Consider the following 144,179-nt stretch of genomic DNA (forward strand, 5'->3'; position numbering starts at 1 on the left):
GAGGGGTGGGAGAATTGGGGAGATGTTTTTTAAAGGTACAAAATTGCAACCAGTAGATAAAAAAATCCTGGAGGTCTAATGCACAGCACAGTGATTATAGATAACAATATTCAATTATACATAAACCTCAAAGTTGCTAAGAGACTCTATCTTAACTATTCTCATCATAAAAAAGAAATTATACCTATGTCACATATAGAGCTGCTAGCTAGGGCAATACTGGCAATGATATTGTAGTATATAAATGTATCAAATCAATGCATTATACACTTTAAACTTACCCAATGTTATATGTCAGTTATATCTCAATAAAAATAAATAATAAATAAATATCTACTCAGTTAGCAAATTTCAAGTATATGATACAGTATTGATAACTTTAGTCATTATGCTGTACATTAGATACCCAGAATTTATTCATCTTATAACTGGAAATTTGTACTTTTGACCAATATGCCCCCATTTCCCCCACCTTCCAGCCCCAGGCAACTAACATCCTATTCTTTGTTTCTATGAATTTATCTTTTTAGATTCAGCCATGAGAAAAAAGGGAATTCCATCATTTGCAACAAGATGGAAGAACTTTGAGGGCATTATGTTAAGTGAAATACGTCAGACAGATAAAGACAACTACTGTATGATATAACTTATACGTGTAATCTAAGAATTGAGTTTTTTAAATATTTGATCTTCAAAAATTTATTGAGTATATTTATTCAGATCATTCTTTTGTGTTCTGTTATAGTTTCTTCAGATAGGTCTGTCTCATTTCTTTTTATTTTCCCTCTTCAGGTTTGTTCCTAAGTATTTTATGAACTTTCTTGCCATGGCTAATTGAAACTTTTTTCTTCGTTACATTTTTCTGATACAGGAAAAGTATCAATATTTGTATATTTATCTTGTATCTGGCCAATTTGATAAAATCTTCATAGGTTTGAAGTTTTCACTAATTACCTTGGATTCTTCTAGACAATCAAGTCACTTAAAATAATGACAATTTCATATTTTCTAAAGTTTATGCCACCTATTTTTTTCATTTTGCTTTTTTACTGGCTTTGACTGCCATCTGAGCTATGTCACTTAATGGTGGTAACAGAGGCCATCCTTGTTTTATCCTTTCCATGATATCAATGGGGACTGGATTCTTACATTCAAAGTTTTTATATTTCAGTAATATGTAAATGTTTAGAATGAGGACTTCATATTCTTTAACCAGAAGAAATAATATATTTAAAGAATTAAGCTCAGTAACATAGACTGTTCCTGGTAGGATTCTTATTTTAAGTGGCGTCTTGGAACCAAAAATTTGTAATTCAATAGAGTGAATTCTTGGCTTTCTAATGATCAGCCAAGTATAACACACCACTTTACAATGTGAAGAATGCCTGGCATATATTAAATATATAAATTAATTAATTACATCTTCCTGTAACTTATAAAGTTAATTAAGTCCTCTGGTCCCGAGAAACCAAACATCTTTTTAAAATTCTGACCTCACTTTGCCATCAGCCCCATACTCCTTATACTCACTAAGAAATCAAGATCTTCATGAATGAGCCTACAGATATTCTAAAACGTTCAAACTCAGGGAATTCTAGATACCAAGTGACCATGAGATAGCACGTCGGGGTGAAAGAGTTACTACTATGGCCCTCAGGTTAGTCCTAACATTCTCAGTTAGAGCTAGAATGTTGTCTCTGTCAGAATATGAAGCAAATCCTAATAGATATCCTGTCACCCTTCAGAAGGAGTGACCTGATGTAGGCAGGTAGTATCTAGGGACTTTAATAACAGTTTTGTTATCTAAAAATGGTGTTCAGAAGTTAACTTGGGGAATTGCTAATAAGTGTTGGTAAGAATAAGATAAATCCCTTCTGAAAGTAGACATAATCAGAGGAAAGGTCTAAGCAGACCTTCTAAATACCTTGTCAGGTTCAATGGGATGCTCTCTATGGCCCTTGGAAGTAGACCAGGAAACTCCTTGACAGCCTCTCTTCCCACCATATACATACCTGGGGGACTGCTTGAAAATAGTAGTTTAATAATATGATAGGCAAATCCTTTCATGAGAAATTGTAAAAGGAAATGTCCTTCCATTAAAAGCTCATTACATATACATCAATGTTGAAGATTTCACTCAATATTGAGTACTTATTTCTTTGAACATAGTCTCTTGTTTATCATAATGAGTGGCATAAGCAAGAAAAGGTGTGAATCATGAAGGCTGAGAACCTAGGGAAGAGTACTGAGGATTTCTGACATTGAAGAGTCTGATAGAGAAGACATTAGCAAAAGGACAGAAAAAGAGTACTCATATAATCCCAGAAAAGAAGAAGTTTCAAGAGGCAGACACAAGAGATGAGGAAATGGATGTGTTTCCACAATGACAGAAGAATCTCCCTTCAACCAAGCAAACTCCAGGAGATGCCCCATCAGCAGGACTTACACATGGAAATGTCTGAGTAGCTGGGTAGGCTGGAACCCAGGCCAGGAATTATAACTACGAACACTACTGAGCTTGACCAGAGCCAATGCATCCATGGACAGAAGTGCTCTGAGAGCAATTTATTCTGGCCATCTCAGGAACTGCAGAGACATATTTTAAAGGAATTCTTAGCAGGGTAGCCAGAAACTAAGTTCATCTCAGCCAGGGCCATAATGATCTGCTTCATATGTAACCATAGTCTTGCTGCACAGAGAAAGGAATACCTAGGGCTTCATGATTGAAAAAGTTCAAAAGATGAAGATGAAGTCTTCTAGGTCCCCTTGGCATAAAGACTCTTGGAATGTGGTTCCAACCTTCTTCTACTGTGATCAGCTTTCAGATTCCCACTAGAGTGCCTTAGGGCTTTTAGGTTCCTCTCATGCAATTTATCCACCCCCAGATCCTGCCTAACTCTAAATCGCCATGCCTGTCCCTTGTTGGGAAGGTGGTATATGTGCTGCTGTAACTCAGAGACAACTTAGGAGTCAGAAATCAGGTAAAGAACCAGAAGACTAGGATTTTATTCTAGCCCCACCCTAACCGTGACCCTGGCAATCAGAAGAACACTCTGCCTCACTTGTGAAGTGGGACAATGGACCCTCATATAGGTCCCTCTAGAAGCCACTATATGGCTTGAACCATGAGATAGAGGCAGTGCTTGTAAACTGAAGAAGCATGCACAACGCAGAAGACCACATCAGGTGGCAGAATAAATTTTTTTTGCATTCCCTGTGTAACAATACAATTATCTCTGGTTACTTAAAAGAAGATGTATTTCTGTAAGTGAGTGGTTAAATAAATTGTTGTACATCCAGACAATAGCCTATTATACAGCACTAATAATAAATGAGCTATCAAGCCATGAAAACACACAGAGGAAACTTACTAACCGAGAGAATCCAAATGAAAAGTCTACATGTTATGTGATTCCAACTATAAGACATCCTAGAAAAAGCGAAACTATGGATATAATTAAAAGACCAGCAATTGCCAGGGGTTACAGGGAAGGGAGGAATGCACATGCAAACACAGAGCATTTTTAGTGCAGTAAAACAATACTCTGTGATGCTATAGTGGTGTCGTCATACATTTGTCAAAACCCATCAAAGGTACAACACCAAGAGTGAATCCGAATGCAAACTATGGGCTTTGGGTGATGAAATGTCCATGAAGTTTCCTCAGTTATACCAAATGTACCACTCTAGTAGGGAATGTTCATAATGGAGAAGGCTTTGTGTATGCGGGTATGGGGTAGCTGGGAACTCTGTGTACTTTCTGATGAATTTTGCTGTGAATCTATAACTGCTCTAAAAACTAAAGTCTATTCAAAAGGAAAAAACAAACAAAAAAAACTGTCTAAAATTGTGAATGCTATGCCATTTGTAGATGAGAACTATTTGGGTTCACGTGCTAAATATCTTGACCAAAATCTCTTAGTAACTGGTTGAACAGAGATTCAAACGCAAGTAGTCTAGTTTAAGAAGTTGAAGTAATACAATGTTTAAGAGTGGGAAACAGAAAATATGACACTCAGAGATGTTAAGTATTGAAAAAGCTCACACAGTTTGTGAGAGGCAGAGCCAACATCCAAATCTATTCAGTCTGGTTCCAGAGCCTGTACTTTAATCCGTTCCCCACAACTCTACACCTGCACCTAGATACAGTCATACACTCAGACATAGAACCACAGATATCAGAGACCACCTCCTCTCCTTCTGAGTGGGCACACATAAGTCTACACACAGACATGTGCAGGTGCACATGCATGTACAGAGAATACATATAAGTACATGAACAGACACATGTACATAGCTCACATGTGCATACGTGAACATACCTCCACCACAGCTACTGCATGGCCCTAATTCCTTTCCTGGGTATCAGATGCTACACATCAAGAGCTAAGGTTCTCCTGAGGCTCCTGAACACAGAGCTCAGAGGGCATCAGTAATGTTCTCCTCTCCTGGGAAAACTGCAAGCACAATCCCCCCAGGGCTCTAAATTGCGGGGAACACGGGCCGTTATGTCTCCTTTTCTATCATCAACTCCCACGGTAGGTTGAGAGAAGAACCAGCATATGCCGGAAGCTAGATGTATATGTTAAGCAGGACCCTTCCTCCAGATTCAGAGCTGATCATAACTCCCTGGCAGGACCCCGAGCCTGAACAGGACTCTCAGTCTCCTCTGTCAATCCCACAGGTAGGAAGGCTGAGGTGTCTTTGGGGATAGAGACTGTGGAGGCAACATCTTCATGCGATCTTCAACCCATTACCTGATCCTATCTTCTCTCTTCCATTTCAAAAATCCGGGAAACAAGTAAATAAGAAAGTTAGGATAATTTAGAGCTTAAGAACATACATTCTCAAGCTGGACTCCACGACCACTGAGCTGTGTGGTCTTAGGCATGTCACTTCCATTCCCAGTACTTCACTTTCACTATCTGTATCATGGGATGCTGTAAAGACTAAGTGACTTAATGTATGTAAAGTTGTTAGAGCAGTATCCGGTATGCGTCAGCACTATGCAATTGCTAGCTATTATAGTACCAGGATTGAGAATACACATGGGAAGGGGCTGCAATGAAGTTGGTGTCTCCAATAGGAGACATCTGGGTGAAACATGGCAGGCTCAGCAGAGGAACACAAGAAACTGGTTTCAGCAAAGTCCCACATTAAGCACCTCTGGTTTATAAGATGCCATCCAAAGACATGTTGAGACGGAGGGAAGACAACTATTCACAAAAATAATTCCAATGAGCATATTTTAAACGTCTACTTGCCTTGGAATCTAGAATTTAACAAGCGGGAAAGGCTAGGTAAAGGTATAATTTGATATAGAAGTAAACTGTAGCACACTATTTTACAGTAGTAAAATAGAATCAGAAGAAAACTAGGAAGAAAGGAGAGATTTCAAAGTGGTGAAAAATGAGAAGGAACAGCCTGAAAAGGCCCTGCAGAATCCCTAAGAAGGGCAGCCTGTTCCAGGGGGCTGTATGCCTATGTGTCTTAGTGTTGGAAGTGGGAAGAAGGTAGACAGGGAGAAGTTAGGATTGCAAAATTCTGGACCCAGGGGAGATTATAAATGCAGTTACTGATGCTGCATAAGCAGAGAGCTGCTGTTTTCTGAGTCAGACAGAGTGAGGTCTAAAGTACCTTCCTTCTGAAGGCAAGGAAGAAAGGAGGGCATATGTCTTTGTGGAATGGGAGGCAGAAATGGGGGTAGGATAGAAGGAAATTGAAAGGATCCCAATATTTGGGAGCAAAGGATGGAGAAGGAGGAGTGTGTCAGCAAGGAGGCTTAAGGCTCTTGGCAGTAAGAGGACTTCTGTTTGCAGAGGACACACCAGCTTAGTTCTTGTATGGTTTGGGGAAGAGGTATTGCAGAGTAGTTTAAAACACACAATTTGAAATCAGACATACGCGAGTTTGAGTCAAGATATACTGTTTACCAGCTATATGCCTTTCTGAATTTCAGTCTCTTTATCTATAAAAGGTGGTAATAATGCTCTTAATAACATAGCGCTATTGTCAGGATTAAATGAGACAAGTGTAAGCACAGATCTCGTTGAATAAATGTTATCTGAATGCTTTTCCAGTTTAGTCACTTCTCCACTGTCCTTGCTCATTCATGGAGAAGGTGCATGGATGATGGATAGCTTTCCACCAGTGTATTACCCACCCAGGATTTTTATATCCTGTTATTAAGTGCATTCTGTGCTCCATGGTTTACTTCCTGGTTTCATGCAGGCTGGTGGCTGGGAGAAGAGCCTTGCATACGTGGTGAGGAAGTAACAGAGGGAAAAACACTGCAAGGTGATAAATGTGCACAAAGTGGAAAATTCTCCGTTGGAATGGAGGGGACTTCCTGTCTATGAAGGAAGGGAGTAAATCAATTTTAAATTGGGATAGTGTGATTTAAAATGCTCAGAAAGGCTCCCAGTTGCTGGTGATCCTTCCCAACCACAAACTAATGACAAATTCATCATTGGAATGTAATTTCTCTAGCTTATTGTATAAGCAATAATATTAACCACCTCTAGGAAGATTTACCAAACTCTCATTCATCAATTTTTTGCCAGTAATGCAAAATGATTTATTACCATCTATAATAACTTTCTTTTACATAGTAGTACTCCAAGTAAAAATGTGTTTGCTGACATTATTTTACTTGAATACTAGGAAGGTGGTGAAACTATGTAATTAATAATAAACTAAGAAGGCACATAATCCCATCAAGTTATTATAACTGTGCTTTTGAGAGAAAAGTGATTTTATTTTTACTCTTAAATTGTCTGTGAATTGCTCTCCATGCTTCTTCTAAATCATCAAAAAGCCTCAATAAAGCATTGTTCTACCTCCTCCTTGTGTGGGTCCTGCAAAACCAAGAGCCATGGGAAAGAGAGTGTAAACATTTGGGAAGGAGGCACAGGCCTTTTCTGAATTCTAGTTCTCTCATTTACTAACATTGCATTTTTACATAAAAATCTCAAGATAAGCAAGATGTATAATTATCTGGCATCAGATAACAAGTGAATACCTCCTCCAACTGTGCTGTGGGGGCAATGAACAAGTACTGCAAGTAAGTGGAATTGACTTAACCTATGAGACTGCTCAACCAACTACAGTCGAAATTTCATTCTTTTCAGGTTCTGCCTTTGAAAATTATTCAGGGACAGCCAAATGGGCAGAGTTCTCTGATTATTATTTATGTAGATTAAGTCTGCAAATATTCCAAACTCTGCAATGCTTCTGTCTTTTTATTTCAGCTTTGTTGAAGTATAATTGATATACAAAACACTTCACATGATTAATGTATATGATTTGATGTGGTGATGGAATCATGGGGATATGAATATGTCACCTGTCAATGAGTCTCCAAGTGCAGGAGTAGGTGGGGAAGAATGTAGAGCTACCTACATCTTATTGATGGGTATACTGAGGTGAAATGACTTGCCCAAGACATGAGGAAATAGACAATGTCATCAGATTCCACTAAATGGGAAGGCAGCTGAGCACTGCCCCTGAGAAATATGACATAGATCTGGGGAATTCCAGGTTCAAGCTGAAAGAGAATCAGCTAGCCCTTCACCACAAGGGAAAACAATGTCCCAGGAATGAGGCAGAAAGATACAATGAAGGAAATGGGGACAGAGTCCAGAGAGTCAGATGAATACATTGCCCAGATTTGGATGAAGGGTAATTGGCTCAGACAGGGAGAATGTATTAAAATTTTCAATGTCCATAAACTGCAACTTTGCATCTCATATCTCAGAATGTATCCTATATCATAGAAACTTTGTCATGAGTCAATATATAAGTATGTACACTAGCCCCCCCTTGTCTGCAGGAGATACATTCCAAGACTCCCAGTGCATGCCTGAAACTGAACAGTACTGAAACCTGTATATATTATGTTTTTTTTCCCTATTCATACATAGCTATGATAAACTTTAATTTATAAATTAGGCACAGTAAGAGACTAAAAACAGTAACTAAATGTAATAGAATAATATAACAATATACTGTAATAAAAGTTGCGTGAACATGGTCTATCTTTCTTATAAAATATCTTATTGTACGGAACTCACTCTTACTCTTCTTGATGTGATGACATGAGATGATACAATGCATACATAAGGAGATGAAGTGAGGTGAAAGACATAAGCATTGTGATGTGGCTCTAGGCTAATATTGGCCTTCTGACGATATTTCAGAAGGAGGATCATCTGGTCACCACGATGTCAATGGTTAGATGTCAGGAGCAAAGAAGGTCAATGGTTGTTTGAACACAAACACTGTGATATCACAGCTGTTATCTGATAACTGAGAGGGATATTAAGTGACTACACGGCGGGTGGCACATATAACGTGGATATACTGGACAAAGGGATGATTCACCTCCTGAGGAGGATGGAGTGGGTCAGTGCAAGATTTCATCACACCACTCTGGTAGTCATGCAATTTAAAACTTATGAATTGGTTATTTCTGGTATTTTCCATTTAATATGGAAAATTCTGTTTGACCATGTGTAACTGAAACTGCGAAAAGTAAAATCATGGATAAAGGGGGACTACTGTACAAAACTATCCATTGTAACACTGTCTGTGGGGGAGAAAAAGCATTATGGACACTATGACCATTCCTGAATATATTATGTGTGTAGATCTGTGCAGAGAAAGATAACTTTAAAATATGCACACAACTCTAGTTCTCTGGGAAGTGCAATTATAAGAAAATTTTACCTTTGAAATGAGAAAATTAATGCAAAGAAACACATGTCCCTAGTTTGAAATGCAAACAATATAAAGTTAAATATGGAAGGAACTCCTCACTCCATCCCTCCAGTCTCACTTCAGAAGGCAATTACACACATAAACAAATGCACCAAATAAATGCAAATAGAAAGTACATATTTTCTTTACAAAAATAGGATTATTCTATATGCATTGCTCTGCAACTTGCTTTTGTTACTTAACAAAATATCACAGAAAGTAGTGTCACAGTGATAACATAGCTTAGCAATGAATAGCTTCTGCTCTGCCATCAGATGCCTGAATTCAAATCCCAGCTCTGCCACTTACTAACTGTGAAACCCAGTAAGTCATTTAACTTTGCTAAATTCTATTTTTTCACCTGTAAAACAAGGTTATAATAGTGCCTATCTCTTAGGATATAGAGAAAATAAAATGATAAAAGATACGCAAAGTACTTAGTTCAATGTGTGACATATTGAGTGCTAATAAATGTTGGCTAACATTAGCCATCTTATTTCTTTAGAGGCTGAATGATACTGAGTCACAAGAACGCACTATAAATTCTTTTAATAATTCACCTATTTGTGAATATTTGGGTTGTTTTCTCTGTGGGTTGTGTTGAATGTTTTCTTGCATTGTGTTCTTTGGTATTATAAGCAATGCTACAATAAAATGTGTGCATAACTTTGTGTTACACATATATGACTATTTTTAAAGGATAGATTCCCATAGTGGCATTATTGGATAAAGAGATGTAGATTTTCAATTCTGATAGAGACTATCAAAAGGCCTACATCGACTACCCTCTTACGACCAGTGTATGTGAGGGTCTTTTTCCTGTGGATAATTGTCAAAAATATTTTCTTGACAGTCTCATGGGTGAAAATTGTATTTTACTCTAATTTATATTTTCTGATGACAATGAAGTTGAACATCTTCTCATGAGTTTTCTTTTGCAGATATTTCCTTTAAGTCAATATTTTAGCTTTGCTTATGGCGTCTTTTTGTGTCATTTTCACATTTTTGAATACAGTATTTTGTCATTCATGCCTCTACCTTTGATTTCTTTCTTGGAATGTCATCCCTATCTTCAGATCATAAAAATAGACCCCTTTATTTTTGGCTAATATTTATTATATGGTTTAAATTTTTTAGTTGTACATTGTTCATTCAGATGGGTTTTATTACTAGGTGTGCCTTGGCTAGAAATCTAGTCTTATTCCTTCCAAATCTTCAGTCAATTGTTCACAAATATCACTTATTTTTAGTCCATCCCTTCTCCATTGCTATGAAATAAATCTTTTTTATATATTAAGTGCTATAAATCACGATTCATATACATGTAGAAATTCAGATATACAGAATTGTTTATGCTTGCCCTTGGATTTTTTTCTTGGTGTGTACCATTGTCTTATTGTTTGTTATTATTATGTGCTATGATTGTATATTTAAAAAGTTCTCTGGCAGTATTCAAATATTTTCAAAACTATTCTGTCTTTCCTTAGCCAAGTATCTTTCTAAATGAATATTATAATGATCTCAAGTCCCATTAAAAATTCCCTTGGGTTTTATTACAGGTACACTGATTTTTCTTTAAATTTTATTGAGGTCACATTCATTTACAACATTATTTCAATTTCAGGTATACATTATTATATTTCAGCTTCTATATAGACTTCACTGTATTCACCAACAATAATCTAGTTTCCATCCAACACCAAACATATATGCACCTTTACCCCTCGACCACCACCTGCCCTCTCTCCCTCTGGTAACTGTCAATCTGTTCTCCATATCTATGCATTTGTTTGCTTATCTCCCACATATGAGTGGAATCATACAGTATTTGTCTTTCCCAGTCTGACTAATTTTGCTTAGCATAATGCCCCAAAAGTCCATCATGTTGTCACAAATGGCACAATTTTGTCTTCTTTATGGCTCAGTAGTATTCCATTGTATATATATATACCACATCTTTATCTATTCATCCATTCATGGGCACTTAGGTTGCTTCCAAGTCTTGGCTATTGTGAAAAATGCTGCAGTGAAAACAAGGGTGGTTATATCTTTTCAAATTCACGTTTTCATGCTCTTTGGATAAACACACAGAAGTGGACTAGCTGGATCTTATGAATTTTTTAATTATAATTTTGTGAGAAATCTCCATACTCTTTTCCATAGTGACTGCACCAGTTTGCATTCTTACCAGAAGTGTATGAGGGTTCCTTTGTCTCCACATCATCTCCAACACTTAATTCCCATTTTTAATAAAGCCAATTTGACAGAAGTGAGATAATATCTCATTGTAGTTTTGATTTGAATTTCCATAATAATTACTGTTGTTGAACATCTTTTCACGTGCCTGTTGGCCATCTGTGTATCTTCTTCAGAAAAATGTCTGTTCATATACTCTGCCTATTTTTTGATGAGATTGTTCATTTTTTTGTTGTTGAGTTACATGAGTTCTTTACATATTTTAGAACCTAACCCCTGATGGGATATATGGTTTACAGATATTTTCTCCCAGTGTTTTGGGTGTCTTTTGATTTTGTTCAAGGATTTCCTTTGCTGGGCCAGCCCCGTGGTGCAGCAGTTAAGTGCGCATGTTCTGCTTTGGCAGCCCAGGGTTCGCTGGTTCAGATCCCAGGTGCGGACATGGCACCCCTTGTCAAGCCATGCTGTGGTAGGCGTCGCACATATAAAATAGAGGAAGGTGGGCACAGATGTTAGCTCAGGGCCAATCGTCCTCAGCAAAAAGAGGAGGATTGGCCGCAGATGTTAGTTCAGGGCTAATCTTCCTCAAAAAAACAAAAAACAAAGATTTTCTTTGCTGTGAAGAAATTTTTCTTTTTTTTTTTCTTGATGCAGCCCAATTTGTTTATTTTTTTCTTTTGCCTCCCTTACCTGAGGAGACATGGTATTCAAAAAGATACTGCTAAGATCAATGCCAAAGAAAATACTTACTATTTTTCTTCTAGGAGTTTAAGGTTTCAGACCTTACATTCAAGTTATTACTCCATTTTTGGTTAATTTTTGCTTATGGTTTAAGATAATGGTCTACTTTCATTCTTTTGCCTGTGGTTGCCAGTTTTCTCAACACCATTTATTGAAAAGACTTTCCTTTCTCCATTGTATGTTCTTGGGTCCTTTATCTAAAATTTGCTGTCCACAGATGTGTGCTTTTATTTCAGGGCTCTTGATTCTGTTCCACTGAATTGCGTATTTCTTTTTGCCTGTTTCCTGCTGTTTTGATTACTATAGCTTTGTAGTATATTTTGAATTCAGGGAGTGTGAAACCTACAACGTTGTTGTTTTTTCTCAATATTCCTTTGGCTATTCAAGGCCTTTTATTGTTCTATATAAATTTTAGGATTCTTTGCTCTATTTCCATAAAAAATAACTTGACATCCCAATTGGGATTGCAGTAATTCTATAGATTGGTTTAGGTAATATAGATATTTTAACTATGTTTATTCTTCCAATCCATGAGCACAAAAAATATCTTTCCGTTTCTTTATATCTTCTTCAATTTCTTTCAATGATATCTTATAATTTTCAGTATATCAGTCTTTCACCTCTTTGGTTAAATTTACTCCAAGGTATTTAATTCTTTTTGCTGAAAATTTCAATGGGATTATAGTCTTGATTTCTCCTTCTGCAAGTTTGTTGTTAGTGTAGAGAAAAGCAACTGATTTTGTGTGTTTATTTTGCATCCTGCAACTTTACTATATTTGTTAATTATTTCTAATAGTTTTCTGGTGGATTCTTTAGGTTTTCTATATATAGAATGATGGCATCCACAAACGGTGACAAGTTTACATCTTCTTTTCCAATTTGGATACCTTTTATTTATTTTTCTTGACCAAATGCTCTGTCTAGGACTTCTAATATTATGTTGAATAAGAGTGGCAAAAGTGGGAGTCTTGCTCTTGTTCCTGTTCTTCAGGGGATAGCTGTAAGTTTTACACTGTTTCATATGCTTTTGTCTGTGAGTTTGTCAAATATCACCTTTATTATGTCGAGTTACTTTCCATCTATTTTATTGAGAGTATTTATCATAAATGTAAGTTGAATTTTGTGAAATGCCTTCTCTGCATCTATTTAGATCGTCATGTGACTTTTTATTCTCCATTTTGTTCATGTGGTGTATTGCATTAAATGATTTGTGTATGTTGAACTATCCTGTGTCCTGGTTTAAATCTCATGTAATCATGGTGTATGATGATTTTAAGGTATTGTTGTATTCAATTTGCTAATATTTGCTTTTTCACATGTATAATCATCAGCAACATGGGCCTATAATTCTCCTTTTTTGTGGTGTCCTTGTCCAGTTTTGGAATCAGGGTAATTTTGGCCTCATAAAATGAGTTAGGAATTGTCCCATCCCCTTCAATTTTTTGGAAGAGTTTGAGAAGAATAGGTATGAAATGTTCTTTGAATGTTCAGTAGCATTCACCAGAAAGCAATCTTGTCTTCAAATTTTTGGGGGGTAGGTTTTTGATTACTATTTCAATCTCTTTACTTGTCATTGGTGTATTCAGATTCCGTATTTCTTCTTGATTCAGTTTTTGGAGGTTATATGAGTGTAAGAGTTTGTCCATTTCTTCTCAGTTATCCAATTTGTCAGCATTTAGCTTTTCATGGTATTCTCTTATGATCCTTCATTTTTCTGTGGTATCTGTTGTAACGTCTTCTCTTTCATTTCTGATTTTATTTATTTGAAACTCCTCTGTTTTTCTCCATGAGTCTACATAAAGGTATGTCAATTTTGTTTATCTTTTCAAAGAACCAGCTCAGTTTCATTGATCTTTTCTATTGTTGTTCTAGTCTCTATTTCAATTATTTCTGCTCTGATTTTTATTATTTCCTTCCTTCTACTGACTCTGGGCTTTGCTCTTTTTTTAGTTCTTTTAGGTGTATTGTTAGATTGTTTGTTTAATGTTTCTCTTGTTTTTTCAGGTAGGCCTGTATTACTATAAACTTCCCTCTTTATACCACTTTTGATGAATTCCATAAGATTTGGTATGTTGTGTTTTCATTTTCATTTGTCTCCAGGTATATTTTTATTTCTCATTTGATTTATTCATTGATCCAATAGTTGTTCAGTATCATGCTGTTTACTTTCCATATGTTTCTTGACTTTTCCAGCTGTCTTTTTGTAGTTGATTTCTATTTTAATACCATTGTGGTTGGAAAAGATGCTTGATGTGATTTTAATCTTAAATTTACGGTGTTTTTTTTTTTGTTTCCCAACATATGGTCTATCTTTGAGAATGTTCTATGTGCACTTGAGAGGAATGTGTATTCTTCTGCTTTTGGATGGAATGTTCTATATATATCTGATAAGTTCATCCAATCTAGTGTTTCATTTAAGACCAATGTTTCCCCGTTGACTGTCTTTCTGGATGAGTTATTTATTGATGGAAGTGGAGTGTTAAAGTCTCCTACTATTATGGTATTGTGGTCAATTTCTCCCTTTAGGAATCTTAATAGTTGCTTTATAAACTTTATAAACTCCTATATAAGATGCATATATATTAATAACTGTTACGTCTTCTTGGAAGAATGTCCCTTTTATCAGCATATAAGGTCCATCTCACTCTCTTGTTATCTGTTTTAGGTGAAGTCTGTTTTGTCTCATATAAGTATGGCTACACTTGCTTTCTTTTTGTTGCCATTTGCTTGGAGCATCATCTTCCATTCCTTCACTCTGAGCCTATGTTTCTTTTTAGAGATGAAATTGGTCTCTGCGAAGCAGCTTATCATTGGTTCTTGTTTTTTAATCCATCCAGACACTCTGTGTCTTTTGCTTGGTGAATTCAATCCATTTATGTTTAGAGTGATTATCAACATATGAGGACTTAATAGTGTTATTTTGTCTTTTGTTTTCTTGTTGCTCTATATTTCCGTTGTTACTTTTTGCTTGTATTTCTGTCTGCCGTTTCAGTTTGGCTGTTTTCTGTGATGTTTTTCTCAGTTTCCTCTCTCGTTATGATCTGACTCTGCTCTGATTTTTTGTTTTTGGTTACCATGAAGTTTGTACAAAATATCTCATAGATAAGATAGTCCTTTTTCTGCTGATAGTATCTTATCTCCATTAGCCTAGTCAGGTTCCCTCCTTTTCCTCTTTCCCGTCAATGTTTTTGTTGTCATGAATTATCCTTTTGGTGTTGTCAGGTTGTTACAAAATTGAAGTGGTTGTAGTTACTTTCAATGCTTTCCTTCCTTTATTCTTCACATTATAATTGTTTACCAACATATTCTGATATAGAGTTGCAATTTTTTTTATTCTGTCTATTTATCACCTTGCTCAAATCTTTGTAAGCATAGTCCTTTTTGTTTCAAGTAGGAGCACTTCTTTTAACATTTCTTGTAAGGTACATGTAGTGGTGATGAATTCCTTCACCTTTGGTTTGTCTAGGAAAGATATTATTTCTCCTTTATACTAAAGGATAATTTTCTGGATAAACTGTTCTTGGATGATACCTAATGCCTTTCAATATTTTGACTATATCATTCCACTCTCTTCTAGCCTATAGAATTTCTGCTGATAGCCTGGTGGGGGTTCCATTCTAAGTTATTTTCTTCTCTCTGGCCACCCTTAATTTTCTTTCTTTCTCATTGACTTTTGACAGCTTTAATATAATATGCCTTGCAGAAGGTCTTTTTGTGTTTGGACTATTAGGAGTTCTATTAGCATCATGTACATTTATGCACAGTTCCTTCCCCAGGTTTGGGAAATTCTCAGCTATTATTTCTTTGAATAAGCTCTCTCATCCTTTCCCCTTCTCTTCTCCTTCTTGGATACCCATTATCTTTATGCTGCTTTCCATAATTGAGTCAAATATTTCTTGTAGAATTTCTTCATTTTCAAAATATCTTATGGACTGGCCCAGTGGCACAGTGGTTAAGTTCGCACATTCCACTTTGGCAGCCCAGGGTTCACTGGTTTGGATCCCAGGGGTGGACATGATACCACATGTCAAGCCATGCTGTGGCAGGCATCCCACATATAAAGTAGAGGAAGCTGGGCTTGGATGTTAGCTCAGGGACAGTCTTCCTCAGCAAAAAGAGGAGGATTGGCAGAAGATGTTAGCTCAGGGCTAATCTTTCTCAAAAAATAAAATAAAATAAAATATCTTAGTTCACTCTCCTCTTCCACCTGAATCATTTCTTTGTTTCTATCTTCGAGTTCATTAATTCTCTCTTCCATTCAGTCTGCTCTATTTCCAATGATTTCTACTTTATTTTTCATCTAATTAATTGGGTTCTACATTGCTAGAATTTCTGCTGTTCTTTTTTCTGAGAGTTTCAATCACTTTGGTGACGTTCTCCTTTGGTTCATTAATTTTGTTCATGATCTCATTGAACAGCCTTTCTGAGTATTCTTGTAACTCTTCGAGTTTCTTCATGATAACTGTTTTGAAATCTCTGTCAGTTAAATTGTAATCTTCTTTGACTTCAAGTTTGGTTTCTGGAGAGTTGTTATTTTCTGTCTGTTCTATTGTGTTACTGCAGTTCTTCCTGCTAGTTGATGAGTTAATCCTCTGCTTGCACGTTTGTGGTATTAAACACCTTTATTATTTGGTGAAGGCTTTGGTTACTTTGATTCTGAGCTGTATCTGCTTGTATTTGAGATTCTGCACTTTCACCCTCCACTGCCTTTGTAAGAGGCATGGTCAGTGCCCTCCTTGTGCTGCTATGCCTCCAAGGTTTGTGGTGCCTTGCTGCTTACAAAGTTGCTGCACTCTCACATGTCGGCACTGGGGTCACCATGCTGTGAAAACTTCTGCTGCTTCTGGGGTTGCCTGAGTCTCATGTTTCCCCACTGGCTTTTCATGGTTCTCCTCAGACTTAGGTGCTGCTGCCCTGTGCACCACCTGTGCTGCTGCTCTCAAGTTAATTGGGAATGCTAGCAGACATGCAGCCTGTGGTTCTGGGTTCACAAGTATCACTGTTTCTTCCAGGGATCTGTGGTCTTTTATGTTGCCCCTACTGCTAGTAAAGCCAATGTTGGGGCTGATGCTACTGGGGGCTAGGTCTCGAGTTCTCCTGTGGCTCCTTAAGTCTCCAGTCATAGATGCTACCTGCCACTGCTTGTGGAGGGGCAGGGTCTAACCCACAAGTGACATTGTTGCTCCTACCACCTTTGGTTGCTGGCACTACTGGTATCCATTTTGAAACCTTGAGTCAAGGCACCATCGACCGTGATGATGACATCTGTGTTTTGTATGCAAACCTTGATGCTGGAAAACTGAGATCAGTGTTGTTGCTGCCCAGGGAAGGTAAGAGGACTGTTCACCAGAATGGCTGAGTTTCTTGGAGTCTCAGTTCATGTGAGCCACCCCCCACAGCCTCTAGGGAGAGAGTGCAGAGGCTAAGCCGTGATTGTCACTGTGGCTCCTGCAGCTTCTGTTCACTAGCATGTGCCAGTCTACGTTTTCAAATCTCAGATCACTGCACCACAACCCCTGCAAGGATATCTGAGTTTTGGTTGATGTCCCCACTTTTCTAAAGATAGGAGCTACCATCACTCGGTTGGCAGGCACTATGGCACATGTGTCACTGCAAGTGCAGCCTCTGATACTGATGCAACCAGTGTACTCCTTTATATCTCCAGTCAGAGCACTGCTTTCACTGCCAGGAGCATCCATGTTTTGCATCATCACTGATTGTGAAGGTATAAGGGGCTACTCTCCTGGGTCTACTCCTTCCCAGAGGGTCTGGTCCAACCACTTTCAGATCAATAGATTTATAGAACTCCCAGGCATTCTGGTATGTTAAGTAGGGAGTCTTTGTTAGTGAATGGAAGTCTCACTGGTTGCAATGGAGAGAGGAGAGAAAAAAGGAACAACTCAATCTGCCAAGATACTAACATCAGCTCATGAAAGTTATTATTTGAGAAGAACTGACTTTTTCCAGCTTTATTAAGATATGATTGAAATATAACATTGTCAAATGTTCCTGTAATATTTGAATGTTTAGAATGAGGACTTCATAGTTTTTATCAAAAATAATATATTTAAAGAATTAATCTCTGTAACATAGGGTTCCTGGTAATGTTACTATTTTGTGCGGCATCTTGAAAACTGAAACTTTATAATTTAAGTGTCCGGATCATGTTAACTAAACAGAAATGCTCAAACAAATATTAAGCACACTTTTCTCTGAGGACTTAACAATGTCTCATCTGAATTCTGTGGGTATCAAAGAGCACTGATTAAGTCAGTTGCTCACTTTTGTCCTATCTCCACTATCATGACCACCACCTCTGCACCTATGAGTAGAAGAGGATCTCAATAATTGGAAGCCCTTGTATGAAACCATCCTGATTCAAGGTGGAATTCAGTAGCCTCTTCTACTGAAAGAAGAAGAAAAAAGAAACTAAGGATTTAGTAAAGAAAGAAGTGAAGAAAAATATTTAGAAAGAGAATTGAGAAGAATTCTTACAGATTGGGTTACATAGAAGTTCCTAAGGACATGTGGGAATACTTTAGTTTCTCATTCACGAAGAAGCTTGGAATTTTTAACTTTCCCCTTGTTGGATATTACTCCCTGTTTCTCTATTAATCTGTGCTCCAGATAATGGTATTTCATTCAATGAAAGACCACATATACAAAGGTGGTTCCATAAGATTAGTATTATATAGCCTATATGTGTAGTGCCTAGGTCATCTAGGTTTGTGTAAGTACACTCTATGATACTCTCAAAAACTCAAAGTCACCCAAAGACACATTCCTCAGACCCCCATTCTTAAAGATTGGATGGCTGTATTTCTTAAAGTAAATATTCTTTAATATCTTGACAAATAGCAGTGGACATTTTTGTTACAGGTTGGAGGATAGTGAAGAAATTGTCTTAATCAAATTCCCCTTCATATGTCTCTGACTGCTTCTCCAAATCCTGCCCAAGAAGTAGGAGACATGGAAATAAAGAACTACAGTGGCAGCACATCAGGCTTTACCCTCCTGGGCATCTCTTCCAACCCTCACCTACAGAAGCCACTCTTTGCCATATTCTTCATCATGTACCTGGTCACTGTGGTGGGGAATGTACTAATAATCTGGACCATCCACTCAGACTCACGCCTCCATACACCTATGTACTTTTTTCTCACCAATCTGTCTTTCATGGATATCTGCTTCACAACAGACATTGTGCCTAAAATGCTGGTGAATTTACTATCAGAGACAAAGTCTATCTCCTACATAGGCTGCCTCATCCAGATGTACTTCTTCATGGCCTTTGGGAACACTGACAGCTACCTGCTGGCATCTATGGCCATAGACAGGCTGGTAGCTATCTGCCACCCCTTCCACTATGATGTGGTAATGAACCCACGTCGTTGCCTCCTCATGTTGCTGGGTTCTTGCATCATCTCCCACCTGCACTCCATGCTCCATGTGCTACTCATGTCCCGCCTGTCTTTCTGTGCCTCCCATGTCATTAAGCACTTTTTTTGTGATACTCATCCCGTGTTAAAGCTATCCTGCTCCGACACTTCCTACAACCAGATTATGGTCATAACTGAGACCCCAGTTGTCATTGCAACCCCCTTCCTGTGCATCCTCTTCTCCTACCTGCGTATCATCATTACTGTGCTCAGAATACCCTCTGCAGCCGGGAAGTGGAAAGCCTTCTCTACCTGTGGCTCCCACCTTACTGTAGTGGTCTTGTTCTATGGTAGTATCTTCTATGTCTATTTTAGACCCCTGTCTATGTACTCAGTGGTGAAAGACCGGGTAGCCACACTCATGTACACAGTAGTGACACCAATGCTGAACCCCTTCATCTACAGCCTCAGGAACAAAGACATGAAGATGGGTATGAGAAAATTAAGGTTCATAATGAACTCATAGAAGGAATAACAACATAGAATACCATAATTGAGAGATGTCTTAAAAGATTAGGTAACTTTGCTTCTTACCTATATTTCACATGGCACCCAAAGAGGTCATGAAATGTCATGTTGAATAGCAAAAAGAGCATTGAGCTTGAAGCTAGCATACTTGGTTTCTATCAATGACTTAACTAAATATATGTTAATTCCCTATGCCTGTAGAGTGAGGAATCCAGAATTCAAGAAAACTGTTTCTGCCACCCATGAGGCAAAATAAAGTTATTTCCAAATAACTCTTCTATAAGCTTGATCTCAGATGGTACTCAAGGAATTATAAAGTCCTAAGAGTTTTTACAATAAGACATTAGATGGATTTCACAGGGAACAGGGGAAGACTCTTTGAGGAATGACCTAATTTGTCCTTAAGAATGGACTGATTTTGACAGGTGAAAGTTCAGTAAACACGAAAATGGGGAGAGCATTTCAAATAGTGGAAACCAGCCAAGCAGGTAGTGGCAATAAACAGTGGAATGTGTTTGAGAAACAATTCAAAAGCCCTGTGATGCTTGTTAAACTTGAAAGCAGAGAGAATAAGGCTGGAAAGATAGAAGGATCTACAAAACATATTTACATGTCCAACAACACCATGTCATCACAATGTGCATCTTCAGTATTCTCCTCTATTTCCCTTCCCTCTTAATTCTTCATTTCTCCACATGACCACAAAGCCAACTGAAATGCCCTTTATATCCTAGAAAAAGCAATGTGTATCAGTCAGAGCAACCTAAGTTATGCTGTGGAACAATCACCCTCAAAAATCTTTAGATCTTAAAACCAAAAGTTTATTTTTTATTCACACTACATGTCCACCAGAGAAAAGTATAAGGGTGCTGATCTTTTTAAACACTCAGAGACCAAGGCTGAGGGAGCAGTCACCATTGTAAATATTAGTCATCAGTCTGTCAGAAGTTGAGAAAGATACTTGAAGATTTTGCACTGGTAAATACTCTGCTCCAGAAGTGACTCACACCACTTCTGAGCACAACTCACTGTCCATAATTAATCTCATGACCCCACCAAACACAAGACAGCCAAGAAGCACAATCCAATGATGTACCTGTAAAATGGAGAGCCAGAAGTATTTGGTGAAGTGCTTTGATAACTAGCACACACTGTAATAACACATAAATTATAATAAATAATAACACACATAAATAATAACACACATTAGTGTGAATTTTTGGCTTAATTAATCCTTCTCTGGCTATGTCACTGTCAAAAACAATAGTAATAGTTTTTTTTTAACCTTTTTGCTTTACCCTTTAATCCTTTTGCCTCAATTATTTCATCAGGATAACAACCACCAGCTTTTATATATCAGATGCTTGTTGATAGAAAGACCTGAAGTTGACTACAAGTCTTCAGGCCTTAATGATATAACAAGAGGTGTGTAGCAGACTAACAGAAGACAGGATCATCCTGGGCATGACATTGTCCCTGACATTGCTGTCACTATTATCTTCTAAATATCAGGAAGCAACCAGAAATCCAGGAAACAAATTCCATTTGCAGTGCCTTCACTTTTGTACCAGCATGCCTGGCTTTCACCACTATCACCTGCCAATCACTCAGCTTGGGGATGAAGGCCTAGAAGATCTGGGCCTTTGCTATTTCCTTTATTGAGGTGTCATATGTTTCTCATGTTTAACCAAGCACAGCGTCCTACTTTAGAATGTGAAAAATGCTTGGCATATATTGAATGAATAAACTCTAATGAATTTATACAGAATAACAAAAAACCCTGAGTAGCCAAAACAAATCCTGAGAAAAAAGAACAAAGCTGGAGGTATCACACTCCCTGATTTCAAAATATACTACAAAGCTATAGTAACCAAAAACAGCATGGTACTGGCACAAAAAGAGACACACAGATCGATGGAACAGAATTGAGAGCCCAGAAGTAAACCCACACCTATACAGACAACTAATTTTCAACAAGAGAGCAAAAGCATGCAATGGAGAAAGGAGAGTCTCTTCAATAAATGATGTTTGGAAAACTGGACAGCCACATGCAAAAGAATGAAAGTAGAACATCTTATTCCGTGCACAAAAGTAAACTCAAAATGGATTAAAGACTTGAATGTAAGACCTGAAACCATGAAACTTCTAGAAGAAAACATAGGAAGCATGCTCTTTGTCATCAGTCTTACCAGCATATTTTCAAGTAGCATGTCTAACTGGGCAAAGGAAACCAAAGAAAAAATAAACAAATGGGACTACATCAAAATAAAAAGCTTCTGCAGAGCAAAGGAAATCATCAATATAATGAAAAGACAATCTAACAATTGGGAGAATATATTTGCAAACCATATATCGGATAAGGGGTTAATATCCAATATATACAAAGAACTCATATGTCTCAACAACATAAAAACCAACAGCCTAATTAAAAAAATGGGTGAAAGCTCTAAACAGAGATTTATCCAAAGAAGATATATGGATGGCCAACAGGTACATGAAAACATGTTCAACATCATTGACTGTTAGGTAAATGCAAATCAAAACTAGAATGAGATATCACCTCACTCCGGTCAGAATGGCTATATATAACAAGACAGGAAACAACATGTTGGAAAGTATGTGGGGAGAAGGGAACGCTTGTATACTGCTGGTGGGAGTGTAAATTGGTACAGCCACTATGGAAAACTGTATGGTGTTTCCTCAGAAAATTAAGAATAGACCTACCATATGATCCAGCTATTCCACTGCTGGGTATTTTTCCAAAGAACATGAAAACTCAAATGCATGAAGATACATTCACCCTTATGTTCATCGCAGCATTATTCACAATAGCCAAGACTTGGAAGCAACCTAGATGCCCATCAAGGGACTAATGGATAAAGAAGATGTGGTGTACATACACAATGGAGCACTACTCAGCCATAAGAAAGCATGAAATCCTGCCATTTGTGACAACATAGATAGACCTTGAGGGAATTAAGCTAAGTCAAATAAGTCAGAGGGAGAAATTCAAATACCATATGATCTCACTAATAAGCAGAAGATAAAAACAACGACAAACAAACACATAGTAACAGAGATTGGATTCATGGTTACCAGAGGGAAAGGGGGGGAGGGAGGAGGGCGAAAGGGGTAATTAGGCATACATGTGTGGTGATGGATTATAATTAGTCTTTGGGTGGTGAATATGATGTAATCTACACAGAATTCAAAATATATTATGATGTACATCTGAAAGTTATATAATGTTATAATTCACTGTTACTGCTATAAAAACAAAAATTAAAATTAAAAAAATAAAATGTAAAACATATCAAGTAGCATGCATTAAGTACATACAATTTTTATTTGTCAATTATACCTCAATAAACCTGAAAATAATTGTGAAAAGTCATTCTTCTGAGTCAAAGTAAATTAGAATCCCTGAGAAAGAATTAAAAACTTTAGCTAAAAAAATGTCTAACTATTCATTTGACTCTAAATGTGTCTATCGTCTTGCTCAGCAAATGATTTGAAAACAGATGAGTGAAAGGTCAAAGGAAGACTGGAGCACTGGTTCTGCCAAGCTAGGAGGAGAGTGTTTTCAATGGATGAGGAACTCATTCCTCGCCATCACAGGGTAAAAGGAAGACATTAATACTGGAATAATCCCAGACACTTAAGTGCCAGTGCTACCTAAAAATGGATACAGTTGTCTGGACAGAAGTGAGCTTTCCACTACAGGAGGTATGCCGGCAAATGATGGGTGATATGAGAGAATATTAAAGGATGTTACAAGAGTGAGACCAGTGATATTTAAGATCCCTCCAATATGAATGTTTGACTACTCTAGACTAGAAGGAAGATTGAATATGCCAAGATTCACTAAAGGGAAAAAAGAGTCATAATGTATAGTCTGTTCACAGTCTCCTGTTACTAGACATTCTTGAGACTACCTCTTGCATGAATTGCCACCCATTACCTGTCAACTCCAAATACTTTATTTGCCCCGATGGCCTCCCACTATCACACTCAGCAGTGTTCAACCCAAGCACAGATTCTGCTCAAGTGTGTCACCGCTATGTCTAGATCCATATTTCTACTGATCTCTGAGTTTCCCACAAAGGTCTCTGTATAATGTGAATTCAATTTGGCTGAAAGTAACGGAACTCCTTACTACAATGGCTGAAGCAACTGGAAGGAGGTGTTTATATCCCACCATCCAAGAGATCCAAGATGATGATTGCTGGTGTTAGGTCCACGACTCAATGATGTCAGGGATGGCATGTTCCTCAATCTCTTGACTCTTATTTTCATATGATGGCTGCTTCAGCTCTAAATAAAATAGTTAATGTAGTAAAAAATGGGAAAGTAGGGAAGGGATAGCAATGGATGACAAATGTTTCCATCTTCTCATTGACTGAGACTATGTTATATGGTCTCCTTCAGCTGAAATGGTGACTGAAAATCCAATTACAACTTTTTCAGTCTGTATTCTAAAGGAAGGCAAGGAGAAGAGGGATTGGATTGAGTACTGCATGAACAACCGACAGTGTCTGCCTCATCCCACTCTGATGAGCCCTCCCCTCAAAGATTTGGTAATCTATTAGGGAAGATGAAGTGAGAGTGCAAAATCAAGCATGCCCAGTAGAAAGGCAGTGTCCATGTGACTGTAGAAAATCCAGTACTAAATGAATCAAACGAAGTGGAACATGATTCAAACTTAAAGGTGAGGAAATACTGTAAGCTTTCAGAGAAGAGGAAGGCTAGTCTTGGAAGAATTTTTTCAGGCAAACAATGATAAAGAGGCTATGCAGATATGTGATGCCAAGGCAATGGCACATGAAAATCCACATGACAATCAGATGCTAAGAACGGTAAGAATCCAAGGATGACTATGGCCTCAGGAAGCACCTATAGGTGTCAGAAAACAGTGACGAGTGTATCTCATGGAAAGCTATGAATCACAGGCTAAGGAGTTTGAATTCTTTTCAATGAATATGGCAAGCGTAACATTGTAGCCTTATCTCTGGTCACTCCAACATATTCACTCTAAACTTGGGTCACACATGGCTATTTATGGATCCCCAGACATTGTATGCCTGCCCACCAGATGGTTCCTTTGCCTTAAATATTCTTCCCCCGTGACTCTCTGGCCATGTTTTACTTACACTTTCAAGAATCAGCTGAAGTGTCATTTCTCCTCTAAATGCTTTTCTCAATCCATCCATAACACCTTATCCCCACTCAGGCATGAATTTAATGCTCATTTTTATATAGTCCCAAGACTCCTTACACATTCTTATTCAATAAGACTCATCAGTCCCTATTGTAACTACACGATTGCATGGCTATCTCCAAACTAGACTGTAAGAATAAGGACTTAGTCGGTGTGATTTATTTATTTTTTTCTAGCATTTAACATAGCATCAACAAGTGAAGAACTGAACATTTTAATCAAGATGTCTGGACCCTGGAATAGCCATCCTGGGGATCACCATCCCTTTTCTGAGTAAGTTGTTGTTATCTACAACTCTATCACTATACTCAATTCCTACAAATGCTGGAGTATTAGAAACTGAGAAACCATTTTGTATGATGTCTTCTTTTACAAGGACAAAATGTGAGACTCAGCATAGCTGAAACTACAAACCATTGCCTAAACTTCCACTGCCATAGTCTCCACACTCCTCTCTTTCTCCTTCTCCATTTATCCATTTGTTGTTGGTGGGTAAGACATCAAGGAAAGAGGTTCTGCATGGGGGAAGAGACAGAGATAGCTCTCCTTATGCTGTGAGGTAGAAGCCAACTTCTGTTGGCCAAGCCTTGCCCCTGGTGGTCCCCAAGGCCAGGCCTGCTGAGGAAGGCTCTAGATTGTATTGCCTCACCAACCTCTGAATTTCTTCAGAACATGTTATTGTGGTATCACATGCACGTGAGAGTGGTACGGGGAGATTGTGATATTGGGTAAATTACTCCCTCTCTGAGCCTCAAGTTTTCCCTAAGTAAAGTGAGTATGTTGTTTTGAACTATATCTTCATAATATTTCTTATGCAGTGATCCAATATGTAAAACACATAGACAGTGGAATTTCTCTGACTAAAGAGGAAGACACCTGGAGTCTCTTGCTTTCACCATTCCCCTCAGCTTTCTGACCCCTCTTGGTGTGGCCTCTGAGTCCCCAGGGAAGCACAGTTCAGAAACCTATGAAATGGATAAATTCTAAGGTCACTTCTGTCTCCAACAACCTAGGATTTCATAAAAATCATTCTGTCCCCTAGGAATTTACATTCTAAAAGGAAATACTTGACCATCATACAGGGAATACTACCCATGGTAGCCAGTAGCTTAAAAAGGTGACTCTAGAAAGTTAGATGACTTAATACTAAGTCCTATTGGGTAAGGATTGTAACCATTTGAGATATTCAATTTGGTGTCATTTAGTACATTCATCACCACAATCTCATTCTACAACTCCAAAAGGAAACTTTATGGAACATCAAGGCAATTGAGTACTCTGAAGGTGTGAAAAAATAAAGGTATCTATGAATCGATATGGAGGAATTCCAGGATATATTGTTAAATGGCAAAAAGAAACAATGTATAAAAAACCATCTATAAGCATGCTACTTTAAATAAATGAAGAGGAAGTAGGATATATGTGTGCCTGCCCATTTGAACAAAAAGAAACACAAGAAGAAGAAATCAGAAACTATTGAGATGGCTTACTACAAGAGGTGGGTGGGAATGGGTTAGAAAAGCTGAGGAGATGAGTTTATTTGTTCATGGAGTTTTGTTTATGTTATCTTTTGCCCACTAAGTAATTAAATAGAACATGGTGGAGAATAAATCAAATAGAATTAAAAACAAACAAATGAACCTAACTAATTTCAAATTAATAACCATCATTAGAGTATAGGGGAATATAAAATAACTAATCTACATGATTTTTGAATGCAGAATTTTGTCTATATACTCTCACAATAAAGAACTTTAAGCAAGTTTTTAAGCTGTGGTTAATTTGTCATTAAGAGTGGTATTAGATCAAGATTATGAAATTACTTAGCATGTATTCAAAGATTTGCCAAAAAGTTAACATACTATGGAAAAGGAAATGGCTCTTCACTATCAAGGAAAGGCAGCACGTATATGGAAAAGGAGAAACTGGGAAGAACTCGATGGTGTCAGACTAGAATTGGAGATATCACCTTGAAGCATGGGTTTTCAAATGTATTAACAGATTGGTATTTATATGTTGTATGTGTCAATATCTATACTTTTCTCATTAGCTTCTTTCTGTCCCACTCCTGACCCACCTCCTATGGATAACTATTCCTTTAGTTTATCAGTTTCTAGTTTCTAATTCCTGTCTTTATTTAATATACATTTACTAGTTGCATCCTCTGACATTGTTTAGAAGCGTTGAGAGCAATGAACACATCTAATGCCAAGTTTTTGGGGATACACAGGTCCCCAAAGGCCAGTAGAAACTAGCTAGAAGCATGAGGACTTCATTTCAGTCCTCTTGATAGTAATTGAAATGTTATCCTTTGAATCCTTTCTCTGGAGCTGCTTAAAGAATATGAAAGTCTGAAGTAACGTTGAGCCAACAGATACTTCTTCAGTTTGTCTGGATATTGAGTGTCTTGAGGAGAAGCTGACGATTTGGGCAACAGTCTGGAGTAAAATGTGTCTGATGTCACTGGTGATGAGCACAGGTCAGAGGAAGCTGGAACTCTGTACTTGGAAACTGATCTGCCTGTGTGCTTGTGGGTTTGTGTGACTTTGTGTTTATGGTTGTATTTGTGTGTGTGTGCACATGTGTGTGTATGCTTGTCTTCATGTTGTTTGATAGGTGCATGTGTGTGTGTGTGTGTGTGTGTGTGTGTACTATGTATCTGATTCATAGTCGAAATCTTTTCCTGAGTTAGACCCAATCTGGGCTCTGTCTTAGAGCACATGGACCAAGTTACCAGCCTCCTAAAGTGTGATTAAAGACTCCTGATTCATACCTGAGTTCTTAAATATTTGCATCACAGCTGAGTGGATGAAAGATCAGCATCAGGAGTGAGATTGTTGTCCCCACTGCTGGAGCAGAGGATGCCTGACCTCACCAAGGAGCTGAGGTCAGAGACGGCTCAAACCATTGCTCAGCATTTTGTGCTAGAGTATGTGTAAGTTGTGTTTGTGGGTGACACATTCGTGTGTGAGAGCAGGAATGTGTTCTTTGCTTTTGTCTGTGTGTATGTTATCATGTGTATGTTACCACCTGTATGGGTTGTTTCTTGGTGGTTTAATGACTGTGTCTGTGTAAATAGGCTTAACTTCCCCACACTGACTGCCTGTCCCTTGGAAGGGTATAGGTCAGAAGGGGCTGAAGCATGCCTCATAGCAATGGGAGTGTGTGTGCTGCTTGTTATAGTGAGTGTGTGTCTGGGTGTGCTTGTGTATTTGTGGGCATCTGGTTTTCATCAATGACCTCAAGTATTTCCTTAAGTGTCCTTCTTGGGCACCATTGTTTGAGATAATCAAACTGCAAGTGACTCCTTTTTTTCTGAAAAGTATCTACTATCATTTTCATATAACTGAATATGACTGAGTCACTCAGAGTTTTGTCACCGTTTACTTTCACTAATCTTCTCTGGTGAAAAACTCCAGGCATGGTACTGTGTGAAGTCAGAGTGCAGAATCACCATCGAATAATGGACATACCTTTGGAAAATCACCTAACTCATTGGCCTCAGTTTCCATATTTATAAAATGGAAAAATTTGTACATCCTGTGAATCTTACAGGCCCTCAGTAAATATTTATTGTTTAAATAGAAGTTCATGTAGGTGAGAATTTTTTGTCATTAGAAAGTATATAAATATGAGTGAATAAATTTACCTAGGTAGGTGACTAAGAAAATTTTGGACAACTGTGGTTTCCTTGCAGCAGCTCTAAAATAGTATAGGGTGCCTGATCAACGAAAGTGGAGGTTTCCATGTGTAGTGGTTAAGAGCATGGGCTCTGATCATACAGTCATGTTAGACTGAATCACATGAAGTGGCTAATACTTGGTAATTTTTAATTTATAGAAAATGGTAATGTATCTACAGTAACATGAGATTCCAGTGCTGAGGCTGTGTTGTTGGAGAAGCATCATCACATTCTGCCTGTGAACTTTGCGGAGTCTCGTTGACCTAGAGCTGTAAATCCGTTGGCGCTTTAGAAGTGAGTGGTCATTTAAAACTGCTTAACGTCAGAATAGCTCCCAAACCAGAATAGCCCATAAACTATCTTTCATAAGAATGGTGAAGATTTGGATATGAGGCTTTTGGGTTGGGTACGAACATTTACCTACATTTCCTAATTAAATCAACACGTAAGACTTATATTCCCAGATTTTAAAAAATCTTCACAGCTTCAATAAGAATTTGTGTTCTTTCACCCATTTTAGCTTTTAAGAAATGGAAACATAAATGATATGAATTCCATATGCCCAAACAGTACAGTAGGGGGCAGAGATGGCACACACACACATGGATATATGTGTGCATATATGTGTTTATAATATACATGATATATAATATACATAACTTGATATACAGTAGTTCCCCACTTACCCATGGGAAATACATTCCAATTCGCCTATGGGATGCCTGAAATTGCAGTTAGTGCCAAACCTTATATATACTATGTCTTTTCCTATACATACATACCTATGATAAATTTTAATTTACAAATTAGGCACAGTAAGACATTAACAACACTAACTAATAATAAAACAATATACTGTAACATAAGTTATGTGGATGTGGTCACTTTGTCTCTCAAAATATCTTAGTGGCCAACAGGCATACAAAAAGATGTTCAACATCATTAGCTATCAGGGAAATGCAAATCAAAACTGCAATGAGAGGGGCTGGCCCCGTGGCCGAGTGGTTAAGTTCGCGCACTCCACTGCAGGCGACCCAGTGTTTTGTTGGTTCGAATCCTGGGCGCGGACATGGCACTGCTCATCAAACCACGCTGAGGCAGCGTCCCACATACCACAACTAGAAGGACTCACAACGAAGAATATACAACTATGTACCGGGGGGCTTTGGGGAGAAAAAAGAAAAAAATAAAATCTTAAAAAAAAAAAAACTGCAATGAGATATCATCTCACTCTGGTCAGAATGGCTATAATTAACAAGACAGAAAACAACAAGTGTTGGAGAGGATGTGGAGAGAAGGGAACCATCATACACTGCTGATGGGAGTGCAAACTGGTGCAGCCATTACGGAAAACAGTAGGGGGTATCCTCAGAAAATTAAGAATAGATTTCCCATGTGATCCAGCTATTCCACTCCTGGGTATTTATCCAAAGAACATGAAAACACAAATGCATAAAGATACATGCACCCCTATGTTCATTGCAGCATTATTCACAGTAGCCAAGACTTGGAAGCAACCTAGCTGTCCATTAAGGGACCAATGGATAAAGAGGATGTGGTATATATATATATAATGGAATACTACTCAGCCACAGAAATGATGAAATCTGGCCGTTTGTGACAACATGGATGGACCTTGAAGATATTATGCTAAGTGAGATAAGTCAGAGGGAGAAAGTCAAATACCATATGATCTCACTCATAAGTAGAAGATAACAACAACAAACAAAGACATAGCCGGATATGTCACTTGTGGCCTTTCTCTTGCTGCTTTTAGGATTCTCTCTTTGTCTTTAATTTTGGACATTTTGATTATAATATGTCTTGGTGTGGGCCTCTTTGGGCTTCTCTTGTTTGGAGCTCTCTGTGCTTCCTGAACTTGCATGTCTGTTTCCTTCCTCAGGTTAGGGAAATTTTCCTCTAGTATTTCTACAAATAAATTTTCTGCCCCTTTGTCTCTCGCTTCTCCTTCTGGGACCCCTATAATCCGAATGTTAGCACGTTTGATATTGTCCCAGAGTTCCTGTACACTGTTCTCATTCTGTCTAATTCTTTTTTCTCTTTTCTGTTCTGCTTGGGTGATTCCCTCTAGTCTTTCATCTAGCTCGCTGATCCATTCTTCTGCTTCCTCTACTTTGCTATTGAATCCCTCTAGTGAATGTCTCATTTCCAGTATTGTATTCTTCATTTCTGATTGGTATTTTTTTTTATATCTTCTAGTTCTTTGCTGTTGTGCTCATGGTGTTTGTCCATTCTTCTCCACATATCTGTGAGCATCCTCATGATATTTTGCTTGAATTCTTTGTCGAGTAGGTCGCTAGTTTCTGTTTCACTTAGTTCTTTTTCTGGGGTTTTGTACTGTTCCCTTGCTTGGAAAGTATTCCTTTGCCTCCTAATTATGCCTCTTTCTCTGTGCTATTTTCCTTGTATTAGGCAAGTCAGCTATGTCTCCTGATCTTGGAGAAGTGGCCTTATGTATGAGATGCCTTATGAGGTCCAACAATGTGCTTCCCTCTCATCACCAGTCCATAAGAACCAGGAGTGACCCCTTTGTGGGCTACTTGTGTCCTTCTGCTGTGGCAGGGTTGCTCCCACTGCAGGTACACAGAGTCTAATCTTTCCTTCACTGGCCAGCTGTTTGTAAATCCAGTTTGGGGAGACTCAGCACTCTTGGCTACAAAGTCTATCAGCACACTCTTATTGCAATTGTCCTCTTAATTGGGTTGGTACCCAGTGTAGTTGGTTGCTAGGCTCAGGGGTGTACAGTTGTGACAGGCCTCAGGCCAACAAGGCTGTTGTCAGTTCTCTTAGGAGTGCAGCTGAGTGAGGCTAGCCCTTGGCATGAGGGCACTCAATTGCTTCAAGCTTTGGAAGGTGGGGCTGATCCTTTTTATGGCTATTTGTGAAGCACAAGTCTCCTGCTGCTGATAAGCCTCACCGCCCCCCCCAGGACCACATACACTGTCAACACAGTCTTGGTCCATGCACACTTCTCAACCCCCTGGAGCATACCCCAACACCGCACTGCAGAGGCCCCCACCTCTCCACCAATGCCCCCCACAGTTCACCTGGTCCTCACACAGGCCCTGCTCCACAGAGGTAGACACCTTTGCCTGCCTGTAGAGGATCAAGGCACCCAGTCAATGCAGGCTGAAAAGTAGCCTGAGGGCTTGCTATTAGGTGGGGCCAGTTGCTAGGGCAGATTACCTGCCCTGGCTGAACTGGATTAAATCTGTGCTCTAGTGGGTATGGCAGACCCCTGGGCTAACAGCCCAAGGGATGCACCTCAATGGCCCCCATTGATGTCTGTATCAGCACACCTGGACCAGCTCAGAACAATGGCCCCCACCAATGTCTCAGTCTCCAGAGAGGTCCCACCTCTCACCAAGATGCCCCCAGAGCCCACCAGGTGAGTCTCATTTCACCAAAGGACTGTCAGCCTTCTCTCTGGTGCTTTTAGGTTGCTGCAATGAGTGAGTTTGTGCGTGGGCCTTTTAAGACCTGGGTCTTTTTGGCTTTTGGCCAATAGCTCTTTTGGGGGTGTCCTCCCTGCAGTTAATAGCCAGCAAAGCCAGACAGTAAGACCCCCATCTCAGTTGGGCTGAGTCCAAAGGATGCTTATAGCAGTATCACCCCTGCTCTGGTCCTCACTCCTCCAGGGAGGGCTGCGTACCTTAGGGTGGCTCCCGCTTAGCCAGCTGAGAAGCTCCGCTGCTCCCAAAGGTGGCTTTTTTCCTCTCTGGCCAGAATTACTGCCTCTTCTGCCTTCGTCAGGACTGTCCCTTGTCGTGGGGGTTCTTTTTATCTAGTTTTCAGTTTTCAATCCAGGATAATTCTTCCAAAAATTGTTGTAACCTGGTTGTGTTCGTGGGAGGAGGCGAGTTCAACAACTGCTCACATCGCCATCTTCACGAGATCCTCAAGGACTCTCTCAATTTCTTAAAAATTGGATTGAAACTTAAATGACATCATAAGTGGATCTAATTGTCCAACTGCATCATCTCTGATTTCTTTCTTTCTCTCTGGTTACATAATTTTATTTTAACTTAGGGAAGATGATCTATAAAATAATTCCTATCAGGTTCTGAATATCGACTTCAAATTTGGCCAAATTTCTGATTATAAGTTGCTAAATCCTTTCAAATATCTTGTAAACTTTCACCAGTAGACACAGTAAATACTTCTGGAAGTACTAAACTACTCTATTAATTTTTTATTTTAGCTTTCCCTTGACCGTTTAATGGAATAATGTAGCAGTTTCCCAGAAACTTTCTCAGAGTCTCCTTGACTCTGGGAGGGGCTCATAGGGGGCCCTCCTCCACAGGTAGATATGAGAGTGACTGTAAAGCAATTAACTTAGAATTTTGTATAGTCTTTTCTTTAAGGTATTTCTTATACCTTAATTTTTTATTAACTTTTGATACAAAGCTTTCAATAAGCTATTTGGAATTTTGAAGGCTTTTCTTTTAAGTGTACTTCATAAATGATCTTATTTAATTGGAATGTTCCTTCTAATGGCCAGTGTAATTCCCATGAGACTGATGGCAGTTTGGTCAGACCCTAACTATAAATGGAATTCAACACACATTTATGTCTAACTATATTTGACAAGTGGAGTGCAACTGCATGTCTGTCTGACTATATTTTGGGGCCCCCAACTTGATGATTACTAAGCCCAGCTCTCAGGACACAAAGCAAGCTTAGTAAGATATTGCTGTTTTTTGTAAACATTTAAAACTTCTGGAAACATTAGTTTTTGAGTAAGTGTGCTGGAATGTAGCACACGACTCTTTAGAGATTAAAAGATTATATTTAATCTGTTTGTTCCTTGCTTCCCAAATCCAGTGCACAAAATGATGAGTTTTGGAAGCTCAAAGGAGCCCCAAAGTGGCCACTGTAATTTTAAGTTATCCCATGTTTCTTGATCCAAAGATCCAGCCATTTACAGTTATCTCCATACTTCTTCCATGTATCCAACTGGATTACCTGAAGGAGGCATTTCTGCTACTTAGAATAGGAGTTACCCATTTTGGCTATCTAAGACTTAAGTGATCTTTTGTCAAGTTTTCCCTTTTTGTCAAGTACTTGCAAGTAAAGGCTCCATACATATTGTACATAAAAGCCAGCCAGAGTCCACTGCGAAGCTGACTATCCATGAGATTGTGGACTTTAGAAGCTTGGTTTCTGATTTTCTTTTATTTTCGTTATAGTACAAAGTCTGAGCAATTCCTAAGGGCAGTGCAGTGGGTCAAAACTGTACTGCTTGTGAGAGTCACTTCCTAAAAGGTTATTAACAGTCTTCCATGTCTCAGTTTCTCCTGCCAACAGTCTTAAACTGCTCTCAAGTCTCAGAGCAGTAGATGACCACTGCTTATGTGTGCATCCCCAGTCGAGCCATCAATTTTTAATGTGACTCACCACTATGCAGTTCCCTATGTGACTGCTGCGCATTGCAAGGATTGACCTCAGACACTTCCACTAGATTCTCAGTGATCAGAGAATTCATTGTGGCTGGAAGCAGCAAGTGACTCTTTTCTTTAGAGCTGAACAAGTTCGGCCTCCATTTTGCTTTCAAACAACTTGTTCAAACTTTATAACTAAAATTTTCTAATTATTTTTTTTTTTTGAGAAAGATTAGCCCTGAACTAACATCTGCTACCAAGCCTCCTCTTTTTGCTGAGGAAGGCTGGCTCTGAGCTAACATCTGTGCCCATTTTCTTCTGTTTTCCCGTGGAATGCCTGCCACAGCATGGCAGCAAGTGGTGTGTAGGTCTACACTGGGGATCTGCTGGGCCATAGAAGCGGAACACGTGAACTTAACCCCTGTGCCACTGGGCTGGCCCCTAAATTTCTAGTTTTTCTAAATTTTCTAATTTTTTTTAAAAGATTTTATTTTTTCCTTTTTCTCCCCAAAGCCCCCGGTACATAGTTGTATATTCTTCGTTGTGGGTCCTTCTAGTTGTGGCATGTGGGACGCTGCCTCAGCGTCGTTTGACGAGCAGTGCCATGTCCGCGCCCAGGATTCCAACCAACGAAACACCGGGCCGCCTGCAGCGGAGCGCGCGAACTTAATCACTTGGCCACGGGGCCAGCCCCTAAATTTTCTAACTTTTAAAGTCTAATTAAAAGGTCAGCCATGTGAGTTCACTTCAGATTTCCCCCTAGATTCCCCTGAGTTAGGAAAAGTACCAGTGCACCCTTAAGACGTTAAGTCTTAAAACTGAAAACAGCTCAAATAAAAGTCAGGGCCATCAAATTAAAGAAAGAGGTTTGGATTTCAGAACTCACCAGAACAACTGAAGACAGCACTGAAGCTGGGCGGGCACACTCAGCCGGTGCTAGTAACAAGCAATGGGAAAATATAGGCATCAGATGTTCTCAGGTGGGTTTCTCTAAACTCCTGCCTGGCTCACCAAGAAATGTCAATGCAGATAATCAATAATCATTCTATAGTAAAGAAGATAGTTTTTTTTTTTTTTTGAACCAAACTGAGGACTATAGTCCTGGAGTCTCAAATTTTGCAAGGGAAGAAACACTCTGGAGAAGAGCGATTTTCGGCACAGTTATATACCATTTCAAAACAAAGATACATCAAGCATGACAGGTTACATTCCTTCAAGGGCTCAAGGAGATTTTCATTCCAGATTAGCATGTACACATTGGGTAAATGTGATCCTGGCATCATAGGAAGAGAGACATTAATTCTTAAGAGTACATTCTTTACTTTAGGGTAACAATTAAAGCAGATGTGTAATGTATGCTTGACAGTATGTATGGTTCTCTACAAGGGCTAGGTGGGAATGATGGGGAAATGGGTATAACTATTTATATGTTTTGACAAGGTTATCTTTTACCTGCTCAAAAAATAATAAATAAAAAGGATAGAGAGCAAAGAAAATAGAATAAAAACAAACAAACAACTATATTTCAAATGAATAACATGGTTAGACTGAAGGTAAAATTAAAATAACTAACCCAAGTTATTTTTGAACAAAATATTTTGTCTTTATACCCTCAAACTAGAGAAAAGAAAACTATAAAAAAATTGAGCTGCCATTAGTAGTTTTATCATCCATAGTAATATGAGTTCAGGATTCTGAAATTACTTAACATATATTCCAGGATTGAGTGAATAAGTAAAAATATTGTTGAAGATGGAAATGACTCTTCATTGTCAGGGAAAGATGTCACCTACATGGAAAAAGAGAGGCTGGAAAGAACTCTGTGGTGGCACTGGAATTGGAGGTGTCAGTTTGACCTCATGGTTTTTAAGGCATATATAAATTGGTTGAAATTTATGTATTATATATCAATATTTATACTATTCTCATTCCCCAATCTTTTCAGCCTAGTCCCAACTCACCTCCTATGCATAACCATTTCTATTAGTTTATCAGTTTTTCGTTAATACTTCCTGTGTTTCATATATATATATGTGTGTGTGTGTATATATCATATGTATGTATATATATATATATATATATATACTTACACACATATAAGTGAAGCCTTTTAAGCAATGAATATCCCTAACCAATTTTCTCTTTAAATACCATTCTTCTATAAGAAGAACCCAAGTTACTTAAAGATGGGTGATTCCAGAATCAGGGCCAGACAATACAAAGATGATTTGGGAACTTTTGCTGAGTGTGAAAATGAGGAAGTGCTCAATGAATCATGGAGACACAGCAGCCAGTTCAAAGAGGCTCCCACTGGTCAAATCTAGAATAATTTGAGCTTCCAAAAGAATAACAGCCATAATGGGCTATGACTCAGAGATTAAGTGAAAATCTATGAATTCATACTGACATAAAAAACTGATAAAAAATAAATAGTAGAGAAGAAAAACTTCCCTCTTACAGAGAACTAATACATGTAGAATGATTGATGCAATTAGAAAAATCACCGTTTGGCCACCACAGTTACAATAACTGTTTCAGGCGAGAATCACTTGATTCTTATGAAATATGATGTTATACAGAGTGGTTTTAATTTTAATAAGGAATAGCATGTTTATATAGCCTCAAAATATCTACCCAAGTTATTCTTATTAATTTCAAAGATAAAAATAGTAACTTTACAGTAGAGAAACCTGGCAGACACCATCTTAATCAATTGAACAAGATTAAAATTATGAGTGATTGGAAAAATTGATGTCGGCTGCCTTGTGATAAGATGCACTCTGGTGTACCAACCAAAGATCTAAAGGCTGAGTCTGAGATACATGCTTACCTACATAAAGCAAGCATGGTTAAATATTAACTTTGGGGGAATCTACATGAAACATATATGATAATTTTTAAAATAATTTTACTTCTCTTTAAATCTCAAATGGTTTCAAAATAAAAAGTTAAAAAAATCATTGTCCACAACTACTCAATAGGAAAATAGAATATTCTACAGTTATATCACTAAATTTAATGTTGTAATCCAGGCAGATAATTACAATCTTCCAAAATATTTTACTTGCAGGCCCCATCAGAGATAGAATATGAACTGCTGAACCATGGGCAGGACATAGGAAAGTAAATCTATGCAATGTTATCCCTGGTCTTTAAGATTTTACAATCTCTATAAGGAAACTATAGAGGTAATTTTACACTGAGGAAAGAAGCATGTATGTAGAGTTGAATATACCAGCATATTTGTCATCCACAAACTGGCACACAAATTTGTAACTAGAAAATGTTATCTATGCCAACGTGTGCTAGATAGTCTCATTTTTTCCTTTCATGTCCATTCTCCAGCCTTTCCACACTGTTTCGTGTCAGGAGTCTGACCTATATGGGCTACACCAACCAGGGTCTCTGGTCCTTTGGACTTGGCCAAGGGAAACACAAGCAAGAGTTTGAAAGGAAGAAGGAGATGTTAGGGCATTTATTCTGTTTTCCTCCCTGCTGGACCATAGGTTAATAATGACTGTCCACAGTTCCTTTCCAGGGGTCCTCTCTTGACACTAAAGTCCCACCAGGTTCTCATAACCACTCCCTCCCCTTGTGGCTGTTTGCCACTGTGTGCTGGCCCTGGAGACCTCACCATCCCTTAAAAGATTCCCTTAAATTTGCCAACACCTTTCTGAGCAATTCATTATTGCAATCTGTTTTAAAATATCCTTTGTCCCATCTGTAACCATGGGCAAAAGTAAAGGCATTGCTGGCATCAGATACCTTGCCCCTGGGACTCCAGTCTACTCGGGCTCCTGGACCTGCAGCTCTCCAAAGGACAGTAAAAACTTGGCCAATTAACCTACACTGGCTCCTCCGTGAACCAGAAGTCTTGGGACTTTGTTTCTGTCCTCTTGTTTGTATTTAAAATGTTGTCTTTTTGCTCATTGCTCCAGATTTGGTTACAAAACATGAACATCTGTAGAAGTGCTGAGGCCACAGATATTTCATCTTTTTGTATGGATACCGAATCTAAAGAGAAGCTGAGAATTTAGGTAACAGTCTGGAGCAGAAGTTGTCTGAACTCACCAAGGAAAAGCACAGGTCAGAGGGGGCTAGAAATTTACACTTGGTGATGGATCTGCCTGTGTGCTTGTGGGTTTGTGTGCCTTTGCATTCATGGGTGTAGTTTGTGTGCATGTCTGTGTATGCTTGTGTTTGCATTGTATGATAGTTGTGCATGTGTGTGTGTATGTGTGTTTGTGTACTATGTATCTGACTCATGGTCTGATTCTTTCTTGAGTTATACTCAATCTAGGCTCTGTTTTAGTGCAAGTAGACCAATTTATCAGCCTCACAAAGTGTTTTTAGCAACCCCTGATTCATGCCTGTGGTATTAAATACTTGCATCACAGCTGAGCAGATGAGAGCTCAGGCTCGGGAGTGAGATTGTTGTTTCCACCATGGAGAAGAACATGCCCTACCTCATCAAAGAACCTAGGACAGAGAGGGCTCAAACCTCCACTCAGCAGTGTGTGCTAGTGAATGTGTGAGCTGTTTTTGTGGGTGTCACACTTGTGCGTGAGAGTGGGAATGTGTATTGTTTGCTTTTTCCTGTGTGTATGTTACCATGTGTATGTTATGACCTGCCTGAGTTGGTGGTAGTTTAATGACTGTGCCTGTGTGAATAGGCTTAACTGTCTTATGCTAATTGCCTTCCCAAGGAAGGGTATAGGTCAGAAGGGGCAGACTCATACCTCTCAGTAATGAGAGTGTGTATGCTGCTTGTTGTAGGGAGTATTTGGTTGAGTGTGCATGTGCGTTTATATGTGTTTCTTGTAGGATTTTTGCATTGGGTGTGGCTTTGTGTCTTTTTGGTGATGTGTATGTATAATGATGATTTACGTATATGTGGGGAGTTGAGTGTTTACCAGGTGTGCCATGTGTCAGATGTGTTGATATTCATTGTAAGTGTGGGTGTGGGTGAATCGTGTATAATTTTGTGTTGTGTGTCTCACTTTTCATATTATTTATAACTTGTATGTATGCATATAATGTTTATGAACTGAAATACATACTGGCTCTCCTTACCTTAGGATGGGAACTGATCACAGGTGACATGAATCTTCAGATTAGCATCGATGTGTGTGTGTTTGTGTGATTTGTATGTGTGTGTGTTTGTGTGATTTGTATGTGTGTTTGGGGCTTCTTTTCCCCCATGACTCAAATATTTCCTTCAGTACTTTCCTCTGGTGCATCATTGGCTGACATAACCTATGCTCCTAGCAACTCCCTGTTTCTCCTCTGATTGCCTGCTATGATTATCATATAATGAGAGTGACTGTATCACTCAGAGTGTCTTGACCCTTCACTTAATGTCCCAGAAAAAGACAAATGAACATAATGCACTGTGAAGTTAGAGTGCAGAACCCCAGTAAATGGTGGTGAGAACTTGGGAAAATCACTTAAATCCATGGCTTCAGTTTTCAATCTATAAAATGGAAGGAATTATACTTGCTTCAAGAAGCATATAGGTCCTCAATAAGTGTTGGTTTGGATAAATGGTAATGAATGTGAGAGTCTTTTGTAAATTGTAAAATTGATCAATATAAATGAAGGGACCTATTTTCATTTAGGGACCAAAAATAAGAAAATTTTGAACTACTTTGGCTTCCTTGTAGTGCTAAAATAACACTGGATGTCTGGTGTTCCCAACCAATGATGAAGGAAGTTTCTATATGAGTGGTTGAGAGCATGCACTCTGATCACACAGACCTATTATAGAGAACTGCATGAAGTCATCAATATTTCATTATTTTTAACCTACAGAAAATGTCAATATATATAGTTTATGTGTATATACATATATGTAGGTGTGTGTAATTTATATCATTTATGTTTCTGTTCCTGAAGAGCTAAAATAGATGAAAGAATATCCATTCTTATTGCACTTGAAAAGATTTTTTAAAATCTGTGAATGTAACGCTGATGGGTGGATTTAATTAGGAAGTGTAGGTAAAGTCCTGAACCTAGAACCCAAATGTTCACCAAAATGTTCACAATTCTTATGAAAGATAGTTCGTGTAGTATTCTTGTTTGCTAGCTATTCTAGCATTGGACAGCATTTTTAAATGACCACCACTTCTGGAATAACCATGAGTTTACAGCTGTAGGTCACTGAAACTCAGCCAGATTCACTGGAGGTGTGTGACAATTCTCCAGCAACAGTGCCTTGGTTCTGGATTCTAATGTTATTTTAAAGCAGAAGCAACTGATATCAATTTGTGGTGGTCCATCTACTATTTCTGCCACAGTCAATTATTATGATTTGGCTTGGACTAGGTGTAGTGAAGTATCCCTCTATACTCATCAAGATATACATTTGCAGAGGGCAGGGACCTTGCCTTTCTTGTTCACTGCTGAATTCTCAGGCTTTGGTAGAAGTCTATGTTCAGATTCAATATTCAATAAGTAATAAGTGAATAAAACAATGAACACTCTCCTGCTTCTGTGCAATGAGGTCTCATTGGCTGCTTCTGAGTGTGATATTTTCCTGGAGCTAGACTTGGAGAGAGTGAAGATGCATGCATCAAAAGGTATTAAAAATTTATGAATATGTTTAAAAATTAATTGCTGCCCAGAGGATTAGAGTATGAGATGCATTGGTCCTGATCATCCTTTCTAGGTTCCTGAGATTCCAAAACCCTCTACATGTTCAGCATATGGAAAAGTAGTATGAGGCCTGAGAACCAGAGCAGTGTGTCTGATTTCCTCCTCCTGGGGCTCTCCATTCCACCAGAGCAGCATGTCATATTCTTCGCGCTGTTCCTGATGATGTACTTGACAATGATGCTGGGGAATCTGCTCATCATCCTGCTTATCAGGCTGGACTCTTCCCTCCATACTCCCATGTACTTCTTCCTTAGTCACTTGGCCTTCTCTGACATTTCCCTTTCATCTGTCACAATTCCAAAGATGCTCGTGAACATGCAGACTCAGGAAAAATCTATCCCCTTTGTGCAGTGCATCTCTCAAATGTGTTTCTTCTTTGTTTTTGGTTGTCTAGACAATTTCCTTCTTGCAGTAATGGCATATGACAGATATGTGGCTATCTGTCAGCCACTGCACTACACAACTCTTATGAGACAGGAGCTATGTGTCTCATTAGTAGCTGGGTCCTGGTTCTTCAGTTGTGCACATGCTCTGTTGCACACATTCCTCTTGGTCCAACTGTCCTTCTGTGCTAACAATGCCATCCCCCACTTTTACTGTGACCTCACTGTGCTCCTGAAGATGAGCTGCTCAGACATCTCCATCAATGAGCTTGTCATCTTCACTGAGGGAGGAATGCTATTCTTCTTGCCATTGGGCAGCATCTTGGTGTCATATATCTGGATTTTGGCCACCATCCTGAGGGTCCCCTCCAAGAAGAGACTCTTTAAACTATTTTCTACCTGTGGTTCCCATCTCTTTGTGGTGTTTTTATACTATGGAACAGTTGCAGGTGTTTACTTTTTCACTTCATCAGGGGGCCCCAATGGCAAAGATATAATTGCTTCAGTCATGTATACAGCTGTTACCCCCATGCTGAACCCCTTCATATATAGTCTGAGGAACAGAGATATAAAACGGGCCCTAAAAATATTTATCAATAGGCTAGCTTCTTGAAGTGGCCATCACTAAATCCTCTTATTGCAGTCATGCACAATGAGATGCACCTCCAAAAATTATTGTGTGGTTGAAAACTCCAAATAACTTTTAAATAATATGCATTCTACTCTCATGTATAGTGTTATTAACATGTTTACTGGGTCCATTTTGCTACTTGGATTTATAAATATTCTTTATTCTGGTTATTTTTTTCTACTTGTTCATCATCTCTTATGAGATATGTACATAATCTTATATAAAGCATGTGGCACAATTATGTTGTGTATTTGCCTTGTTCTCCTTTTAGATATGTCAGGTTTTTGCTTATGTATTCTTTATGCTGTATTATTTAGGATACACAGATTTAGCATCACGATCTGCTCCTGGTAGACTGATTCTTTTATGTCATGGTGTGCTGAAGTAGGCTTGCATTAGCTTCAACCTGATTGGGCACACTTATTTCCAACTCCACATTCAGTAGCATCATGTTTGTAGATTGAAATCAGCCATAATAGGAATAATCACACTATGGAAATTTGAAAATGTGACAAAGCAAGGCTTTGTAAAATAAAAAGAGAGAGTCATTTTGCATGCATTTAACAGCACACTAATGCATTTTTAATTAGGAGAAATTCCTCTTTATCTCTGCAATGGCTCCAACCTTAACATCTCATCTAATTCTTTTGATGTTAGTGTAGATAGACCAGCTTTCTTTTGGTCACTGTTTACATGGTATTTCTTTTCCATCACTTTGCTTTAAAATTCTCTATGTCCTTACATCTGTGGGGTGTCTGTTTTTAATAGTGTAAAGTTGGCTTTGGATCTTTTTAAATAGATTGAGAATCATTATTTTACTGGAGAATTTCACATATTAGCATCTAATGTCATCGTTATCTATTTGAATTTATATTTTCCATATTATTATGTTTTCTATTTGAAATATGTGGTTCATATTTCTTTTCTCTTACTCTCTTTTTATTATTTAAGTATATATTTTGTCATTTCATTCTGCATCTATTAGTTAATTACTCATAAATTATTATTATTTTATAACTCTTTTCTGTGCTTTCTGTGGAGATTCTTTCTTACTTTGTCCTTAAAATATTGCCATTGTAGTAGAATATACATGGCATGAAATTTACCATCTAACCATTTGAGGTATAAAACTCAGTGGCATTTAATACATTCATCACAACTATCTCATTCTAGGACTCCAAAACAAAACTCTATGGAACATCAATGAAATTGAGTACTTCGCAGTTGTGAAAAAATGATGACAAAGATATCTATGATTCAATATAGAGGGATTTCCAGAATATATTGTTAAATTGAAAAAAAGAACAATGTACAAAAAAGCACCCTTAGCATGCTATTTTTGTGTAAAAATTAAGGGAATAGAAATATATATGTATAGGCCCATTGAACAAAATGAAACACAAGCAGAATAAGTCAGAAACTAATAAGATTTCTTACTTACTGGAGCTGAGTGGGAATGGGGTAGAAAAGATGGGGAGATGAGTGAATTCATTGTTATAGTTTTGACTATGTTATTTCTTTTACCTACTAAAAAATGAATAGACGGTGGGGAATAAACCAAAGTAGAATGAAGTAAAACATAAAAACCTAACTATTTTGCAAATTACTACTTTAATTAGACTAAAGGGGAACATAAAGTAACCAACCTAAGTAATTCTCAAACACAAAATTTTGGCTATATATTCTCACAATAAAGAAAAACTGTAAACAAAGGTTTTGAACTTCAGCTTGTCATTTAGTGGTGTGAGTTCAGGTTCTGAAATTACTTAATAAGTCTTCTAAGATTTAGTGAATAAGTAAATATATTGTGGGGAAAAGAATCTCTGCTCACTATTAAGGTGTGATGCAAGTAACCCACAATAATTCTATAGTACAGAAGAGAGTTTTATTCCAGCCAAATTGTGGAATATAACCCGAGAGTTGCATCCTTCTCAAGGGAAGAAAGCACTCTGGAGAAGAATGATTTTCACCACAGTTATAACCATTTCGAAATAAAGATACATACATCAAACATGACAGGGTTACCTTCCTTCAAGTGTTCAAGAAGATGTTCATGACAGATTAGCATGTGCACAGCAGGTTAACATGGCCCTGATGTCATAGGAAAGGAGACATTAATTCTTCGCTTCAAAGAGTACATTCTTAACCTTAGGGTAATGATTAAAGCAGAGGTACAGTATATGTTTGACATGCTGTTAGTCAGGCTTCTTTGGTCCAAATAAAATTCAGACCAAATCAAGTTCAAACCAGAATGGCTTCTCCTTTAACTTCAGTATATAAATTTTTTCTTATCATTTCATTCTTTGAATTATTAATCTTTTGATAGAAAGCATAGATGAGCAATTATTGCCCCTCGATGCCAGGGTGGTTGTTTCCTGCCCTAGGTCCATCATGTTCCTGGAGCTGGGGTATTTTTTAATTGACCTACCTAGTAATCCACACTGGAGAGAAATAGCTAAATGTAATTGTCAATCATAGAGATACACACTGACAGGGGAAGTAATTTTATATGTTATATGTATTTTCAATTAGGTCAAATTTTCATGCAAACATTGTATGTGTGTTTTGGTAGGACTTTTTATGATTGCATTGTTTATAACACTTATAGAACAGATATAATAACAATAAAAATAAACTAATCATAGTATTTGAAGTAGCCAATATGGAGTAGGCACAGATTTAAAGAGACAAGAGAAGAAGCCAAAGAACCCGTTATGGATATCTTGGTAATTTTGTACTAATTTAAGTATTTGGTTGTCTCCTTTAACCACTATTATGTATGCTTTATGATAAGTTTGGGAAGACTGGTTTAATACAGTAACAAGATGTTCAGTTGTCACTTGTAATGATTTTTCAGGCAAGATATATTGCATTGAAAGTATATATTGTGGTGGATGTAATTCTGATTCCCAAATCATTTGATCATCAATATCAATATTAGTATAGGTTTTATTATCTTTAGGCAGTTGTATTTTACTAGCAAAGATAGTATTATACCAAATAGCAGTAAAATTATAATAAAACGTACTTTGATTACAATACAGGTCAGAAAGAATGCCAGAGGTATTTTGTAAAGCTTCCCAACAAAATTTCCCTTTACCCATCTACCATATATTTGTTTTCATGGGTGTGGTTGTTATAAGCTATGTAGAAGAAAGTTTGTGGGTCCATTGCAGTTTGGGCCATAGCCACAGGACTTGTCGGAATTCACAAATTTGAGTGGTTATAAAGGTCTAGAAAGAATTATTTGATAATAAAATCCATCTTTCCCCAGCAGGGAGAATTCTGGTAGAATTTTTTTTTAAGTTTCTATTTTTTTTCGAGGAAGATTAGCCCTGAGCTAACTACTGCCAGTCTTCCTCTTTTTGCTGAGGAAGACTGGCCCCGAGGTAATATCCATGCCCATCTTCCTCTATTTTATACGTGGTATGCCTACCACAGCATGGCTTTTGCCAAGTGGTGCCATGTCCACACCCAGGGTCTGAACTGGCGAACCCCAGGCCACCAAGAAGTGGAATGTGTGAACTTAATTGCTGCACCACCAGGCTGGCCCCATCTGGTAGAATTTTAAGTGGTCCCTATTCCTACTACTTGAACAACATCATAGGTGTAGCTTTGTTGTAAGTTAGGTACCAAAGCTTCGATTGAACACATATGTGAAATGCAGAATCCTTTAAACTGGAATCCAGGAAAGCTTCTTTATCCTGTTGATGATATACTTGAGTATAGACATTAGGAATTACAGTAGCTGGTCATACTAGCATAAGACAACAATGGATAGCAGAAGTTTGTGGAGCAACAGACACTGATCTGTCATTGACCATTTCATATGGGGTCAGTTCATGTTTCACAAAGAGGGCACTGTGAGCAGTCAGCAAGACCAAGGGCAGTACCTTAGGCCACAGGAGCCCTGTCTATAGGTATATAAAAACCTCAAGACAATTAACAGGACTAGAATCCAACATCTAAAATAGTGCAACATAATTTTTCTCTCCACAATTATCCTCTCTTTTACTAAGATAATCACAGTAAAACTTCTTTTTATATATTAAAAACTTGGCCTAATGATTTATATAAGTGAAAATAAGAATATTCACTGAGATTTTCTGAATTATAGAGGGATCAGATAGGGAGAAAAAGTAAATGTTTCATTTTTGTTCACAAATGGGTATCTCACAAAATTGTTAATAGCTTAAGTTAGGACATAGCGCCCCCTCCCCCCACCCACACCATGTCCACTCCCCTGCTGGGATCACAGCTGAAGGAAGAGGACTCAGACTACACAGTTCTCAACCCCCACTCAGTGGTGATAGGTGGTAACTGCAACCAAATAATATCAGGATGCATAAGACCTGACCCATATCTAGCAATATCAGACATTACATCAAATCTCCAGACAACAGAAAAAACGACAATCACCCAGAATTCAGTCCTGAGGACACAAAAATATGTAATCTAAATGACAACGACTTCCAAATAGCTATCACAAAAAAAAATCAACAAGGTAAAAGAGAATGTAGAGAAACAATTCAATGCGTTCAGGAGCTACTTTACAAAAGAGATTGAAACTATAAAGAAGAATCAATCAGAAATATTAGAGATGAAAGAAACAATGGAAGAAATAAAACAAAATACAGATTCCCTGAACACTAGAGTGGACATGATAGAAGAGTGTATTAGCATAATAGAAGATAGACAGGATAGAATGCTCCAGACAGAGGAGGACAGAGAACTAAGATTAAAAATAAATGAAGAAAGTCTCCAGGAAACATGCAACTCAAGGAGCAAATGTAACATAAGAATTATAGGTATTACAGAAGGATAATGGAGCAGAAAGCATGTTCAAAGAAATAATAGCAGAGAACTTCCAAACCTAGGGAAAGAGAGGGAAATCTGTGTGGAATAGGCTTCCAGATCTAGATTTGTCAATGCAAAAAAATCTACTGCAAGGCGTATAGTAGTGAAACTGGAAAAAATGAATGACAAAGAAAGAATACTAAGGTCAGCAAGGCAGAAGAAAATAACTTACAAAGGAACCCCTATCAGGCTTTCAGGAGATTTCTCTTCAGAAGCTTTACAAGGTAGGAGAGAATGGAACAAGAAATTCAAATCTTTAAAAGACAAAAATATTCAGCCAGGAATACTCTAAGCAGCAAAAATATCCTTCAGATATGAGGGAGAAATAAAAACTTTCCCAGGCAAACAAAAGTTAAGGGACTTCATAGCACAAGACACCCCCCAACAAGAAATCCTCAAGACTGCCCTCATACCTGAAAAAAAAAAAAGGGGGAGAAAGGGTCACAAGACACAGAGTATGGGGATAAATAGGTAGACAGAATCAGAATAGGATAGTAAATACTCAAGTATAGCATGAAGCTAAAGGGAAGGAAAACACCAAAAACAAAGATAATCCTGTCATTTTAATGACAAACTCACGAGATGGAATAGATATGACAAAAACGACTTAGGAGGGGAGGAGGAAAGGGACTGAATCAGCTTAGAGTAAGGAAATAAGAGGCCTCAGAAAATGGACTATCTTATACATGAGATTCTGAATACAAACCTCAGGGTAACAACTAAACAAAAGGGCAACCAGAGACACAAAGAATAAATAAGTAGAAAACAAAGAAACACATCATAAAAAACTACATAATTCAATGGGTAGACCAAAACACACAGGACAAGACACAAAGGAAATGCAGGCAAACCGGGAAATGAGTGATAAAATGAGAGCATTAAGCCTTCATATATCAATAATCACCGTAAATGTAAATGGATTGAAATCTGCAATAAAAACACACAGAGTGGTGAGATGTATTAAAGAACAAGACCCAACAATATGCTGCCTCCAGGAAACACACCTTAGCTCCAATGACAAACACAGGCTCAGAGTGAAGGGATGGAAGACGATACTCCAAGCTAATGGCAAACAAAAGAAAGCAGGTGTTGCAATACTTATATCAGACAAAGAAGACTTCAAGATAATACAGGTAAGATAAGAGGGGCGGTAAATAATCCTCAAAGGGACACTCCATCAAGAAGAAACAATACATAAATATCTATGCCCCCAACACAGGAGCACCAAAGTTCAAAAGGCAACTATTAACAAACCTAAAAGAAGATATTAATAATAACACAATATTACTAGGGGACCTCAACATTCTGCTCACATAAATGGATTGATCATGCAGACATAAAATAAACAACGAAACCATGGAATTAAATGAAAAGCTAAACCAGGTGGACTTTATAGACATATAGAGAAGACTCCATCCAAAAACACCAGAATACACATTCTTCTCAAGTGCACACGCAACATTCTCAAGGATAGACCATATGTTGGAAAACAAGGCAAGCCTCAATAAATTTAAGAAAATTGAAACAATAACAAGCATCTTTTCTGATGACAGTGCTATAAAACTACAAATTAATTACAAGCAAAAAGCTGAGAAAACGATAAAGATGTGGAGACTAAACAACATGCTACTGAACAAGCAATGGATCACTGTAGAAATTTATGGAGAAATCAAAAAATATCTGGAGACAAAATAAAATGATAATATACCATACCAACTCATATGGGATGCAGCAAAAGCCATATTAAGATGGAAATTCATGGCAATACAGGGACACCTTAACAAACAAGAACAATTCCAAATAAATAATCTCAAACTACACCTAACCAAATCAGAAAAAGAAGAAGAAACAAAACCCAAAGCGAGAATAAGGAGAGAAACAATAAAACTCATAGCAGAAATAATTCTATTGAAACAAAAAAGGCAGTAGAAAGGATCAATAAAACAAAGAGCTGGTTCTTTGAGAAGATAAATAAAACTGACAAACTCCTAGCCAGATTTACAAAGAAAAAAAGAGAGAAAGCTCAGATAAACAAAATTAGAAATGAAAGAGGAAAAACAACAATGGACACCACAGAAATACAAATTTTAAGAGAATAATGTGAAATACTATATGCCAACAAAACGGATAATCTAGAGGAAATGGATAAATTCTTAGACTCTTACAACCTTCTAAAGCTGAATCAAGAAGAAACAGATGACCTGAATAGGCCAATCACAAGGAAAGAGATTGAAACAGTAATCAAAAGCATGCCAAAGAATAAAACCCCAGGACCAGAGGGTCTCCCAGGGCACTTCTGCCAAACTTTCACAGAGAATTTAATACCTATCCTTCTCAAGCTATTCCAAAAAATTAGGGAAGATGGAACACTTCCTAACTCATTTTATGAGGCCAACATCACTCCGATATCAAAGCCTCACAAGGACAGCACGAAAAAGGAAACTACAGGCCAATATCACTGATGAACAAAGATGCAAAAGCCCTCAAAAAAATTTTGGCGAACCAAATTCAGCAATACATCAAAAGGATCATACATCATGATCAAGTGGGATTTCTAATGGGGATATAGGGATGGTTCAACATCTGCAAATCAATCAATATGATACACCACATCAACAAATTGAGGAAAAAAACACATGATCATCTCAATTGATGCAGAGAAAGCATTTGATAAGATCCAACAAAGATTTATGATAAAAATTCTCAAGAAAATGGGGATAGAAGGAAATTACCTCAACACAATAAAGGCCATATATGACAAACCCACAGCCAATATCATACTCAATGGGCAAAAACTGAATGCCATCCCCTGAGAACAGGAACAGGACAAGGATGCCTGCTATCCACTACTCTTATTCAACATAGTACTGGAGGTTTTGGCCAGAGCAATTAAGCAAGAGAAAGGAATAAGAAGAATCCAAATAGGGAGTGAAGAAGTGAAACTCTCACTGTTTGCAGACGACATGATCTTATATATAGAAAACCTCAAAGAATCCATCAGAAACTAACAGAAATAATTAGCACCTACAGGAAAGTTGCAGTGTACAAAATCAACTTACAAAAATCAACTGCTTTTCTATACTCCAATAACAAACTTACAGAAAGAGAACTCAAGAATATAATTCCATTTACAATCACAACTAAAAGAATAAATTACCCAGGAATAAATTTAACCAAGCAGGTGAAGGCCTTATACAATGAAAACTATGAGACACTACTGAAATAAATTGACAATGACATAAAGAGATTCTATGCACATGTATTGGAAGAATAAACACAGTTAAAATGTCCATGCTACTCAAAGCCATCTACAGATTCAGTGCAATCCCAATCAGAATCCCAATGATGTTCTTCATGGAAATAGAACAAAGAATCCTAAAATTCATATGGGTAACCAAAGACCCTGAATTGCTAATGCAATCCTGAGAAAAAAGAACAAAGCTGGAAGTATCACAATCCCTGACTTCAAAATGTACTACAAAGCCATTGTGATCAAAATGCCATGGTACTGGTACAACAAAGGCACACAGGTCAATGGAACAGAACTGAAAGCCCTGAAATGAAACTGCACATCCATGGACAGCTAATATTCAACAAAGGTGCCAAGAACATACATTGGAGATAAGATAGTTTCTTCAATATATGGCGTTGGGAAAACTGGACAGCCACATGCAAAAGAATGAAGGTAGACCATTATCTCACACCATTCACGAAAATAAACTCAAAATGAATCAAAGACTTGAAGATGAGTCCTGAAACCATAAAACTCCTGGAAGATAACATAGGTAGTAGACTCACTGAGATCGAATTAAAAAGGATCTTTTTGAATACCAAGTCTTCTCAAACAAGGGAAACAAAAGAAAAAATAAACGAGTGGGAGTTCATGAGACTAAAGAGCTTCTGCAAGGCAAAAGAAACTAGGATCAAAACAAAGAGACAACCCACCAACTGGGAGAAAATATTTGCCAGTCATATATCTGACAAGGGGTTAATCTCCATAATATATAAGGAACTCACACAACTGAACAATTAAAAAAAACAAACAACCCAATCAAAAATGAGCAGAGGATATGAACAGGTATTTTTCCAAAGTAGATATGCAAATTGCCAATAAACACATGAAAAGATATTCCACATCACTAATCATCAGGGAAATGTAAATCAAAGCTACGCTAAGATACTACCTTATGCCTGTTAAAATCACTATAATCACTATAAACAACAAATGTTGGAGAGGGTATGGAGAAAAGGGAACCCTCATACACTGCTGGTGGGAATGCAAACTGGTGCAGCCATTATGGAAAACAATATGGAGATTCCTGAAAAAACTAAAATTAGAACTACCATGTGACCCAGCTATCCCACTACTGTGTATACCCAAAGAATTTGAAATCAACAACCCAAAGTAATATATGCACCCCTATGTTCATTGCAACACTATTCACAATAGCCCAGACATGGAAATAATCCAAGTGCCCATTGACTGATGACTGGATAAAGAAGATGTAGAAATGTATATATATATATATATATGTGTGTGTGTGTGTGTGTGTGTGTGTGTGTGTGTACACAATGAAATACTACTCAGCCATAAAAAAGACAAATTCATCCCATTTGCAACAACATGGAAGGACCTCGAGGTAATTATGCTATGTGAAATAAGCCAGACTGAGAAAGACCAATACCAGATGATTTCACTCATATGCAGAATATGAACAAACCCACCGACAAAGAAAACAGTTCAGTGGTTATCAGGGGAAAGGGTTGGGGGATGTGCGCAGGGGGTAATTGGCAGTATTTATGGGGTGACAGTCAAGAAATAATGTGCAACGGAAATCTCACATTGATGTGAACTATTATGAACTCAATTAAAAAAGTATCATAAAAATAGGATAGTCTCTTCAAAAAAATGTGTTGGGGAAACTAGATATTCACATGCAAAATCTTACAATATCCTAAACATGGAAACAACCTAAGTGCCTATCAATAGATGAACAGATAAAGAAGATGTGGTACATATGTAAAGATGAATATTATTCGGTCATAAAAAAGAAGGAAATCCTGCCATTTGCAATGACATGGATAAACCTAGAAAACATTATGCTAGGTGAAATAAGCCAAATAGAGAAAAATAAATACTGTATGGTATCACTTGTAAATGGAATCTCAAAAAAAAGTGAAATTCATAGAAATAAAGTATAACAGTGGTTGTCAGGGGCTGTGGATAGAGGAAACGGGGAGATGTTGGTCAAACATTACAAACTCTCAGTTATAATGTGAATACATTCTGGGAATCTAATATATACCGTGTTGACTTCAGTTAATAATATTGCATTATACATTTAAAATTTCTAACACAGTAGATCTTAAGTGTTCTTGGGACACCAAAAAAAAACCCAAACCAAACAAAATATGGATATGATGGATGAGTTAATTCACTTAAAGAAGAGCAAAGTGAGAGAAATTTCACTTCTTGATTTAAAAATTCACTTTAAAGCTACAATAATCAAGAAAGTGTAGCACTGGCATAATGATACAAATATAGACCAATGCATCAGAATTAAGAGTCCAGAAATAACCCTCATAAAGAATAAACATTATATTTGTGGTCAAATTTTTTTTGACGCAGTCATGAAGCCAATTCAATGAGGAAGGGATAATCTTTTCGAAACATGGTGCTGAATGTGAACATTACTTCCCAACTCCACATTCAATGACACCATGTCGGTAGATTGAATTCACCGTAATGGGAATAATGAAGCTATGGAAATTGGCAAATGCTAGAAAACAGGACTTTGTAAACAAAAGAGAGGGGGCCATTTTTTATTTACTTAGTAGTGCACCACTGCACTTATAATTAGGAGATATTTCTCATTATCTCTGGTTAGGGCTCCTCCCTTAACATCTCACCTACTTCTTCTGATATTAGTATAGATATACCAGCCTTCTTTTGGTTCATTTTTATATGTTTTTTCTTTTCCATCACTTTACTTTACATTTTTCTGTGTCCTTATATTTTTGAGGTGTCTGTGGTTAACAGTGTAAATTTGGATTTTGCTCTGTTTATGTGGATCTACAATCGTTACATTTCTGGAGCATTGATCGATTTACATCTAATGTAATCATGATATAATTAAATTTGTGTTTTCTATCTTAGTGTACATTTTCTATTTGACACGTATTATTTATCATATTTATTATCACTTCTCTTTTGCTCTTTTGATTAATTAAATAAACGTTTTGTTACACTATTCCTCTGCCTGTATCTTATTAATCATACATTATTATTACTTTATAATTCTTTTCTGTGCCTTATGTAGATATTACTTCTCACGTTCTCCTTTAATTTTTTCATTGTTACACAATATATATAAGAAGAAATTTACCAATTTAAGCATTTGAGGTATAAAACTCATTGGCATTTAGTACATTCTTCACCACTATCTCATTCAAGGACTTCAAGAGGAAACTCTGTGAAATATAAATGTAATTGAGTCCTTTGTAGTTGTGAAAAAAAAATGATAACAAAGGTATCTATGAATCAATATGGAGGAATTTCTAGGTCATATTGTTAATGGGAAAAACGCATCATAAGGCATCTATAAATGCTACTTTTTGTATAAAAATGAAGGGGGAAATATGCATGTATCTGCCCATTTGAGCAAAAAGCAACATAAAAAGAATTAATCATAAACTAGTGAGATCACTTATCTACAGAATGTGGATGGGAATGGGGTAGATAGGATAGGGAGAAGAGTGTATTTAATGTATTACTTTGACTATACTATCTTTTACTTAGTAAAAATAAATAGAAAATCATGGGAAATAAAGCAAAATGGAATCAAACAAAACAAATGAACCTAACTATATTGCAAATTAATCTCATAACTAAACTAATTGGGAAAATAAAATAAGTAACGTAAGTAATTCTTGAACACAGGATTTTGTCTATATAAACTCTCAATAAAGAAAAACTGTAAACAAAATTTTTGAGCTGCAGCTACTTTGTCATTAACAATGATGTGAGTTCAAGATTCTGAAGTTACTTAAAATGTATTCAAAGATTCAACAAGGAAGTAAACATATTGTGAAAGGCACCATGTAGACGGAAAAGAAGAGGCTAGAAAGAACTCTGATGTCAAACTAGAATTGGAGCTGTCAACTTGAACCATGGCTTCTCAAATATATAAATAGATTGAAATGTATATGTTGGATGTGTCAATATCTATACTGTTCTCATTCCCCATTCCTTCTGTTCCACTCTTGACTCACCTCCTATGGATAAGAATTCCTTTAGATTATTAGTTTCTACTTCCTGTGTTTCTTTTATATATGTTTCCTAGCTACATCTTCTGAGATCATTTAGAAGCCTTGAAAGCAATGAACACACCTAATTCCAATTTTTTCTCTTTACCCTTCTCCTCTATAAGGACCAATACGCTTAGAAAAATGGCTGATTCCACGGCCAGGCCCAGGACTTGGCAAGATTATCCAAGAAAATTTTGCTGGGCCTGAAGCTGAATAATACTCAGTGAATCATGGGGACACAGGGCCAGCTTGAAGGAGCTCCCACTGGCCAAATCTGGAATAATTTGAGCTTCAAAATGAATAACAACAGTCACAGACTACAAATAACAAATAAGAACACGAGTCCATAATGATAGAGTTAAATCAATGCAAAACAAATAGTGAGACTAATGGAAATTTCTGCGTTATAGGAAAATGCAATTTATAAATGCAGAAGAAATGATAGTATTAGAAATTTAGCATTAGGCAACTCTTGACCTTCTGACGAGATGTCAGAAGGAGGATCATAAAACCTTGATGATATCGAAGGTTGGATATCAGGAATAGATGATGTCTGCAATTGATTACAGGTAACTGAATCTCCAAAAAAGTGAAACTGTGGATAAGGGGGTACTAATGTACTTTAAGGCAGAAACACTCATAGCAGTTTGTGGATGCTCATCTATTATTTCTGCCACTGTGAATTATTACAGTTTGCCTTTGTCTTGGTGTAGTAAATTACCGTATTATGACCATAAAAAATATGCTAATAGAAGGGAGAGACCTTGGCTTTCTTGTTCATGGATGCAATCTCAGCCCTTAGCAGAGGTCCTTTTTCAGACTCAATGTTCAATAAAGTATGGTTGAATGAAACAGTGAAGCCCTATTGCTTCTGTGCAATGAGGTCTTGTTGGCTGCTTTTGGGTGTGATGTTTTCCTGGAGCCAGACTGGGAAGAGGGAAGATGTGTGCACCCACATGTGGAAAATTAAAAGGAGTGTAGTTAAATATTTATAATTTTCCTGGCAAATTAAAGTATGAAATGTCATGGTCCCGATCATCTTTTCTGGGTTCCTGAGATTCCAAAACCATCTTCACCACCAGCATATAGAAGAGCAGTATGAGACCTGAGAACCAGAGCAGTGAGTCTGAGTTCTTCCTCCTGGGGTTAGCCATCCCACTGGAGCAGCAGGGCATGTTCTCCACCCTATTCCTGGCCATGTACCTGACCGGGGAATCTGCTCATCTTCCTGCTCATCAGGCTGGACTCTCGCCTACACACCCCCATGAACTTCTTCCTCAGCAACTTGGCCCTCAGTGACGTCTCCTTTTCATTTATCACTGTCAATAAGATGCTGATGAACATGCATACTCACTGCCAATCTGTCACTTATGCAGGGTGCATTTTACAGGCGTATTTCTTTATACTATTTGGTTTCCTTGATAGCTTTCTTCTTGCAGTGGTGGCATATGACAGGTCTGTGGCCATCTGTCACTCTCTTCACTACACCATTTTCATGTGGTTAGAGCTGTGTGTTTTGTTTGTTGATTGGGTCCTGGGTCCTCTCCTGTGCCATTGTTTTTCTCCAGACACTCTTTGAAGTCCCTCTGTCCCTCTATGCTAATAGGAGCCTTCCCCATTCTTTTGAGCCCTTGCTGTTCTGCTTAAGCTCTCCTGCTCAGACATCTCCCTCAAAGACCTGCTCATCTTCATTCTAAGGGTTATGTCTGTCTTTTTGCCATTGAGTGTCCTTATCAGAGTCTCTATTGTCTCTTATGTCCTTGTCAGGGGCTCTATTCTGTTGGTGCCCTCTACCAAAGAGTTCTGCAAAGCCTTATCCACAAGTGGCTCCACCTCTATGTTTTGTTTATATTCTATGGGACAATTACTGCATTATATTTTTTCCATCATCTAGCAATTCAAAGAACAACATTATTGCCTCCATAATGTGCATGGCTGTCACTCCCATGGTAAATCCCTTTATCTATAGTCTTAAGAACAAAGACATGAAAGGGCCACTAGCCAGACTCATCAAGAGGGTGAACTCTTAAGTGAAAATCACTCAGCCAGATTATCAATTCATCAAAGATTCTCTTAAATTTCCTCCCTTGAGACATTGTGTACTGACCATCCCTGTCACTGACAAATTCCTAATATTCCTATTAAATTTGCTCTCCCTTTTTTACCTGGTTGGAGACTGGTTACCCACCTCCTTATACTGCAATCTATATTAATGATCCTGCACCAAATCTCTAGGTACACAGATATCCCAGTGTCGTTTACTGAAATTCTGTGAGACTTGGGGCACACTTGCTAGAGTCTTTGGAGATTTGCTTTTCTCTCTTATTGTTCCATTAACTTGACATGTAGCATTGCCATGACGTATTTTCATCTCTTTTTTCTTAAAGTACAAGAATTCTTTATTTTAAGAATAAGGAATTATATTTCAGAACAAGCTATAAAAATGCATCATTTCCAGTAGAAGTAACAGTAGCTAGTATATTTATTATTCTTTAAGGCCTCATAACATTAGCTCACTTAATTCTTACCACAACCCTCGTAAATAAATGGTATTATGATTTCCATTTTACAGATGAGGAAACCAAAGAAAAGATGGCTGCACCAGAATTGAAACACAAATCTATTTGATTAAAACTCATGCTTTTAACTCTACTGTATATTAAAAGAGACGGCTGGGGCCTGTCCAGTGGTGCAGCAGTTAAGTTTGCACATTCAGCTTGGGCAGCCCCGGGGTTCACCAGTTCAGGTCCCAGGCGTGGACCTATGCACTGCTTGTCAAGTGATGCTGTGGCAGGCATCCCACACATAAAGTAGAGGAAGATGGGCATGGATGTTAGCTCAGGGCCAGTCTTCCTCAGCAAAAAGAGGAGGATTGGAGGAAGATGTTAGCTCAGGGCTAATCTTTCTCAAAAAAAAATAATAATTAAACAGTGAAACCATCTAAGTCTGGGTTTTATTTGTGGGTAAGTGGTGATATTAATTTAATTTCATTAATAAATATAAGGATACTGTTTACCTATGAGGTATTATTGAGAAAGACTAGGGTGATGGAAATGGCTTATATATATATTTTTTCTGTATAGTGGCTACACAGATATATACACATATAAACATTCATTAATTTTTACAGGTATTATTTGTCTTGCTTACTCTCCTTAGGTTTTTTTCTTTTTGAGGAAGATTAGCCTGAGATAACATCCACCACCAATTCTCCACTTTCTGCTGAGGAAGACTGGCCTTGAGCTAACATCCGTGCTCATCTTCCTCTGCTTTATATGTGGGATGCCTGCCACAACATGGCTGGATAAGTGGTATGTAGGTCTGCACCCGGGATCTGAACTGGTGAATCCTGGGACGCCAAAGTGGAGTGTGCAAACTTAACCACTACATCACTGGGACAACCACTCTCCTCAGTTTTTTAAAAAATGTAAAGACAATATGAAGCTATTATGGGCAACTTTAAGCTAATGAATTTCACATTTTGAGTAAAATAGGAAGATGCTTCAAAAACAAAAATATATTAAAGAAGACAAAGGAAAAGAAAATCTGAGTAGCTCAATAACTACTAAAGAAATGGAATCCTTTATCAAATGTTCCCAAAATGGGAATATCAAGTCACAGATGGTTTCACTGATGGATTCTTCCAAACTTTTAAAGAAGAAATAACCACAGTCTTATACAAACTTTTAACCAGAATAATAAAAGAGGAAACAGTTTGTAACTCTTTTTATGAGGCAAGAATAGCCATAATACCAAAATCTGAGAAGTACATGACAAGAAAGAAAAATCAAAGACCGATCTCTCAAGTTTAAAAAATTCTAAACAAAATATTAGAAAACTGAATCTAGGTATAGACAAAAAGCCTACTCCACTGAGCCAAAGGGTTTATTTCATGATTAAAGTTTAGTTTAACATTTGAAAGGCAATCAAATTCACTACATTAATATAAAAAGGACACTAATCATTTCAAAATGTCAGTAGATGCAACAAAAGTATTTAATAAACTTCAACAGGAAATATCATACTCAGTGGAGAAATACTGAAAGCTTTTTCCCTGGAATCAGAGTCAGGGGCATTTTTTATCACCACTACATTTTTTTTTTTGGTAACATTGTTTTATAACATTATATAAATTTCAGGTGTACATCATTCTACTACTAAGCATATAGTCAACTAAAATGTGCATATATATTCCACACAAGAATGTTTATATCACCATTGCAGATATTCTTCAACTTACTAAGGAGTTAAATCTTGATAAATCCATAGTAAGTTGAAAATATCTTAAGTGGAAAGTACATTTATTACACTTAACCTACTGAATATCATAGCTTGGCCTAGCCCACCTTACGTGTGCTCAAAACACTTACATTAGCCTACAGCTGGGCAAAATCATCTAACACAATGTTTATTTTACAATAAAGTGATGAATACTCATGTAATTGATTGAATACTGTACTGAAAGTGAAAAAACGTAATGGTTGGATGTGTACAGACTGGCTGCGAGTGAATCTTTTGTTTACCCTTGTGATCATGTGGTTGACTGGAAGTTGTGGCTCACTGCTGCTGTCCAGCATCACGAGAGAGGATCGTACTGCATATCCCTGACTCAGGAAAAGATCAAAATTAAAAATTTGATGTATTGTTTTTACCGAATGTATATTTCTTTGACATCATGTAAAATTGAAAAATCATAAGCCAGGGACGATCTATATTTGTAAAATATCCAACTGGAAATTATCTAAATGGCTAACAACAGTAGAATAGATGAATTTTGGTATGTCTGTGAGTGGTATATTAGCAGCAATGAGAATGAATGAAACATAGCTATGTGCTTCCTGTCCTCCTCCCTGTCCTACCCTCCCCGATCCCACCCCAAGGATTTGGAGTGTCTGTCTCAGTGATCCAGTCTGTGTCACCATCATGTTGGCCATGAGTGTGGAGGGGGAAAGGGAATAACTTGTCTCTCACATTCCCAGGTCTTCAGAGTAATAAGAACAATACACGGGGGAATGCATCTGAAGAAATGCATTTTCACCTAGATCTCATTTAGATGACAAGATCCTAGACTTGACCTGATGTTGCAATAGGCTGAGATTTTGAGTCTTTTGGGATGTGTGAGTCTATTCTGAATGTGGGAAGAATGTAAATATTTTGTGGCAAGAGTGCAGGCTGTGGTAAATTAAAGAGTGATGAATTTCTTTGCTATTCTTCCTATGGAGCTGTAGAGCTTAACTTCCTTCCCTTAGTCACTGGCCCGGCCTTAGTGACTTGTTTGGTCTGTAGGACGTAGTGAAAGTGAGATTCTAGGATTTCTAAAGCTAGGTGTTAGGAACACCACGCAGCTTCCACCTTGACCCCTTAGAATGTTTGCTCTCAAAAAGCTTCCTTTCGGAACCCAGCTGCCATCCTGTGAGCAGTCCAGGTGATATGGAAAGGCCACATATAGGTGCACAGAGCTAACAAACAAATGGAGAATGCATGAGTTATTCAAAAACAGTACTCATAAAACCAGCTATGTGTGAAAAATTAAAAGTAAAGTTAGATCCTTTTCTCTTACCATACCACAACATAAAGTGCAGGTAAGTTAAAGATTTAAATATAGTATTTAAAATTTAGAAGAAAAATTAAATCAGATTTCCCTGATTTATGAGAAGAAAGACATTTTAGTATAAAAGTAATGTAAAAAAATCACAAACCCAACAGCTATCGATTTTGACTACAAAAATAATTTTTAAAAACTATAATACATGATGGAACTGCAAGGACAGAAAAGAAACAGAATAAAATGTTTTAATTTTAATTTATTGCCTTTAATATCCATTCAAAAAAGCATGGGCACGCGAATAGAAAAAAAAAACCAAAACTGCTAATAGGGGCCAGCCCCATGGCTGAGTGGTGAAGTTCGCGAGCTTGGCACAGGGTTTCGCCAGTTCGGATCCTGGACGTGCACCTAACACTGCTCATCAAGCCATGCTGAGGTGGTGTCCCACATGGCACAACTGGACAGACCTACAACTAGAATATACAACTATATACTGGCGGACTTTGGGGAGAAGAAGAGGAAAGAAAGAAGAAAGAAGAAGGAGAAGGAGGAGGTGGAGGAGGAGGAGGAGGAGGAGGAGAAGAAGAAGACGAAGGAAAATTGGCAACAGATGTTAGCTCAAGTGCCAATCTTTAAAAAAGTAAAGTACAAATATATCAACCAGGATAATTTGAGAAATAATTACTCATGGTTAAAAATCATCTGAAACAAATATTTAATCTTACCAGTAACCAAAGGCATGTAAATTAGAACAATTAGTTTATTTTGCATCTATGAAATTATTAATGATTTAAACCATCAATGTTACTGGGACAAAGTATGGTGGTTAAGAGCATGGACTCTAGAGTCATGCACACCTAGGTTGGAATCCCATCAGCTCCATTTAGTAGTTGTATGACCTTCATCAGGTCATTATCCTCAGTTTTCTCATCAGTAAAATGAGAATAATAACAGTTCCTTCATCCTAAGGTTGCTGTGATAACTTGAGATCATGTAATGAAAGTGTTTATAAGTATTAGATAGTATTAATAAAAATTCAGGAGACAGAACTTTTGTAGCAGCTGCTACGTATCAGGCATTGTGGCTGCTGTACTCTCTGTAGGCTGCCTCATTTAATTGAGAGTTTAGGGCTTGAGGGAATTGCTTCATGTTAGGATTACTCTCTTTAGGGAAATCACTAGCAGATGTGGTCACATTATAATTTTGAATCTGATGTCTCCCTCAATTCAGTATTACCTAAGTCATGGGGGAGACTCTAAATTATCCAGTGCATAGGCAGGAGTTCCCAGGATGACTGCTGGTCAAGCTGAAATGCTGAATCCTAGCAAGAGGCTTCAGAATCACACTTCCAAGACCCACATCTGAGACCGTAACTCCTGGGAGAGAGATGCCCTCAGTTCCCCCAGGACCCAGCCAGAACTGGCTGGAGAATAGGCAGCACAATGACACTGAGGTTGGCTCTAATGAGCTCTGGGGAATGGTGTTCTAGGAGCCTTTAAAACCCTAAGAAAGACTCCTGCCTTCCCAGGCCTACGGAAGCTGAAAGTCGTTAACTCCAGGTGGTCCTAATAAACCCGGGACTCCATAGACTCCAACTTCACTGACTGAGTCAGAAAGGTCTCAGACATTTCCTCATTGTGAATTTTCCATCCAGAGAACAGAACTGGAGAATCTGAAGATCCACACTCTGATAGGTGACAATCTGGAAAGGGTAGGAAACACATGCACACACACACACATCCCTTCCCAGCCCAACGACTAGGAAAAGTTTCCAGGGTAGATAATGTGACTGTCTGCCTAAGATCAGAACCCTCTCTGTGAACCAAAGAACAAATGGAGGAATAAATATTCACAAAAACTTCTAAGGTCACAGTTTCTACAAGGCCAATGTGAAATGACCTCTTACAGCAGCTTGCTTTAAATCCTAGGAGAGCAGAATAGAGCAGCTATTATCAAGCGCAGAGAGGGAGAGCCTGATTCCTTTCACCTTTCCTCCCTCTGATGAAGATTAAGTATCAGAGAGATACAGGATAAGTGCAGGGGTGAAGGCACAGGCTTTGGAGTCAGATACACTTGCATTTGAATCTCATTTACCAGCTATCTGGAGTACATCAAATATTTCTGAGACTCCTTTTCACCATTTGCAAAATTGTGGAGGATAATAATACCTACTTCATGGTCTTGTGAACAACAAAACAATATCATCAAAGTATGTGGCACTTATCAAGGCTCTACAAATAGGTACTGATCATGTTGATGTTCAAGACACCAGCGGACTGAAATACCAGTTCCCAGAGTGAATACTAGTGCACAGAAGAAAGAGGAGAGTAGACAGGGACACAGCAAAAAGGGTGATGGAGGGGCAGGGGTGGCCTCCTGTCCTGTTTGTGGGGGAGAGAGCCTAACAACAGATGGGGAGCATAGGACATCACAGACACTGCCCTGAGTCCACACATCCTATTCCCCCAATTAGGGAAGAGGACAGGGACTGGAGCTGAATGGGTGAAGTCAAGTTCTAGGTATGGGGAGGCAAGCATGGAGGAGGCTATCTTGTTCTTCAAAGTCACTTTCAGGCTCCACACAGAAGGCTATTGTGTGTGCACGCGCACACGCGCATGTGTGTGTGTGTGTGTGTACTGGGTAGGGGCAGTGATGGAAATCATGTATCTCTTTTTCAATTGGTAAGCATAAATGACTTTTCCAATCTTGCCTTCAAGGATATGGTCATTTTCTCACCTCCTCCAGTAGCCTAGAATGATTTCTCCAGCCATTCTTTTCTATTTTCTCTAGACCCTATTATAGCATAGAAAGCACAATTTGTACTTGAATGCATATTATTTTGACTGTTCTCTAAGTGTGCCTTGGGTATTGTCTTACATCCTTGATGAGATCCAGAGATTCTTATTGGCAATGCCCATTTAATCTCCTTTATTTCCCCAGAATATTTCTAGCTCCACAGATATATATCTATGAATGGATTTAATAATTTAATACTGACACTTGAAAGGATTTTATCTGCACAGATAACAAGAACCACAGGGCATGGGAAAACCAAGCAGAGTGAACCAAACTGCTGTTGCAGGTTTCCTCCTTCTAGGACTCTCTGAGCGGCCAGAGGACCAGCCTCTCCTATTTGGCATCTTCCTGGGCATGTACCTGGTCACCATCATGGGGAACCTACTCATCACCCTGGCCATCAGCTCTGACCCACACCTCCATACTCCCATGTACTTTTTTCTGGCCAACCTATCAGTAGCTGATGCCTGTTTCACTTCTGCTTCGATCCCCAAAATGCTGGCCAACATTCATACACAGAACCATACCATCTCCTATTCTGGGTGCCTTGCACAGCTATATTTCCTCCTAATGTTTGGTGGCCTTGACAACTGCATTCTGGCAGTGATGGCATATGACCGCTATGTGGCCATCTGCCAGCCACTCCATTTCAGCACAGCTATGAGACCCCAGCTCTGTGCACTAATGTTGGGCATCTGCTGGGTGCTAACCAACTGTCCTGCCCTGGTGCACACATTGTTGCTGACCCGTGTGGCCTTCTGTGCTCACAAGGCCATCCCCCACTTCTACTGCGATCCCAGTGCTCTACTGAAGCTTGCCTGCTCAGATACCCGTGTTAATGAGCTGATGATCATCACCATGGGCCTGATGTTCCTCACGGCTCCCCTCACGCTGATCATCCTCTCCTATGTCCACATTTCCTGGGCTGTGTTTGGCATCTCATCTCCCGGAGGGCGGTGGAAGGCCTTCTCTACCTGCGGTTCTCACCTCACCGTGGTCCTGCTCTTCTATGGGTCTCTTATGGGTGTGTATTTACTTCCTCCATCAACTCACTCTGCAGAGAGGGAAAGTAGGGCTGCCATTCTCTATACAGTGATTATTCCCATGCTAAACCCATTTATCTATAGCTTGAGGAACAGAGACATGAAGAAGGCTTTGGGTAAACTATTTGGCGGTGGGAAAATCTTCTTCTTACCATGATGGTGATGCCTGATCCTGGCTCCTGATCAGCCTCTGCTCGCCACCAATTCAATGATTCCACCACTCTCAGATTGGTTTTACAGGAAGGTTCTCAGGTAACTCTGAGTTAGGGATGTAACAAAAAAGATATTTCCACTCCTTTACTTGACTGTGGAATGAGGTGTTCTGCCTCAGTCTCTCTCCTGATCCCAGTGAAGCAACCATTCCTAAGAGCGGGACACCATTCCTCCCTCCTCATCTCTAAAGCCAGTATAGTACCCAGAGTGAGCTAAGGTATGTGATGGCCCAAGTAAGTCTGCCCTTGAGGGCCATGGTTTGAGGTGAAGAGATGAGAATACAAACATTTATTCATCATCTACTGTTATTCGTTGTTCTTCACATCAGTTCTTTGAGATAGAATTGTGAAACAATGACTCAGAATGTGAAATAAGTTCCCCAAATCAGGTAAGTTTGATTCTAATACCCATCCTCTTTCTACTATACCACATTGTAGAGAGCATGACAAACATTGAATAATTATAGAAGGAGATAAAGAATTAAATTAATACATATTTTATGGTATTTCCTTAATATTCTATTTCTTTAACTTGAAAGCATTCCTTTCTGTTATTGTAATGGATAGGCAAAACAGAGCCAATGTTTATGTGTGCATACTGTGTGCCAATTTTGTACTAAGTACACTGTGCATTCTCTGGATTCTTTCATAAAATATTCCCTAAAATACAAAATGATAAATCAAGTGTGCTGGAAATTTGAGGGCAATAATTTGATGAAAAATAGTCTGGTGAAAATTTGTGTTTCAAGAAGTCACAAAGCTTAACAGTGGTTATCATTTTGCAGCAGGTTTACAGGTTATTAGTTTCTTTTTTATATCTACATGTTTCAAAACATATAGATGTTTTTATAACCAAGAAACGAAAATTGGGGGTTGGCGCAAAAAAATTTTACGGTAATTAGAAATTCACCCCAGAGAGCTAAGGAAGCATCTAAACAGAGCTCTCTGAAGTCTCAAGATCAAGTTCATCCTGGACCAAGTTTTTTAAAAAAGGATTTATGATTTTTGGATGTATTGTACCTTAGATTTTGTTTTGAGAGGAAGAAAATTTTAAAAGAAAAAGATTGTATCTGCATGCATTTCCCTTTGGCCATCCTCCCTTCCACCCTCTGTCCCTTCTCCTTGGATGAAAGAGGTGGGAATAATGAGACACCTGGAGAAAGCAGACTAGACCATCCTGGCTTTGAATTAGTTTACTTGGCCCTGACCACAGCAACCTACTCCTGCAATTTCTGATACTAAAGCAAAGGTCAGATAAACCAAATTCTGTGTTTGTCAATAATATCCCTCTTTTTTCTGAACTAATTTCTTATGTCTAATATCCCCACCCTTGGCCTCCAGTCACCCAGGTACACCATGCCCTGTGAACAGACTATCCTAGTTATCCCAGTCAAAATTCCCATTTCTGGAGCACTCAACCAAATATGATTATATCCCTTAAAAGACATGCACTCAACTTATTATTTAGGTTCATTCTTCCACAGGACCATTTGCACTTTCAAGGATGAATTTTGTAAAACTAATGAATCTTGATTGGATAGGATACTTCTAGAAATATTTCTAAGCCCAGAAAATTTTAGGAGCTGGAATATGGTACAGTTATACCTCATCCATTTTTCCTTTTGTAATGTTATCAGCCACCTCTGCCCCTCAAGAGACTCAGAAAATAAAGGGGTTATTGTTTAGGCAGAGCAAATGAGTTGGAAAAGAAGTGCATATATAATCTAAAAAAGGACTCCATAAATAAAAAAGTCATTGTCACTTTACTTTTTTCCAGAAGTTATATCTGCTTCAATTAACATTTTAAATCTATAATCAAACTTTAGTTTGTTTTCATTATGAAAAGTTTTTCTTTTGTAAATGGAGACTTAGAGACTTTATATGGTATCTAAGTATCCCACTATATCCTATGGCATATGGATAGCTTATTATAATTAGTAAAATTCTGAAAATGGAAATAGTCCTTTACATAGTATAGAATCACAATGTAATGACTTTTGGAAATAACACCATACCAAATTTATATTTTAAAATACTGTTGGATATTGTAATTGGGTTTTTAAATGACAATAATTGAACCTGTATGGAGGCAGTCAAAGGAGCCACTCTTAAATGCTACAGACAGTGGGAATATAAATTGGCATAGATTTTCAGGAATTAAGTTGATCATCTATACAATGAGGACAAAAAAGATTTGTACTTTACGACTTAATCTTTCACTTCCAGGAGTTTCATGAAGGAAATACTAAAAAAATATTATCAAGAATTTATGTACAATGATATCACTCATTGGAGAAACAGAAACTGCCCAAATTTTAGTTATTGGGGCTCCGTTAGTTAAATTGTGCTATGTTGATATCTTGGACTATTGTATGGGTTTTCCAATTATTTGATAACGCATATTTTACACAGAATAATCTTAATAGCAAATTCCTTATTATTGAATTTACTATGAATTCCTCATTTGTAATACTTGGCTAAAAATGCTTGAATAAAATACACCAAAATATTAAGAGTGGCCATCCTGGACATGATGGAACTAGGTATGGTCATTGTTTTCTTTCTTCAACATCCATTTTTAGCTTGTATTTTCCACATTGTCTGCAATAAAATATTACTATGATAATCAAATTTAAATATATTTTAAAATTTTTATCAACTTGTTTTAGTCAATATTTATATTTTGGTTATCTAGAGTTTTCTCTAGAGGTAAAATCAATCTTTCTCTTCTTCAAGAGACAATTGATAGATAACTCCAAGCTGTCAACAAACAGATGCTAGATGAAGTTATTATATTTCCTGCTATAAGGGCGAGAGGCAGAAGACTTAAAGAAAATTAAGTTTTTCAAAAATAAAAGTGATTCTTTCTCTGTATTAGAAATCAGTTGTGATGTTTTCATTTTGAACTGATGGAGTTTTCTGTCTATCCACATGAGCATAAGGGGCCTGGTGTTATAATTATTCCAGGATTAAGTCTACGTTTCCTTATCTATTGTGTTAATCAAAGTTCTGAGTAAGGAAAAAGAAACTACTGATGATATTTTAAGCAGAAATGAAGTTAATTCATGGAATTGAGTGCTTACAAAGTCATTGAAAGTGTTATAGAATCACAGGCTCTAAGATGAGTCTCCAAAAGCAACATTAAGAACAATAATAGTCTTACCCACATGAAGTACTTTTATCTCATGCAGTTAGGAAGGAGGGGAATTGGAAGATTGCAACTGGAACTACTGAATTCAAGAGCATATCACTGCAGCTGCAACCCAAGTATCAGAAATCAACATCCAAACTACCTCTTGATTCCCACTAACATGATGACTGGACACAGAAAAGTGGGCTCTAGCTGCCACAGCCAATGCAACTGCCTCTCAGCATCTATGTACTTACTGACTGGATACTGAAATTCTACTGCAGAGCAAATACTTCACCAATACGTCTGACAGTAGAAAAGGCAAAAAAAACCAAACAAGGATGCCCTCCATCTTATTTCAATATTCCAAATGTCACACAAATGTATCTCTTCCATAGAACCTAATTCACATTGAGGACCTGCACTGCAAAGGAGTCTGGGAAAAGTATTCCTTTCTTCTTTCCAGCTTTTGAAATATAGAAAGATACACTAGCAAAAACTCAGAATGGATGCAGAGTGCCAATTGATTATTCTCAAACATTTATTAATAAAACCATTCAAAGATAACTTTTCTCTTTCTCTAAATTGATATGTCCAATCTACAGTAATTTAATTTAATATGGTCAAGAGAGAAGAACTGTGCTAACGTATGTAGTACAGTCTTGATCTTTCAGGGCATATGGATTGATGCTGAAGATCATAAAATACCAAGAACATTCAATGAATATATGAGAAAGGAATTCCCAGAAAAAAATGCTAAAGGTTTCAATGGCCAAGCTAAGGGCCATGCTCTAAGTCTGCTGATAATATGTACATGAAAAGACACTCAACATCCATTAGCCATTACAGAAATTCAACTCAAAACCACAACAAGATAGCACTCCACATCCACTAAGATGACTAAAATTAAAAGACAGACAATAACAAGTGCTGGTAAGAATGTAGAAAAATTGGAACCCTAACACATTAATGGTGGGAATGTGAAATTCTGCAGGCACTTTGGAAACAGTTTTCAGTTTCTCCAAAACTAAACATAGATTTGCCATATGACCCAGAAATCCCACTCTTAGATATATATCCAAAATAATTAAAAACATGTATCCACACAAAAACTTGCACATTCATGTTCATAGCAGCACTATTTACAATAGTCGAAAAGTGGAAATAACACAAATGTCCATCAACTGATGAACAGATAAATAAAATGTGGTACATCCCTACAATAAAAAGTTATCCAGCAATAAAAAGGAATGAAGTACTGATTCATGATACAATATGGATAGATCTTGAAAATATTAAGCAAAATGAAAGTCAATCGAAAAGGAGCTCATATTATATTATTCTATTTGTATAAAATTTCCAGAATAGCCAAATCCATACAAAGAGAATATAGATGGGTGGTTCCCAAGGGCTGGGGGCAAAGGAGAATAAGGACTGACTGCTAAGGGATACAAGGTCTCTTTTGGGGTTATGAAAATATTTTAAAATCAGATAGCAGTGAGGACTGTGTAACTCTGTGAATTTACTAAATTTATTAAAATTCACTGAAGTTACACTGAAATTACACTAAATTTTATGATATGTAAATTACATCAATAAAGCTACTATTTTAAAAAATTACGCAAAACCATGATCCCCAAGAGAGTGGAAACAAATAGTTGATCTCTGATTTCCAAGTCTATTGTCTAAAGAGTAATTCTAGGTTGCAGTGTAGAAAGGAAAACCCAAACAGATCCCAGTGACCTCTCTTAGTTGAGGAGACAATGTGTGGAGATCAGGGAAGCCAAGATAGCCATAATTATTGGGAGAATACCAGGAAGAAAGGAATTCTACCAGAGAAATATCAGATATCTGCAGATGGGCTTCCTTGGGCCTTTGAGTAGGTAGAGATCTGAACATGTATGTAACTAAACTACCTGAGGCTGAAGAAAAAAATCACTGGAAAGTGCTGGGTGGATCATTCACTGGAGCTCATAGAAGACTGAGAATAGTTTGTGTCCCCAGCAACCAGAGTGAACAGAAGCCTTGGACTGAGTGTTCAAAGGGGTATTCCCACAATAGTGGAGTCAAATTCTCCCTTGATGACAGGTTGCTCCAGATGTTTCCTAACAAAGCTTAAAAGAAAGCCTTGGAAAGATCAAGTATATTTAAAAAAAAAACAACCTGCATCTAAAACAAAGTACAACAATATTTAAAGGAGGAAAAGTAAACTTAAAATCTATAAACCTAAAATTTAATGTCTGACATTCAATAAAAAATACCAGGCATACAAAGAAGCAGGCACATATTAGTCATTAGCAAGACAAAAAAATCAATTAGTGGAAATAAGCATGGAAATTACAAAGTTGAAGGAAACCAGAAGACAAGAGTGTGGAAAGAGTCTTGTAAATATACTCTATATGTTCAAATGGTAGAGAACGACAAAAATGTCCTGAGGAGAAGAATTTATAACATAAAAAACACAAATTGAACTTTGTGGTTGTAAAAAGCAATACATATATATATATATATATGTACAAAACGAAAAATATATTTGATGGACTTACAGAAAGTTGAACAACACCAAAGAAAAGATTCACTAACTTGAAAATATATGGAAACTACCTATATTAGTTTTCTAGTACTATCATAACAAAGTACCACTAACTGGGTGGCTTAATAACATACAATTCTGAAGGCTAGGAGTCCAAGATCAAAGGTGTCAGCAGGGTTGGTTCCCTCTGAAGACTCTGAGAGAGAATCTCTTTCATATGTCTCACCTAGCTTTTGGTGGTTTTCTGGCAGTCTTCGTCATTCCTTGGTTTGTAGAAGCATCACTCCAATCTCTGTCTTAATCTTCACACAATGTTCTCCCTGTGTGTGTATCTGTGTCTCAATTTCCCCTTTTTTTAAGACACCAGCTGCATTGGGTTAGGGGCCCACCCTACTCCAAAATGACTGCGTCTTAACCAATTACATCTGCAATGACTCTATTTCCAAGTAAAATGACTTTCTGAGATACTGGGGGTTAGAATTTCACCATATGAATTTAGGGAGGGGGGCACACTTCAACCCCATTACACTATCCAAAATGAAACACAAAGAGAAAATAGATTAAAAAGAAAAGTGAGTATCATTGACTTGTGAGACAATTTGTGGCCCAGGAGATGAGGAGAGTGCAGAAAAATTATATGAAGTAATATTGACTTAAAACTTTCCAAATTTTAGGAATACTGTATGCTTCAAAATTTAAGCAGCTCAAAAAAAACCCAAGCCAAAGCCACAGAAAGGAAATCATACCAAAGTGCATCAAAATTAAGTTTATAAAATGAGTCATAAAAAGAAAATAGTAAAAGCAAAGTAAAAAAGATATATACATATGTAGAAGCAGAGATAAAAACTATGTAGAATTGCATTAAAGACTATTCAAGAGAAAAGACAAATGATTGACATATTTAAAGTTATGAAAGACCAAAAAAGATCAACTTAGAACTATAAACGGAGATCTTGTCAAGATGGCAGCCTAGGCAGACTCTGAACTCACCTCCTCCCACAAACACAACCAGGTTACAACTATTCTTAGAAAAATTACCTGGAGAGAAAAGTGACAACTGGATAAAAAGAACCCCCACAACAAGGGACAGTCCTGACTGATGTGGAAGAGGCAGAAATTCCTTCTAGAGGGGAAAAAAGCCACCAACATGAGCATCAGAGCTTCACAGCTAGGTGGGTGGGAGTCACCCTAAGGTACGCAGCCCTCCCTGGAGAAGTCCCCACTTCTTAGCGGGGGCACATTACCAATATAAGCATCTTTCAGACTCAGCACAACTGAGAACAGTGTCCTACTCTCTGGCTTCACTGGCTATTAACTGCAGCCAGAAATATCCCCAGAAAAGCTATCCAAGGAAAGCTGAAAAACCTGGCTCTTAAAGGGACAACACATAAATTCACCCATCTCACAGAGCAACCTAAAATCACCAAAAAGACAGCTGCAGAGTCCTTTGGTGAAAAGAGACTTACCTGGTAGGCTCTGGGTGCATCTTGGCGAGAGGTGAGACATCTCTAGAGACTGAAAATTTGGTGGTGACCATTGTTGTGACCTACTACAGGCATGCTGAGACAGCCACTGGCAGACCCCATTGAAGTTCTTCCCCTGGCCTGATAGCCCAAGGGTCTCCCACGCCCACTAGAGTGCAGATTTAATCCAGTTCAGCCAGGGCAGGAAGTCTGCCCTAGAGACATGCCCCACCCAAAAGCAGCCCTCAGGCTACTTGTTGGCCTGCATAGACTGGGTGCCTTGATCCTCTACAGGCAGGTGAGTGTGTCCACCTCTCTAGGGCAGGGCCTGTGTGAGGACCAGGTGAACTGTGGGGCGCATTGGTGGAGAGGTGGGTACCTCTGCAGTGGGGCAACTGGCTATACTCTAGGGGGTTGGGAAGTGGGCATGGACCAGTGCTGTGCTGACAGTGTGTGTGGACCAGTGGGGGGGTGGGGCTTATTAGTGGCAGAAGACCTGTGCTTCACAATCAACCACAAAGAGGATTGACTATACCTTCCAAAGCCTGAAACACTTGGGTGCTCCTGTGCCAAGGGCCAGCCTCACTCAGCTGCAATCCTAAGAGAGCTTACAAAGGCCTTGCAGGCCCGGGGCCTACAGCAACTGTAAGCACCTTGCAGCCAAAGGAGCTGGGGCTCCTCAAACCCAATTTACAAACCGTCAGCCAGGGAGGATAAGACTAGACTCCCTGTATACCTCAAGTGGGAGCAACCCTACCACAGCAGAAGCACACAAGCAGCCCAAACAGGGGTCACTCCTGGATCATTTAGACTGGTGATGAGAGGGAAGCGCACTGCTAAGCCTCAAAAGGCATCTCTTACATAAGTCTCCTTCTCCAAGCTCAGGAGACATAGCTGACTCACCTAATACATAGATATAAGCACAAAGAAAGAAGCATAATGAGGAGGCAAAGGAATACATTACAAGAAAGGGAACAGGACAAAACTCCATAAAAAGAACTAAATACACCAGAAATAAGCAATTTACCTGACAAAGAGTTCAAACAAAAGCTCATAAGGATGATCATTGATCTTGGGAGAAGACTGGATGAACACACTGAGCTCATCAACAAAAGAAGTGGAAAATCTAAAAAAGAACCAATCAGAAATGAAGAATACAATACTGGAAATGAAAAATTCACTAGAGGGACTCAGCAGAGGAGTAGATGATACAGAAGAATGGATCAGCAAGCTGGAAGAAAGACTAGAGGAAATCACCCAAGCTGAACAGATAAAAGAAAAAAGAATTAGAATGGGAGCAGTCTAACGGAACTCTGGGACAATATCAAGCACACTAACATTCATATTATAAGTGTCCCAGAAGGAGAAAGGAAAGACAAAGGGGCAGAGAATCTAGTTGAAGAAATAATAGCTGAAAACGTTCCTAACATAAGGAAGGAAACAGACATCCAAGCACAGGAAGCACAGAGAGCACCAAACAAGATGAACACCAAGAGGCGTACACCAAGACACATTATAATTAAAATGTCCAAAATTAAAGATAAAGGGAGAATCCTACAAGTGGCCAGAGAAAGGCAACAAGTGACATACAAAGGAAAGCCCATAAGGCCATCGGTGGACTTCTCAACTGAAATACTACAGGCTGGAAGAGAGTGGCATGACATATTTAAAGTGCTCAAAGGAAAAAATCTGCAGCCAAGAATACCCTATCCAGCAAGGTTATCATTCAGAATGGAAGAAGAGATAGCTTCCCAGAGAAGCAAAAATTAAAGGAGTTTATCACCAAGAAACTAGTTCCACAAGAAATGCTGAATGGACTTATTTAAGTGGGAAAAAGAAGACCACAAATAGGGATAAGAAAATTATCCAAAAAAAGAAAAGGCAATAAAATCACTGCTAAAGGCAAAAATACAGTAAAGGGAGCAGATCATCCACCTAAGAAGATGAGATATAGGTTAAAAGACAAAAGTATCAAAATTACCTATTACAATGATAAGAGGGAAATGGATAGAAACATAGAAAACAAGAGATTAGATATGATTTCAAAAACATAAAATGTAGGAGGAGGGGATTAAAAAAGTAGAGCTGTTGGAAAGAAGTCAAGATAAAGAGAATATCAACTCAATATAGATTACAATATAGGTAGAATATAGAAACCTCATGGTAATCATAAACCAGACACATAATAAGTAAACAAATAAGTAAGAAGAAAGAAATCAAGCATATTACTAAAGATAGCCATCAAACCACAAAGGAAGAGAGCAAGAGAAGAAGAAAGGAACAGAGAAAAACTACTAAAATACCTGGGAAAAAAGTAACAAAATGGCAATAAATACATTTTTATCAATAGCTACTTTAAATGTCAATGGACTAAAGCACCAATCAAAAGACATAAGGGGGCCGACTGGATAAAAAAACAAGACCCGTATATATGGTGCATACAAGAGACACACTTCAGAACTAAAGACACTCACAAACTGAAAGTGAACTGAGAGAAAAAGATACTCCACATAAATGACAAAGAAAAGAAAGTGGAGGTAGCAACACTTATATCAGACAAATTAGACTTTAAAACAAAATCTGTAACAAGAGACAAAGAAGGGCACTACATAATGAAAAAGGGAATAATCCAACAAGAAGATATAACACTTGTAAATATCTGTGCACCCAACATAGGAGCACCTAAATATACAAAGCAAGTATTAACAGGCATAAAAGGAGAAATAGGCAGTAACACAATAATAGTAGGGGACTTTAACACTTCACTTATACCAAACGATAGATCATCCAAACAGAAGATCAATAAGGAAACATTGTTCTTAAATGACACATTAGATCAGGTGGATTTAGTAAATATAGATAGAATATTCCATCCAAAAACCACAGAATACACATTCTTTTCAAATGCACATGGAACATTCTCCAGGACTGATCACATATTAGGCCACAAAACAAGTCTCAATAAATTTAAGAAGAATGAAATAATACCAAGCATCTTTCCTGACCACAAAAGTATGAAACTAGAAATCAACCAAGGGAGGAAAATCAGAAAAGCCACAAAAATGTGGAGATTAAACGAAGTCCTACTGAACAACAATTGGGTCAATGAATAAGTCAAAGGAGAAATCAAAGAATACCTAAAGACAAATGAAACTGAAAATATGACATGCCAAAATCTATGGGATACAGCCAAATCATTTTCAAGAGGAAAGTTTATAGCAATTCAGGTGTATATCAACAATCAATAAAAATCCCAAATAAACAATCTAACAGCACATCTAAAGGAGTTGGAAAAAGAAGAGCAAACAAAGCCCAAAATCAGCAGAAGGAATTAAATAATAACAATCAGAGAAGAAATAAATGAAATAGAGACTAAAAAATCAATGGAAAAAATTAATGAAACCAAGAGCTGGCTCTTTGAAAAGATAAACAAAATTGGTGAACCTTTAGCTAGAATCACCAAGAAAAAAAGAGAGAACTCTCAAATAAATAAAATCAGAAATGAAAGAAGAGAAATTACAACAGACACCTCAGAAATACAAAAGATTATAAGAGAATACTGTGAAAAGCTATACACCAACAAACTGGATAAGCTAGAAGAAATGGATAAATTCTTACAATCATACAACCTTCCAAAATTGGATCAAGAAGTAGAGAAATTGAATAGACCAATGACCAGTAAGGAGATCAAAATAGTTATCAAAAACCTCCGCAAAAATAAAAGTCCAGGACCAGATGGGTTCCCTGGTGAACTCTACTAACCATTCAAAGAAGACTTAATACCTATCCTTCTCAAACTCTTCCAAAAAATTGAAGAGGAGGGGAGGCTTCCTAACTCATTCTATGAAGCAAACATTATCTGATACCAAAACCAGACAAGGACAACGCAACAAAAGAAAATTACAATCCAATATTACTGATGAACATCGATACAAAAAATCCTCAACAAAATAGTAGCAAATCAAATACAACAATACATTAAAAAGATCATACATCACGATCAAGTAGGTTTCATTCCAGGGATGCAGGGATAGTTCAACATCTGCAAATCAATCAATGTGATAGATCATATTAACAAAATGAGGAATAAAAATCATGTGATCATCTCTGTAGATGCAAAAAAGCATTTGACAAGATACAACATTCATTTATGATTAAAACTCTAAATAAAATGGTTATAAAAGGAAAATACCTCAACATAATAAAGGCCATATATGACAAACCGACAGCTAATATCATTCCCAATGGAGAAAAACTGAAAGCTATCCCTCTAAGAACAGGAACCAGACAAGGATGCCCACTGTCACCACTCTTATCTAAGATAGTGTTGGAAGTCCTAGGCAGAGCAATCAGGCAAGAAAAAGAAATAAAAAGGATTGAAACTGGAAAAGAAGAAGTGAATCTGTCACTATTTGAGAACAACATGATTTTACATATAGAAAACCCTAAAGAATCCACTAAAAAACTTTTAGCAATAATAAATGAATACAGTCAAGTCACAGGATACAAAATCAACATACAAAATCAGTTGCATTTCTATAGACTAACAATGAAGTAGCGGAAAGAGAAATTAAGAATACAATCCTATTTACAACTGTAACAAAAAGAATAAAATACCTAGGAATAAACTTAACAAAATAGGTGAAAGATCTGTAAACCAAGAACTATAAAACATTATTGAAAGAAATTGAAGAAGACACAAAGAAGTGGAAAGATATTCTGTGCTCTTGGATTGGAAGAATTAACATAGTAACGTCCATGCTTCCTAAAGCAGTCTATAGATTCAATACAATCCCTACCAAAGTTCCAACAACAGTTTTCACAGAAAAAGAAGAAAAAATCCTAAAATTTATATGGAACAACAAAAGACCCAGAATAGCCAAAGGAATCCTGAGGAAAAAGAACAAAGCTAGAGGTATCACACTCCCTGATTTCAAAATATATTACAAAGCTATAGTAACACAAACAGTATGGTATTGGCACAAAAATAGACACACAGATCAATGCAACAGAATCGAGATTCCAGAAATAAACCCACACATATATAGACAGTTAATTTTCGCCAAGGGCATACAATGGAGAAAGGGGAGTCTCTTCAATAAATGGTTTTGGGAAAACTGGACAGACACATGTAAAAGAAAGCAGGTAGATCATCATCTTACACCATGTACAAAAATCAACTAAACTGGATTACAGACTTGAATGTAAGACCTGAAACCATGAAACTGCTAGAGGAAAACATAGTTAGCAGGCTCTTTGACATCGGTCCTGACAGCATATTTTCAAGTACCATGTCTGACTGGCAAGGGAAACGAAAGAAAAAATAAACAAATGGGACTGCATCACACTAAAAATCTTCTGCACAGCAAAGAAAACCATCAACAAAACAAAAAGACAACCTAACAAATGGGAGAAGATATTTACAAACCATATATCGGATAAGGGGTTAATATCCAAAATATACAAAGAACACATATGTCTCAACAACAACAACAAAACAACCCAATTGAAAAATGGGAAAAAGATCTGAACAGAGATTTCTCCAAAGAAGATATATGAATGGCCAAACAGCTACATGAAAACATGTTCAGCATCATTAACTATCAGGGAAATGCAAATCAAAACTAGAATGAGATATCACCTCTCTATGGTCAGAATGGCTATAATTAACAAGACAGGAAACAACAAGCGTTGGAGAAGATGTGGGGAGAAGGGTATCCTCATACACTGCTGGTGGCAGTGTAAACTGGTGCAGCCACTCTGGAAAACAGCATGGAGTTTCCTCAGAAAATTAAGGATAGATCTACCATATGATCCAGCTATCCCACTTCTGGGTATTTATCCAAAGAACTTGAAAACACAAATGCATAAAGATACATGCACCCCTACGTTAATCGCAGCATTATTCACAACAGCCAAGATTTGGAAGCATCCTAGGTGCACATCAAGGGATGAATGGGTAAAGAAGATGTGATATATATACACAATGGAATGCTACTCAGCCATAAGAAATAATCTAATCCAGTCATTTGTGACAACATGGATGGATCTTGAGGGTATTATGCTAAGTGAAATAACTCAGAGGGAGAAAGTCAAATACCATATGATCTCACTCATAAGTAGAAGATAAAACTGATGACAAACAAACACATAGCAACAGAGATTGGATTGGTGGTTACCAGAGGGGAAGGTAGAGGGAGGAGGGCGAAAGGGTGATTAGGCACACATGTGTGGTGATGGATCATAAGCAGTCTTTGGGTGGTGAACATGATGTAGTCTGCACAGAACTTGAAATATATTATGATGTACATCTGAAAAAACATAAAAATTTTAAAAAGTGCTATAAACCCAGGGAATCTCTTTTAAAATTGAATTTTGACAAACAAAAGACCAGAAAAGTCAAACTATCACTAGGTCAGCACTAAAGAAATGTAAAAGGTGTTTTCAAAGCAGAAGGAAATGACTAACTGATAGAAAATGTGTTCCTGTCTACAAAGAAATGAAGAATACTAGAAATGGGGCCGGCTCCATGGCCGAGTGGTTAAGTCTGCGTGCTCCACTTCAGCGGCCCAGGGTTTCCCTGTTTCGGATCCTGGGCGCAGACACGGCACCGCTCATCAGGCCACATTGAGGTGGCACCCCATGTGCCACAACTAGAAGGATCCACAACTAAAATATACAACTATATACTGGGGGGATTTGGGGAGAAAAAGCAGAAAAAGACAAAAAAAAAAAAAGAAGATTGGCAACAATTGTTAGCTCAGGTGGCAATCTTTGAAAAAAAATAAAAGAATACTAGAAATGGTAAATATATGACATTTTCACATTTTTAATCTATATAAAATCTGTGATTGTTTAAATCTATAATAATAACAAATATGTGGTGAGATTTGTAACATGTAGAAGTAAAATGTATGCTAAAACACAAAGGGTATAGAAATACAACAGAAACTTCCGGGAGTTTTATAATATATATTAACATGTAAAATTGTAACTGAAGTTAGACTAGAATAAATCAAAGATGTATACTGTAAACCATAGAGCACTATAACAAGCAAAAATAAGGCATGCACCTAAGAAGCCAATAATAGAGATAAAGATAATAATACAAACTAAATTAATCTAAAGGAAGGCAGAAAATAGGGAAAAGAAAACAAAAAATCCTCCCCAAAATCTATCTGAACTATAGGAGCTTAGCAAGGTAGCAGGATGCAAAATTAATGAACAAAACCCAAAAATCAATGGTATTGCTATATCCGAGCAATGAGCAATTGAGAATTGAAAAATTTAATATACAAGTTATAACAGTATAACAGCTAAGAGGTACATATGGATAAATTTAACAAAACATGTGCAATATCACTACATTAAAAACTACAAAACATTCAAAAGTGAAATTAAAGAGGACTTAAATAAATAGATATATACCTTGCTCATGGATTGGATGACTCAATATTATTATGGTGCCAGTTCTCTCCCAAATTTATCTATAAATTTAATGCAATCAAACTCAAAATACCAGCAGGATACTTTTAGAACCTAATTCTTAATTTTATATAGAAATGAAAAGGAATCAGAATAACCAAAACAACTTAAAATGAAAAACAAAACTGGCACACTTACTTTACCTAGTTTCAAAACATTTTATAAATCCACAGGAATGAAGAAATTAATAATAGCATGAGAATAGGAATACAGATCAATGAAACAATGAATAATCCTGAAGTAGATCAATACATATATAGTCAATTAATATTTTAGAAATGCACCAAGGCGATTCAATATGGAAGAATATTGTTTCAACAAATGATGCAAGCAGGCTCAATATCAATATGTCTTAAAGGGACATAGACTCTTATGCTGCACAACATACAAAATTTAACTTGAAATGAGTCAGATGTATAAGAATTATAACTATAAAACTACTAGAATAAAACATAGGACAAAATCTTGGTAAACATGGAGTAGGCAAAAATGTCTTAAACAAGACTCTAAAGTCAAGAACTATAAAAGAAAACTTTATAATTTGGACTTCATGAAAATGAAATATATATGCTCTCCAAAAGAAACTTTTCATAAAATAAAAAGGCAAGCCTCAGACTGGCAGAAAATATTTGCAAAACATATTTCTAATAAACACTTGGATCCAGAATATATACCTAAGACAAGTGACCCAAATATTTTAAAAATGTGCAAAACATTTTAACAGATAGTTCACCAAAGAAGATATATAGCAAATCAGCATGTGTAAAGACACTCACACTCATTAGGCATTAGATAAATGGAAATGAAAACCACAGTGAGTTACCACCACAAACCCACTAGAATGGCTAAACTTCAAATGACTGACAATACCTAGTGGAGGTGAGGATTTAAGGAATTGTAACTCCCACACATTGTCTGTGGTAATGCACAAAGTAGAGCCATTTTGGAAAACAGCTGGTCAATTTCTTAGAAAGCTAACTTGACCCAGCATTTCCACTCCTAGATATTTACCCAAGAGAAATAAAAACTTATTTCTACAAAGATTTGCAGGCATAGCTATATACTTATACATATATTTATGACAAAGGTGATATTACAAAGCAGTGAGGAAAGGATGGCCTTTTCAACAAATGCTGCTGGGGTAATTGAATATCTATAAAGAAGAAAGATGAATTATAACTCATACCATAAACAAAAATTACTTCCTGAAGGATTATAGATCTAAACATAAAAAGTAGAAAACAAACACTTTTAGGAAATAACATGGGACAATATCTTTATATATTTGGTCAGGTTAAAACAAAACACAAAAAGTACTAATCACAAAGGAACAAATAGATAAATTGTACTACATTAAATTTACTGTCTGTTGTTCATCAAAATATATCATTTAGATAGTGAAAAGGCAACTCGCAGACTAGAAGATTCTATCTATCATCTGTCCATATATCTTCCACAAAGAAATCGAATCCAGAGTATATAAAAGATTCTTCAAATCAAAAGAAAAAGGGAGAAAATGCAATAGAAAAATAAGGAAAATATTTGAATAGCTACTTCACAAAGAAGATACCCAACTGAATAATAAACATATTAAAAGGTGTTCAAATTCAGTTCATATCAAAGAAATAAAAATTAAAATCACCATGAGATACAATTACACACTTACCAGCTTGGACAAAATTTAAAAGACTAGCAATCTGAGTCTTGCTGAGGATGTGGAGCAACTAAAACACTCTTATGCTAAAAATGGGGGTTTATATTGGTACAAAACCACTGGAGTGCCATTGGGTAGGATCTGTTAAGGCCTCCCCATGACCCAGCATTTCCACTCCTAGGTATGTACTCCAAAGAAGTGCACACAGATGCTTATCAAAAGATATTTACAAGAATATCCACAGGAGCTCTATTCACAATAGTCTAAAACCAGAAATAACCTAAATACCCACTTACATTATAATGGATTAAAAATTGTGGTATATTTACATGACTAAACCCTAAACAGAATGAGAATAAATAAACCAAATACACAGTAAACATTGATGAATCTCACCAAAAAAAAGGTAAGCAAAGTAAATCAGATAAAACTGATAAATTGGTCTACATTAAATTTAAGAACTTCTGTTCCACGAAAGACACCCAAGTTGCACTTGGTGAGGATAATAACACAGAGAAGGGTTAGAATATTGGCCAAGATACTTTGGGCTAAGACAATGTCAAGTTCAGATGAAGAAATAGATGCCTCATCTCTGCTGTCTCCATCTGGACCCTTTACCCCAGTTCCTCTTTCTGAGTCACAGATGGAAGTGAATAGGGCAAGAGTAGTGAGCCCAGAGCAGCGCCTCCCAAAGTGATGGACAAGGGAACATAGTCTGAGAGTTTGCAAGTAGAACAGGAATCCCACTTGAAAACAGCACTGCTCCTCCTCTCTTTAGGGATTCAGAGACAATTAGTCTTTGTTCCCACTAATGAGAACACTGGAGCCTCCAAACCTGGTAAATATTCCCAGCATGAGGCCCCTCAGGCTGCCTCAGTTTCATTTATTTTGACTCCAGAATTCTATTCCACAGTTGTGTACAACACTGGAATTCATTTCCGTTCCATAAGGGGAAGAGGCCAAGTCTCCACACGGAGCTGTGATGTGAATTTGCTGTCGTCCAAGGGGAAAGTGCTAAGGCTGCAGAACCCCACTGCTCCATAACATCTGAGACTGGTTAAGATCAGGTGGGTAAGAGCTGAATCTGGTAGGCCCAAGTTCAAGTCTGGGCTTGACTATTTACCAGGTGCCTCATTTGAAACAAATTACTTCACCTCTTCATACCTCAGTTTCTTATCTGAAAAATAGAGAGTTCATCTTATAAGACAGTGAAAATACAATGAGACAAAATAAGTAAAGCACTTTTGGCACAGTGCCTGGCAGGATGTCAACAGTCAATACATGTTAACTCTTCTTCTCACTATTGTTGTTGCGATCATTGGGATGTTTGTAATTTATCCATAGGTAATAGATGACAGAGGAAGGATGGACACCCAAGTCTGTTTTATCTGAGAGTTGGCCTTCTTGAGCAGTAGGTCATTCTGCCATTTGTTATGGGAGGAAAAAAATTACTCACAAGAATGAAATTACGCTGCAAAAGCAGGAGGTAGCTACTCTAACTTTCTGGAATGCCACATCTCCTAACTGCTCTTTTCTCCAAGTTTCTTCCAGTGTCCTCTCTGCAGATACATCTTAGATTCTGTTCCTGTTAACAAAGGTTTACACAGGGCTCTGGTGCCCAGGATGCTGCCTCTTTTCCTAACTTTACAGGAACTTCAATTTCTACATGAACTTATAGCTTCAGAGCCCAAAACAAACTGGTTAAACTCTCTATATCACTAACTCCAAGTGTTGAAAAGATAGCTCAATTGACTCAGTTTGATTCATCTGACTCCCTGAGTCAATCACCTGTGGCCAGAGAGCCCAGGTTATACTTTATGCAACTCTTGCTCACAATTCTCCAGCCACACTCGTCTTCCCACATTGGCCAGGCCCTTTATGACCTTGTGACCTTCAAATATGTTGGAAGGTTTATGTCCCTACTCTTCTTTCTTCTACTTCAGACATAGCTAATTACCACTGCAGGTCTCAAATTATATTTAACTCTCGCAAAGAAGTTTTCCCGGAACTCTAATCTAAAGTAGGCCATCCAATGAAATTTTCTCAGTCATACTACCATACCTCTCTTTTTCAATACTAATCAGAGTTTTTGACGATATATTTACTTGCTTAACTGTTTATTGTCAGTCTCCCCAATTAGCCTATAAGCACAAGGGACTGTGCCTGTTTTGATTAAGTTTAAATATCCAGTGGCCACAGGCATTCCTGTCATAAGATAGGCAATCAATAAATATTTCATTAGATGAAAAATTACAAACATAGCTCCCTAGACCCAACATGGAGGCACCCTAAAGGATGGTCTACTCTACATGGTTACTTTCCCAAAATAGTTGATAAATATCTATAGTACGCATGAGAAAATAAAGGTTTGACTTCCTTAGCAGGTGGAATTGTGTAATGGACTAACTTCCAGGTTTGGTAGAAGACAGATCTCAGTTTGAATATTGACTTATCTTCTTATTAGCTGTGTGATGTTAGGCTGGTCAGTTTGCCTTTCTCAGCTCTCTATTTTCTTATCTGAAATGTAGGGTAAATATACTCAGCATTACATTGTATAGATTAAATGATAGATATTGACACAGAGTAAACACATCATAAATGATTAGTATATCTACAACCCTGTAAATGGCCCCTGAAGACTTTGCCTTATTCATTGCTTCTCTTTCTGAGAATAACTCAGCATTATTCATATCTCTGGCTCCCTCCTCTTAGTCTTATTATGTGTCCAGCATATTCCAGGGATTCTGCCATTTGAGAAATATGGTACAGAACATTTCTCTGATTCTTTTATCTATGTCATTTTTAATTGGCCCCAGTTGATGAGGGACATCATCTTAATTCTTTTCTGTTTGCTTTAGGGAGCTTTACTATTTGTACCTCTAAGGGTGCAGCTGGAGGAGTGAAGGGCCTTTTACCAGAGAGCCCAGATCCACCACTTGTGGTTCCTTGGGCAAGTCACTCAACTCTCTAAAACACAGCCCCAACCCACCCACTTCACTCTATCTCCTTGCCCTGGTCCTGTATATGTTTCCTTACTGGCCTCTCTGTTTGCACTCTGACACCTAAAATCCTTCTGCCCACAGTAGCAGGATGATCTTTCCATACCATAGATCAGATCACAGCCATCTGCTGCTTAAACACCCACTCTTGCATACAGGTGTCTGATTGTACTGAGAATCTGCACTTCACAGCCATATACGACTTGCTCCTGCCTCCCTCCTCAATCATCTCTCCTACCCCCCTCCTTTGCTCACCATACCTGAGCCCCACTTGCCTTCTTCCTGTTTCTTCAAATACATACTCTTATCGTATATTTGTGCTTACTGTTCCCTGCCTCTGAAACCTTCTTCCACTCATTCTTTACCTGGCTCCTTCTTCTCCATTTCTCCATAGTGAATTCTTTGTTGACCATTCAGTTTAAAGTAATCTGCTAGTCATTGCTATATTTTGTTTTCATTTTAGCACTTATTTTCCTGCTTGTGTAAGTGTTTATTTATTATATGACTCCTCTGACTAGAATAGTTTCCACGTGACAGCAGGAACCTTGTTGTATTTGTTACTATTGTTTCTCTGCTATATAGAGCAAAGGCTAGAACATACTAAGTACTCATGGAATGTGGAGTGAATAAATGAGTTAGATCTGGGTGCCTCATCAGAAGTAGATTAGTAAAGAGGTTAAGATCACAGACTCTGAAATCAGAGTTGCTAGATTTGACTTTACCTCTGGCTCTTTGTAGGAAACGCAGTTCTTTCATCAACAAAATGGGCATAATAACTATTTCACAAAGCTTTTTCAGGTTTCAATGATATAATGCACAGCTATTAATATTCTGATTCCATCTTTTTTTATGCTTTTCTTTCCATCTAGACAATATTAGGACAAGAAGTTTTTGAAGTGTCATCTCAATTTTATTCCTCAGTTACACTAGCGACATGAAACCAGGAAACCACACATTCAGTGTATCTGAATTCCTCCTCCTGGGCCTGTCTGAGCATCAGGGAAAGCAGCCTCTCCTCTTCAGCATCTTCCTGAGTATGTACCTGGTCACTGTGGTAGGCAATGTTGTCATTGTCATGGTCATTGCCTCTGATCCACACCTCCACACCCCTATGTACTTCTTCCTGGCCAACTTTTCCCTCACTGACCTGTGTTTATCATCTACCACAGTCCCCAAGATGTTGGTGAACATCCAGGCCCAAAGGCATACCATCACCTACACTGGATGCCTGTCTCAGATCTACTTCTTCCTGTGGTTCATTGGTCTAGATGTTTTCCTACTGGCAGTGATGGCATATGACCGGCTTCTGGCTATCTGCCACCCGCTTCACTATACCTTGGTCATGAGTCCCAGATGCTCTATCCTGCTGGTGATCATGTCCCTAATCCTTGCTCATTCATACTCTCTAACCCACACAATTCTCTTGGCTCAATTATCCTTCTGCACTGACAACATCATCCACCACTTCTTTTGTGAACTCCTCCCCATGTTGAAGCTCTCTTGCTCCAATACTTATGCCAACCAATGTGTGCTGATATACTGGGGAGGGACATTAACCATCTTGATCCCCTTGCTAATCATCATTTCTTATGTCCGCATTGTGGCTGCCATTGTGAGAATCCCATCAGCAATTGGGAAGTGGAAGGCCTTCTCCACGTGTGGGTCCCACCTCTCAGCAGTTTTCTTGTTCTATGTGTCTGCTATTGGGGTGTACTTCATTTCCTCCACTACTGATTCAGCCAGCAAGGACAGGATTGCAGCAGTGATGTATGCTGTGGTGACCCCCATGCTGAACCCATTCATCTATAGCCTGAGAAACAAAGACATAAAGAGTGCTTTGGGGAGATTCCTGAGCAGAAGGGCACTCCAATCTCCATGACGTTAAATACACCATTTTGGTCAGGGGAAATCAATTTATAGAGTTGTCATGGTACCTATGTCCAAATCCTGCATCTGCCACTTACTAGCTTTCCAACATAGGGCAAGTTAAATAACCTCATTGAGCCACAATCTCCCCACTCATTAAAGGAGGTAAAATAATATTTATCATGTAGTGTTTCTGGGAGACTTAGAATAAAAATTGTACAATATGTAAAGTTATTTTTTCCCGGTCTTATGCTTAGATCTTCATTTTCTTCAGCAATATTCAACATGTGACTCTGAGGAAGATATTTTCATTGTACAGAAGAGAAAGAGAAGGCTCAAAAGGTTAAATTACTGGCCTCAATATAAACAGCTTATAAGTGACAGAGCCAGAATTTGAACCCAGACATCTTATTCCAAAATGCATACACTTAATGATTACACTCCGACTAAACAAACATGAAATCTACTTATTCCTCTCAATTACTAGTTTTCTCTCTTTCATTGCTTCTTTCACACTGTTCACATACATAGTTCTAACAGCAACTTCTCCCAATACTAACAAATGATTTGAAGATGAGGCAAGGCAAATAAGAAGATAGAGGCTGGAAGTGTGAACAGCCTCATAGATGTTGTTATCTCCCCAAGGGAGCATGCCCTCTGCTTGAGCATAAGTCTCTAGTTAGATACTCTCAAATGACTTATGAATCAAGCCACTTGACCAGAGAGAAGGGTACCTGGACCGCATTATTTGGGACTCTCATTAAGTTTTCTTTACTGGGCCGTCATTCTTCAGCACTATGCCAATAGTGTATGTTTAGATGTATTTTAAAATATAATTCTATCAATTTCATTATTGAATCTCTCTTAGGGATGCTGCTAAAGATATATCCTCACAACCTACACAGAGGATTTTTCAGTAACTCAGAGGAGAAATATTGGAAACTGCCCTGTACTCTGTCAATTTCTTTGCTACTTAATTGTGACTTTACTGTGATTTCACTGATGAACTCAGATTTTAAACATACTTTTAAATAAAAATAAGACTTACATTGGAGTTAAAAATACCTGAGTTTACGTATTAGATCTACTATTCACTGTCCTGGGGACTTTCAGCAAGTTATCAACATCTTTGAGCCTCAGTTTACAAAGATAAAGTGAATAGTAATAGTAACTATAGTAGCTGTGATCTAAAGCTGTTGTGAGAATTCACATAAATGATAACACATATAAAGTGCTTAGCACAGTGTCTTACACCTATGGTGTAATCTGCAAATTCTGCTTAACACAAATCATACCCAATTTTCTCTTCTCTTCTTTTATTTTCTGTCTCTACTCTTCTCTCCCCATCCTCTCCCTTCTCTTCTCTTCCCTCCCCCCCATCAGAGAGAAGCTTGACATTTGCAATTTTAAATGTACAAGATGATGTACCCAGCCAAAGCTTTGTCTTAGTGAATGAATTAGTGGTACCAGGAAATTGCCTCCAGCTGTAAAAAGACATTGCAGATGTGTCTCAATATGAAGGCTGTATCACGGCCCCAGACCACCTTCTCCTCGAATGTGCATGTGATTGCAATTCTCTGCTACTATTCATGCTTTCTAGTGATGCCAACCAGGGTTACAAAAGCAGCAGCAAATCCTTGACTTTTCCTGCTGCCTGAAGTCTAGTCAAATGTTGATTTTTACCACCCTCTCTTGCTTTCTAGTGTTTGAGGATCACTTAAATCATAAGCATCCAGTGACCAATGAATAAATGGCCAGGGACAATTTTAAATGGAAGTTTGCAGTCATCATACGTTATAAAATTAGCATCAAGGAAATGATTGGAGACCCTGAGATCAGGAAAATTAAATTTCCATAGCACATCACCTAAGAGCGGTAGCTTCTCGTTTCCTTTCTTGATGTAAAACTATACCTTTCCGTATTCTATTCCTCCTGCCTTGAAAAACTCCTGTTTTCTGTTTCGCAATGACAGACCCTCACTTCAAGACTCTTCACAAATGTTACCTTCTAAGTGAAGTCCTCCTGGAGTCATCTATTCAGAGGGAATTATTAATTGACTCCTGTATGTGCCAGTAGACTTTTGCAACCTTCTCTGCAAAACATTTATCTCACTTTACTGCAAATATCTTCTAATATTTATCTATTTGGGGGCCATATGTTTAGCTGCTTGAGGATAGAAAATGTCCTAAAATGCTGTAATTAAAAGAGTACAAAACTGGTGAATGAATAAACAAATAAAGAAGTGAATAGAATAGAATACCCAGACATGGAAATTTAGTGTAGATAAAGATAGAAATTCAAATTTCTGATACAAAGATGCTTTATATAATAAATATACTGGGACAAATGGGTAGCCATTTGGCATACAAGCACTAGAAGAAAACATGGCAAATTCCTCTTTAATATCAGTGTAAAGAACAGCTTTCATTCAAAATCAAGGAGCAATAAAAGTTTGATAAATTTAACTACATGAATATTTAAAACTTTTCATGGCAAAGCAACAGTGTGAACAAAGTAACTGCAATTGACAAACTTAAAAAAGATATTTACAATGTAGATCACAAATAAAGACAAATGGCACTTTAACCAAGAGATCAAAACAAATAACACCAGTAGTGAAACATACTAACTCAATTTACTTCCTGATATGATATAATAAGAAGGATACAATTTCACTTTTGCGATAGGTCAAAATCGTATAATCTGAGTTCAAGCATGAGGAAACATCTGACCCCTCCAAATTGAGAGTTTCTACAAAATAACTGCCCAGTACTCTTCAAAAGCACCAAGGTCATGAAAGACAGAGAAAAAAACTATACAAAATTAAAAGGAATTTCAATAGTGAAATGCAATGCGTGACCCTAGATTGGATCCTGGCCTGAAAAAGGGCACTACTAAGACAAGTGACAAAATTAGAATGAGGTCTGCTGATTACTTAATAGAATTTTATCAACACTAACTCCTTGACTTTGATAATTATACCATAGTAATTGGGGGAGCTGGTTATAAGGTATATGAGAATGATTATTACTATTTTTGCAATATTTTGGAAGTCTAAAATTATTTCATAATAAACAAATGTAAAAAAATTAAAAAAAAAAGAAATCAACAACAATAAAATATGTAGGAAAGCCATAAATATTTGGAAACTAACCATCACACTTCTAAAAAAAAGAGTCAAAGAACAAATAATAAAGGAAATAAGATAATATTTCAATTCACAAGATATTGAAAACACAACATATCAAAGTTGATGAGCTTCAGTTAAAGCAATGCTTAAAGGGAAATTTACATTGAAAGAGAAAAAAGTATCAAATAAATGAAGTAGGGTTCTATCTTGGGAAGCTATAAAATGAAAGACAAGATACACCAAGAGTAAGCAGAGGAAAAGAAATAATAAAGAGAAGTACAGAAAGTTGATTCTTTGAAAAGATTAACAAAACTGATAAACAGCTACTAGACTCAGTAGGGAAAAGGGGGGAAACAAATTAGTTACATCAAGAAGGAAAGAATGATTACCACTGCTAAGTGATGATAAACTTTATGGGAACAAATATGTCATATTGGATGAAATTGACAAATTCCTTGAAAAATAAAGCTATTCAAAACTGACACAAGATTTAATAGCTCTGCGAATACATTTAAAACCATTTAATTGTACAATTTAAATGGGTGAATTGTATGAGTTGTGAATTATATCTCAGTAAACCAGTTACCAAAAAAATAGTTAGGTGATTTAACAGCAAAGTGAACTCACGGAAAATAAGATTAGGGAACTCATAGCTGAATCATAAAAAGAAAAGAAATCGAAAGAAAAAACATAACAGAACCTAAAAGCCGTAAGGAAGACACTCAAAAGGTGTAATATACACATGCATATTTATTTAAAGCCCCAGAAGGAGATGATGGAAATAATGGAGCAGAGGCAGTGTTCAAAGTGATAGAGTCTGAGACCTTTCCAAAACCAATGACAAACATCAACTCACAGATTCAAGAAGTCAAGTGAAATCAAAGCAGAGAGAATACAAATGAAAATACATCAGTCATATTACAGACAAACTGCTAAGTGCCAAAGAGAGAAACTTCTCAAAAACAGCAAGCAATTAGTGGGAAAAGTAGGAAGAACAAAACTAACAGCTGATAGAAGTGGAAATATAAATGCCACCACACCCCTGACCTCTGGCGGAATCGTATTCAGTAAGGTTTCTCAGAGGATCTCTAGAAGGATTGTACAAAGTTGCATACAGCATAATTCACACAGTATTGTATCCTTCATTGGCTTGTCTTTCTTCTCTGTATCCTTTTCCCTTATTCATGTTTCCTAGAATCATCACTAAAATAAACTCCTGCAACCATGTCTTTGTCTCAATATCAACTTTGAAGAAACTCAAACTAACGTATTTGGTAACAAAATTGGCTCTAAAATAAAATAAACAGATCTTCACTATAGAGTTCTGAAATTGATTGCTTGCTGTTCAGATGGTAACAAGGACACTGCTGGAGATGAGTGGGCAGTAGTAACACCTAGTGTGTGTAGCTTCACAATCAATAAGACTCTCCATTATAGTGGATTGGAGATGGATAGAGATAGAAGGAAAAGCACCAGATTATGCAATACCTCTATCACTGAAAAAATAAAAGTTAAGTCTAAGAATCATGAATTTAGTTTGCTTTTGCTCTCTTTCTTATACATACTGAAGGACAATGACAGACTCAGCTCAGGCAGCTATTCACTGACAGTACCCTGTGAAAGCCAAATGGCTCCACATAACCACTTAAAACAATCGGCCAAAGTGTAGTTTGTCCTGAAAATCAGACACATAATCTGATCACATGAATTTGAGGAACATAGCCCTAGAAGGTATCCTATTCTGAATTCAGGGTTCTGCTAAGGAAAGCGTGGAAATGTGAGACCTGTTATTGGGATATTTGGATGAAGTAATTTGAATCCGCAGAATCTTTTAAATCTTACAGATGGATGGAAGCATCGCACTTCCCTTTGGCAGAGAAGAGAGAGCACCCACTGCCTGATTACTGTGAAAAGGTTTTGTGATATATTTAGCATTTGGCTACAGCTTATTTCTCTCTCTGATTCTGCATCCTTGCAATGTAAGTGGATCTCCTTCCATTAAGAAGTGAAATTTTCACCCCAGAGTATGGATAGACTGTAAGTCTTGCTTTTGCCAATAGGGCAATGGCAAATTTGACTCAAGCAAGGATTTGAAAAGTGCTTGTTTTCTTGCTGTTCTTGGAGCACTGGAAACATGTGAACAAGCCTAGGCCAGCCTGTTGTATAATGAAAGACACATGATCCTGTCTCCCTCCAATGCTTCAGTTAAAAAGCAGCCAGTCTCCAGAAGTACAGCTGCCCAGTTGATGGGCTGCTGACTGCAGACACATTTGTAAACGTACTCAAAACCACTAAAAGATTTACCCAGCTGAGCTGAATCTAACTGCTAACCCATAGCAAAGTAAAGCAAGCAAGTGATTGCTGTTGTTGTTTTCTAAACACTAAGTTTGGAGGTGCTTTGTTATGTAGCATTAGATAATTGATAAAACCCTCTTCTGAGGTGGATGACAAGATGATGTTTGCCTTCTTCAAAATTCCTGCCTCACTCATTCTCTAGACTAATAATTTGGAATAGCTTTCAGTATAGCCCCAACAGGAAACAATAGTCTTGGCTACGGGAATATTTACCTTATTCATCAAAAGGGGAGTGAGACTTGGCTAACACATGCCACTAATAACTGAAGGAATACAAATACAAGTGGATCCTCATGATGTTGGACAAGGAAAATATGGAACATAAGACTGGATAGGGTAAAATTGTTTGACCCGGGAGCACTCTCATAAGACTCAGGAGACAGGAACACCTAGAATCAGTTCTCATACACTGCTGGGATCATCAATAAGCTTGGATATGATGGTAGCCTACAGTAAATGAAATGCAGATGCTAGAACACCTTAGCAAAATATCAAGGAAGAGGTCAGAATCTCAGGGGTGTGGCCATGTTACAATAGGTTTATTCTATGAGATCAGAGAACACACTAGCTAACAGTTTTCCCCAAGAAGGGACAGAAGACACTCCCTTCAGTAGAGCAATAAACACACCAGTGAGGAGGACAAGAGAATTCCTGAGAAGTTGAATAACGGCTCTCCTCCCTATGACAGAATTGACAGAAAGTGTTAACATGGAGCATGGCTTCCTGACATCATCAGAGATAAAATTTCCGGATTATTCAGAGGCCCAGGTGGTGGCACTTAACCTTCAGAAGGAATGTAAATAAAAATACAAAATACCAAAATGTGCAGCAAGGCCAGAACTCCTATAGGGATCTGTTGAAATGGCTAATTTACCATGGAGTTTCTAGGGCTGAGATAGATGGGTAGCCAAAGAGGGTATTGCTTAAATTATATAACGAAAAAAATCAGAAATTATCAGTGAAAACCTGATGGTGCTTTTGCAATAAACAATCAAGATCCCTCACCCACTTTTTTTTTTTTTAAAGATTTTATTTTTTCCTTTTTCTCCCCAAAGCCCCCCCAGTACATAGTTGTATATTCTTCGTTGTGGGTCCTTCTAGTTGTGGCATGTGGGACGCCGCCTCAGCGTGGTTTGATGAGCAGTGTCATGTCGGCGCCCAGGATTCGAACCAAGGAAACACTGGGCCGCCTGCAGCGGAATGCGCGAACTTAACCACTCGGCCACGGGGCCAGCCCCCCTCACCCACTTTTAACACTTGAGTCAGTGTGCAAGCGTGCAGCAGCAAGCCAACACACAATGGAAATGTTTTCTTTTGGATTAGGCTCAAGCAGAGCCAGAGAACCCAAGCAACAGGGATGATCAGCCCAAATCCCCATGTCCTCCTCCTTGGTTTCAGTTTCCTTTCACTCAGCTCATACTACTCTCCTGCTGGGGTGGAAAACACTTGAACCTGGCTCAAGGATAAAATCGTGATACATTGTGATGAGCTGAAAATGGAGTATGTATACCGCCAACAATCTATCTTATAATGTAAAACCCCAAGAGTAACTCTAAAGAACAGTGGTGAGAAAATCCTTCTAGTGGGCAGATCATTAAGCAATCCACTTGCTCATCTTTTTTGAATGGAGTTAGAAGCACAAAGACAAGAATATAACAGACTCTTTGGAAGTGATGAATGCTCACTCTGATAATATTGCTAGTACAATTTAAAATAATGCATAAAAATAAAATACAGTTATTATTCATAGATAGAACCATACATAGTGGGTAGCAGGTCTCAAAGGGCTTTTATATAGAAGTGGAGAATTAAGCAGATAAAGAATAAACAATTGAACTGGGTACTAAAACATTAAACCAGGAATAAATATTTAGGAACTTCTTGTTGCTGTCAACATGCTCTACCTCCCACTGAGTTTTATTTTAATATGGCAAATAACGTACTAGGTATTTTCATAGCTCATTTCATCTGTCCTTTTACTGCCAGAAAGGAAATCCCACAACAGAGTTCTCAAACCTGTTTGCACTAGACTTACCTGTTTTATTTTGTTCTCATGAAAGATACTAGGATCTCACCTCTACAGAGTTCTGGAGCTCAAGGGAATACTAATCTGCAGCCAGAATTCAAAAGCATTGACAATGGAAAGTAGGGAAAGATAATCACAAAAAAAACAGAACTGATCAAGAAACTTTATGGAAACTGAACTGGGAAAGAAAGGGCAAGACACACATTCAGAGAGGTAACCACCACCAATCATTTCCAAAGTTGGGCTGGAATGGCTTGAAGAACTAGCATGCCCTTATTGTAAATAGCCTGTCCCTATGAAATCTTCACTCCTCTTTCTTCACCAGTCCAAATGACCTGACAGTTCAAGTCTCAATAAAATGTCACCTCAGGGTAAAACTGTACCTGACCATCATTAGGCAGAATTATTTTTCTTCCTTCTGTGCTCCAACACTTGTTATGGCAACTATCACCATCTGATTTGATTAACACTAAACTGAACACGTGTCTGTCTCTACCCTGTATAGACATGGTCATTATCTTACTCACTTTTACATTTTGCCAATACAGGATATTACAGTGACTGGCACAAGGTAGGCATCAGCGTACGCACATTAGCTTAATATGAATCTGTCTCTCAGTACAAACATTAGGATTGAGAAGTGGGATATGAAAGCATGTAAGAATTTGAACTCCAGAGTCAGAGAAGAAAGACATTTCAACCTTCTCTTCCCCACTTAGTAGTTATAGTTTCCCCACTTGTAAAATGTGATAATCATAGTGCCTAATCCAAGATGGTTAAAATTGGGGAACTAAATGGCATAATACATTTAAAGTGTTAAGAAAGTAGAATAAAATATTAAGCTTTATGGGGAAATCACCATGATTGTACCTTTATTATAGTTAATTGCATATATGTACAACTAAACACAACATGGAAAAGTGAATTCTATAAGAGCATGGAATCAATAACTCCTCTGTCTGACACAGCATCTGGCAAACTGGGGAAACTAATAAATTCTGATTGAGTTCTATGTTAAAAAATATTCATACTTTCATTAGAATAACAGCAAGTAAGTGAAGTTTTAATTGACATCGCTTCTATCTAGCTGAGATTACCCTACACAGCATCAGGGATTTTTTACAACATTTATAACACAATGCACATCCTTCATGAAATACATTGATTACATATGTTGTCAGATTTGGGAGTTTAAGAGAATGATTTCTAGTTTACTTTTCTCTAACTCCTAAGTAAATGTGATAGAGGATGATATTGCTCCATAAACACAAGGGTTCTCCAGAGTGTAGCATCAAAATATGGATGTAGCATTAAAGTCCCTGTGAAGAGAAAGTGTGAATTCCAAAAAGCCTTCTCAGTGCAGTCTTCATATCCTTGTTCCTGAGGCTGTAAATGAAGGGGTTCAGCATAGGAGTCACAACTGTGTAAAATACAGCTGCAATTGTGTACTGACCCCGTGACTGTGATGGAGAACGGCACAAATAGACACCGATTGCTGCACCATAGAACAAGAAGACCACAGTGAGGTGAGACCCACAGGTGGAGAAGGACTTTTGCCTGCCAGAGGCAGAGGGGACTCTGAGGATGGTGGAGAAGATGTATGCATACGATAAGGTGATGAGGGAGAGAGGACCAGTAAGTACTATGGAGCCCACAGTGAACAGGGCTACCTGATTGGTGCAGGTGTCTGAGCAGGAGAGCTGCAGCAGAGGGATCACATCACAGAAGAAGTGATGGATGGTGTTTCCTGCACAGAAAGAGAGCCTTGCCATTAGCAGGGTATGTAAGAGGGCAGCAAGGTTGGTGAGAACCCAGGATGCTGTGAGCAGGAGCACACACACAAGAGGACTCATGAGTGTGGAGTAGTGAAGAGGCTTACAGATGGCCACATAGCGGTCATAGGCCATCACCCCCAAAAGGAAGTCATCCAGTCCTCCAAACATCATGAAAAAGTACATCTGGGCCAAACACTCCCCATATGATATGGTCTGATTATGTGTCCGGATGTTCACCAGCATCCTGGGGACTATGGTAGAAGAAAAGCAGCCATCAGCAAAAGAGAGGTTGGCCAGGAAGAAGTACATGGGGGTGTGGAGGTGTGGGTCAAAGCCAATGGCCAAGATGATGAGCAGGTTTCCCACGACAGTGACCAGGTACATGCCCAGGAAGATGCCAAATAGGAGTGGCTGCTGCTCTGGTCTCTCAGAAAGACCCAAGAGGAGGAATCCAGTGACACTGGACTGGTTGATTCTGTCCATGCCAACACTCTGGGGGGAAAGAAGAGAGACAGGTCAAAAATTGTAGAAAAGGTGGTACTTTTAGCCCTCTCTAAAAGAGACACCTCTCATCTAATTCACATATGTGTATATCCCAACTCACTGGATCTTCCCTCCAAGGTCTGCCCATTGTTACTTTACCTGGAAAAGGAGAGAAGCAAGCAGAGAGATTAAAATGAAAACGCAAGATGATAAGTACTGGTTTGAGAAGTGAGTTCCAGGTTACTTCCATCCTTGCTATATATTCACCAAGATTCACATTCCTTGGCTTCTAGGTCCTCAGCTCATCTAATGTCCAAGCAATAAGAGCTGCCACGTTGAACCCAAAGCACTATACAATGCAGAATCTAATTAAATACTCATAAATTTTATTACGTACATTTCATAAATGAGTTTTCAAAACTCAGTGAAGTCGCCTGCGCAATATTGCAAAGAAGATAGTAATTGCAAACCGAGACTCTTGTTACCACTTCCCATGTCCTTCAATACCATGTATCATAGCCACCTTCTGAACTTAACCTCTCTTCTGCAGGAGGCAGATATAGATGACTCACCTTGTAAGGGAGTAGTTCCCACTACTCATCTCAGGATGGTCTGAAAGACAGAAGGCAGAGAAGCTGACTGGAATCTTTGGAAGTATTGGAAGGAAAACATAACCCTGCAGCTTTCTCATAGCTCTCACCATATTTATCTGGCCCAAGTAGCATTTATTATCAGAGAAACTCACCCTGTTCCTACAGCTCTCCCTTGTAGTCTCAGAGGGCCATGCTTCAAGTGCTCAGGGATCTTCTTAGCCTATCACAAATGAGCAGGGCAAGAGGGCCCGGGGATGCTGGTTGTATTGGGCCAAACTAGAAAGCATCAACCTAAATTACAGTGATGGATGTTAACTGCGCTTTACACATGTTGTCACGGAAGTATTTCTAGGTTCTGGGCCTCTGGGGTATGATTCTCTTAGGTGATCCTCAGACACAAACATGAAGTAATTGCTCTAGCTTCATACTTTGGCTTTCTAGGCCAGCACTCACCTAGGAGCACCAAGGAGGAGGGAGTGCAGTGTATTGGTAGTTTTGCACTTGATAAGGTTTGTCCCCAGAGATATGTGTGTATCTCTATTCTTAGTGTGGTAGTTGAGCTGAGGTATCCCCTGGGACAGCTAGAAACGGTGGCAGAAGGGAGTCAGAACAGGAGGTGGAGTACAGCCAATTTTGATTCCAAACCTGGCTAAAAAATTTCCTGGCCTCACTACCTTGGTACAGGTTGTTTGACTTCTATGAGAATTTGGGTTTCAAGTTGTTGCTAGGAGGGTGATTAGCTTACACTGCTGCCTCCCACACACCACAATAATCCTTGAGAACTGAGACAAACAAAAAGTCTAGGAAATCAACAGTAATAATAAAAAGTGAGAAACCCATGGGGATAAGGAAGACAGTTATGAGCTGGAATGTCATGTGGGTGGGGGCAGAAAGCTAGGTTGAGACTTGACATCTGGAGGAGGTTTATTGCTTGTCTGTGAGAAGATATCAGGAAAAAAGTGAATTCAAGTCTGCACTTGCCTCTATTCTGTTTACATTTCTACACAGAAGTACTTCTGGATAGTGAAATCGAGGAAAGGTGATGTTGAGCATTTAGCTGAGTCATTCACTTTTCAGCTCTTTCCACCAAAACCCCAGGGTTGAGGTATTACTATAAGAATGCTTCTTTCAAATCATTTCTGTCTCATCCTAGTGGTTTGAAGATAAAGACATGACACAAAATGTTGGCAAATGGAATGCTAAAAAGTGGGAGAAAATAACTGTAATTCATGGTAAATGTAGCCTTCCCACTTAGGGCTCATCTCATCTTCTCCTTAAACTCCCAGGACTGACGTGACTCTTAGTTCATCCCTTCTGTGTATTGCCAGAAATAACATCTGATACTATAAGGAGAATGTGTATTCACAGGACAATAATAATGCAACTATCTCAAAAAGCAAAACAAGAAAGTACACAATGTAGAGTATGAACACAGAAGACATATAATTTAGAATGCATAAAATATAATGAAATAAATGAAGTTATGATCAATAGAAAATCAGAAATGCAGAAAACCATTAATATTAGGTTAGAAAAAATATTACTAAACCAAATAAAGCAATTGATTTAAGATATATCTGAAAACAAGCAATGTATGCTTAAAAAATGAGGAGTTGCAAGATCAGATTATAGAGGCCCCTAGGTGAAATAACTTAGAAATGACAAATAATTAGAAAATAAAAAGTTAAGAGATAAAGTGGATTGAAATAGAATTGTCAAAAACCAAGCAATAGAATGTAAGTCAGAAAACAATGTTGGAATAGGGACCACAGGGCCTATCCCTCTGCAGAAACACTGAAAAACATAGCAAAAGTGTCAGAATCAACCTGGAAGGTAGTAAAAGGTTTACAGAAACTTCGTAGCATTTTATCATAGCTTTGCCCCACCCACCTCCCTGGTGAGATGGCAGTCTTGAAGATGGCAGCCCATGTTCCTATTGTGGGTACCTCATCCCAGAGGGAGTAGAGCATACCTTGTTCTCAAAGAATTGTGTTTATCTGCTTTGACCTTTCTTTGGGTTCCCTGAGGAGCTAATGCAAGGGCCTGCCTTTGTCTCACCTAACTCAGAATTTTCTCAGAGCATAGAAGGAGCTATGTAGAAGGAGTTCCTTGAAAACATTGAAAGCCAAGTAAACAAGCCACTGCCACTTGGGACAAAAAATAGCATTTAGGGAAAAGAATAGTCATGCTGAAAGTCAGGAAGAAAAGCTAAGAGTGAGAATCTTTTGGTAATAAAGGCTTTGAAAAGCTCCCATATATACTGGGAAACCAAGAAAGCCACATGTATGTCTAGAGAAGGACAGATGCTCAGAAAAGACCTGAGAAGATCATAAATTCTCACCTACGGCTGATCTTTAGATTAAGTGCAAGCAAGGAGTAAAGGCTAAGATGGAGTTATAAATGCTGTGGCTAGACATTGAGGGCCTCAACACAAAGTCAATCTGCAAAAACCTAGAGATACTTTTCTTTCCTTTCTTCCTTTTAAAAGTATTTATTTATTTATTTTGGCTGCAGGCATTTAAGGAAATCTCAGTAAGACAACTAGCTAACAACTAAGCTAAAGAAAGAGAGAATTCAGAGACTAACAATCTTATCAAAAATAGTTTACAAAAGTCACCAGACAAATACAACCCATAGAAAATGACAATGACAAATCCTTGAAAAAGAGGAGAATTTGGTATTCAGAGTTACCACATAATAGTATTCAAAGTATCCAGTTTACAACAAAAAATTACAAAGCATGCAAAGAACCAAAATGTATTTCCCATTCACAGGAAAAAAGAAATTAACAGAAACTATCCTTAAGCTAAGTACAGACATTGTAGTTACTACACAAAGACTTTAAATCAACAGTCTTTAAATATACTCAAAAAGCTAAAGGAATGCAGGGGAGAAATATCTCAACAAATAGAGAATATCTAATAAATGATAGAAGCTTAAAAAGTAAGTAAATAGAAATGCTGGACCTGAAATGCACAATTGAAATGATAACTTCACTAGAGGGGTTCAACATCAGATTTAAGCAGGCAGAAGAACGAATCAGCAAAGTTGAAGACAGACCAAATGAAATCATTCAGTCTGAGAAACAGAAAGAGTAAAGAGGAAAAAACAGAGCCTAAGAGACCTGTAGGACACCATCAAGCATAGCTACATTATGCATATTGGGAGTCCAAGAGTGAGAGAAGACAGAGAAAGAGGCAGAAAGAATATATGAAGAAACAATGTTCAAAAACTTCCCAAATTCAATAAAAGTCACAAATCTACACATCCAAGAAACTTAATGATTTCCAAGTGGAAAAATTCAAAGACACACATTGTAATCAAACCGTTGAAATGCAAAGAGCATCTTGAAAGCAGCAAGAGAGAAGCTAGTCTTCATGTACAAGGGAGCCTTAAGTAAGAGTAACAGTTGATTTCTCATCAGAAACCACAGAGGTCAGAAGGCAGTGAGATGAGATATTGAAAGTGCTGAAAGAGAAAACTTGTCAACCAAGAATTCCATATCTGGCAAAAAAACTTTCCAGTCTTCTTATCGTTTATCAAGAATCTTCTAGGTGGTTATTTTTTCTGATATATATTTGGAGGTCTCTGAATATGGAGGTGGAAATTATTTAGTTGCTACATATTTGCTTCACATGGGTCGCCAAAAGCTGATTTAACATAGGTAGAATGTTCTAGTGTTAGGAGGAATATTTCTTCCCAGGCTTGATCTGTACTTCTAAGTGGAGGAAATTCAATTAGTGTGACAACTGTCCTGGTTTGCTCCCTTACTCTGCCAAGAACACCTAATTGACTAATTTGGGCACACTCATCCCAGACCCTCCCTGTGTCTTCTTGAGAACTGGCTTGCTTACAGGGAGCTCTGCTGTGCACATCCAAGAGCAAAGCAGCCTCTCACATCTGGGATGCCCTCCCTAATTCAGCACTACCTGTTTCTGGAGCTGGTTAGAAAAGCACTGAGGTTCTCACCCCAAGTCATGCCTCCAACTTAGACATTATCAAGAGGAAAGTGGCAGTTTGGTCCCCATCTGTCTTTGTCCTTGTCTTATTTATTGATTGGTTATGAACTCAACCATGAAAGCAGGGTTGTTCATTGGGCTCCCTGAGACACTCCCAACAATCTGAAAATCACAGCTCCATCACTTAGGAGCTGGGTTATACGAGAGTAGGTTATTTAACCTCTCTGAGTCTCCTTCTCTGTAATAAGAAAGTAATAATATAAATTTTTGTAATTTCAAAAATACTTAAATAACTGAGAGAACATAATTAAGGTGCTCGTGAAGACACCTGGCATGTGGGAGGGACTCAAAAAATAACGCTGCTCTTGTTGCTGCCATTCTTCACATCACCATTTTTGTCATTCTTGTGGGTCTTGTTGGCTTAACCCCTTGCCTGCTGATTAATCAGAGTCAGCCAATTAAATCATATGCTTTTTGATGGTTGTCACTCTTTGAATTCACTAAAAATAAGACATCTGGAATTTGACAAGCATATTCTTAAGCTATTTTATTGCCAAATAACATCCACCATGAAATGAGAGATTTAAAATGTCCTGGCCCAGTTCTTACTAAGAGGGATAGACCTTCAAAAGATGTTTTTAAGACATAATATTGAAATATGTCTTGGTTTGGGTTCACTAAGAAACAAGCCCTGTGACAAGGGTTTGAAGCAGTTACTTTGGGAGCTGGTCCCAGGAAACACCAGAAGGGAGTGGGGAACCAAGAGAGGAAAGGGAAGGTAGGAGATAAAGAGACACCACCAAGTGAGTTACCACTATGAATAATTAGAGGTAAGTATGGCTGGGGACCTCTGGAACCAGTGGAAAACGTATACTTCTAAGTTATTCCACTCAATTCCTATCAGCTGAGGTTGAAGTCTCCTCTTAAGAAGCATTCATTCCTTAGCTCTTCTTGCCTGCTATCCAAGTATATGTGGAACTCGAGAGATCCACTTTGACACCTCCGGTTACCAGAGATAGCTCTCAGACAGAGATGGAGATGCTGACATCTGAAAGAATATTTGTGAAAGTCACATACTTCCTGTCAGTGTTACTACAATGATATGACTTGAATGAGTGAGACGTATAAGTTTATTGGGAGTTACAAGGAATGCTCAGTGGTGGCTGGCTGGACGGAAGCGTGCACCTGCTACCACCCCCTGAGAGAAGCTTGCTTAGGCAGGCAGAGGATCAAAGCTGTATGCTTGCCAAAGGGAGTTGTCCCTGTATGACCTGCATTCCAAGGACCAGAGCTCCCCTGGAGGACCTCCATCTTCCCTCAGATCATGATTGTCTTTATGTTAACTATCCCATGAGAAAAAACTGTGGTTGCTAAGTCCAAAACTATCATCATGAGTGCTGGCACATAGCCCAGACAAGGGGCTTCAAGGATGCCTGGCTTAAAGGACACATAGGTTGGTGTCCCTATACTCCACCCCCCATGCGTCTGAAAGACCCTTACAGTCTTATTGTGCCAGTCTTCCATGATTTTCCTCAAGCCAGACAGAGAGGGATACTGTAGATAGAGACCAAAACAGCAATAGAGAGCACAACATGAAAATAAAAGAAGTAGTAAAAAGGCAAGGACACCAAACGAAACAAGTCACCAGGAGGAGGGGAGGGACTGTATCCAAGCAGATACTGGGTCAGTGTGCAGGTTGTCAATGGCCTGTACGTGAGTATGTACGGAGGTCATTGCAGAGCAAACATTATGAACATAAACAGGGATATATATATATATATACACACACACACATAGCATTTTACTTTGGTCAGGGCATAAGTCCCGCCTTGGGCTGCAGTAAGCGTGTCCAAAAACCCATCATATTTTCTACACTACCTGTCTCATTCAGGAGATTTCTTTATTTAGGAGAGTTACTGTGTGTCTAGTATCACTGAGGGTTGCTGCCGCATGTTGGGCTAGGGCAGACACTTGCCATCTTATATCAACAAATGCAGCCTATGGGGAAAAAATAACAGGTGGTTAAAACCATCCTGCAGTGTGTTGCACATGAAGGCATGCACGGACTGCCTCCCAATTAGAAGGAATCTGTTGAAGGGAAGACAGGATGTATGCAGGGATATAGGGGTGCCCCAATGTGCCTCTGCCAGTCCAATTATAAGGCAGATTTGGCCAGCCATGTGTTCCACAAGCACACAACCACCCCCGAGGAGAGGCATAGGCTCCTTTGATGGTGTTATTTTGTATTCCCAGACACATATTAGCAGTAATGATAATTGTTTGGTTACACATTGCCTTAGGCATCCACCCTATGCTTTTTGAGATGCTTTCATTTGGTGGTACAGAGTCATTGTGACTTTCAATGCACCAAGGAAGGGAACCTCATAATTCTATTTGTGCATCAGTTTACCATCGTATGCCATCAAAAACAGAGTACATTGCCTTTGGGCTTATATTAACCTGCTCACATACAAGCTGGAAGATGTACTTTTGAAAGGCAGCTTAAGAGGGCAAGGACAGATTACTTGGTGGGAGAGGGTAGAAATGGGAATGAGGGTGACATTCCTCCACTCTCGCAGGGTTCTCTAGTCAGAGGTGTTCGCAGCTTGGAGAAGCCATGGTAACTCCATGGTAGAAGAAAGAGGTATCTCGCTACATACCTAGCAGTTGGAGTGATTTTGTATGTCAGCAATGGTATGTGCCAAAGCAGTGAAGAAACTGGCAGACATTGTCCCATGGACAAAAAGTAAGATGTTTTCAAGGGACTAGAACAGGGAGGTCATGACCATCCAGCAAGACACACACAGTTGTAATGTCTTGAGTCAGTATACTGGCCTGAGGTTCCAGACCATGCTGGCAATACCAAACTGCTTCTCCAGTTGGTGTTGGTGCTGCAGGGGCAGTGGTATAGGATAAGGGAGGAACGACAGCACACCAGGGGGAAAGAATGAATGCAACTTTGGGAACTGGAAGTCCTGGTTTAGTAAGATGCAAGATTTGGTGTGGACTCCCCACGAGGAAGGGTGTTACTGTGATATTCTGTTCTAAGCCTATTTCCCAAGGGGCTAGGAGACCACACCTGTGGGGTCCCACCTGCCAGTCCCAGGGCCAAGGAACCACATGGGTCCTGGTAGGGAGTTCTTGTGGCAGAGGCAAAAGCAAGTTGTTCTGTGTGCACATTTGTGATTATACTGTCTCTCCTTGATTAGCTATTTTCTGTAGATGTCCTGTTATACCTGGTCCTTGTGTCAACATCTGCTATGCACTAGGTTGGGTGCACTTCTCATGTTCATTGACTTGACATATTGTCTTTGTTAGGCATCTTGTCCAGGGGGCTAGGGTCCTGTCTTCTGTCCTCAATTGTAGTTTCAGCAAGTTTCGTTCATTCCACCAGCCCAGCGGCTGTGCCATTGTACGGCAGGTGAAAATGCCAATATATTTACTTGATCAGCCCATGTCTGTAACTGGTGGCCAGTAAAATGTGTACTTTTCTCACTGTCAATGTACATAGGCACACCATATGCAACATAGAGCTGTTCCGGGCCTTTTAGGGTGGTCTTCTGTATGGCCTTCTTGCTGGAGTGTGCCTGTAGCAGTGCTGTATGTGTGTCCACACAAGAAAGGGCATACCAGAGGTCATCAGAAAGAAGCAAGGGCCCAATGTAGTCCACCTGCCAGCACTGAGGAAGATGGGGTGTTATTTGTCTTGTGTCCCAGGGAGTGTCCTGGGGTCTCTGCAAGGAATAAGCAGGGCATGACTGACGGACCTACATCATATCAGCACAGCACAGGGAGAGGCCCCAGGCCTTGGCAATAACCTATAGGGTCCTTTGTAGTTTGTGCCCAGTCTTCTTGTGTAACCATTTTGCCACCCTTTTGGCTGGAACTTCTTCCAGGAGACAAATTCAAGCTAACTCGTCTGCTTGTTGGTTTCCAGGCAGCTTCATTGCCTAATGTGTAGATACATAGTATACTGTTATTATCATTCCCCAGACCCACTGTTCGATATTATCCCAGAGTCCCACCCCTCACAATGGGCAATCATTAATAGTCCAGTTTGTGCTCATTGTGCAATCCACAAGATGAGCCCCTTATAGACTGTTCAACAATTTGGACACAATTTGGCAGGGTTTCAGGCACGGGCACCTCATCTAATGGGGTTGTTTCTCCTGTACTGTATGTTACTCGTCCTAGGATGGCAAGCAGTTCTGCACTGAGAGGACTACTGGTGAATGTCCTTCATTGTTGTAAGTATGGGTGCTGTTTTGGCAATGTCTATGTTTGGACTATTCCTGAGTGGGGCTTTTGAAAGTGTCCTGCAGCCACCCAACAATGGGCAGATGAGTAAATACTATGACTGGCAAGGAACGGATTATGGACTCTACTTGCTGGAGGGCCAGGTAAGCAGCATACAGTTGCTGATTCAGAGTGCTATACTAGTTTTCAGCTCCTTTCCATAGTTGGGACCAGAAGCCAAGGGGCACTCATTTATTGCTTTGCCTCTGCCAGAGACCCCATTTGAATCCCTCTAGGTAACTGGAAACATTGAGTTCACACAGTTGTCCTTGTGTTAAAATATCCAAGACTAGATTTGTTTCACTGACGTTTTGGCTTGGGTGAAGGCTTCCTGATCAGTTGTCCCCCAGTCCCAGATAATATCTTTGTACCAACTAATAAAAAGGACAGACAGCCTCTATCTTATCCATAACAGTAGTAGGAACCCCTTTTGTCTTACTCGACCAGACAACACCCAAGTATTTGACAGATGATGCAGATCCTTGTACTTTGTTGTCATTCATCACCCATCCTTGATGGCATAGGTAGGCAACAAGGGAGTGGGAGGTTTCTTGAAGGTCTGAAAAAAACTCAGAGGTTAATATGATATCATCAATATAATGAGATAAGGGAACATCAGGGTTTTTTGTCCACCTGGCAGTGCTATTGAGGCATTGTTCTAGGGTGGGGTGAGAAGTGACAGAAGCCATTTTGCTCATTTCCACCCCTGACAGCAAAATGTAGACCAATATATTGTCATTTTCACATGTGGCCTCTGGTCTCCCAGTACCCTAGTCACTTGCATGGTGCTGTACGGATGGGTCAGGGTTCCTTGGCCTCTCCCCAATCAAGGGGGCTGGGATTTTCCAAGGCTGTCACTGGGGAAACTGTTAGTCACCAGAACAGCCTTTGGTTGCTTACCACTTTTTTCCCAAGGGATGCTTGTTGCTCCCCAAGACCACAGCATCTGCCATGCAGACTGCTCTCTACATCTAATTCAGCCTGAGAAGCACCATTGTTGGAGAGAATGGAGGGGAAGGGAGTCCCAATCACCTGCCACTTGGGACTTGGCATCACTCTTTGCTCTGCCTCCATTCCAGGTGCCAGGGGGCTGGACCACACCGTAATTGCTCTCTTTCTGTCTGTGCAGATACTTTCTGTTCACAGCTGGTCACACTTCTGGCCTGCCTTCACTCCTGTTCATGCCTTGGAGCCATAATTAAGTTAGAGCCAGTGGATAATCTTGTCAAAGCCTCACTTTTGCTTTTTTTTCCATCTCAACTTTTGTTTTAAGCTGTTTCACAGTGCGAAGGGATAACCCCATGACCATTGTAACTGCCTGGGCTTTTGACTTCTTCCTCTCATCATTTATCATGACCAGGACCTCCCTGTCTTCATTGCAAGCCATCTGACGGTAAGGAGGGGCCATCCCATGGTTTTAACAATGACCTGGGTTTATTTTATGCCTAGGACTTCCCCTAGGCCTTTTGGCCTTTTCGGGGTGTCCCCACACTTCTGCAGTTGGCCCCATCCATCAAGGATGGTGGTAACCAGCCCCCATATAGAGGACACTGCCCAACCCAGGATTTCCCCTGCAGAATTCCCTTCCCATCCCCCATGGTCTCAGATCTCACAAGGTTTTTCTCAGTCTCCTGGTTGGCTCACCAAGTGGTGGACCTCATACACAGTTGAGTGAGCAGTGTTGTATAGGTGGCAGAGAGATAGAAAAAAAATACCCAGAGATGACAGGCAAGACATATAGGTTTATTGGGAGTTACCTTTAGGGAATGTCCAGTGGCAGCTGGCTGGATAGAAGTGTGCATCTGCTATCATCTCCTGAGAGAAACTTGCTTAAGTATTCAGAGGAACAAAGGCTGCATGCTTGTCAAAGGGAATTGTCACTGTATGACCTGCATTCCAAGGACAAGAGCTCCCCTGGAGGGCCTCTGTGTTCCCTCAGACCATGACAGTCTTTGTGCCAACGATCCTATGAGAAACAGCAGGGTTGGGTAAGATCAAGACTGTTATCATCATGAGTGCTGGCATGTAGTTCAGACAAGGGGCTTCAAGGCTGCATGGCATAAAGAGTATGTAGGATAGTGCCCCTACACCATGAGTTCCAGACGTACACCTACCTGCCCCCATTAAATAGCAGCAACCTTACTTCCTCACAATAATTTGGATCAAGTACCGCTATGGTCTGAATGTTTGTGTTCCCCCCAAATGCATTCTGCCTGAAATGCTTTCTCCTCCTCTTCTTCTCCCTAACTCTCACTCATTCTTTAAATCTGAGGTGAAGTATCACTTTCTCAGGAAGTTTAGGTTAGAATTTTGTAATTTACACTGTCTAAACTCTCTATATTTCCCTTTCAATTCACTTATTTCAATGATATTTCAAAAAACAGTTGCCTAGGAAACTATTTAATGTATTCTTCCACTCATTCTACAAGTGTTTACTAAGTTCCTCTTATGTGCCTGACACTCTGCTAGATACTGGAGCTATCATAAAGAACAAAACATACCTTGCCTCCAAACTCACAAGCTTGTGGTCTAGTGTATAACATCTTTCATACTTTATTTTCAGTTCTATGAAAGCACAGATTCTATCTTACTCACAACAGCATCCCCTGAATCCATAGGATTTAGGTAAATAAATGTATGAAGAAATAAATATAGAAACTAATGAATAAATGAATGAGTTCTATTTGGAACACTGATTTTTTTTATTTAAAAATATTTTAATTCCAACTCTCACTGTTTGCAGACGACATGATCTTATATATAGAAAACCCCAAAGAATCCATAGAAAAACTATTAGAAATAATCAACAGCTACAGCAAAGTTGCAGGGTATAAAATCAACATACATAAATCAGTAACATTTCTATACACAAACAATGAACCAACAGAAAAAGAACTCAAGAACTCAATCCCATTCACAATTGCAACGAAAAGAATAAAATACCTTGGGATAAATTTAACCAAGGAAGTGAAAGATTTATACAATGAAAACTACAAGACTTTCTTGAAAGAAATTGACGACGACATAAAGAGATGGAAAGACATTCCATGCACATGGATTGGAAGAATAAACATAGTTAAAATGTCCATACTACCTAAAGCAATCTACAGATTCAACGCTATCCCAATCAGAATCCCAAGGACATTCTTTACAGAAATTGAACAAAGAATCCTAAAATTCATATGGGGCAGCAAAAGACCGCGAATTGCTAAAGCAATCCTGAGTAAGAAAAACAAAGCCGGAGGCATCACAATCCCCGATTTCAAAACATACTACAAGGCTACAGTGATCAAAACAGCATGGTACTGGTACAAAAACAGGTCCACAGATCAATGGAACAGAATTGAAAGCCCAGAGATAAAACCACACATCTATGGACAGCTAATCTTCGACAAAGGAGCGGAGGGCCTACAATGGAGAAAAGAAAGTCTCTTCAACAAATGATATTGGGAAAATTGGACAGCCACATGTAAAAGAATGAAAATCGATCATTCTTTTTCACCGTTCACAAAAATAAACTCAAAATGGATCAAAGACTTGAAGATTAGGCCTGAAACAATAAGTCTTCTAGAAGAGAATATAGGCAGTACACTCTTTGGCATCAGTTTCAAAAGAATCTTTTCGTACACTATAACTCCTCAGATGAGGGAAACAATAGAAAGAATAAACAAATGGGACTTCATCAGACTAAGAGTTTCTTCAAAGCAAGGGAAAACAGGATTGAAACAAAAAAACAGCCCACTAATTGGGAAAAAATATTTACAAGCTACTTATCCGACAAAGGATTAATATCCATAATATAAAAAGAACTCACACAGCTTAACAACAACAAAAAAACAACCCGATCAAAAAATGGGCAGAGGACATGAACAGACATTTCTCCAAAGAAGATATAAGTATGGCCAAGAGACACATGAAAAGATGTTCATCATCGCTAATCATCAGGGAAATGCAAATCAAAACTACACTAAGATATCACCTTACACCCGTTAGATTGGCAAAAATATCCAAAACCAAAAGTGACAAATGTTGAAGAGGTTGTGGAGAAAAAGGAACCCTCATACACTGTTGGTGGGAATGCAAACTAGTGCAGCCACTATGGAAAACAGTATGGAGATTTCTCAAAAAGTTAAAAATAGAAATACCCTATGACCCAGCTATCCCACTACTGGGTATCTATCCTAAGAACCTGAAATCAGCAATCCCAAGAATCCCATGCACCCCTATGTTCATCGCAGCATTGTTTACAATAGCCAAGACGTGGAACCAACCTAAATGCCCAGAAACTGACGTCTGGATAAAGAAGATATGGTATATATACATAATGGAATACTACTCAGCCATAAAAAAGGACCAAATTGTTCCATTCGCATCAACATGGATGGACCTTGAGGGTATTACATTAAGTGAAATAAGCCAGACAGAGAAAGACCCCACTTATAGGTGGAAGTTAACATATAGACATGGAGAACCGATCGGTGGTTACCAGGGAAAAGGGGGGATGGGGGGAGGGTACAAAGGGTGAAGTGGTGTGCCCACAACATTACTAACAATAATGTACAACTGAAATCTCACAAGGTTGTAATCTATCATAATCTTAATTAAAATAAAAAAATTAGAAAAAAATATTTTAATTTCTAATTTTTATTTCACACTTTGCTGACTTACAGCAAAGCAAACACCTAAGTGCTACCATTCATTCAAGAAGTCGATCATTGCTGGCATTCCAGAAACTGCCTTTGTGCCTCTATCAAGTTGTTACTCCTCTCTCTCCCATAAAAGTAACCACTATTCTGACATTTTATATTAATTACTTTCTTTTCTACCATATACACGTGTGCCTAAACACTACAGTTTAGTTTTGCTTGTTTTTAAAAAATTGTTTAATGTTTATGTTTTCCAGCTTTCTTGAGATACAATTAACATATAATGTTGTGTAAGTTTAAGATGAAGAACTAGATAATTTGGCATATGCATATATTGTTAAATGATTACCATGTAAGTTTACTTAACACATTCATTATCTCACATAGTTATTTGTGTGTGTGAGGTGAGACCATTTAAGATCTACACTCTTAGCAACTTTAAAATACACAGTACAGTATTGTAAACTACAGTCACCATGTTGTACATTATATCCCCAGAACTTATTCATCTTATCGCTGGAAATTTATACCTTTTGACCTCTTTCCATTTCACTCACCCCTAGCACTTGGAAACCACCATTCTACTCTTTGTTTCTATGAGTTTGGCTTTTCTAGATTCCACATCTAACTGAAATCATATGGAGTTTGTCTTTCTTTGTCTGACCTATTTCACTTAGCATAAACCCTGAAGCTTCATCCATATTGTCACAAATGGCCCAAATTCTTTCTTTTCTCATGGCTAAGTAATATTCCATGGTATGTATATATATATACACAACACTTTCTTTACCCATTCATCTGTTGACACACACTTAAGATGTTTCCATATCTTGGCTATCATGAAGAATGCTCTAATGAACATGAGGACAGTGCATATGGTTCTGTGATGATTAAATTACATAAAGGCATTTGAGCACTTTAAACAGAATGCCTGACATATAGTAAACACTTGACATTTGTAACCTGTTTTTATTGCCAAGTATGTGTGTTCAATATCTGTGTCCACGTGAGTTTAAGATTTTGAGAGATGACTGATATGAGAGCTAATAAGAAAAGTCCCATCTCCCTTTCTAGGGAAACTAATGATTTATGTTCCCAGAATGAACAGATCACAAGTAAAATAGAAAATGTCCATCCAAGCTGGATGCTGAGAACAGTTAGAGAGTTATGAGGCAGATCAAGAAGGAAAAAATAAGAGATTATTTCCTAATCACATCATAAACCCTACAAATCAATGACAAAAACACAACCATCACATCGGAAAAATGGGCAAAAATATAGTTGGAAAATTCAAAGAGGAAAACAACTAAAATGGTAAAAAAAAAAAAAAAAATACGAAAACATTCCCCCAGCAATTAAGAAAATAAAAAGTAAAGTATCATAAAGTCTTGTTTCTTTGGGGAACCAGTAAAGAGTTTTCAAACAGTGCTGTTAGGCTGTGTGGAAAAGGGCACTCTCATATGCTCTTGGAGGTTGTATAAGTTGGTTCAAACTTTTTGAAGGACAAATCTGGTGGTGCCAATTGAAATTAACAATGCACATTCACTTCCATCTACCATTTCCATTTCTAGAATAATACGTGTACACAGAGATATCTGTAAGAGAAATACGTGTAGCATTGCTTTTGCAATAGTCAAAAAAAGGAGATAAGCAAGTGGCATGGGTAGGGAAATGTGGAAATGTTTATAACTTGTGTTACATCCAATATTCTATGAAATACTTTTAAAATAATGAGGTAGATATGATGGTGACATAAGAGGTCAATTATACATTGATAAGAGAAACAAACAAAACTACAGAACAATTGATACCATTTTTGGAAAAACAAAATTGTACATACACATATGTGCGTAGAAAAATGTGTGTGATTGGGTACATATGAAACATTAACAGCGATTACCCCAAGAGAGCAATATGGAAGGTGAGATACAGACTCTCATTCTTCACTTGACGCAAGTTTTACTGCTAAGCATTTTTAAAAATGTGTGTATAACTGAAAAGAAATGTAAAACTATGGTTAATGTAACTATAGTTAATAATACAATATTATATATTTGAAAGTTGCTAAGAGAGTAGATCTTGAAAGTTCTCATGACAAGAAAAAATTGTTAACTATGTGTGGCAATGAATGTTAACTAGGTTTATCGTGGTGATCATTATGCAAGATATACAAATATTGAATCATTATGTTGTACATCTGAAACTAATATAATGTTATATGTCAACTACATCCCAATAGAAAAGTAAGCATGTATCACTTAAAAGAAGTGTAAAGCCAGAGGCCACATCTTCAAGAACTCAGGGCAGGAACACTCCCCATTCATGCCTTAACTGTATCTAAGTTTTAGTAGGCTTTCTTCTCAGAGTCAAATTTTGGAGCACATGTCAGAGAACCCCATGTTCAGGCTGATCTCCCAGGTCCTGGCCATCCTCCTGAGATCTCCAGAGCTGCCAAGCCACAGTCACAAATACTAACATTGGAAGCACTGCCTCATGGGCTCCACTCCCCAGAGCAGGCACCAAGTTTGGACAATGATACACTTAGGACTCCGTGCTAGTGAGAACCATGGGAATCTTGAGGAAGCACATGATAGAACCTCCCAGCACCTTTCTCAGACATGCCTTCCTGTCGCTGACAAGCAGAACCACACCCAGGAGTCTGGCTGTTCTTCCCCTTCAACCCTGACCTGATGCCTTTCTTTCTTCTGTGCTGGGCAACTTCTTATGTTTTCCTTGAGTGTACAGCTCTGAGCTGCTGTCAAAACAAGACATGGCCTCACGTGCTGCCTGAGGCAGGATAGAAGTGCCGAGCTCAGCCCATTTCAGTCCAGTCGGGGGTCCATAGGAAGGTGAATATTTTCATTTAGGGCTGCACACCACATAGCAGTTTCTGAGCACCTCAGACAGCTCCTACGCAGGCTCTCAATCATTTCTGAAGGGAGGACCATCTTTCTTAAATTTGATCCTTTGCACAATGTTGTACATATTGTGAAGTTTGTCTTTGACAAACAAAAGCAAAAAGAGGAGGATTCGTGGTAGATGTTACCTCAGGACTAATATTCCTCAAAAAAAATTGAATATATGTTTGCGTCAAAAATCATAGTTATTAGTAGTAAACAATGGATCAAAATCATATAATTGTTAGCTTTAGTTACATGAATTTGCCAATATTCACCTATTTTGATGTACACACATGGCAATTTCATATAGTTCCACTTGACACAGCACAAATTTTGAAAATAATTGCTAAATCTAAATAATAAAGTTTTATTTAAAGGTATCTAATTAACATGTTTTTAATTAGTTAATTTATCCATAAATGAGTATTACTTATTGATAGAATGAGTCAGAAGCAGAATCTATTCAATAGCTATTTTTTGTTGTTATAATGTAGCAGCTGTTCACTCACATGAGTAAATGGGAATTGAAAGAATTTCGCTACAGTAATGTCATCCTTGAATGCTGTCCAACTAATAGGACAGAAACCAGTGGTGCATATTATCAAGAATTATTTTTAAAGATGAGCTGGCAACTACCTTAGGTCTCCTTCTTCAATTATTTTGAAGAACAAAGAATTGGAAATCCCCTGATCTGAAAATGGATTTTTTATCTGGTCAAAAAGTCATTCATTTTCTTACTATTTCTAATCGTCCCTTCGTTTAACTACTTTCCAGTTTTTATAGCCATAGTCAATGCATCTAGTAAGATTTGGGATGGAAGTATGTCTTTCCTTTGTTAACTGGGAGACAGAATAATGTATAAAGTGACATCTTGAAGTCAAATGATTTTAGAAAAGAGAAATATAGAAGTTGAGAATATGGAAACTTATTTTCCTAAAACTGTATCTATGCAGTCTTTGAGAAGTCTTTGAGTACCATAAGGGGTTTATACATTTCTCAAAATAGGAATTGTTGGATGGGGCTGGCCCAGTGGCGCAGTGGTTAAGTTCTCATGTTCAGCTTCTCAGTGGCCCGGGATTCGCTGGTCAGGTGCGGACATGGCACTGCTTGGCAAAAGCCATGCTGTGGTAGGCATCCTTCGCATAAAAGTAGAGGAAGATAGGTGTGGATGTTAGCTCAGGGCCAGTCTTCCTCAGCAAAAAGAGGAGGATCAGCAGTGGTTAGCTCAGGGCTGATCTTCCTCGAAAAAGAAACAAAAAAAGAAATTGTTGGACCAAATGATCTCTGAAGTTCCTTTCAGCAGAAATATTCGTTGGTTATGTAGACCATCAGCAGGTCTTATAACCATGAATAAGTTGTCTTGGTTTTAATTTGGAGAGTTGTGTTATATAGTGCCACTAGTATATATTTTAGAGCCAGATAAGCATGACTTTAAATTCAGATTTTGCCCTTTATGAGCTTAAACTTTTCATGTCTCAGTTTTCTAATTTGTAATACTGGGAAAATAATAAATAGTATAACAATAATAATAGTAGTAGCAGCAATTGCCTCATGGGGTTATTGTAAGAATTAAATGTAATAATGCAGCAAAATCCCTGGTTCAAGGTAAATGCTCTGTAAATTTTAGCTACTTGAGAGTGATGATGTTAATGACAATGAAAAATCCATACTTCATTATTTTGGAAAACAATTAAGCACTTGATTTCTTTGTCAAAACCATGTGTCGTTTACGTTGGGGCACAAAATTGAGATTAACTCAATGGCCTGCTCAGATGTCTAAGTCTATCAAAATAATTCTGTTTATGGCAACAGATGGACAATACCAACTGGACCAGTGTGTCCCATTTTGTTCTCTTAGGCATTTCTACCCATCCATAAGAGCAGATCCCACTCTTCCTTCTTTTTCTACTCATGTATGCAATCAACATTTCTGGAAACTTTGCCATCCTCACACTGATCACCTCTACTTCACACCTCCACTCCCTCATGTACATTTTCCTCAGTAACTTGGCTTTGGCACACATCTGACTCACCTCCACCACAGTCCCCAAGATGCTACAGAACATTTTCTCTCCTAGAAAAGCCACTTCCTACATCGGCTGCTTAGCCCAGGCTTATTTCTTTCTTTGCTTTGCAGCCATGGAAAACTTCCTCCTGGCTATGATGGCCTATGACAGATATATTGCCATCTGTCATCTTTCTGCTACACTATGATGCTGACTAGAATGCTGTGTTCACAGATGTGTGCCACATCCTCTCCCATCTTCATTCCCTGCTGCACACCTTTCTCACGGGCCAGTTGATCCTCTGTGCAGATAACAGGATCCTTCACTTCTTCTGTGAGCTCTACCCTCTGATAAAGTGCTGGAGCTATACCCTCCAGCATTCGCCTCAACATGCTGATGATTCACACAGAAAGTGTCATTGTCATCAAGGGAGACTTGGCTTTCATCATTGCCTCCTATGCCTGCATCATCTCAGCAGTCCTCTGGATCCTGTTAGCCAAGGGCAAGTGGAGAGCTTTTTTGACCCATGGCCCCCAACTCACTGTGGTGGCCATATTCTATGGCACCCTCACTTGGGTCCACTTCCAACGCTTTTCCAGCTACTTAGTGACCAAGGTTTTCAACCTGACAGTCATGTACACAGTGGTGACCCTCATGCTGAGCCCCTTCATTTATAACCTGAGAAATGGGGATTTCAAAGGAGACCTCAGGAGATTTATAGACAGAATATGACCTTCTTTCTTTAGATAAAACCCTAAAATATAGTTCCAAGTTTTACCTATGATTCTGGGGAAAAAGTTTTGTCCTTCACAGATCTGCTTCCTTTAGAATGTTTCAGAAATGTCTAAATTAGATACATATAATGAATTGTCTCATTATGTACTATCCTGAGTTATCCCTTAAACCCAAAGCACATGAAACTATATATTTAGTATAAACAACGAGCATGGCTGTAATCAAAATTGAGAGTGTTCTCTGGGCCTTCCATTAAGCACTAGGGTTGCAACTCTCAGAGTTCTTAGACACAGGCAACAGAAATTAATTCTTTTGTTTTAGTTGATGGATGGATATAATAAGTTTATTGAAAGGAAATGTGGAACTCATGCATTTCTAAGAAAGCTAAGCAACCAGACTCAATAAAATGGACAAGAATAAGAAAGGTCATATAGTCAAAATCATATCCCAGAACGGGTCAGATGAGGTCATCACTTTAGTCACCAAACTCTGTTTGCTGCCTCTTGTACCCTCACCAACACTATCAGCAATAGTCACTGGGAATAGCTCTTGGAGGCCTGAAAACCAAGTGTGATCACCTCCAGAAAGAACTGCCCACTTATTCTTTGCAGCAGCACCTCTAGATTCAAACTAAGGTGGTACATGTGATTGGCCAAGTCTTGGGTCACTCACCCATGCTCTGGTTCCTGGGAAACAAGGAAAGCAATACTGCTGTTTTTATTCTCTATAAGGCAGAAGGAGGTTCTGCCTCCTACCAAGACAAATGAAATGGGGAAACTACTCCAATATGGGAAAATGGACATAATGACAAATTTCCACTATGGGGTCAGGAGTTACAGAAGTTCAAGAATTAAGCACTGTCACAGCTCTCCAACTTGCATTTTATTAACCTTCATTAGCTGCACCATTCGGGCATAACTTAAACTCCTTTTGTCTTAGCATGCTCCCGATCTTTTCTATAGTTGGTATGAACAACTTGTCTAATACTGGATATTTTTCTGCTGCCCAATCAACATTGGACATGAGGAACAGATGAATGGATAAAGAAATTGTGGCATACGCACACACACACACACACACACAATGAATATTATTCAGCCTTTAAAAAGAAGGTTAGCCTTCCATTTGCAACAAAATGGGTAAAACTGGAAGATATTATGCTAAATGAAATAAGCCAGACACAGAAAGATAACAAAACTGCATGATACCTCTATATGTGGAATCTAAAAAAGTCGAATACATAGAAGCAGAGAGTAGAAACAGACGTTACCAGTGACAGGGAGTTGGGAGAAATGGAGAGATGTTGGTCAAAGGATACAAAGTTGAAAGTATGTAGGATGATTAAGTCTAGAGTTCTAATGTGCATCATGATAACTATAGTTAATACTATTGTATTGAATACTGGAAACTTGCTAAAAAAGTAGATTCCAGGTGCTCTTATTAGACACAGAAACATGGTTAATGATGTGAGGAGATGGTATGTTAATTAGCTTGTCTCATTTCACTATGTATATGTATATCAAATCATCATGTTGTACACCTTAAATATATACATTTATTTTTTTGGTGATGAAGATTAGGCCTGAGATAACATCTGTTGCCAATCTTCTTTTCTTTTCTTTTTCTACCCAAAGACCCAGTACATAGTTGTATATCCTAGTTGTAGGTCATTCTGGTGTTTCTATGTGGGATATCACCACAGCAGGGCCTAACAAGTGGTGATAGGTCCATGCCCAGGATCCAAACTGGTGAACCCCTGGCCACCAAAATGGAACACATGATCTTAACCACTCAGCAATTAGCTTGGCCCCTACAATTTTTATTTTTAAACATAAATTAAATTTTAAAATAAGGAAAAAAATTTCTGGTATTTCTCCCTCATTCCTTGATGACTTCAGAATCTGTTTCTCTAACTCTCTCCACCACAATTTAATTATCATTTTTGGAAATTCCAATATTCATATAAATGGTTTATCCACATAGCAACATGTATTCACCCCATCTCAGCCACCCATTCATATGGTCATATCTCAGACTTTGCCATTACAAATAATTGCACCACTGGTGAAAGCTCAGTTTTAAACATTTCCCTTCCTGTTGGCTCCTATTCTTTCACTTTATATAATTTAATTCTCCAACTCCAACAATTTTCTGACACCATTGAGATCCATTATCCCTTGAAATTCTTCTTTATTATCTACTACCTAATTTACGTCCTTCCTTCCCAACTTAACAATACAGTTTATGGCCCAGAATTATAACCACCTTCTTGGAAACCCCTTTAATTCTCTTGCCTCCTCTTGCTTTACTGGCAAAATCCCAGCCCTGAGTAATTCCAAAATTTTGCTTATTTGTGACTTTATTTGATTACCTGAATATTGGAGAATATCGCCCCACCATGCTTATTTGAGTAATAGTAAACCAGAGAACAAAATGCCCAAACGGGTGCTCAATAGTGGCAGAGTTGTGGATTATCATCACATTTCCTAGTACTTTACTTTCCGAAACTCTAGCATATTTTACATATTTTCTTTTTTATGATTCTCTAAAGCAATCCTGCTCACACCACTGTCTGCTGAAGTGTCTTCAAGTATATGTCATCTTCCCTCCATCAAATCTACCAGCCCACCTCCATCTGAATCCAAATCTCTGACTTCCTTTTGTTACGGGGGAAGAAGTGGTTCATTTTCTAGATAAAATCATCACTTTAATAGATACACATCCCCTTTCAAGAATTTTGTTTTCAATTAACTACTTTCTCTCTTGAATCATTAATTTTTAACTATATATTGGATATTTCTATCAGCAAATGAACATGCTTAATGTCATTAGTCTTTACAAAAATTAGAAGAAATTCTCTCTTGACTCATTTTACACATGACACCTCAAATCGCACATGGCTTTTTGTCTACCTCCTCAAATGAGTATACTTTCAATGTGTCTATCATCATGGCCTCCACTTCCTCTATTGCAATTTTATCATAAAATGGCTGTAATTGAAATCTTCCTCCTAACATTTCACTTAACTCCTCCTATCAAAGTTTCAAATAATCTATATCTTGCAAAATCTAATAATCAATTATATGTTCTCATTAATGACCTCTCAACTACATTTGAGAGAGTGACTACTCCTATATTCTGGACATACTCTTTTCCAGGATTCTGACATACTAAATTTACCTACTTTCTTCCTACTAATGGCCACTTTTCAGTCTCCTTTGCTACTTCCTCCCCCAGACTCTAAATGTTGAAGTGCTCACCCACCTCAGGGCTCTGTCCATACTTCTCTTTACTATACTCTCTTAATAGGTGATTTTGTCCAGTCCATAGTTTCAAATGTCATTTACATTTTGTTGTGACATTTCTATCTCAAGACAAGACCTCTCCATGAGGCTCAAGAATTATGTATTCGACTGCCTATGAAATATTTTCACTTGGAAAGATATCTCAAAGTTAACATGTCCAAAACAGAGTTATGGATTCCCCCCAACCAAATCTGCAAGCCCTCCACTTCCACAGAACCTTCCCCATATAAATAAATGGCACACTAATTCCACCCACTTTCACAGTCCATGTTTGATTTTTCTTTTTCCCTTGCATATTACATCTAGTTTATCAATGTATCTACACAGCTCTACTTACCATATGTCCCAAATCTGACCACCTACTTCTGGAGTAAGAGCCACTGTGAAAACTCTCCTTCAGTCTCCACTATCAGTGAAGTTTTATGGAGTGAAACAAAAGCTCAGATAGAATAATTCAGTCATTATAAATATCTAGCTGTTTATTATCACTGTAAGTTGAAAATTACAGGATACCATAAAATTATTACAATTTTAAGAGAGGTTTAGGCTACTCTACGGTTTCCTCAAAAATCATGCCTCTGTACAATGGTATTGTAACTCATTTTGATTTCTCTCTGAAGAAAAGTACCTGTCACACTATCATTAAAATGATCAAAGTTCTGCAGGCCATTCTGATTGGTAATAATTTGGCTTAGTAATCATCTATGCAACATATTAGATCTGAAAAATGAGAAGTTCTGGTTTGGTGATTTGAAAATATCTTTTCAGTTCCAATGCAAAGAGATTCTAGGTCAGTTGATGGAGACCAGAGCTATTCATTCATGAACTAACTTATTCTCAGATACAAACAAGAGGGAGACAACAAGGAAGATTATTCCACAGGAATGTTAACCATGCCAGTTCTTAGGAGTATAACCCCTATACTTGAGGCATTTTAAAGTTAGATCTTAACTCCTTGGGCTCAGGAGATGTGCTACCATTCTCTGTTTGCCTGGTAATCAGGTTGGAAGTTTCCCAAGATGCACAGTTTCCTGAAAAGCCTTTGCAGAGCTCCCTTAACCTCTTTGTTCCTCAGGCTATAGATAAGTGGGTTTAGCATAGGTGTAACTACTGTGTAAAAGATGGCAATCTGGTGATCCTGGTCCAAGTCATAGCTGGAAGATGGCCGGAGGTACATGCGGATCACAGAGCCATACAGGAGCAGCACAACCATGACGTGGGAGCTACAGGTGGACAGGGCTTTGTGCAGGACAGCAACTGAGTGCATGCGGACTATGGCAACCCCAATGCGGGCATAGGAACCTAAAATGAAGAAGAAGGGGCTGACCACCACAGCTACACCCTCAGTAAATATTAGCATTTCATTGACCACTGGCCGGGTGCAGGAGAGCTTCAGCAAGGGTGTGATGTCACAGAAGAAGTGGGTGACCTCATTGCCACAGAAGGTTAAGCGGGTGACCAGCACACTATAAAGAAGGCTGTTGAGGCTAACAACCACCCATGAGGTTAAGGTTATGCGTAGACAGAGGCGATGGCTGATGATGGCAGAGTATCTTAAGGGGTCACAGATGGCAGCACAGCGATCATAGGCCATGGCAGCCAGCAAGTGGCCTTCCATGCTGCCCACAGTCATAAAAAAGAAAAGCTGGATTATGCAGCAGTTAAAGGAGATGGTTCTATTCACAGGCAGCATGTGCACCAGCATCTGGGGAACAGTAATGGTTGTGAGAAATATGTCAATAAATGAAAGCTGGCTGAGCAGGAAATACATGGGAGTCTGAAGCTTGGAGTCCAAGAGAACAACAATTACTAACAGGGCGTTACCCATAACTGCCACCAGGTACATGGCAAGGACAATCCCAAAAATAATTGGCTGCATCTCTGGCCAACTTGCCAGGCCCAATAAAACAAATTCAGTTACTTCTGTTCTATTTCTAGTGGCCATAAAACATGATCTACATCACCTGCAAAAACAAAGATCAAATAATGCTCAAGTTTATTATGGGATAGTTTTTAGAAAATGTCTTCCCTTGCATAGACGTCCCTAGTTTCCAAAAGTAGTTTTTCTTTAATTCCTTCCCTTTGCCATTTTCTTTCTATCCATCTACTCACTCACCCACTCTTTAGTTTATTCCAGATTCACTTATGGACTTATTGCAAGATTGACTTGCAATCTCTCAATTTGATTGACACTAAGGACAGTAGGATAAATCACACATGATTTTATTAAATTCACTGTATAACAAGGAAGGCATCACTAAACACAGAATTTCTTTGGTGATTTCTATGTGCTAGAGAGCATATGAAATATCATACATCTGATCCTCACAACAATCTCATATAATAGAAACTACTTTTGATCTCCTATGAGAGGTGAGAAATCTAAAGCAAAGCGACTTACTCTGTTGAATGTCTTATAGGATCTGAGTGACAAAATCTAGACTCAACAGTCTATAGTTTTGCTGGACTTAAGCAACACACTTCACTGGTTGTCAGACTTGACAAGGGAGGGGAAAGATGTCAAGGCTCCAGCCAGATATCCAAGTCTCTACATCTCTGATGGGACACTGGAGTGAACATCTGCTCCTACATTTCTATGTCAAGAATCTCAAATTTGTTCTTTTATTAGGAGAGTTCTTGTTCCATTAAGTCAAGTGCACTTCCCTGAGATAAAAGTAGCAATGGTTAATATAATCATTAAAGTTATTAATGTTTAATTTTTAGTAAATAATATAATATTCCAGTGGATGGAATTCTCATGTCTTTTTGGCTCAGGATTTCTCTGTAGGCAGATCTATATGGTATGCTGAATAGGTAACTTCTAGAGGCTGCTAAATACATGAGGATATATTTTTTCATGAATGTGAGAAAAATAATTAAAATACTATAGTATAAGATAATATAATAAAAAGCAGAGATCTTTAACCGTAAGTTTTCTCACCTTCCTGTTTAGTTTTAACTCTTTTGGTGGTTCCTACCTCTATGATTCTAGATAACATGCTACTTATTATACATCTATGTACCAGTTTTATCCATTTAAGATATCTTTCAACTCTCTACTATGTAAGATGAAGTTTTATCTTGTTTACATTTTTCCCACTATTCTCTCTTCTTTTCCATGATCTTTTGATGATTATTGTAGTTCTTCAGTGAATTGCTTTTCTGCTTTTAAATGGTATACTTAAATCTATATTTCTGCATCAACTTCAGAGTCCACTTATCTTCCTCACTCCAACAACTTCCCAATCTTTGGAAAGCTGTACCTTGGTTTGTATATTGTCAATATTGAAAACATATAAATTATGATTTATAACCATAGTTAAGTCTTCCAGGTAAAAGCTGGACTTCAGTAAACAATATTTACGTTAGTATAATTATGTAAATATTTTCATGGTGGAGCCAAATGATGTGCTATTGTTTCATTTGTTCTTTGATGAATCCAGTGTTCCACCTGACTAAAGGAGAATATTCCTAACATTCAGATAAAGAAAACAACTATTTCAAGGACATACCTCTTGGTGCTTTCTTTACTCTAAAGATCATACATGGAGCTGCAGCTTAAAAGATAAAGAACCTTTACCTTTTCCAGTGTCTGTTCTTTTGTCTTTATTTCTTCCTATATCCTTCTCTGTGTTAGTAAATGCAGCTCAAACTATATGCTCTTGTGATCCTGTCACTCATCCAAGGCAGTGGCCAAATGGAGCTGTCTACATGAAGGTATAGATGAAGTTGAAAGAGACGAAGAGATGGGAAGGGAGAGAGATGAAATCAGTCCTTTCATGGGGAAAGGGTGAGAGAAAATGGTCTCCAAGAAGGAAAAAGTGGCAAAGAGTATAGATTCATCCATTCTGAGGCTAAGAATGTGGTAACATGGAGAGTCAACTATTTCCAAGCAAAGCAAAACTGTGTTTTTAAACTAATTATATGCAAAAAGAGTCATAAGCACTGGTAAAGCTCTTGTTGGCTGACTTCTTCAAGACTAGTGTCTATATCTTTCCTATTTTCCAATATCTCAACATTATTCTCATCAGAGCCTAAATTCCATGGATTCTATTAAGATAACTGTAAGGGATTAAAGATGCTCATGTTAGGGAATACAGAGAGAGGAGTAATGACAGAGAAGTCATTTAGGAGAGATATGAAGATGAACACATATACAGATTTGAATACCTCAAGATAGTAAACTAAATTGAACTCTGGGTGAAGAATAAAAACAGAAAAAAAGAATACCTGCAATGAGAAAGAAAAGTGTCTTAGATTTCTGAGTGCCCACCTGGTGCTTCAGGGGCATTTAGAGTCACAGAGAAGGGAGAGAGCCAGAGTGTCAAGCTCTAATCCTACTTATTCATGACTTTTCCTTTGATGAAAGCACCAAGGTACATATAAGTCTTCATTGTTTTATCAATAACTAAATGTTAGGAATATGTTCTACTTAACACATTCTTGGTATAAATTCTATTTCTAGTCTGTTCCCCTGTTTTGATGAATCACAAAAGTAGAATCTGAGGTGGGTAATTCACACCTCTTTTTCTCTGTCTCAAGAATATATCTTCAAAACTCTCACAAAATAAATTACATCTTCAGGAAAACATTTCTTGCACCTCAGAACTGTGAAATGGCTCTCCATTCCCTCTCTGATTGTGTGACTATACTCTCCATCTAAGCCCTCATATTTTCACTCCAAAACATATCTTTCTGTGTTACAATTGACAACTCCTCCATCCCATTGCTTCTTTTGGCTATAATATTTGCACCTCATTCTATTATTTGGTGTTCTTGGTACCAACATTGCACACTATTTTCTATAAGGGAATTACAATTTCTTAATTTTGAATCCCTTTCTATTTACTACTAGGACAGAGTGTAACCTTTTCCTCACCTTTTCTCTCTATCTAACGTATACTCAAGTTAGAAAGTCTGGGTAGAGTTACATTCTCTCTTTGCCACATTCTCACAAAATTAGGGATTTTATTTTTGTCATTTTTTGTAAAAACCTTCCTATAAGAAAGCTCATTCCAATGAGGCAGGCTTACTTACATGTACTCACTCTGGGACTCTACCAACCCCATGAGGCTCCAATTATGTTCATATGAAATATTATTAGAATGAGATGAGCCCTTCTACCTTCTTTTATCAAGTGGGACTGTAGATCAGGAGTCTCATCCTTCTCTTTCCTGATACCTAGATCTCATTAAGGCAAAAACCATAACGTTTCTGAAAACAATTTGTGTCTGTAGGGAAGATCTACCTTTGGGGTACAACGTAGCCTTACATCATGTCAACAACTGGGCAAGAAGAAACTCCAAGAGGAAATCAATTCCCATTTCCTCATTCCAAGAAGGCATCTTTTCTAACCTCTCCTTTCTGTAATTATTAAGTGTTTGCTATTAATCTAAACATCTTGACCCAGCTGAATTAGTTGCAAGGCATGAGGCTTTATGACATAGCAGTAGTACAACTCTGACTGTTGTCTTGTTTCCATTCTACTATCTAATGACTTTCTCATTTCTTGCCTCAGTCAATTGCATCCTTCTGCTGGATTTCACCTAGCCATTTTGCTCATCTATTTTATAACTATCATCCACAGATCACTTAAACAAGTTTTGAGTCTAAATGAAACAGCAGGAGGTGGAGCACTATATTGAAAAATCTGATATTATATGCAAATTTGAGTGATTCTTTGTCTCACTTTAAAATATAATAATAATTACATATGGCTTATTGATACAGAGTACATATTGTGGAAATTAACGAAAATTGGAAATATATCAGTAATTTCCACCATGGACCTTCACAGAAGAAACTCACTCACAAGCCAGAAAACCAAACTACTACTTGGTAAATATGATCAAATCAGACACAAAGAAATTTTAATTGATCAAAATGTAATCAATTTTCTCAAAAATGTAAAACATTTATTTTTGTTTGCAGAGGATCTATTTCATTTTCTAACAAATCTACTTACTTTGGGGAAGTCACTTCTTCCCCCAAGGGATACAAGCTTATGGGATTGTCAAATGCCCTCCCACCCCAGACTTTGAGGTAGGAGATAAAGGGACTGAAAATGATTGGGTGTGACTCATTTCTACCCACCTCACTCTAAGCAGACAGTCCTGGATTTTAGGCTGTTTTTACTCCTTTCATATGACTCCTTGCCCCTGCCCATCTACATACATATCTGCTTTAATTACTGCTATAAAGAATAGACATAGACATTGAACACCTTCTAATTTCACCAAAAAAGTAGTACAACCTGACATTACATCTCCCACTGATGGAAGAACACAACACCACCTATGAAGTAGTCTCCTCTTTCTAAAAGTCAAACGTGAATCTGATCAATCAGCTTCTACATTCTATTTCCAACTTATGGAAAATACAGAGCACAGAGAAACATGTTAAACTATAATATATTAATAAAATCAGACAAATCCAGACTGTAGAGAATTCCACAGACAAATTACACGATGACTTCCATAAATAAATTGCATGAGACAGAGCAGAGTGGGGAGATAGAGAGACAAGAAGAGGAGGAAAAGAGAAAGAGATAGAGAAGAAAGAGACTGAAAAGACTAAACAACCAACCATAACGAGTGAATCTTATTGGAGTCCCAATTTTTAAAAACTATAAAAACATTTTATTATACTCATGAAACAATTGAAAATTTCAATACTGAGCATTTGATGATATTAAAATATATATTTTTCTAAATTTCAGGTATGATAATGGCATTGAGATTGTGTTTTTTAAAAAGTCCTTATTCTTTGAAGATTGGCATTGAAATATATATTGATGAAATTTTTTGACATCTGGGATTTGTTTCAAGGCAATAAGGAGAAGAGTGGGCAGAAGTAGAGATGATAAAATATCTTCAATGAATTGACAATGAAGCTGAGTAATGAATAATATTCTGTTCTGGTTATTTGTATCAGAAATATCCCTTAATTAGAAATATCAGAATAAGCTTATTTCTTAAAAAAGCATGGCATGTACAGAGGTAATATATTAGTCACAGTACTCCAGAAAAAAATCAATAGGATAGATAACAGATAGTTAGGTAGGTAGATAGACAGGAAGATATTTAGGAATTGGCTCACATGAGTATAGAGGCTGAGGAATCCTGCGATGTACTATCTGCAAGACTGGATACCCAGGAAAGCCAATGGTAGAAATCAATCCACGTATGAAAGCCTGAAAACCAGGGTAGTCAATGGTGTAAATCCCAGACCAGAGGCAGGAGAAAATGAGATGAGGTGTCCCAGCTCAAGCAGTGAGGCAGAAAAATGGGGCAACTTCCTCCCTCTTCCATCTTTTTTCCATTCAGGCTTTCAACATACTGGATGATGTTTGCCACACTGGGGAGGACAATCTGCTTTATTGAGTCTACCAATTCAAATGCTAGTCACATGCAAAAACAGCCTCACAGACACATCCAGAAGCAATGTTTAATCTGGCTACCCTTTAGCCAGTCAAAGTAACACATGAAATTAACTATCATAGGCAACAAAAATATTTCTTCAATATGTAGCATTCACAAAAAACAAACTACCAATTATGCACTAAGAGAAAATTACTTAACAAAGAACTCTAGTTCAATCACATAGTAAGTCAAATGAAATAACTCAGTGGGGAGATGGGTGAGGTTGCACTGAGAAGCAAGCGATTTAGACTGGGAGGCCTTGAATGCCAACAGAGCCATTTGGAGCAAAAAGGACCTTGAGAGATTTCAGCAGAAAATGACAGAATAGGAAACTCCAGTCCCTCAATAGAAACATCAAAAAACACTGTAAGAATCAACCTTATCAGAACTCTGGAAGATAGATAAAGGTTTATACCAACAAAAAGAACACATAGCCAGGAGAAAAGTCACTGAAACAGGATATAAGATCTTTGTGGAATTTTAAATTACCCATCCCAAACCCCTAGTTGGTCTTGGTCACAAGAGCTTGCATTCCCACAGCAAATACCTGGTTCTGAAGGGAGAAGTGTGAACTTTGTTCCCAAGGAAATGTGTTTGTGTTGACCTGACTGAGTTTTCCCAAAGGACTGCCACAGGAAATTCCATTTGCTTTATCTGATTTGGATCTCCATCAGTGTATGAACACTAGGAGGTCCTCAAAAAAGAAGGAAAGCCAGTGAACAAGTTCTCCCACAGGGGAAAAATAACAGTTGGGGCAAGCAATATACACAATGAATGGTTCAGATTAAAAGCCAGAAAGTAAGATTGGCAGGAGGCAGAGGAAGGGAGAAATATGAACTTTTAAAGCTACCACACACGCAAGGAACTTAGAAAAAGATATGCATGCCTAGGGAGACAGACATGCTCAGAAAAGATCTAAGAAGTCATAAACTTCCACCTCTTGCTTGGACTCAGAGCACCCAGGAAGTACCAGCTAAGGCAGAGTTGTAAATAGCCTGGCTAAGTGTTGAAGTAGTGTACTAAAACAAAGCCAATATTCGGAGACCTGGGAAGTAATTTTTTTTTCCTTTTCCTTCTTTTTTTACAAATCATAATATTCAAAATGTCAAGTTTACAACAAAAAATTACAAGGAATAGAGATAAAAAAGAAAACACATTATTACATGTAAGAAAAAGAAATTGCAGAAACTATTCCAGAGGAAAAACAGACACTGAACTTACTAGGCTAAGACTATAGGTCAATTGTCTTAAATATGTTTAAAGAGCTAAAGGAAATGATGGACAAAGAAGTAAAGGAAACCAAGAAATGACTTCTCACCAAACAGAGAATAACAATAAAGAGATAGAATTATAAAAAGCAAATGCATAGAAATCCTAAAAATCCACACCAGAAAGCTGTAAGAACTAATAAAGAAACAGCGTTAATAAGCCTCAGAAAAGATCTTGAAAAGAATTCAAGATCAATATGAAAAATAGGCTGTATTATATATATTATATTATATTATATACATATTAGAAATTAATAATCTGGAAGGGAATTAAGAAAATAATTTTATTTCAATAGCTTCGAAAAGAATAAAATACTTTGGAGTAAATTTAACTACTTGTACACTAAAAACTACAGAACATGGCTGAAATAAATTAAAGAAGACCTTAATAAATGGAAATATAGCCTAAGTAATGGATTGGGAGACATAATACTGTTAAAATGACAAGACACCAAAAAATGTTCTACAGATTCAGTGCAATCTCTATCAAAATCCCAATGGACTATTTTGTAGAAATGGAAAAAGCAATTCTAATATTTATTTGTAATTGCTAGGAACCATGAGTACACTAAACAATCTCAAAAAAAAGAACAAATTTGGAGGATTCATGTGTCCCTATTTTAATACTTATTACAAAGCTACAGCAATCAAAAGAATGTGGTACTGGCAAAAATATAAACATATAGATCAATGGGATATAGTTGAGAGTCCAGAAATAAACCCATTTATCTTTGTCAATTAGTTTTTAACAAAGGAATGAAGAACATTCAGTGGTGAAAAGATAGTCTCTCTAACAAATGGTGTTGGGAAAACTGGATAACCACATACAGAAAAACGAAACTGAATGCCTATCTTACACCATACACAAAAATTAGTTCAAATTGGATTAAAGACTTAAGCATAAGGCCTGATACCACAAAATTCCAAGGAAAAGTAGGGAATAAGCTCTTCAACATTGGTCTGGACAATAATTTTCTGGATATGACACCAAAAGCTCAAACAACAAAAGCAAAAATCAAGTTGGACTACATCAAACTAAAAAGCTCTGTACAGCAAAAAGAAATAATGAAAAGCTAACCTAAGGAATGGGAGAAAAACTTGCAGGCCATGTATACGATAAGGGGCTAATATCCAAAAGATATAAGGAACTGACCCAACTCGACAACAGCAACAAAAAAGTCCGATTAAAAATGGGCAGAGGTATTGAATGGACGTTTTTCCAAAGAAGACATCTAAATAGCCAACAAGTACATGAAAAGGTGCTCAACATCACTAATCATCAGGGAAATGCAAATCAAAAACACAATGAAATATCACCACACACCTTTTAGAGTGACTGTCATCAAAAAGGCAAATGTTGGCAATGACATGTAGATAAGGGAACCCTTGGGAATTGATGGTGAAAATGTAAATTGATCCAGACACTATGAAATACAGTATGGAGGTTCCACAAAAAATGAAAAATACAACTAACATATGATCCAGAAATCTCATTTCTGCATATATCCAAAGGAAATGAAAGCAGGATTTCAAAAAGATATCTGCACTTCCATGCTTATTGCAGCATCATTCACAAGAGCCAAGATATAGAAACAATCTAAGTGTCTGTCAGTGCATGAACGGATAAAGATGATGTGGCATACAATGAAATATTATTCATCCATGAGAAAGAAGGAAATCCTGCCATTTGTGACAACATTGATTAAACTTGAGGACATTACGCTAGGTGAAATAAGTCAGACAAAGAAAGACAAATACTATGATATCACTTGTACATGGAATCTAGAAAAGCTGAACTCATAAAAGCAGAGAGTAGAATGACATTTACCAGGGGTCAGAGAGTGGGAGAATCGGGGAGATGTGGTTTAAGGGTACAAACCTGCAACTTGTAGATAAATAAATCCTGGAGATTTAATGCACAGCATAGTGAATTATATATAAACTTCAAAGTTGATAAGAGACTGGATCTTTATTGTTCCTACCACAAATAAGAAATGATGTTATGTGATGTGATAGAGATGTTAGCTAATGCTTCAGTGGCAATCATTTTGCAATATATAAATGTACCGAAGTTACCCATTGGACACCTTAAACTTACATGATGCTATACGTCAGTTATATCTCAGTAAATTTTTTAAAAAATTGTCATTGTAAATCCCTTAAGAGCTAACAAAATATAAGTCAATGTTCAGCTCCCAAAATGCTAAGCCAACTGTTCTCTCCATTGTTGAAATAATTCACTGTTCTTTCTTTTATGCAGCGATGCATTTAGCTTATATTTTCTTGATATACTTCATTTGAAAAATGTAAATTGAAATTCATTTAAGATATAGAAAATCAAATTCACATGCATCAGAATAAGATATTCACACTATGAGATACCTATGGAAACTGGGGCTCACATATAGACTAGCAAATTCATGGCTCTCTACACTTTCACTTCTGGGCATATATTTGCTCACTGAGTGGAACAGATATGAAGTTGTCACCCCTATTTACTCAGTGTTCTCTTCCACTAACTTTCTGATATACACCAATATGCTTCCCACAAGCAAGCACACCAAGTTAAATGTGACTTGAATTAACTTCACTGTGTCTGATTTAGTTCAGAATTTCATAATAATATTCTCATATTTTTTGAAAACTCTGGAATTAAAGCTACCCAGGCCTAGTGACTCATTTATGTCCACTTTGATAACTGAGGATAAATGGCCTGAAGAGCAGTTCCAGGGGAATGCTGATGGGGAAGCTCTGAGAACATGTGGCATGCATGTGGAATGTTCCCAGCATTGTCGGAGCACTGCATCAAAAAGAGTCATATCTGGAGTTCCATAAGTTGTCCAGGCCATCCCTCCCTCTCATCTCTCCAAAACCCTCTGTGCTTAAATCTGACCACTTCTTTCCTCACAATCAATATGGCTTTTAGCCAGGCTAATCATTAGTCCATTCTCCCCAGTCCAAGCAGCCCACGGAGTGCACTCTTGACATCCTTGTTGCGGAGGCTATACACAAAAGGGTTGGCCAAAGGTGTAATGGTGGTGTACATCACAGAAGCCACCATATCCTGATCCTGAGAGTTCTGGTAAGGAGGCTGGAAGTAGACCCAAATGATGGTGCCATAGAGGAAGCCAACCATGGTGAGGTGGGATCCACAGGTGAAGAAAGCATGGCGGCGACCAGCAGCTGAAGGCAAATGTAAGATGGTGGCCCCAATGAAGACATAGGAGAGTACAATGAGGGCACAGGGGCCTATCATGAGGAAGTGACCCTCCAAGAATATGACCAACTCATTGGAATGTATGTCAGAGCAAGAGGCTCACAGAAGTGGTTGGTGGTCACAAAAAAAGTGAGGAAGATTAACATGGCCCTCAGCATCCCCAGCCCAGTAAAGAGGCAAGAGGAGTCCCATGTGCAGCATGGTGTGCACTGTGGACACCACCCAGCACAAAGCCAGTAAGCGAGCACAGAGTTGGCGATTAATCACTGAATGGTAATGCAGAGGGTCATAGATGGCCACATAACGATCCAGAGCCATGACAGAAATAACAAGTGTATCTGTAACTCCAAATACATAGAAAAAAAAAGAAGTGGGCCAAAGAGCGTGCAGCAGGAATGGCTGGATAATTAGAGACCAGATGGGCCAGCAACTGGGGCAGGATGACTGTGGACAGCCCCATGTCTATCACGGAAAGACCACAGAGCAGATAGTACATAGGTGAATGGAGCCTGGAGTCCCGGGAGATAAGTAACACTAGAGTCACGTTCCCCACTATAGTGGACAGGTAAATAGCCAGGAACAGGAGAAAAAGGAAAGCTGGGGGGACTCTAGTTCTTGAGAATCCAAGGAGCAAGAATACAGGAGAATGTGAAGCATTAGGAGCACAGCCCATGATGAGTGACAATGAGCCTGCCTGGAAAAGTTTGAATCAAAAGTCAAGTCATAGGTCATAGGTAAGGGATCATAGCAATTCTAGTTAATTTATTTATGTTGTTAAAACTCCTTAAAGGCTTAAATTTGTCTCTATCACTATGGTCCTTCCTCAAGATATATGACCTTATCTCCTTAATTTATTATGGTATATTCTCCCTTATTTAGTCCTTTACACTCACACTAGTAGCTCCTTTCAGGTAATCTATAAACTCTGATAAAGGCCTTCCTACAGGTATAAACCCTCCATTCAATACTGTCATTTCATCCAACTACTGCTTATTTCCTTCCTGAAAAATGTCATGAAAAAATTCCTATACTTACTCTCTCTGGTGCTTCATCATCCATTCACACCTCATTCCACTGCAGTCCTCATCATTTACTCCATCTGAACCTTTAAGGAACATAATGTACCAGTTAATACGTAACATTTAAAGAAATGTCTCTTTATAAATAGTTAATTTTTATAGTGAATTTGGTTCAGTTGTCATGAAATAACTTGCTTTTCCTTCTCTTCCATTTAGTTGGTTAATGGGAATATTATCATCACTCATTTGCTTACCCAAACACCAAACCGGGGGGTAATCTCTCCCTCCTCTCCCTATATTCAATAATTCCTTTACTTCTACAGTTTTCTTTGTATTCATCCTTTTCTCAGTCCACGATCTCTATTTAAGCTTCAGTATCTCTGACCACTACTACTTTCATAAACTCATTACAGTTTCTCTGTTTATCTTCCCTGCTAGATCTTCCATACTGATACCAGAGAAAACTTTCAACATGTTTAAAGAGTCAGGGGCTTCAGAATAAAATCCAAATTGCTCGATCTGGCTTGTAAGGAATTTTCATTGTCAGTGCATAACCTATCTTACCAGGTTTATGCTGAGTCACCTACCCACTGTTTTTAAAACAAGACAGTTTTTTCTTAGTTGCGTGAACATGGTAAGCTCTCAGATTCTTGTATATCTTCCCACGTTATTTTGAGAACTTCAGCTTCCTGAAATATGAGGTAATAACTAACACTTTCCCACTCAAAAAGATAGAAATTTAGAGAAAATACAATAATCATCCTCTTAAATTCATAAGAGTGAAAACTGTTAGACGCTTAGGTGTGTATGTTTATGTATATACACAGACATATATGCATATATATACATTCACACATGTGTGCATACATACATATATTCACCAATGATTTCCTAATACCTAGCATTGAGCTTGTAAGTTAGTGAATGATCATTAAATATCTGTTGAATAAATGAAATAGATTTTCTATTAAATGCCAATAGTCTAAAAGTTAATAGAAAAGGATTTGGAGTCAGAATTACCTGGAGTCTAACTCCATATCTGACACTTATTAGCTATGTGATACTGGACAAGTTATGTTTTTTCATCTGTCAAATGGTGATAACATGGTATTTATCTCTTAAAGTAGTGAAGATAGAAGGAGAAAACCTTCCATTAAAACAGTGTTTTGGGGAGTGACATCAGCAAAGTGGCAGAGTGAGCTGTTCCCTTTCTCTCTCTCCCTTTGAACTACAACTAAATGGACAATCATTGACCAATGGAGGAAACCCTCACAGCACAAAAGGATGCCTGAGAGACCCACACAGCTATACAACAGAAGGTGCATCTATTGTCCCTCTGGGAAGTGGTACAGAGAGGTGAGCACTTCCCTGCCCTTCCCTGGAAGCCCCATGCATGTGCACAAATGATTTCCTGGATGGCATGAGTGCTCATAGTTCCACTTCACCCTGAGAGTGGGAATGTGCCTTGGGGTGACTGTAGGAATAAGCAGAGGGAGCCCTTAGCCCACTCAGGATTGCTTTCCTGGTGGTAGGAGAGCCCACCATGATGCTGCAGCCCAAAGGATTGGCCCAGGCTTAGTCCCTGTGAGAAAGTCCTGCTCACCAAGCACAGTAGCCCATGCAACCACAAGAACAAGTCGTGGCAGATCGACTCAGTGGGGCAAATGCAGTCCAGGCCTGTGTGAGTGCCCATGGTATCACTGTGCCCTGAAAGTTGGAATGCATCTCAGGCTGATTGTAGGAAGGGGCAGCAGCAGCCCTTAGCCCACTCTGGATTGCTTTTCTGGCAGTATAAGAGCCCATCATGCTGCTTCAGCCCCAGAGAGTGGCCCAGCCTCAGACCTCACAGGGAAGCCATAGCCACCAAGCACAGTTGCCAGGGTGAACATAAGAAGAGGCAGAAGCAGATTTACACAAATGCCTGAATGCTCTCCTGGCCCTTGCAAGTGCCCATAGTACCTCCACAATTTTCAGCAGATAGAATGGAATCAGAAACATAGCTCCTGTTTCCTCCAAGTAGTTGCAGGTGGAATATGTAACTTAATACTATGACAAATGCACTGAAAAAGATTAGTTCATCAAACACCATGAGAAACTACAGCAACAATTCAGACCAGAAGGAAAATGACATTCTCTAGACAAAACCTGAAAGCAGAGAAATGTACAATCTAAATGACAGAGATTTCAAAATAGCTGTCAGAAGATACCCAATGAACTACAAGAAAACTAAGAAAGATGCTTCAGTGAGTACACAAATAAAATTAATGAGAAGAAAGAAATACTTCACTAAAGAGATTGAAACTATTCTTAAAAAAACAAGCAGAAATTCTGGCTATGAAGAACACAATTAATGAGATAAAAATAATCCAGAACTCAAAAAATAGAACTGATGTTATGGAGGAAAAATTAACGATTTATAGGGTAGACATATAGAAATGCTACAAGTGGGGGAGGAGAGAGCTAAGATTTTTAAAAAATGAAGGAATTCTTCAAGAAATATCCAACTCAGTTAGGAAAAGCAACATGAAGATTATAGGTATTCAAGAGGGAGAAGGGAAGCAGAGAGTTTGTTCAAAGAAATAATAGCTGAGAACTTCCCAAACCTGGGAAACACACCAGATTTACAAATATGTAAAGAAAATAGAACACATAATTACATCAATGTTAACAATCTTCTCTAAGGCATATAATAGTAAAACTGGCAAAAGTAAATGACAAAGAAAAAGTACTAAACACAGCAAGACAAGAAAACCACCTGAAAAAGAACCCCTATCAGACTTTCAGCAGATTTCTCACCAGACACCTTACAGGATAGCAGAGAGTTGAATTGTATATTCAAAATACTGAAAGACAAAACCTTTCATCAAAGAACACTCTATTCAGAGAAACTATCCTTCAGATACGATGGAGAAATAAAAACTTTCCCAGGTAAACAAAAGTTGAGGAAGTGTATCTCCACTAGATCTCCGCTAGAGAAAATGATAACAGATACCCTCATATCTGAAACAAAAAGGCCAACATCTATAAAGCTATAAGCAAGGAGATAAATAGAGAGACATAATCAGAAAACTGCCATTCTCTTTTAGAACACGGAAGTAAATAACAAATTATAAGTTAAAAGGCAAAGGGAAGGAAAACATCAAAACTAATTATAAACACTTCATCTTAGTCACAAATTCACAACACAAAACAGAATAATTTGTTACAACAATAACTCGGAAAGGGATGAAACCTGCTTAGGCTAATGGAGACAACAGGCTATCAGAAAACAGACGATCTCATCTACGAGATCTTTTATACAAACCTCACAGTAACCACTAAACAAAATATCAGCACAGAGACACAAATGATAAACAAAAAGAAAACTGAGAAAATCATCACAGAAATCCACAAAACAGAAATGGCAGTCAGAAATACAAATGAAGAGCAACAATAGAAACAGACAACTGGAAAACAAAAGATAAAATGGCAGTAATAAGCCTTTAAATATCAATAATAATTCTAAATGTAAATGGATTGAATTCTCCAACCAACACACAGAGTAGCCAGATGGATTAAAAAATAAGACCCAACAATATGCTGCCTTCAGGAAACACATCTCAGATCTAAAGATAAATATAGACTCAAAGTGAAGGGATGGAAGATGATTCCAAGTAAATGGTAAACAAAAGAAAGAAGGTGTTTCCATACTTAAATCTGACAAAACAGACTTCAAGATAAAGAAGACAACAAGAGACAAAGAGGACTATATATAATGATAACAGTGACATTCCACCAAGAGGAAAATCCACTTATGAAAATATATGCCCCTAACAGAGCAGCACCAAAGTATATAAAGCATCTATTAAAAGATTTAAACAGAGAAATTAACAGCAACATATTAATAGTAGGGGAACTCAACACCCCACTTACATAAGTGGAGAGATCATTCAGACAGAATGTCAACAAGGAAGTAGTGAATTTAAATGAAACACGTGATCAGATGGATTTAATAAATCTATGTAAAACATTCCAGCAAAAATAGCAAATTATGCATTCTTCTTAAGTGTACATGGATCATCCTCAAAGGTAGACCATGTGTTTGGAAACAAGGCTAGCCTCGATAAATTTAAGAAGATTGAAATCATCTCAAGCATCTTTTATGATCACAATGTTATGATGTTAGAAATAAACTAAAAGAAAAACTTGCAAAAGTCACTAATATATGGAAACTAAATAATACGCTACTGAACAATCATTGGATCAATAAATAAATCAAAGTAGAAAATTAAAAATACCTGGAGAAAAAAAATACAACATAGCAACTCTTCTGGGATACAGAAAAAGCGGTTATAAACAGAAATTCATAGCAATACAGGCCCACCTCAACAAACAAGAAAAATCTCTAAGCTTAAATTGGACCTAACAGAACTAGAAAAAGAAGAACAAACAAAGCCCAAAGTCAACAGAAGGTGGGAAATAATAAAAAATAGATCAGGAATAAATGAAAGAGAGACTGAAAAAAAAAAAAACAGTAGAAAGGATCAATGAAACTAAGAGCTGGATCTTTGAGAAGATAAACAAAATTGACAAACCATTAGCAAGACTTACCAAGAAAAAAGAGAGAAGGCCCAGATAAATAAAATCCAAAATGAAAGAGGAGACATTAAAACAGATACTGAAGAAATACAAAGGATTATAAGAGTACTGTGGAAAACAATATATATCCACAAATTGGATAAGCTAGGACAAATGCATAATTTCTTAGACTAATACAACCTCAAAAAACTAAATCTATAAGACATAGGAAATCTGAATAGACAAATCACAGGTAAAGAAATTGAAATAGCAAAAAACCAAAACAAAAAACTCCCCCCCCCCCAAAAAAAAATGTCCAGGACCAGATGACTTCTCTGGAAAATTCATGCTATACCAAACATTCAAAGAATATTGACTACCTATCCTTCTCAAATTACTCCAAGTAATTAAACAAGATGGAATGCTGCCTAACTCATTCTATGTTGCCAAAATTATGCTGATACCAAAACCAGGCAAGAATAACACAAAAAAGGAAAATTACAGGCCAATATTGCTGATGAACATTGATGCAAAAATCCTCAACAAAATACCAGAAAACTGAACATAGCAATACATTAAAAGAATCATACACCTGGTCAAGTGAGATTTATTCCAAGGATGCAGGGACGGTTCAACATCTGAAACTCAATCAACGTGATATGCCACATTAACAAAATGAGGAATAAAAAATCACACTATGACCTCAACAGATGCAGAGAAAGCATTTGACAAGATCCAACATCCATTTTTGATAAAAACTCAACAAAATGGGTATACAAGGAAAGTACCTCAACATAATAAAGGCCATATATGACCAACTCACAGAGAACATCATACTCAATGGTGGAAAATTGAAAGCCATCCCTCTGAGAACAGGAACAAGATAATGGTGCCCACTCTTGCCACTCCTATTCAACATAGTACTGGAGGATTTTGCCAGAGCAATTAAGCAAGAAAAAGAAATAAAAGGAATCCAAATTGGAAAAGAAGAAAAAAACTCTTGCTGGTTGCAGATAACGTGATTCTATACATTGAAAACCCTAAAGAATCCATCAGAAAACTATTAGACATAATCAAAAACTACAAAAAAGTTGCAGGGTACAAAATCAACCTACACAAATCAGTTGTGTTTCTATGAACTGGCAGAAAGAGAACTCAAGAATGCAATCCCATTTACAATTGCAACAAAACGAATAAAATATCTAGGAATAAATTTAACCAAAAGTGAAAGACCTATACACTGAAAAATATGATACATTATTGAAAGAAATCAAAGAATACATAAAGAAATAGAAAGGTATTTCACCCTCATGGATTGGAAGAATAAACATAGTTAAAATGTCCATACTACCTAAAGAAATCTACAGATTCAATTCAATCCCAATAAGAATTCCAATGACATCCTTACAGAAATAGAACAAGGAATCCTGAAATTTATATAGAACAACAAAGACCTTGAATAACCAAAGCAATCTTGAGAAAAAGAATAAAGCTGGAGGCATCATTATGCCTAACTTCAAAATATATTACAAAGCTATGCTAATCAAAACAGCATGGTACTGGCCCAAAAAGAGACAAACAGATCAATAGAACATAATTGAAAGCCCAGAAATAAAGCCAAACATCTATGGCCAGTTAATCTTTGACAAAGGAACCAAGAACATACAGTGGAGGAAGGAAAGTCTCTTCAATAAATGGTGTTGAGAAAACTGGACAGCCACATGAAAAAGGATGAATGTTGTCCATTATCTTGCACCATACACAAAAATTAACTCAAAATGAGCTAAAGACTTTATTGTAAGATCTGAAACCATAAAACTCCTAAAAGAAAATATAGGTAGTATACTCTGTGACATTGGTCTTAGCAGCATCCTTTCAAATACCATGTCTACTCAAGCAAGCAAAACAAAAGAAAAATATTAATAAATGGGACTACATCAGACCTAAAATCTTCTGCAAGGCATTGAAAACCATGAACAAAATGAAAAGACAACCCACAAACAGGGCAAAAATATTTGCAAGTCATATCTGACAAGAGGTTAACATCCAAAATATATAAAGAACTCATACAACTCAACAACAACAAAAAACAATCAACCTAATGAAAAAAAAAATGGGTAGAGGATATGAACAGACGTTTTTCCAAAGAAGAGACACAGATGACCAACAGGTACATGCAAAGATGTTCAACATCACTAATTATTAGCAGAATTCAAATCAAAACTACCTTGTGATATCACCTTACACCTGTTAAGTGGCTATATTTGCTAAGACAAAAATCAACAAACGTTGGAGAGGATGTGGAGAAAAGGGAACCCTCATACACTGCTGGTGGGAGTGCAAACTGGTACAGCCACTGTGGAAAACAGTATGGAGATGTCTCAAAAAAATTAAAAATGTAAATAGCATACAATCCAGCTATCCCACTACTCGGTATTTATCCAAAGAACATGATATCAACAATCAAAAGAGATTTATGCATTGCTATTCCAGCATTATTCACAATAACCAACATGGGAAGCAACTCAAGTGCTCTCTATATATGAATGGATAAAGAAGACGTGCTATACATGCACAAAGGAATACTACGCAGCTATGCATAAGACAAAGTAGCCACATTTGAAACAACATGAATGGACCTTGAGGGTATGATGTTAAGCAAAATAAGCCGGATAGAGAAAGATAAATAGTTCATAGTTTCACTCATAAGTGGGACATAAACAAGTACCTGGAAAAAGTGAACAGATTAGTGGTTACCAGAGGGAAAGAGTGTTGGGGGTGGGGAAAAAGAGTCAAGGGGCACATATCTACAGATACAAATAAAAATCAGAGTACTGGTGGTGAGCACAATGAAATCTATGCAGGAATTGATAAATATCAATGTACACCCAAAATTAGTCAATGTTATAAACAATTATGATATCAACAAAATAATTAGAAAAAAACCCTGTTTTTGGAAGAAGCTTAACTTTATGGAGGCTATGCAGGAAGTAACTTTTTTCACACTACTGCTTTTGAAAAATCTTTTTTAAGTACTAAAATCCAACCCAACTGAATATCAAAATTTTAAATCTCAAGCAATTTAAACCTTTATTCCTTCCCCAGGAGTAGTTATACTCTCATCCAGAAACCTGCATTAGGGAAAGAAATATGTGGCTGACTTCATTATTGTCCCATCTTATCCATCCTACTTGTAAGTTGTCTCGTCTATTGCAGGATCAAAGTAGAAGGATGAAGGAAAGGTAAGATCTCATTGTGTGGGGCCCTTGTTACAGATCACAAATACAGAATCTTTCTCTTGTGGAGCTTCATATGAGCCCATTTGAACCACCCACAGATAATGATTACCACATTCTTCCCAAATAAGTCTAATTCAAAACATGGCTGATGCCTTAGAGCCCTCCTTTAGGATTGACATTTGACTGAATCACCCTTGTTTTAACTTTCTAAGGTTGCCTCTCCCCAGCGGGAAGCCCTCTCGGGTGGGAAGCTTTTTGAGATGACATAGCTCATGTGGCTTCCTTGGATCAAGTTAGTTCAAGGAAAACTTGTACATCTTCATCCCAACAAATTCTGTAAATGCAGCCTTCTAGAACTGTTCTCTAAGCCCTGGCAGGAATTACGCTTGATATCTTTCTCAAATTTTCCTTAAAGCTTTAAATAATATTTTGAGATGAATTTTAGTTTCCAAACATGTTTCCCTAAACTATATTTTCATTATTGATTTCTAATTTATAACATTGTGGCCAGAGAATTAAATGTCCATGAAATTAGTTCTTAAGATTTTTGAGACTCACTTTGTGGCTAATATGTGGCTAAATGGACCTGTGGCATACAGAAAATGACAGCCACAAAATAAACTCACAATTTCTAGAAATTGTGATATGTAACAGCGGTGGTACTATCAGTGGGTGAAGGATAAATTATTTAGTTTGATACTGTACCACAACTGTATATACATATATTAAGTTGTGGTTCACTCATATTATACAGTAGTTGAAAGCAGAGTCACATACATCAATAAGCTTAAGTCTCCAAGACATAATGTTAAATGAAAATGGAATTTCAGAATGATAGGAAATTACAACAGATATGAAGTTTTAAAACATGTAAAAACATTGTGCTAATTTTTTTAAAAAAAATATATATATGTGTATAAATATATAGATAGACAGATATAAATCCTAAGAACATGCATGAGAATGATGACTATTTTATCCAGGATAGTGGGTACGTTTGGGGATAGAATAGAGAAGTAGTTTGAGTTTTAATTGTAACAGACTATATTTTCAAAATAAGAATTGAAACCAAAAAGACCAAGTGTTAAGTTTTTTTACAGTTGGATGTTGAGTATATGTATTTCATTGTCTTGGTCTCTCAACATTTTTTTTTTATATTGTGAAACTTTTCTTATTAAAAACATAAACAGTAGAGACAGGGATAGCAACTGAGATATAAGAGCTTTTAGTCTATTAAATTTTCATTATTTATTCCTTCATAAGACTAAGACACCTTTCTAGCTCAAAAAAATCCAGCTGATGTTATTCAGTTGATTCAATCACACATTCACCATCAGGACTCAAGTACTCAAACCAGCACATCATGGAGAATCCAGAATTAGATAATATCTAATCTTATCCTTCTGGTGGTGATTGGCTTTTTTCTATATCTTTTTCTCACTCTTTTCCCATTCCCTCCACTTTCCCCAAGAAATGTATTCAGTCCTAGAGACTCATTGACCAACTTTGGTATAATTATCCATAAATCTACATTTACAAATCTGGCAGACCTCACTACTACAGCATGAGGCTGAAGGATCCATCCTATAGTTCTGGTTAAAAAATGAATTACATAATGAATCAGAGTATATAAAGGAGGGTTAATAATATGGATGAAGAATCAAGAGGGAATAATGACTGGAGAGAAAAGGAGACAGAAGAACAGTCAAAAGAGAAGTAGGAAGGGAGATAGAGGAACATGAAGCAGGACATAAAATGTAGATCTAATCATTATAAATCAATCACACTCGAGTTTTTTCTTTAAATAATTTATAACAGAAATTGTCAAAGACCAATTTTCTCACAAAGCACGATTGTTACTTAAATAGAGTATCAACTGGAATCTGTGCCTCTGGCAATATCAGAGAGGAGAGAGAAGAGATGGAGTTTTGAACAACTAATCTGAATACTTGAATTTGCCTATGGCTCCCAGAAAATAACTTTGCCTAGATCAAGTGCAGAAACTAATAAGTGATCCAGAATATATTCATTTATTTATCCATCCATCTTTTGATTAATCCATCTGTTCTACAAATATTGATTTCTTGCCTGTGATGGGACATTAAGACAAACCATGCAAAGATTCTGCCATGAGAAAGGCACAGTGTAGAAGAAAGGAAATATAAACATTGGATGAAAAACAATGTGATAAGTGACATGATAAATATAAGCAAGCGGTCTTGTGGATCCTCTTTGTAGTAGACCTCATCTCAGCTTTAAGTGAGGTCAGAGATGGGCTGAAGTCAAGAAAAACTTCCTAGAAGATATCAAAATCACGGCAGCATATAACACATAAAAGCTTTCCTAGTTGACATAAAAAATTACCTCTATTTTATCCAGAGAACAACTGGCATTCTGAATGAATAATTTAAATGTGATATAACTGTATGTATGTGTATGTTGTGTATAAGCTGTATGTATGTGGCAAAAATTCAGAAAATCATTACTGAAAAGCAGAGTTTTCTTTCAATTTGGAGTTTCTTCTAAACCTTCCTTCCTAAAGTTCCATAGGTCCAAAACCAATTGTGTGGAAAGAATGATGCAAAGTGGTGGGGAAAGAGACAAAATACAAATGTAGGATAGAAAGAGAGCACAGGGTGAATGGATGAATAAAAAGAACATAATAAAATAAGAGGGAGAACATTTGAAATGAGAAGAGAGAGGAGCATAGTTGAGGATAGAAATTTTTAATAATTGGGGCAGAGATAAAGGGCAGAAATAAAGACTTTGGGGAGAAAGGAGAAAGGCATGTGGATGATGAGCGATAGAAAGGTGGCAAAGTAGAAAGAGCAGAAGGAAAGCAGAATGTAGGGGGTCGTGATATGGTGTAAATGAAAGACAAGTGTACGAGAAATGGAACATCAAGAATGGGTGCAGAAAGGAGGGCTGGTGAGAGAGATTATCAGGATTAAGAGAGGAGGAAATTGCTGTGAGAACACAAAGGAGAAAGGATAAGGTTAAATAGGATAGTTCCAAAGTGAGAGGCTTGTTATTGATAGAGAAAAACAAGAATTAGTCAGGGGGAGATAGGAAGGAGAATGAAGGCTAGTGACCCACCCACACATTCACCTGGCAGGAAAGGACTTCTCTTACTCTGGAATTTGTGGCTCCGAACCTCTATCAGACCCCAGGGATCTGGCCTTGGTGCTGAAAGACAGACTCACTGCGTGGCGCTAAAAGTTAGTTCTACTGAGGTTAGGTGAGACTTAGAAATTGGGAGGCCCCAGAGACACTTCCCCTAGAGCCATCTAGGGGATTTCAGGTACAATCCCTCTCGCCATCACATACAGCAAGAAAGGAGGGACATACTCTCAAGGGAAGGTTAAAAGCACCTCAAGTCCCTGGCAACAACTCCATGCCACTGATCCTGATGGGGTACAGGAGACTAATTAATCAATGCCCAGGAATCCCAAATGGCAGACACTTCTGTCTCATTACCCAAATAACTAAATCAGTCGTCACCTTATTATCTTCCTATGCTATAATAAGTGTGATGTAATGGCCTAAAATTGGGCTTTGGAGCCAAATAAAACTGAATATAATTCTGAGCTATACCTCTTACAAACTCTGTGAATTTGGCAATTACATAAAACCTCTGAGCTCTAGTCTATTTATGTATAAAGTGGTAATAACACCTAAATTTTAAATAAATGATTGCTTTATCGATTAGAATATTACATATAAAGTACTGAATATAGAGACTGGCACATAGAAAAAGGCTCAAATAATAAATGCTGCCACCATTACTGCTGCCACTATTACTGCTAGAATCATTGTGGATATTACACAACCAAAGTGATTGATGTTTTCAGATGTTGGTAGGATGAAATTTGCATAGCCCAATTCTTCTCTTTGACTGTGTGCTCCTGGAAGGAAGGGATTGTGATGAATTCACGTCTGTATCTGGTGCCGAGCACCATGCCTGGCACAAAGCAAGCACTCAAGAATGAGTGGCTGGATAAATGGCCAGCAAATGACAATCCCAGTCTTGTTAACACTAATTCCCTGACCAAATAAAATACTTTATCATTCTCCAATACAGTGTTTACCAATATTAAATATTTATGAGATGAAGTTATTTTTTCTCATTATTTTGTTTTCACAATCAATTAGCTAACTCATTCTCCAATCTCATTACTAGGCTAATTAAACACTAATAATCCACAAAAAATAAAGATTACTGTGTGATTAATGTATTTTATAATAGTAAAGTATACTTTCACCCACTTTTAAAGTGCTTTAATCTTAGCAACATAAGAAAGACAGAATAGATACAGTGTTCAGTTGATTAAACAATAGGAGACAAGGACTCAGGCCTGTACTGTGATCTCTGGTAGCAAGGACTATACTAGACTCTGAAGGCATCTTTTTATGTCTTATTAATGCACTTCCAAAGCCTGTATTTGTGTGTTTTATTTACCATGGCAAATTCAACAAAGAATAACATAAAAATGAGATCATCTGATTTATTTTTTTTTATTGCACTAACATTTGTTTATAACATTATAGAAATTTCAGGTGCACACCATTACGTATTTCAATTTCTTTGTAGATTACAACATGTTTACCACCAAAAGACAAATACAATCCATCATCATGCACATGTGCCTAATCATCCCTTTTGCCCTCCTCCTTCTCCCCTTCCACTCTGATAACCATCAACCCAATCTCTGTTTCTATGTGTTTGTTTATCTTTGTTTTTATCTTCTACTTATGAGTGAGATCGTATGGTATTTAATTTTCTCCCTGTGACTTCTTTCACTTAGCATATAACCCTCAATGTCCATCCATGTTGTCACAAATGGATGGATTTCATCATTTCTTATGGCTGAGTAGTATTCCATAGCATATATATACCACATCTTCTTTATCCAGTCATCCCTTCACGGGAAGCTAGGTTACTTCCAAGTCTTGGCCATAGTGAATAATGTTGCGATGAACATAGGGTTGAGTGTATTTCTGTGCATTTGTGTTTTCATGTTCTTTGGATAAACAACCAGCAGTAGAATAGCTAGATCATATGGCAATTCTCTTCTTAATTTTTGGAGGACTCTCTGAACTGTTTTCCATAGTGACTGCGCAAGTTTGCACTCCCACCAGCAGTGTATGATGATTCCCTTCTCCCCATATCTATTCCAACACAAATTGTTCCCTGTCTTATTAACTACAGCCATTCTGATGGGAGTGAAATGACATCTCACTGTAGCTTTCATTTGCATTTCCCTGACAGTTAATGATGCTCAACATCTTTTAATGTGCCTGTTGGCCATCTGTATATCCTCTTTGGAGAAATGTCTGTTAAGATCTTTTGCCCATATTTTAATTGGGTTGTTAGGTTTTTTTGTTGTTGAAATGTATGAGGTCTTTGTATATTTTTGATATTAACTCCTTATCAAATATACGGGTTCCAAATGTTTCTCAAATTGTTAAGTTGTCTTCATTTTTTGTGGTTTCCTTTGCTGTGCAGAAGCTTTTTACTTTGATGTATTCCTATTTGTTTATTTTTTCTATTGATCCCCTTGCCCAGTCAGACACAGTATTTGAAAATATGCTGCTAAGACCAATGTTGAAGAGCACACTGCCTATGTTTTCTTCTAGGGTTTTTATGGTGTCAGTTCTTACATTCAAATCTTTAATCCATTTGGAGTTAATTTTTGTGTATGGTGCAAGATATTGGTCTACTTTCATTCTTTTGCATGTAGCTGTCCAGTTTTCCCAACACCATTTAGTGAAGAGACTTTCCTTTCTCCATTGTATGTTCTTGGCTCCTTTGTCAAAGATTAACTGTCTGTATATGTGTGGTTTTCTTTCTGGGCTTTCAGTAGTGATCCATTGATCTGTTTGTATGTTTTTGTGCCAGTATCATTCTGTTTTGATTACTATAGCTTTGTAGTATGTTTTGAAGTCTGGGATTTTGGTGCCTACAGCTTTGTTGTTTTTTCTCAGGATTGCTTTGGCTATTCGAGGTCATTTGTTGTTCCACATATATTTTTGGATTTTTTGTTCTATTTCTGTGAAGAATGTCATTGGGATTCTGATTGGGATTACTTTGCGTCTGTAGATTGCTTTAGCCAGTATGGAGATTTTAATTATGCTTATTCTTCTGACCTATGAACATGGAACATCTTTCCCTTTATTTATGTCTTCCTCAACTTCATTAAATAGTGTCTTATAGTTTTCAGTGTACAGGTCTTTCACCTCTTTGGTCAAGTTTATTCCTAGGTATTTTATTCTTTTTGTTGTGATTGTAAATGGGATTGTATTATTGATTTCTTTTTCTGCTAGTACATTGTTAGTGTACATGTATGCAACTGATTTTTTAAAATTAATTTTGTACCCCGCAATTTTGCTGTAGTTGTTCATTATTGCCTGTAGTTTCATGGTAGATTATTTAGGGTTTTCTATATATAGAATCATATCATCTGCAAATAGCGAAAGTTTAACATCTTCATTTCCAATTTGGATTCCTGTTATTTCTTTTTCTTTTCTACTTGCTCTGGCCAATATCTCCAGTACTCTGTTGAATAAAAGTGGTGAGAGTGGGCACCCTTATGCTGTTCCTGTTCTCAGAGGGATGGCTTTCATTTTTTCTCCATTAAGTATGATGGTGGCTGTGGGTTTATCTCATATGGACTCTATAGTATTGAGGTACTTTCCTTCAATACCCATTTATTGAGAGTTTTTTAAATCATAAATGCATGTTGGATCTTGTCAAATGCTTTCTATGCATCTATTCAAATGATCATGT

The 144,179-nt window shown here is 37.9% G+C and overlaps 6 protein-coding genes and 2 pseudogenes across 6 annotated transcripts; 5 read left to right on the top strand and 3 right to left on the bottom strand.

The window, feature by feature from the left end:
- Positions 1 to 18,663: 18,663 nt before the first annotated feature.
- Positions 18,664 to 19,599, top strand: LOC103555886 (olfactory receptor 1L4-like). Its single transcript, XM_008527700.2, has one exon. It carries the CDS (start codon positions 18,664 to 18,666, stop codon positions 19,597 to 19,599), a length of 936 nt encoding a protein of 311 aa, XP_008525922.1.
- A 20,954-nt stretch (positions 19,600 to 40,553) lies between these two features.
- LOC103555887 (olfactory receptor 1J4-like) lies at positions 40,554 to 41,553 on the top strand. The gene has a single exon (XM_008527701.2). The coding sequence runs from the start codon at positions 40,597 to 40,599 to the stop codon at positions 41,551 to 41,553; it is 957 nt and encodes a 318-aa protein (XP_008525923.2). The 5' UTR covers positions 40,554 to 40,596.
- Positions 41,554 to 62,287: 20,734 nt separating this feature from the next.
- Positions 62,288 to 63,277, top strand: LOC103555889 (olfactory receptor 1N2-like). The gene has a single exon (XM_008527702.2). It carries the CDS (start codon positions 62,324 to 62,326, stop codon positions 63,275 to 63,277), a length of 954 nt encoding a protein of 317 aa, XP_008525924.1. The 5' UTR covers positions 62,288 to 62,323.
- Positions 63,278 to 83,530: 20,253 nt separating this feature from the next.
- On the top strand, positions 83,531 to 84,475 carry LOC103555890 (olfactory receptor 1G1-like). Its single transcript, XM_008527703.1, has one exon. It carries the CDS (start codon positions 83,531 to 83,533, stop codon positions 84,473 to 84,475), a length of 945 nt encoding a protein of 314 aa, XP_008525925.1.
- An 8,808-nt stretch (positions 84,476 to 93,283) lies between these two features.
- On the bottom strand, positions 93,284 to 94,231 carry LOC103555891 (olfactory receptor 1N2-like). Its single transcript, XM_008527704.2, has one exon. The coding sequence runs from the start codon at positions 94,229 to 94,231 to the stop codon at positions 93,284 to 93,286; it is 948 nt and encodes a 315-aa protein (XP_008525926.1).
- An 18,206-nt stretch (positions 94,232 to 112,437) lies between these two features.
- Positions 112,438 to 113,363, top strand: LOC103555876 (olfactory receptor 1Q1-like; annotated as a pseudogene).
- A 4,281-nt stretch (positions 113,364 to 117,644) lies between these two features.
- Positions 117,645 to 118,616, bottom strand: LOC103555892 (olfactory receptor 1J4-like). The gene has a single exon (XM_008527705.2). The coding sequence runs from the start codon at positions 118,614 to 118,616 to the stop codon at positions 117,645 to 117,647; it is 972 nt and encodes a 323-aa protein (XP_008525927.2).
- A 9,682-nt stretch (positions 118,617 to 128,298) lies between these two features.
- On the bottom strand, positions 128,299 to 129,250 carry LOC103555877 (olfactory receptor 1B1-like; annotated as a pseudogene).
- Between the last annotated feature and the right edge of the window lie 14,929 nt (positions 129,251 to 144,179).

This window comes from Equus przewalskii, chromosome 26 (genome assembly GCF_037783145.1).
Source record: "Equus przewalskii isolate Varuska chromosome 26, EquPr2, whole genome shotgun sequence".
Classification (NCBI taxonomy): Eukaryota; Metazoa; Chordata; class Mammalia; order Perissodactyla; family Equidae; genus Equus; species Equus przewalskii.

What these genes read in the sequence shown, in the direction of transcription:
- LOC103555886 (XM_008527700.2), top strand. Translation starts at nt 18,664, where the DNA reads ATGGAAATAAAGAACTACAGTGGCAGCACATCAGGCTTTACCCTCCTG.
- LOC103555887 (XM_008527701.2), top strand. Translation starts at nt 40,597, where the DNA reads ATGTTCAGCATATGGAAAAGTAGTATGAGGCCTGAGAACCAGAGCAGT.
- LOC103555889 (XM_008527702.2), top strand. Translation starts at nt 62,324, where the DNA reads ATGGGAAAACCAAGCAGAGTGAACCAAACTGCTGTTGCAGGTTTCCTC.
- LOC103555890 (XM_008527703.1), top strand. Translation starts at nt 83,531, where the DNA reads ATGAAACCAGGAAACCACACATTCAGTGTATCTGAATTCCTCCTCCTG.
- LOC103555891 (XM_008527704.2), bottom strand. Translation starts at nt 94,231, where the DNA reads ATGGACAGAATCAACCAGTCCAGTGTCACTGGATTCCTCCTCTTGGGT.
- LOC103555892 (XM_008527705.2), bottom strand. Translation starts at nt 118,616, where the DNA reads ATGGCCACTAGAAATAGAACAGAAGTAACTGAATTTGTTTTATTGGGC.